This window comes from Bos mutus, chromosome 11 (assembly GCF_027580195.1).
Source record: "Bos mutus isolate GX-2022 chromosome 11, NWIPB_WYAK_1.1, whole genome shotgun sequence".
NCBI classification, from domain to species: Eukaryota; Metazoa; Chordata; class Mammalia; order Artiodactyla; family Bovidae; genus Bos; species Bos mutus.
In genome coordinates, this window is record NC_091627.1 from 40,115,285 (window position 1) to 40,247,877 (window position 132,593).

Genomic DNA, 132,593 nt, shown 5'->3' on the forward strand with positions numbered 1-132,593 from the left:
TTCTTCCATACATTCGCTATGTGATACAGCTTGTCATCAAAGTTACTTTTCCTTATTTACCCTGAAACGGAAACAAAGTAGTTTTTAAAGAAGAGGCGGGGACGAAGGGTGAGTTGCACATCTCTAGGGCACATCACTGAGTTTCTATTACAAATGATGAATGTTTATCACACAGAAAAATGATTAGCGCGTAAGAAGAAAACCCACGTAAGGAGCTTTAGCAGACTGCCTTTAAAAATACTATAACTTTTAATAAAATTACTGAAAAGAATTTGTTCATTAGGAGTTTCTGACCACTCAGTAAACATCTCTCTCTCTCTCTCTCTCTCTCACACACACACACACACATACACACACGAGATTATCAAGAGCTGAAAAGGAGTAACTGGTTAAAACTGTTGCAAAATGCTTCCATCATTATCCTTAATCACACCTCTCCTGGCAGCTCTTTTTCTTTATCCCTGAACATAATTTTCCTCCTTAGGCTAAGCCTAAGGCTTTTACCACGTCCTTTTTAGGCTTTTACCACGTCCCACTGTCGTCCCAATTTTCTGAGAACAGTAATTACCACCAAAGTGAATACAGCCCTACGAAAAGGACAAGTGCGCAATCGGTCTTTCAACGTTTCACCAAAACACTGCCGCGTCAAAAAGGTAGCCTGGCGGGTTTAAGGAAAAGCTGGGTGCGAAGGGCTTCGCGGCAGCCTCTCTATCGTCTGTTCTGTTGACTCTGCAAGCCTCCTCCTGTCTTCCCAACCCGGCTCCTGACTGCCAACCTATATAGGAATGTGGGCCTGCGGGCGCTGCACCTGGGTGACAAGTGTCTAGATGCGACATGCATTCTGTAGGGCATCCAAGCCATCACACTGATGCAAAGATACCTGTCTTCAGGCGCAAACTGATTCCCTCTAGCCCCAGGGCTGGGGTTGGCCTCTTTTTGGTGAAGAGTCTGGGTGTTCCGACTCAGATAAGGCCGCTCATCTGTTTCTCCTCTCCTACGAGTTTTCACTCCCGGGCCCAAGGCTCCCTCTGCCCAGGCTCACGCACCCCTCGCACTTCCTCCCTCACAGGGAACCCTCGTATTTCCTCGTTTCCCTCTCTCGGCTCAGCCTCCCCCTCTTCAACCCTCCACCCCGCCCGCCTCCAGCCACATGACAGGAAGGGCTCCACCACGCGACGTCACTGACGTCCGCGCCCCCGCCCCCGCGCTCCCCCCGCCCTGCACGCAGCGGCGGCCGGCGCGCTCCGCGCTCCCCAACCAGAGCTCGACAGAGCGCCGCGCGGCCGCCGCCGAGCGGGTGCGCGGGTTCCCGGATGTGCGGCGCTCGCGGAAGCCCCGCCCCCGCCGCCGGCTCCGCGCGCGCCCCCGCCCTCCGCCCCGCGCGCCGCTGCGCTCCGCTGCGCTCCGCTTTCCCCTCCCTCTCCTGCCCTCCCCCTTTTTCGTGCCTTGAGGTTGCGGGTCAGTGCGAGCCACTGCAGTGAGTCCGTCACGGCTCTGGTGCGGGCGCGAGCACGAGTGCGAGGCTGCAGCCCCCGAGCCGCTTGGCCCCCTTCTCCCCCGCCTCCCTCCCTGCTCTGTCTCCACTTCTCGCCGAGTCTCCTCCCGCGCTCTCCGTCTCTGAATCTCGACCTTAATTTCTCTTCTCCCCGCCAGCTCCCGCGTGTCCAGTCACCCCGGCCGGCGCGCTCCCCGCGGCGCCGCTTGCCCTCCCCCAGCCTGCACCCCCCCTTCCCCCGCGGGCGTCCCGAGGGCCGCAGCCGCCCCAGCCGAGCGTAGCTGGGCCGCCGCCGCCGCCGCCACTGCCGCCGCCGCTGCTTCCTGCGGGAGACCGTCAGAGCGCCGACACTCTTCTCTGTGCGAGCGAGCCGCCGACCGCCAAGCAAAATGGTGAGCTCTCGGCTTCCCCACGCACCATCGCTCCCCGCCCGCCGCTTCCAGGGGCAGGGGCGGGGGCGAGCCCCGACTCCCCCGGGCGGCTTCCCCCGGTGGAAAATTCGAGAGACCCGAGAAAGCCCCAGCGGCCCGGGGGCGACGGGCGGCAGATTGACAGCCCGGCGGGGCCCCCGCGCCCGCCCCCGGGCCTCCGCGGGGCGCCCCTCCGCCCCCTCCCCCCCTTGCCCCTGGGATTCCGCCGGGGCCTCGACCCCCAGCCACCCCGGCCGTCCGCCCGGGACTGTCCCCAGATCGGCCCGCTTTCCCTCTCTCCGGCTCCACGTGGAGCCCCCCTCTCAGCTTCAGACTCACTCTCAAGTTCGGGGAGATTTCGGAATCCTACGGCAATCATAGGTGGAGAATGGCTCTTTATATAAGACCCACTTTCTCTCCAGGGCCGCGCTCTCTCCCACTCCCACTCTATTTTGAAGCAGCGAGTCTTGGCAGGAATCTTGCCACTTACTTCCCCCCTCTCCCGTTAGTGTTTATTTCACTGCCGTTTGCAACCTTACGAGGCTTTTTTTTTTTTTCCTTCTTCGCTGCTGGTTTTTTCTCTGCAGTGGCGAACCGGAAAGGTCCAAGGTGTAGATTCATGAGCCCAGTGTAGCTCGGACTGTGATAAACGGGGATACTTGTTTTTAGTGCTTACTGACTGCCAAGGGTTTTTCGTTTTCTTTGTTACCTTCGTAAGTCTCTCCGGTGGTTGTTTTTGAATCATGGCGATTTAAATTTGTCTTTCCTTACCCTCACATTAATCCCTAGGTAGAACTCACTGCTGTAGTGTTTCCGACCGACGCTAGGGGTGTGTCTCCCGCCTATGTCACTGTAGCCAAGAAATCACCGACGCCCTTTTAGCCTGTTACCCTACCGGTTCTCTAGCTCCGGCTAGCCCGTGGAGTTTTCTCTTTGTAATCAAGAATTGCATGCAGAGTAGAAAAAGTTTGCAGTGCTTTTTCATCTAGATCAGATATCCGAACAGGTGATTTGGTCGTTAGGCTATTTCTAAAAGTTTTTGAACAGTTGTCCGAAGATTATTCCGACTGATTGCTAGGCGTTGAGTAATGTCTTGCAGCTTTTAATTGTATTGTATTTCACCTTGTATGTAGAATTTAAGTATTTCAAAATAGCGTGGTGGGTGAGTGAAGAGAGAAATTCTGTGGACTGCGTGCAACTCGAGATCAGTTTAGTGTGATTGTGGGGGGAGAAAGTGACCGTAGTCAAGTAAGTCAGCTTTTATTTAAAAAAATAGAACAAATGATTAAATGCACCTACTGTGTATGTGTTCAGTCGTGTCGGACTCTGCGACCTCATGGATTATAGCCCACCAGGCTCCTCTGTTCATGGGATTTTTCAGGGCAAGGATACTGGAGTGGGGTTGCCATTCCCTTTGCCAGGAGAATCTTCCCAATCTAGGGATCGAACCCTCGTCTTCTGCATTGGCAGGCGGATTTTTTTTTTTTTTTTTAAACCACTGAGCCATCTGGGAAGCCCCAAGTGCACCTATTAGTGTCCTTAAAATTCAGATTAGGAGCAGACTTAAGAAATGATTAGTGATTTTGATATGTGGAGGAGGTTTTTCCTTGCCAACTTGGGAGGCAGCTTCGAGACGATTTTGGCCTTCAAAAGTCAAAACTTAGGTTTTTCCAGAGTGCTACAAAAACAAGTTATATCAGAGCCATTCATAGTACAGTCTCTCTCTCTTTTTTTTTTTTTTTTGGCATAATCTTTTGGAGTTATGAATTGTGTTTTAGTGCTTTAATACAGCTTCCTTATAGACGTATTTTACCCGAGGGTCCAGATCTTGAAGATCTTTGTCCAGTGTTTTTTTAACCTGGATTTATAAAGGATACGTTTTGAGGAACAAAGACCTAGTCTTGTTTATGTAGTGTATAGGAGAATGATCTGACTTCCAAATAGTTCTTTTCCCCTCTGTGGTGCATCCTCTCCCCTCTCCCCACCCCCACCCCCTTTTTTTTTTCTTGAACTACAGTCAGAATTTGGGAAATCCTCTTTTAGCTTTTAAATGTATGTTCTTGAAAGTTAGTGTTTCTTTATCTTTCAAAAATATTTTCAACTTCCCATAGGATATTTTTTTCTTCCAGGTCATTATTTCCCTCTTCTTTCCAGTTTCCTTTTTAGTATTTATTTTCTGGTTCGCTCTTGGCTCTTTTTTCTGCCGTCCTCTCAATACCATTTCAGGGCATAATTTGTCATGACAGTGGCGCCTCGACTTTGAAGACTGTGTTGGTCCTCTGAGTATAGCGCTGGTTCGAACGTGTCAAGCCTGTACCTCAATTGTGCCTTATGGAGTATTGATTAACAAATAAATAGGAGTTGGGAATGATCTGGTTCATTTTCTTGTTAATTGATCATGTAATTCTGAAAACTTTCACTGTCTTTGGAAAATCTTTGTAATTCCTCCTGCGTATCATGGACATCCTTAGATTTTTGTTAATAGATTTTAATTTGTGAGTTAGTGATTAATTCAAGTAAGGGGAAAGCACAGAGGCTTAGAGATTGAAATGAACCGATCAAGGCTCTTTTGACAGGTATTAATTTTAGTTGCTACCTTAAAAGTAGCCAACTTCTTTTTTGCCTGTTGTATCTTTCCCTCTCTTCATTATCTTTGTTTGAGTCTTAAAATGTTGAGCAAGTGGGCTGAAAATTATGCATGTCTCCCATATAAAATAGTGAGTACTGAGCTCCCAAGAATTTTTCTTGAATCATTAATGATCAGTTTTCTGTGATTACATAAATGAATGTTTGTTTATTGAAATAACTGAATGCCATCACAATTTTTTCTTTAGGTAGGTATGTATAGTTTTAGATAGAGTACTTCAGTGTTACTGACATGCTGAGGTAGATAGAATAAGAATAAAATAATGAAGTAGAATGCTTGTTTGAGTGAGTGAAAGTTGCTCAGTCGCGTCCGACTCTGCTTGTTTAGATGGGTGTAATTGAAAACAGTCTCTGAATATGTTTTGAAGGAGTAAACTTTGTAAGGGCACTAGTTAACTTTTCATTTATCAGAGGTGGTTTTTACTATGTTCTTAGAGTAATTCAGAAATATGACCAGGTTTTTGGTTGGGATAGGTAATACAGATTTAGTTTTGGATACATATATGAACATACTGTATAAATAATTAGCTATTCTTTTCAATTTTGTTTCTTAGGGCAACCTTAAATTTCATAAGTGACCTTTTATATTTTTGTGTTTTCTAAACTTTTTATTAAAATTATCTCCACTATCTGTGATGAGAGCCCGAAGCATATTTATTGCTGTCTGCAATACCTGCAGTTGGGGTTGTACACAGGATATTTTAGTTTGGATTCTCTGACCAAGAAAGGCGACTTTAAAAAAAAAAAAAAAAGCAAGCAACCTGCCTTATGACCAGCAGAATTAAAATTGAAAACAATCATAAAGAGAAAATTTCTCCACTTACTGTGTCCCATAGTTGTTTAAAAAAATAAAAAGGTTCAGAGTACAAGGTAAAGAAGCTGACTAAGGGTCAGTCAGCAATAAGAGGGACAGATAAGTGTGGGAGGATCAGGCATCTGTCATAGGTAGTCAGGCAAGCAAAAAGTACAGAGCAGTGTAAGAAGTCAGCTTGGGCCAGGAGGATTAAGCGACTCAGACTGTGGGCTCAGAGTCTGGGCAGTCAGCAGGGATTCATCACATCAACAAATGCTTGTAGATTTCATCTGCTCTTCACTGGTTACTGTGCTAGGTTGTAGAGAATATTAAAATGATTAAGGCAGGTTTCCTTCTTTCGTTTAAATGGAGAATGGAAGACAACTGCCAATAGGTATGGGGAAAAAATTAGCATTCATTACCATATGAATAATGTACGCAAGGCTGGATACAAATAAAGGAAAGAGCAAGATCAGTTTCTGTGGGATTAGGGAACATTTTATGAAGGAGATGACAGTTGGGCTGGGTCTAAAAAGATTATTCGGGTTGCAGTAGGCAGAGATGGATGCAGCTGGGGAAAGACTTTAAATTCTGGAGTGAGGAAGAGACTGCATATATTTGGAGCACTGACACTCAAGATGTGATTCCTGTATTAGCTGTGTCAGCATCATCTGGAAAGTTGTTAGGTCCCACGCTGAACCAGCTGAATCGCGAACTCCGGGGTGGGGCCAAGCAGTCTAGATTTATATTGCCTTCTGGGTAATTCTGATCTATGCTAAATTTTGAGAGCCACCATTTAGAGAATGGTTCAGTGGTAAAGAATCTGCCTGCTAATGCAGGAGATAAGGGTTCAATCCCTGGGTTGAGAAGATCCCCTGGAGAAGGAATTGGCAACCCACTCCAGTATTCTTGCCTGGGAAATCTCATGGACAGAGGAGCCTGGTGGGCTATAGTCCATGGGGTCACAGAAGAGTTGAACATGACTTAACAACAATTTAGAGAGCAGTGTTGTTGTTCAGTCTCTCAGTTGTGTCTGACTCTTTGCCACCCCATGGACTTTAGCATGCCAGGCCTCTTTGTCCCTCACCATCTCCAGGAGTTCACCCAAGTTCATGCCCATTGAATCCATGATGCCATACAATCATCTCATCCTCTGTCATGCCCTGCTCCTGCCTTCAACCTTTCCCAGCATCAGGGTCTTATCCAGTGAGTCGGCTCTTGGCATCAAGTAGCCAAAGTATTGGAGCTTCAGCTTCAGCATCAGTCCTTCCAATGAAGGACTGGAGCCTGAAGTCAAGTGGGCCTTATGAAGCACTACTACCAATAATGCTAGTGGAAGTGATGGAATTCTAGCTGAGCTATTTAAAATATTAAAGATGATGGTGTTAAAAGTGCTGCACTCTATATCTCAGCAAATTTGGAAAACCCGCCAGTGGCCACAGGACTGGAAAAAGTCAGTTTTCATCCCAGTTCTAAAGAAGAGCAGTGCTAAAGAATGTTCAGACTACCAGACAATTGCGCTCACTTCCCATGCTGGTAAGGTTATGTTCAAAATCCTTCAAGTTAGGCCTCAGCAGTACTTGAATCAAGAACTTCCAGATGTGCAAGCTGGGTTTAGAAAAGGCAGAGGAATCAGAGAACAACTTGGAATGTATTTATTTGACTTTTAGCTGAGTATCTGTTAATATTCCTAACATTGACTATATAAACAGAAGGCATAATTGTAGTTTCGGGAACTTGATCAACTGGGTGAACAAGCCAAGACTAAACACGGGAAGAGGTGTAATCCAAACTATTGGGGATTGAGTGGAGAGATAAATGTCACTCAAAGAAAGCTTCCTAAAAGAGATGGTGCCTGAGCTGAGTCTTAAGAATGAACATTTAGCCAGTGGAAAAGGCACTCTAGGTAGAAAGCTTTACGGTTAAAGACACTGAGGTATGAATATCCAGGCCTGAAGTTCAGCATGGCTGGTAGGTAAGGGGTTGGTTAGGGTGGCATGGAGAGAGAGGGTGGTCAGGTAGCTGGAGGCAGGATTATAGAAAGGTTTGCTTAACACATGCAGGAGTTAAGTTTTTTTTTTTTTTTCTTAAAGCCTGTGGAAGCTATTGTTTTTAAGTAGGAGAATAACATTGTATCATTCGTGTTTTTAGAAAGATGAATCTGATGGTCTGGGGGTAAAATAGGAAAGATGAAAGTAGACATGGTGACCAGTTAAAAAGTTACTGCAGTCACGTGAGAAATAAGGACCTCAAAGAATGTAGTAACAGTGCAGATGGAGGGACGAGACCAGGTGTGAGACACGTTTAGAGGGTAGAAGGTATGACTTGGTGTCTTAGTTTCTGGGGAAGGACAGGGGTGAATCCTGCTGGGGCTTCTGGCTTGGGTGACTGGATAGATAATAGTGCCAGCCGCTGTGTGGTGTTTATCAAGCCTCTGTGTACTTGATTAAGATTTGTTTCTAAGGATATACTAGAATGCTATTGCATACTAAAGAAACTTCCAATTTGCTATAATGACCATTGTTTCATCTCTAGTCTTCTCTTATCGTTTGGTAAATAATGCTTAGAATGCTGTGTTGCAGGATTCTAAGTTCAGTAGAATAGAGTGCTGTGAAATATTAACAGTACCTGCTGCATAGATACCATGGCCTAGGAGATAGCAGAATGAACTTGACAGCCTGGAGGCAGAAAGAGGTAGCATATGTGTGAGCAGTGATTCTCAAAATAAGGATCCTGAACTAGCAGCGTGGACATCATCTGGGACCTTGTTAGAAATGTGCATTCTCTGTCTAGGAGAAACAGAAGGAGATTGGGAGGAATGATGATGATTTCTACTTTGGACACAGTGAATTTAAAGTAGTCATGGGTCACCTGGGTGGATATGGCTAACAGATAATTGGTTATATTGGGATGTAGAAGAGAATTGGGCTTTTATTAAAGATTTGAGTGTTGTTTGTATTTGTTTTAGGTAGCAGTTGAAGTCATGAAACTGAATGATAGCCTATAGATCTTTTTGTTTGTTTAGTCGCTAAGTTGCGTCTGACTCTTTATGACCCCATGAACTGCAGCCCGCCAGACTCCTCTGTCCATGGGATTTCCCGTGCAAGAATACTGGAGTGGATTCCCATTTTCTTCTCCAGGGGCTCTTCCCGACCCAGGGATTGAACCTGGATCTCCCACATTGGCAGGCAGATTTTTCACCGCTGAGCCACCAGGGCAGCCTAATCCTACAGAGAAAGCATATAATAAATGATGAGGGCAGACCCTAAAGAACCCCGCATTTAATAGCAGGTGAACCTGTGAATGTTGTCTGAGAATAAATAAGCCAGAGAGATAGCTGGAGAATGAGAGTATTGATGTCACATTTGAAGGAGTCAGCAGTGTGTAGATTTTGCAGAGATCAGGAAAGAGGAGAACTGAGAAGGGTCTTCTGGAGGGAGCCGGCAAGTTCTGGTGACTTTGGCAATAGTACTAGAGAAGAACAACATTTTGTACTGGTGGCAGGGAAAACGAGGATGCTGTGAGTTGAGGAATAAATGAGATTGAAAATAGACTTACTTAATGCTTGATTTATGGAGAAATGATGAAAGTTAGAAAATTTAGGTTTGAGGAAGAATTTATTTTTAGGATTAAGGGAATGAACCAGGAAAGAAGGAGCAGTTAAAGATTCAAAGGGAAAAGTTGGAATTCTTAATATTTTGAGGGCCCCAGGGAGGTAGGAGGGAATATAAGTCTCCTTAGACAGTAAGAGAGATTTTTCTCATCCATTAACATGGGAGAGAGGGAGCTAAAAATGAAAACTATTATAGAAGTTATAATCTTTAAGACAGTAAGTTCTGTTAAGCCCAGGTAATGAAAATAAGATTGCAAAGGAATGTAAACTGAGAATGCAGAGGCCTTGTCTTTGTCTTTTCATTGTTAATAGTCCAAATGCTTGATATATGATAGAGATTAAGTAGTGTTTGAAGAAGGAATATGTGGATGAATAAGTGGAATAAAGGAGTAAATCCTGATGACAGAGTTGAGGCAGTGAGTGTCAGTTCACTTTTTGAGCCATTAATGGAAAATGGACAAAGAAAGGTTACCTTGAGTGATTTAGAGTTGGGGTAATACTTGATAGTTCCTTCGAGTTAAAAGAAAGCCAGGAGAGGGAACTGTGAGAAAAAGGATGATTAATGGAATGAGAGCCAACCAGTCCACCCTAAAGGAGATCAGTCCTGGGTGTTCATTGGAAGGACTGATGTTGAAGCTGAAACTCCAGTACTTTGGCCACCTGATGTGAAGAGCTGACTCATTGGAAAAGACCCTGATGCTGGGAAAGATTGAGGGCAGGAGGAGAAGGGGACGACAGAGGATGAGATGGTTGGATGGCATCACTGACTCAATGGACATGAGTTTGGGTGAACTCCAGGAGCTGGTGATGGACAGGGAGGCCTGGCATGCTGCGGTTCATGGGGTTGCAAAGAGCTGGACACGACTGAGTGACTGAACTGAACTGAATGGAATGAGCCCAAAAAGTGGTAGGAAAAAAAGATGGATAAAAGGAAAAGAGGGACATGGAAAGAGAGGGAAAGAAAAGAAGATGAGGCGAGTATGTCATGACGACAGGTATGTTTTAATAATGGAGTTCAAACCAGGTGACCCCCAAATCATCTCACCAACTGGAGATAGTATGAGGCAAGATCTTCTGCTGAAGTTGAGACTGATGCTGAGGTGAATTGCGTGGATTGAGGATGAGGAGTAGGGACACAATTATAATTTCGATTTTGAAAGATTTGATAGGTGGTTAACAGGGTATTAGGTAAATATTAAATAATAGATGGATCCAAGATCTAGAAAGTTCATGTAGGAAACAGGGGCTTTATTGTCAGTTTTTGTGTTAGTAACTTCTAATCAAATTACCTGGTTCTAAGAGGAACTATTTTCTGATTTTAGATTTTGTGATAAGGGGAACATCTAGTTGTAGATTATAGTCTTAAGACATTTTTAAAGTTCTAAACACACTATTAATACATTTACTTAAAACATAAAACCATACTGAAAGTTATGAAGTGGAAAATAAATCTTTCCTGGTCATTCCTTCTTCTTGTGTTGATCATTGTTAAGTTTCTTGTATATTCTTAGAAGGTGTTTGTGTGTGTATGTCCCTTTCTTAAAGCTATGCCAGTGTGTGGATTTATTAATTTTTTTTTGTAATTTAGCTCTTATTAAGGTGAGACTTAAAGAGATTTTTAATGATGCCATGCTCTAGTTTACTCATTATAATCAGTTTTATTCCAAGGTTTTTAGTGATATTTGAGATGTAAACATTGAGCCAAAACAATTCAGCATACTTTAAGTTAGGTAGCAATTTCATAATGGTTGAGATTGGTACTTCAGCATGAACTATGACAGTATTCTTATAAAAATTACTCTTAGGGAAAATAATATTTCACTAGAACATTTTTTGTATTTATTTTTCCCACTTAGCATCTTATTAAGTGTTAACAACATCGATAGCCATTTTCTAAATTAAAAAGAGAAAATGATCTTCAAAGTGTAGTGGAGAAAGCTTTCATTTTATTTCAGGCTTGCCAAGTTAAATGTCTTTCTCTTTTACCCTTCCAAATAAACTGTTTATTTAGCAGTCCATCTTCACTCTCTCCCTTTCTGAGTTTTCTCCTTAGAGTCCCAAACCTCCTTTGTGGTCTTGGGTTGACAGTAATTATAGCTAATGTATGGGCTTCCCTGGTGACTCAGACGGTAAAGAATCCGCCTGCGGTGTGGGAGACCTGGGTTCAGTCCCTTGGTTGGGAAGATCCCCTGGAGGAGGGCATGGTAACCCACCCCAGTATTCTTGCCTGGAGAATCCACGCGAACTGAGGAGCCTGGTGGTCTGCAGTCCATGGGATGGCAAAGAGTTGGACATGACCCAGCGACTAAACACACAGCACAAAGTTAATGTATATATAGATCTGGTGCAGGAATAAAAATTTGAAATGCAATGTGACTAATGTTTCTGGATTTGTCTTTGGTTTTTATAGTCGTGTACTGTAAAAAATGTTTAAAACTTAAGACGATTTCTATAGGAAATCCTTTAAAATTTAGCACAGGTACAACAAGTCATAGGTTCTTACAGGTTACTTTCTCAGAGTTCTGTTCTGTTAGTTAAAGCTCTTTCTTACCAGTATTGACAGCAGGGTCATGTGGTAGCCCCACTGCCATCCTAGAAGCATTTCTGTAAAGAAGATAGCACTTTGACTTGTATTCCAGGAGCGTTATTAAGCTCATCTGTGCGCTGGCCAGGTCTCTTGACTTTTGTGAACAATTACAGAGAATTGTTTTTTAACTTGTGTGTTTTTACTTGTATTTTAGAATTAGGTATGCAGTTTTAAACCTAGGGATGAGAGTGTGAAGCACAACTACCTACAAAAAGAGTGCAACCTTTACCATTGGCATTATTAGAGCTGTCTGTTAGCACTTTTATGAACTTTTCCTTACTGTCTATAGTTTTCAGGGTGAGTTTTCGTTCATATCCTCCTGCGTGCAGCACCACATGCATCCTGTGTTACAGGCAGGCAGTATGCTGCAGCCTGTACTGTTATTTGCTTATAACACAATTTTTAATAAAAACTAGAATGTCAGGTAAAACCAATGCTAATAGGTAATAAGGGAAACCTGTGGTTTAATGTGTGTTTATGTTGCATCTATTTTCCTAACAAATAGAATTTCATGAATTATAAACTAGCTCTTAATAATCTTTCTCAAATAGTGAATTTATGAATGTACAGGTATACTTCAGGTCTGCCTTCAGTATCTAGCTGTCACTCTTGACCATCATTCTTTTGACTTACTTTATTTGCTCATTTTCTTGTTTTTTCAGTCTACTGCAGTCTAGATCTGTGATGTCCAGTTCAGTAGCTGCTAGCTACATGTGGCTATTTAAAAAATTTTTAATGAAATAAAATTGTAAATTCAGTTCTTTTGTCATAATGTCTCTAAGTGCCCAGTGGCTGCTTGTAGCTTGTGGTTACAGTATTGGTGCAGATATTGGTGCAGATTTTCATCATTGCATAAATGCCTATTCGATAGTGCTGGTCTAGAATGATTATGCATCTACATGTCACTGAAAATTACTATGTTGCCAGTAATCTTCTAATTATCTACATGAGATTGGGGGTTGAAAAGATTTGACTGTGGACTCTGGTTCTGCCATTTTCTAGCTAAGTTGTTAAGTTGCTCAGTCGTGTCCGACTCTTTGCGACCCCATGGACTGCAGCGTGCCAGGCTTCTGTGTCCTTCACCATCTCCTGGAGCTTGCTCAAACTGATGTCTGTTGAGTTGGTGATGCCATCCAACCATCTTGTCCTCTGTTGCCCTCTTCTGCCTCAGTCTTTCACAGCATCCGGGTCTTTTCTAGTGAGTTGGATCTTGATAGCAGGTGGCCAAAGTATTGCATCAGGTGGCCACATTCTAGTTGAGAATTCTAGTTGTTTGACGTTGAACAAATGCCATAAACTCTGTAGGCCTTGTTTAGTATGTGTGTAAAGTGGGAATAAACACCTGAGAGACAGGTGACCCTAGAGAGTCTGGAAATCACTGCCAGCCTAGGCTCCTACATACTATAGGAATTCAGTAAATACTTGTTGAGTGAGTAAATTGAGTGAGTTCATGAATTCTTTATTTATTCTCAGAGTTTCACCATCTTCTATGTACTGATGATTCATATTTTTGGCCCACATTATTCTCTTCTTCTCTAGTCCATAATTGCTTACTGGATGTATACTAAATGAGGATGTCTGTAAAACACCTTAAACTCAACGTAACTAAAACCCCATTCATTATATTATCTTCATATTTATGCTTCATTATTCCTTAATTTTTCTTAATGGAAACAGTATCTGTCCATTTGCTCCTTTCTGGAAACCTGGTATACCTTTTATTCAGCTGGTAAAGAATCTGCCTGCAATGCAGGGGACCCTGGTTCAATTCCTGGGTCTGGAAAATCCCCTGGAAAAGGGATAGGCTAGCCATTCCCATGTTCTTGGGCTTCCCTGGTGGCTCATATGGTAAAGAATCCATCTTTGGTACAGGAGGCCTGGGTTCGATCCCTAGGTTGAGAAGATCCCCACCCACTCCAGTATTGTGGCCTGGAGAATTCCATGTACAGAGGAGCCTTGCAGGTTGTACAGTCTGTGGGGTCGCAGAGAGTAGGACACGACTGAGCGACTTTCATTTTCACTTTTCACTGCTACCTAAGTCTTAAGCAGTCATCTGTTACGGTCTGTACTAAGAAAGCGTGACACAGGAACATCACCTGATGTGGTTTGGGGATGGGCAACTCAGTCACTCACTCGAGGGACTTCTGGGGCATTCCAGACTGGCTCACGTACTATCCATAAAAAGGAAAATGGACTGTTTTCCCAGCATGTTAATGCTTCCTGCCATCAGTAGTGGCCCCTGAATCTAAAATACAGTTAACATAGCTGAAAGCAGCATTGTGCTAAGCAAAGAGTTCTGTATACTCTGTCCATACACTGCATTCTTCCTCTGGACTGATACTTGCAGTTTATCTGTGTTGGAAGATTTTATTGCACATTTCCTTTCCCTCAGTTTTTTTTTTTTTTTTTTTTAGTTCTACCAATTTTTTGCTATCAACCTAACTCCCTCCACCCTCATGCACACGCTGCTCAGTCATGTAACCCCCATGGACCACCAGCCTGGCCGACTCCTCTGTCTGTGGACTTTGCCAGGCAGGAATACTGGAGTGGGGTTGCTGTTTTCTTCTCCATGCCCCAGTTTTTTGTGCATTGTTTTTTCTTTGTTTCTGTAACTTAGCTTCAGATACCTTTTACACTTTTTTCTATTACAGTTGACCCTTGAACAACATGGATTTGAACTTGGTATGTCTATTTACACGCAAATTTTTTTCAATAAATACAGTACTGCAAGAGCGGGGGTCGGTTGAATAGCATCTGCAGAGGGCTGAACTCCGGAACTTGAGCATATGCAGGTTTTGGTGTCTGGCAGGTTCTGGAAGCACTCCTGTACTTTGAGCCTACTTTTAGTGCCATGCTTGTTAGTTATTTAGCACATCTTTAACTGTGTTAATTTTTTTATTAGGATTCTTGTTGGTTTTGTTAGTAGTCTGGTTAGAGTTGCCCCGATTTTGAGTGTCTTGCTTCCAGCTGTTTTCCTTAAGCCATGTTATTTTTAAACTGTGATTGATTGTATCTTTGTTTTAAGGTGTAGTTTTTAGACCATGAAGATTTTTCAGGAACATAAGTATCATGTTATAGTAAATGTATCCTGTCATTTAGATCCCAAAATATCTTCTGAATCAACCTTATCCCTATGCTTCTGGCATCATTGCAGTTCCATTTATTTCTTACCTGGACTATTTCTGTAGCCTGTTTGATGCTTTCTTTGCTCTTTTTGCGTCTAGGTTCTTCATTCTGTCTTCCATACTACCACTGGAGTTTGTCTTCTGAAAAAGACATCTAGTGTTACTACCTTATTTAAAAGTCAGTGCCACGTCTTCCAGAATTCAACATTTAAACTCTTTTGCGTGGCACTTATGTTCTGATCCTTGTTTCTAGCCAGGCTTATGCTGTAACCAAGTCAAACTTCTTGGTTCTTAAATGCCTCATTTTTCACCTGTTGGTGCCTTTGTATATACATTTATTCCATCTGCGGTGTCCTTTCATTTGCTTTCTCTGGCAAACTTCAGGATCCTATTCCAGTTGCATTTCCCAACTCCTCAAGGTAATTAATGGCCGTTTGTAAGTAACTTTCATTATACTACATCCCATATTTCATTGTGTTTCATTGCCTCACTCTTAAGTGCTGTGAAATCTCTAGGGCGGGGGGGATGCATTTTTATTCATCTCTGTTTAGCCAGTTGCCTTTGTGGTATGCTCCTGGAATATAAATGCTAATGCTGGGTGGGCAGGTAGGTACTTGGGAAGCCAGCAGACGTGCAACTGAATGAGTTACATCTATCTTGGGCCATGGGGGGGGTCTTGGAAAGTCCTGTGAATAAACAGTTAGAAAACACAAGGGGTTAGGCACAGTTGGAAAGCTACCAAAGTGGAAACTGCTGTTGATTCTAAAAGTTACAGGATTATTTTATTCTTTAAGGTTCTTTTTACATATCTGAGTAAAGTGTCAGTTACATGTCATTTGTTAAACAGTAAGAATATTCTTTCACAAATAAATAACATTCAAAATTTATAAATAATGTTTAGTTTTGTTGACCTAAACTGATTTACCTTAACATTTTCTAGAACAACTGGTAAAGAGGAACTGCGACTCTTAGGTCTTTAATTTCTTAATTTAGCAAACATCTATCTTCACCTACTACATATGTTGAAATGTCAAGTATAGTGGTAGGTGCAGAGATGACAGGAAAAAAAATATATAGCCCCAAAGACTTTACAGCATAAATTGACCCAGGCGTGTAGAGGGAAGATTTTAATACAGTGTAAGTACTTCAGTAGAGCCATTAGAAAGTGCTGGACTTCTCTAGTCGCTCTGCTTGCCCAGTTTAAACAACATATAGCAGCTCTTTGGACATTCTAAAAATTCATTTTAGTCACATTACTCATCTAATAGAGTTGTATCATGTCAAGTAATTATTTAAGTGCTGAAAGAATACTGTAATCATTTTGTTGTTGACTGTATTGCTTTTTTTTTGTACGTATAGTTGATTTACAGCGTTGTACCCCTCTGTGCTGTGTGGCACAGGGACTCAGTTATACTCACAGACATTCTTTACTTTGTCCATTATGGTTTATCAGTTATGTTGTTTTTAGTGTATTTTATTTGATACTATGAGACATACTGTGATGTGGTATGTCGGCTGTAGAATTGGAAGACCTATACTGGAGAAATATACATCTGTAAAGTGGCCTCAGGATTGCTTGATTTAGAGTTCTGGTGGGTATTGGGTAAGGAAGTCACCTAGGATGCTTGATACAGTGCAAAGTACTGTTCACAGCTTTAAAAATCAAACTTCTGAAAACTAGTATGTAACATTCTAGGGAGGTCTAGATTTCATAATTTAGTTCAGTCGCTCAGTCGTGTCCGACTCTTTGCGACCCCATGAACCACAGCACGCCAGGCCTCCCTGTCCATCACCACCAGCGCCCAGAGTCCACTCAAACCCGTGTGCATTGAGTCGGTGATGCCATCCAACCATCTCATCCTCTGTCGGCCCCTTCTCCTCCTGCCCTCAATCTTTGCCAGCATCAGGGTGTTTTCAAATGAGTCAGCTCTTCGCATCAGGTGGCCAAAGTACTGGAGTTTCAGCTTTAGCATCAGTCCTACCAATGAACACCCAGGACTGATCTCCTTTAAGATGGACTGGTTGGATCTCCTTACAGTCCAAGGGACTCTCAAGAGTCTTCTCCAACACCACAGTTCAAAAGCATCAATTCTTCTGCGCTCACATCCAACTCTCACATCCATACATGACCACTGGAAAAACCATAGCCTTGACTAGATGGACCTTTGTTGACAAAGTAATGTCTCTGCTTTTTAATATGCTGTTTAGGTTGCTCATAACTTTCCTTCCAAGGAGTAAGTGTCTTTTAATTTCATGGCTACAGTCACCATCTGCAGTGATTTTGGAGCCCAGAAAAATAAAGTCTGACACTGTTTCCACTGTTTCCCCATCTATTTGCCATGAAGTGATGAGACCAGATGTCATGATCTTAGTTTTCTGAATGTTGAGCTTTAAGCCGACTTTTTCACTCTCCTCTTTCACTTTCATCAAGAGGCTTTTTAGTTCCTCTTCACTTTCTGCCATAAGGGTGGTGTCATCTGCATATCTGAGGTTATTGATATTTCTCCTGGCAATCTTGATTCCAGCTTGTGCTTCCTCCAGCCCAGCATTTCTCATGATGTACTCTGCATAGAAGTTAAATAAGCAGGGTGACAATGTATAGCCTTGATGTACTCCTTTTCCTATTTGGAACCAGTCTGTTGTTCCATGTCCAGTTCTAACTGTTGCTTCCTGACCTGCATATAGGTTTCTCAAGAGGCAGGTCAGGTGGTCTGGTATTCCATCTCTTTCAGAATTTTCCACAGTTTATTGTGATCCACACAAAGGCTTTGGCATAATTAATAAAGCAGAAATAGATGTTTTTCTGGAACTCTCTTGCTTTTTCAATGATCCATGCAAAGAAATAGAGGAAAAAAACAGAATGGGAAATACTAGAGATCTCATCAAGAATATCAGAGATACCAAGGGAACATTTCATGCAAAGATGGGCTCAATAAAGGACAGAGATGGTAGGGACCCAACAGAAGCAGAAGATATTAAGAAGAGGTGACAAGAATACACAGAAGAACTATGCAAAAAAGATCTTCACGACGCAGATAATCACGATGGTGTGATCACTCACCTAGAGCCAGACATCCTGGAATGTGAAGTCAGGTGGGCCTTAGAAAGCATCACTACGAACAAAGCTAGTGGAGGTGATGGAATTCCAGTTGAGCTATCTCAAATCTTGGAAGATGATGCTGTGTAAGTGTTGCACTCAATATGCCAGCAAACTAGGAAATTAGCAGTTGCCACCGGACTGGAAAAGGTCAGTTTTCATTCCAATCCCAAAGAAAGGCAATGCCAAAGAATGCTCAAACTACCACACAGTTGCATTCATCTCACACACTAGTTAAAGTAATGCTCAAAAGTCTCCAAGCCAGGCTTCAGCAATATGTGAACTGTGAACTTCCAGATGTTCAAGCTGGTTTTAGAAAAGGCAGAGGAACCAGAGATTTCATAATTACTTCATCCTTATTTTTGTAATAGCTCTGTCCAGTTAATTTGCTTATGGACAAAGTAGAAAATGTATCAGAATGTTTTGAAATACAAGTAACAAGACCCTCCCAACTAATAAGGAATGTTTTATTTCACAGAATAAGAAGCCCAGAGTCAGAGTTACAGAGTAGTTCAACAGTCTTCATCAGTTTCACCAGAGACATAGGTCCAGTGTACTTTAAAGCTCTGCATGTCAGGAGAGGGCTGTCATAATTTTAGATACTGCTATCTGACTGAAGAAGAGCAGGTAACACTTCAAGTGTCTTTCTATTAGGGAGGAAAAACTTGCACGTTTCACAGCAGGGTTCTTTCTTAGGTCTCCTTGTGTTTTTCATGTTTCTTACATACCAGAAAAAGACCAGATTCCTTACTCAGGCAGCTGAGTTTTTACTAGCTGGCTAGATTACTTTACATGACCAGGGGATAGGCCTTATAGTCTTAAAAACAACCTCATCAATATTTTATTTGCTACTCTGAACAGAAGTCACAGATTTTTGATGGGAATTTTGGTAGTGAGAATTATACCTGGCTTCTGATAGTATACTGTATCTTTTCCCTCACCGATATATAACTGTCACCCAGTATTGTCAGCCTCTTAACATAAATATTTTCTGTACCTAGTTTTCCATAACCAAAACCATAGACCCCATATTTCTACCTAGAATTTATAACAAGTTCTTGTAACTAAACAATAAAAAAACAGCCTAACTAAAAAATGGGCAAAGGATCTGAATTGAAATTTTTCCAGAGAATATAAACAGATGTCCCATAAGCACATGAAAAGATGTGCAACATCATTAGTCATTCAGTTCAGTTCAGTTGCTCAGTCATGTCCGACTCTTTGCAACCCCATGAATCACAGCACGCCAGGCCTCCCTGTCCATCACCAACTCCCAGAGTTCACTCAGACTCACGTCCATCGAGTCAGTGATGCCATCCAGCCATTTCACCCTCTGTCGTCCCCTTCTCCTCCTGCCCTCAATCCCTCCTAGCATCAGAGTCTTTTCCAATGAGTCAACTCTTCGCATGAGGTGGCCAAAGTACTGGAGTTTCAGCTTTAGCATCATTCCTTCCAAAGAAATCCCAGGGCTGATCTCCTTCAGAATGGACTGGTTGGATCTCCTTGCAGTCCAAGGGACTCTCAAGAGTCTTCTCCAACACCACAGTTCAAAAGCATCAATTATTCAGCGCTCAGCTTTCTTCACAGTCAAACTCTCACATCCATACATGACCCCTGGAAAAACCATAGCCTTGACTAGACGGACCTTTGTTGGCAAAGTAATGTCTCTGCTTTTCAATATGCTGTCTAGGTTGGTCATAACTTTTCTTCCACGGAGTAAGCGTCTTTTAATTAGGGCAATGCAAATCAAAACCACAGAGAGATACCACTTAACACCCCACTAGCATGGCTATAATAAAAAAGACCAGGTGTGTGTTGAAGATGTGGAGAAATTGGAACCCTCATAACATTGCTGGTGGGGTTATAAATGTTGTACCTGCCCTAGAAAATAGTTCTTCAGAGTGTTTAACATAGGGTTACGTGTGTGTGTGTGTGTGCGCGCGCGCACACGCACATGAGTGTCAATGTGAGTAGCTCAGTTGTGTCTGACTCTTTGCGACTCCATGGACTGTAGCTTACCAGACTGTTCTGTGCATGGAAGTCTCCAAGCAAGAATACTGGAGTGGGTAGCCATTCCTTTCTCCGGAGAGCAACTGTAAGACTTGGTAATTCCATTCCTAAGTATATACTCATAAGACATTAAATGAAAAACATTTACTAAAGTTTGTAACAGCCTTATTTATAGTAACCCCCCAAATGGGAATAATCTGCATGTCCATTAACTGAAGAATGGATAAATAAATAAAATCTGGTATATACATACAACAAAGCATTATTTGTCAGTAAAAAGAAATTTTTTCTTAACCATGAATGAATCTAGAAAATATCTGCTAAGTGGAAAAAAAAAAAATTACAAAGGAATACTTATTCTATGATTCTACTGATACGTATTCTGGATACAGAATAGGCAAGTATGTAGAAACAGAAAGTTATACATTAGTGGTTGTTTATGGCTGGGGTGAAGCTGGGAGATGGGAGGACTACCAGTGGATATAGACTTTCTTTTTAGGGTGATGAAAATGCTCCAAAGTTAATTGTGGTAATGTCTACACTGCTGTCATTGTGCTAAAAACCACTGAATTAATTATATGCTTTAGTTGAATTATGTGATTTGTTAATTTTATCTCAATAAAGCTATTGTTAAAAAGAAATCCTTGGGACTTCCTCAGTTGCCCAGTGGTTAAGACTTTGTGCTCCCAACACAGAGGTCACAGGTTCAGTTCCTGGTCAGGAAACTGAGATCCTACATGCCACAAGGTGCGACCAAAAAAACCCCAAATGTCCAACCAGCCAAACAAAAAACCTTCACAAAACTTTAATAATCAAAACAATGTGATGATGGCATAAAGCCAGACACAGATCAGTGGAACATAATAATGAGCCCAGAAATAAACCTATGCATCTTTGGTGAGTTAATTTATGATAGAAAAGCCAAGAATATAAAACTGGGGAAAGGATAGACTCTTCAGTGGTGCTGGGAAAACTGAACACTGTTTTACACCATACACAAAAATTGACTCAGTTGTTTAAAGACTTGAACATAAGGCCTGAAACCATAACACTTCTAGAAGAAAACACAGGGAATAAGCTCCTTGACATGCATCTTGGCTTTGATTTTTTTGGATATGACACTGGAAGCAAAGGCAACAAAAATAAACAAGTTGGGACTGCTAAAAAGCTTCTGCATAGCAAAGGAAACCATCAGCAAAATGAAAAAGAGACGTACCAAACAGAAGAAAATATTTTCAAATTATGTATCTTGAGTTAATATCCAAAATATATAAAGAACTCATATAGCTCAATTGAATAAAAACAGTCTGACTGAAAATTCGACAGAGAATCTAAACAAACATTTCTCCAAAGGAGACATACAGATGGCCAGCAGGTACATGGAAAGATGTTCATCACTGATCATCAGGGAAACACATATCAAAGTGACGAGATACGGTTCTCACACCTGTTAGAATGACTAATATATGTGTATATGTATGTATATATATACACACATATATATAAACATAAACGAGACAACAGATGTTGACAGAGATACAGAGAAAAAGGAATCCTTGTGCACTGTTTGGAGGAATGTAAATTGGTATAGCCACTTTGGAAAAAAGTATGGCGGTTCCTTAAAAAATTAAAAATAAAACTAACTATATGATCCAGCAATCCCACTTTGGGTTATTTATTCAAAAGAAATGAAAAAAGCTTTCTCAGAAAGATACATACATCCCCATCCATTGCAGCATTTACAGTAGTTAAGTCATGCAGCAGCCTAAGTGTCCATGGATGGATGGATGGTTAAGAGAAATTGTGGTATATATATTTGCATATATGATGTAATATTAGCCATAAAAAAGAAGAATGTCTTGCCATTTGCAGCAGTATGGGCAGACTTTGAGGGCATTTTGCTAATTGAAATAAGTCAGAGCAAAACAAATTCCCTATGATCTCACTTACATGTAGAAGCCTAGAAACAGAAACAAAACCCCAAAGCCAAGCTTACACATAACAGATTAACAGTTAGTGTTTGTCAGAGGCAAGGGATGGTAGGTGGGGGAAATGGGTAAAGGTGTCAAAAGCTATAAACTTCCAGTTATAAAAGAAATTAGTCATGGAAATGTACAGCGTGGTGACTGTAGTTAATACTGTGTTGTGTATTTGAAAGTTGTTAGAGTAGCTCTTAGAAATTCCCATTATGGCATTTTTCACAGACCTAGAACAAAAAATTCACAGTTCTTATGGAAATTCAAAAGACCCTGAATAGTCAAAGCAGTCTTGAGAAAGAAGAATGGAACTGGAGTAATCAATTTTCCTGACTTCAGACTATACTAAAATGTCATCAAGACAGTATGGTAGTGGCACAAAAACAGAAATATAAACCAATGGAACAAGATAGAAAGCCCAGAGCTAAACCCATACACCCATGGGTACCTTCTGTTTGACAAAAGTGGCAAGAATATACAATGGGGAAAAGATAGTCTCTTCAGTAAGTGGTTCTGGGAAAACTGGACAGCTACATGTAAAAGAATGAAATCAGAACACTCCTTAACACCATACACAAAGATAAAATGGATTAAAGACCTAAATATAAGACCAGAAACTATAAAATTCTTGGAGGAAAACATAGGCAGAACACTGCATGACATGAATCACAGCAAGATCCTCTTTGACCCACCTCTTAGAGTAATGGAAATAATGACCAAAATAAACAAGTGGGACCTAATTAAGCTTTTGCACAGCAAAGGAAACTATAAACGAGGTGAAAAGACAATGCTCAGAATGGGAAAAAATAATAGCAAATAGAATGACTGTCGAAGGATTAATATCCAAAATTCACAAGCAGCTCATGCAACTCAATACCAGAAAAACAAACAACCGAATCAGAAAATGGACAGAAGACCTATACAAACATCTCTCCAAAGATACGGATGACTAATACACACATGGGAAGATGCTCAACATCACTCACTATTAGAGAAATGCAAATCACAACTACAATGAGATATCCCCTCACACACATCAAAAAATCCACAAGCAATAGATGCTGGGGAGGGTGTGTGGAGAAAAGAGAGCCCTTGTGCACTGTTGGTGGAAATGTAAATTGGTAACAGTCGCTATGGAAGACAGTGTGGAGAGAGATTCCTTAAAAAAGTAGGAGTAAATCTCATATGACCCAGCAATCCCACTACTAGGCATATACCCTGAAAGAAAGAAAAGTGAAAGTGAAGTTGCTCAGTTATGTCCGACTTTTTGCAACCCCATGGACTGTAGCCTACGAGGTTCCTCTGTCCATGGGATTTTCCAGGCAAGAGTACAGGAATAGGTTGCCATTTTCTTCTCCAGGGTATCTTCCCAACCAAGGTCTCCTCATTGCAGGCAGATGCTTTACCATCTGAGCTACCAAGGAAACCCTATACCCTGAAGGAAACCATAATTGAAAAAGACACATGTACTCCAGTTTTCATTGCAGCACTATTTACAGTAGCTAGGACATGGAAGCAACTTAGATATCCATTGAAAGATGAATGGACAAAGAAGCTGTGGTACATATATACAATGGAATATTTCTCAGTCATAAAAAGGAACAATTTGAGTCAGTTTTAATGAGGTAGAGGAACCTAGAGCCTATTTTACAGAGTGAAGTAAGTCAGAAAGAGCAAAATATATATTAACATATGTATATGGCATCTAGAAAGATGGTACTGATGAGCCTATTTGCTGGGGAGCAGTGGAGATGCAAACATAGAAAACAAAGTGGGACTTGGAGAGGTGAGGAAGGAGTGGAATGAATGGAGATAGTAGCATGGCAACATGCACCATATATAAAATAGATAGCCAGTGGGAATTTGCTACATGACTTAGCTCAAACCAGTGCTCTATGAAAACTTACAGGGAGGTGGGAGGGAGGTTGAAGAGGTAGGGGACATATGTATTCCTATGGTGATCCATGTGGATGTATGGCAGAAACCAACACAATATTGTAGAATAATTATCCTTCAATTAAAAATAAGTAAGTTCCCATTATAAGAAAAAGAATTGTTAACTATTTAAGGTGTTGAATGTTGACTTATTGTAATTATTTTGCAGTATATACAAATATTGAATCATTGTGTTATACATCTGAAACTAATCCAATGTTGTGTGTAAATTGTATCTGAATTTAAAAAAATACCTGAGGTAGTAGACTTGATCTGGCTGCTTTACAGATTATTACTTCTGATTTCTCCTGCAAAATCATTTCCTTCTATCTGACTGAACCTTCCTTTATTTCTTCTCATTGTTGTCATCTAACATTTTTCTGGATAAAACACTTTTCATTCAGAATTTAAGTACCTGTGTCCTATTGCCTCTCTAGGTTCCACTGTTGTGTTTTCTCCATTTTCACCCTTGCTTTAGCGTTCCTTGGCCTTCTCCATAATCACCATACATTCTGTCTACTAGAGCTATATCTTGTAGCCACTGTATCCTGTGGTCTCTTATCATAGTCCGTAACTCTTCCACCACTGGGACTTTATTTCCTCTGTTTAGAGATTATTTTCTCAATTATAATTATTGAACATGCTGTGACTTTAGAATTTTCTGTTTTGTTTTGGGATTGTGTATTTTTTAAAGTAAAATATAGTACCAAATTAGTACTGTTCCCTGCAAGAATTTGTTGGACGATTTGCATTTATTTTATGCTTTCCATTCCTTTACTCCTCCTCTCAGCTGTCTCCACCTATATCACACCCTCTCATTGTCCTGTTTCTGCGATTGTTGCCATTGTGTTAGATATAGGAGCAACATATTTTAAATTGCTTTGTTAGTATGAGTTGTTAGCGACAAGCCTCTTTGAACTTAAGTGTTCTAAGATGTGATGAAAATGGTTTCCTGGCTTCTTTCTCTTGTATAATGCAGAAAGGGTGTGGCTTTATGATATATTGGTAAGAATACTATAGAAATTATATTAGATTGGGTTCGAATTTGATCTCCACTACCACCAGCTGTGTGACCTTGTGCAAACTGGTTAACCTTGACACTTCATCTACCCAGAAGTTTGTTTGGAAGATAAATGAGATAAGGTACGTGAAGTTGCTAATGGAGTACACAGCACATAGTATTTCTTCTTATTTTTTTGTATTCCACAAAGTTAACTATTCTTTTTCCGTCCCTGTTTATATTCACAAAACTAACTTAAAGATTATGTTCTAGATCCATCAGTTTTTGCCTTAAAAAAAGTCCATTAGAACTTGACAAAGTAACAACATTTATTGTACTGCAGTCTTTTCTTTTCCCCATGGAAAGGCATTTTATTTTAAATATAGCAGTGTGTACATGTCAATCCCTATTGCGTGTTTAGTTTGAAATAAAGTAATTACTGAAATTTAGATGGGTACATTTAAAGTATCTGAAGGATTTTAGAACTTTTATATATATTGTCTTAATTTGAAGAAAAATCTTAATTTTATTGTTAGAATAAAAGCAGATGAAAATGCCACCCATTAAGATAATTTTAGTGAGAGTTTTTTAGGGGTAGTGTTCGTAATTACTCTTTGTGTAGCAGTCTGCATAACTTAAAACTTATTGATCAAATTAAAGTTATATCTTATTTTTAATAGTACAAGTTTTGAAGTCTGAACTTACCCCTGCCATGGAAATAATTGTTATTTGTCCCCTTTGTGACTCTTAACTCCCTCTTACTTGAAATTTTTCCTTGTACAATTTTTAGAACCGTATTAAAATATGATCCATAATAGAGTGAAAATACTATATATGTTCTGTTATGGTCTAAGAAAACATCATGGAATAATATAGATTATGATAAAGCCATGATGGAATATTAAATTATTTGAATAGGACCATATTCTACCGACTCTTTCCCTGTTTTTAATAATTTCTGTTCTTAGTGAATTTCTCATCTAATTATTTAAGTGTTAATATTTTGCTATTTTTTATTTTGTTTTCCTTTTTTAATGAACTCCCCTTTGAGTGGTGAAGGTTACTATCTGTATGCTGATAATGTCCAAGATCATATGTCTAGTTATGATCTTTCCTCTGAGTGCAGGTTCTGTACTTGGTGGATATATCTACCTTCATGTCCATAGCCCCCCTGCAGTTTCAAACTGTGTGTTTAGGGGACTTGAGAACCTGCAGTGTTTATGCTTTGATCATGCCTCGCATATTGTATTGCACACGGATGGGCGTTTTTCCCTCTCCTCGCTCATGGGTCTGTTAAAGGGTATAAATAGGAGGCTCTTTATGTGCGGAAAAATACTTCAGAATGTTAATAAAGCAATATAAACAGTTACAAATTCATATAGCAAAGTTATACTTAGATTCAGACAGCTCAGTGAAAAAGTAATCGAGTGTGTTATGAATTAGTCATAGTGTAAAATGAGATGAATAAGCTAGGCTGCTTTAAAATTAAGAACTTTTCTTCATGAAGTGTTACCATTAACCATTCTCCACTAAAAGGATCTTGGGCTCCTTGGAGAGCTGATTTCAGGACTGGGGCAGGCAAAGTGCAGTGTATGCTTGCAGCGTCTTGTGCCCGAAGGTAAGGAAGGCTCATAAAATGATGGGAATGTATTAAAAGAACACAGGATCTAGCCTACAGGGGAAGGTTCCCACAGGTCACATGTGGGACAATTTAAACATCGCGTTAGATATGATGACAGAAGATTATAACCCATTGAAATAAACCCATTAAGTCCATGCTGAAATATGTAAGTACATGTGGACATTGAGGAAAAAGAAATCTTTCCTACAGGAGGAAGCCAAGTAAGAAATGTTGAAGGATTGATGAAATTAGAAAAATACCATATGGCAATTGTGTCAGTTACCTATTACTTCAGAACAAATTACCCAACAGTATAGTAGCCTAAAATAACATATTATTTTACAGTTTCTCTGGATTTAGCTGTGTTTTCTACTTGATGGAAACTGCAAAGACTGACATGAAGGTGTTAGTCTGTGGGTTGTGGTCTCATCTGAATGCTTGATTGGGGAAGAATCTGACTTCCACAGTGTTGTTGGCAACATTTAGTTCTTTGTGGGCTGTTGACTAGAGGTCTCCTTGCTATGTGAGCTTCATTAAAGCGTGCAAAATGAGGTTATAGAAGGAGACTTGTTGGCAAGGTGGAAGTCACAGTCTTTTGTAACCTAATCACAAAAGTGGTATCCCCTTAATATTGTCATACTTGGTTGGTTAAAGGCAAGTCACGCAAGGCAAGGGGATTATATAAGTCACACAAGGCAAGGGAATATCAGGAGGTGGAAATCAGCTTGGAGGCTGGCTAACTCAGCAGCCATCATGATATAATTGACTCAGACTAGAATCATCAGTTGATGTTAAAATGAGTGGATGAAAAATTGAGGAGTAACTTGGATATTTACATAGACCAAAAAATATCTTCCCACAAGATGCTTATTAAGTGCAAAGGGAAAAATGTAACTTTATGAAGGAGAAATCTGTCAAAGTGATCAATCAAAGTGAAAGTCGCTCAGTCATGTCCGACTCTTTGCTACCCCATGGACTATACAGTCCATGGAATTCTCCAGGCCAGAATACTGGAGTGGGTGGCCTATCCCTTCTCTGGAGGATCTTCCTGACCCAGGAATCAAACTGGGGTTTCTTGCATTGCAGGCATTTCTTCATCAACTGAGCTATCAGGAAAGCCCCTAAGTGATCAGAGTTATCAGTAATGAGAAAAACCAACATTATCTTTTCCCCACTATCTGGCACGAACATGTTACCACCTCTTTGGTATTTTACTCAAATCAAATCATGAGGAAGCATTAGGTAAACTCTTTGAAGGAGAGTCTACAGAATAACTGGCGAGTATTCTTTATAAATATCAAAGTTACGAAATACATAAACAGACTGAAGAATTGTTCCAGTTAAAGTACTCTTAATTAAGAGCGACATGACTATTAACCACAATACATGATCCAAGATTTTTTTTTTCCCCATAAAGAATGCTATTGGGACACATTTATGTATTGTAGAATAATATAGACTATTATTGTGGAACCATAATAGAATATTAGAAAAAGTAGAACAGATGCATCGTCTACTGGCTTTGTTGCTATGTTAGATTTTCTTTTTCACTGGTGAATCTCTCTTCAAATGCTGCTTTTCTCAATTGGCAAAATTTAAATAAGATCTTTGGATCATCAGTTTTTTAGAGTGGTTCATGATAACTGGGAAATCTCCAAGACCCTTTCAGGGGGTCCACGAGCAAAAGCTGTTTTCATTATAACACAGAAATAATATTTGTTTTATTCACTCTGTTTACATTTGCACTGATGGTGCAAAAGCAGTGACTGGTAAAACTGCTGATACCTTAGCATGAATGAAAACAATGACACTGTACTGTATCAGTAAGTCATTATATTCACTGCCATGCAGTTGCAGTTTAAAAAAACACCAGTTTCTCTCAATATCATTGGTAAAGCAGTAAAAAGTATTAATTTTATTAAATCTAACCAAGAAGAAGCAAATGGCAGTTTTAGAACTGAAATACAATTGATACAGTAATGTAGTGGGTAAAATCAACAGAAGAGAACAGAGGAGTCAATAAACTGGCAGAGGAAAAGAAATTACCTAGTCTGGACAACAGAAAGAAAACATAATGATGAAAATAATCCACAGAGTTTCAGGAAACTGTGGGACTATAAAAAAGATTTAACACTTGTGTCATTGGATTCCTAGGAGAGGAAGAAAAAAGGCTCCCTCCTCAAGAACCGAAGAAAGAGAAAAATCTATTTCCTTACTAAAGGAAGGAAATAAAAACAGAAATCAGGGTAATTGAAAACAGAGGGACAGTAAAGGAAATCAGTGAAAGAAAGAGCTGGTTCTTCAAAAAGATTACTAAACAAACTTCTAGCCACACTGAGAGAAATTAAAGAAGAAGCAAAGTGTCAGTATCAGGAATAAAACATAATAGTATTATCATAGACCCCGAATATGTGAACAAGATAATAAATATTATGAACAGCTCTGCACACCTAAATTTGACAACTTTGACGTATGGACCAGTTTCTTGAAAAATGCAAACCACCACATTTCACCCAGTATGAAATAGATAGTTTAAATAGTCCTATTGTCTTGATACCAAAAAAAGAAGGTACAAAGAAGAAAACTATAGGTCAGTATTCCCATATCAGTGTAGGTACAAAAATCCTTAGCAAAATGTAAGCAAATAGAATTAAACATTAGATAAAAAAAATTTTTTTAATGTCATAACTGTGTATGGCTCATTGCATGGATGCAGCAGGCCTGCTTCACTATTTGAAAATCAACTAACATTAAATAGTGTCAGTCACTCAGTCGTGTCTGACTCTTTGTGACCCCGTGGACTGTAGCCAACCAGGCTCCTCTGTCCATGGATTCTCCAGTCAAGAATACTGGAGTGGGTTGTCATTTCCTTCTCCAGAGGATCTTCCTGACCCAGGGATCAAACCAGGGTCTCCTGCATTGCAGGCAGATTCTTTACCATCTATAGGGAAATCCCCCAGTTAGGTAGTATAGTAATATCAAATCTTGTTTAATAATGTAAATGTCTGTTATATTTATCCCATTCTAAATAACCATCCAGAGATTTATTCATTTGAGGTTGCTGTTCTTCAGTTGCTCGGTTGTGTCTGACTCTTTGCGACCCTGTGGAGTGCAGCATGCCAGGCTTCCCTGTCCTTCACCATCTCCTGGGGTTTGTGCAAACTCATGTCCATGAGTCTGTGATGCCGTCCAGTCATCTCATCCTGTCATCCCCTTCTCTTGCCTTCAGTCTTTCTCAGCATCAGGGTCTTTTCTAATGAATCGACTCTTTGCATCAGGTGGCCAAAGTATTGGAGCTTCAGCTTCAGCATCAGTCCTTCCAATGAATATTCAGGGTTGGTTTCCTTTAGGAGTGACTGGTTTGATCTCCTTGCTGTCCAAGGGACTCTCAAAGAGTCTTCTCCAGTACCACAGTTCGAAGGCATCAGTTCGTCAGGACTCAGCCTTTTTCATTGTCCAGCTCTCACATCTGTTCATGACTACTGGAAAAACCTTAGCTTTAACTATACAGACATTTGTAGGCAAAGTAATGTCTCTGCTTTTTAATATACTGTCTAGGTGTGTCATTGCTTTTCTTCCAGTGAGCAAACGTTTTTAATATCCTGGCTGCAGTCACCATCCACAGAGATTTTGAAGCCCAAGAAAATAGTCTGTCATGATTTCCATTGTTTTCCCATCTATTTGCCATGAATTGGGACTGGGACTGGATGCCATGATCTTCATTTTTTTCAGCCAGCTTTTTCATTCTCTTCTTCACTCCCTTTGAAAAGAAAAAAAATTTTTTAGTATTAATATAATCTACCATATTAACATTCTGAAGAACAAAAATCACATGATCATATCAGTTGATGAAGAAAATGCATTTGATAAAATTCGAGACCCATTCATAATTTTTTAAAAAGTATTTATTAATTTATTTGGCTGCCTCAGGTCTTAAACTTGAGACTCTTGGGATGTTTGTTGCATCATGCAGAATCTTTTGTTGCTGGCCATGGACTCTCCAGTTGTGTCACGTGGGCTCTCTAGTTGTGTCACACGGGCTCAGTAGTTGTGTTGTGTGGGCTCAGTTGCCCTGTGGCATGTGGGATCTTAGTTCCCCGACCAGGGATCAAACCCATGTCACCTGCATTTGCAAGGTGGTTTGTTAACCCACTAGGGAAGTCCCACTCATTCATAATTTGAAGGAAAAAAAAAAGAAGCAAAACTTCAGAAAAATATACTTTGGGGAAACAACTCAGTTGGATAAGGAACATTTATGAAGACCTACTTTATCCTTTTCAAAAAAAGGGAACATTTCATGCAAAGATGGGCTTGATAAAGGACAGAGATGGTATGGACCTAACAGAAGCAGAAGACATTAAGAGGAGGTGGCAAGAATACACAGAAGAACTGTACAAAAAAGATCTTCACAACCCAGATAATCACGATGGTGTGATCACTCACCTAGAGCCAGACATCCTGGAATGTGAAGTCAGGTGGGCCTTAGAAAGCATCACTACGAACAAAGCTAATGGAGGTGATGGAATTCCAGTTCAGGTATTTCAAATCCTAAAAGCTGATGCTGTGAAAGTGCTGCACTCAATATGCCAGCAAATTTGGAAAACTCAGCAGTGGCCACAGGACTGGAAAAGGTCAGTTTTCATTCCAATCTCAAAGAAAGGCAATGCCAAAGAATGCTCAAACTACTGCACAATTGCACTCATCTCACATGCTAGTAAAGTAATGCTCAAAATTCTCCAAGCAGAGGAACCAGAGATCAAATTGCCAACATCCGCTGGATCATGGAAAAAGCAAAGAGAGTTCCAGAAAAACATCTATTTCTGCTTTATTGATTATGCCAAAGCCTTTGACTGTGTGGATCACAATAAACTGTGGAAAATTCTGAAAGAGATGGGAATACCAGACCACCTGACCTGCCTCTTGAGAAACCTATATGCAGGTCAGGAAGCAACAGTTAGAACTGGACATGGAACAACAGACTGGTTCCAGATAGGAAAAGGAGTACGTCAAGGCTGTATATTGTCACCCTGCTTATTTAACTTCTATACAGAGTACATCATGAGAAACACTGGGCTGGAAGAAGCACAAGCTGGAGTCAAGATTGCTGGGAGAAATATCAGTAACCTCAGATGTGCAGATGACACCACCTTTATGGCAGAAAGTGAAGAACTAAAGAGCCTCTTGATGAAAGTGAAAGAGGAGAGTGAAAAAGTTGGCTTAAAGCTCAACATTCAGAAAACGAAGATCATGGCATCTGGTCCCATCATTTCATGGGAAATACATAGGGAAACAGTGGAAAGTGTCAGACTTTATTTTTTTGGGCTCCAAAATCACTGCAGATGGTGATTACAGCCGTGAAATTAAAAGATGCTTACTCCTTGGAAGGAAAGTTATAACCAACCTAGATAGCATATTCAAAAGCAGAGACATTACTTTGCCAACAAATGTTGTCTGGTCAAGGCTATGGTTTTTCCAGTAGTCATGTATGGATGTGAGAGATGGACTGTGAGGAAAGCTGAGCGCGGAAGAATTTATGCTTTTGAACTGTGGTGTTGGAGAAGACTCTTGCGAGTCCCTTGGACTGCAAGGAGGTCCAACCAGTCCATCCTAAAGGAGACCAGTCCTGGGTGTTCATTGGAAGGACTGATGCCGAGGCTGGAACTCCAATACTTTGGCCACCTGATGTGAAGAGTTGACTCATTGGAAAAGACCCTGATGCTGGGAGGGATTGGGGGCAGAAGGAGAAGGGGATGACAGAGGATGAGATGGCTGAATGGCATCACCAACTCGATGGATGTGAGTTTGGGTGAACTCCGGGAGTTGGTGATGGACAGGGAGGCCTGGTGTGCTGCGATTCAAGGGGTCGCAAAGAGTCGGACACGACTGAGTGACTGAACTGAACTGAATTTTATCCTTAATTCAATATTGGGAGAATCAAATTCTTAAAAGTTTAGTTATTAAAAAAAGTTTAGAGTTCTACTTTCCTTGATGCATACATTTCATACTGGCTATCTTTTAAGCATTTATATGTTCTTCAGATAAACAAGCATGTACTCTTAATACTGAAATAATATTTATAGTTCACAAGGAGAACCTGTAACCAAATAAGACAATGTTGTCATGACCTAAAGTCTACTAGATAAAGATGAATGTCTAAATATTCTGACAGCATGCCCTTTGAAAATATTCTAAACTTTATGTATCTATAAAATTTATTTTTGTTCTCTCACATCTTGACACTTTAAGATCAAAGTAACTCTAAACAAAATGAGATAAAAGAGATCCAAAAATATTTGCATTTCTTTGCCAGAAAATTTCTTTAGAAAATATTCTAGTGTTCTTACTGATTTTTATGTATACCAAAATTGTAATCATAATCATTTTTTTTTAATGCTGAGTAGCATAGATTTAAGGGGAAAGTTAGAATCCGTCCAAGTGTCTATATCTGTTGAAAAACAAATTTGTTAACTTCTCACAAATCAGTTTTTTTCTAGGATAAAGTCAGACCATTTTAATAACTTCTAAAATATGCTCCTCATTCTCAGAAGTATGACAGGTATTAAACCTTTTTTATAATCCCTCAGTTTATAATTCCCCAAGGACTCTGTGGATTTTTTTCAGTTTGTTTTCTTCCTGTTGTTCAGACTGGATAATTTCTTTTCCTCTGTCTACCAGTTTACTGATTCTTGTCTCTGTCTGCTCTATTCTGTTGAGTTTACTCACTGTATTACTGTATCAGTTATTGTTTTTCAGTTCTAAAGTTGCTATTTGGTGGTTCTTTGTATCTTTTATTTCTTTATTGAGGTTTTCTCTTTTATGTTTCATGTATCAGTTGCTTTCCTTGAAGGGACAGGCTCACTGTTCAACACACTGATGCTTAAAAGTCCACCTAAACCAAATTCCTTAAGCTATGTAGATTTTTATATGTACCTATAAAACTCTTCCTTCAATAAAGTTAGGATAATGTTAAACCTGGCAAGGGATATAAGAACATAGTAATTGTTGTCTTCACGGACTTTAAAATCTGAAAGTGAATCTGAAAGTGAAGTGAAAGTGAAAGTTGCTCAGTCGTTTCCGACTCTTTGTGACCCCGTGGACTGCAGCATGCTGGGCTTCCCTGTTCTTCACCAACTCCTGGAGCTTGCTCAAACTCATGCCCATTGACTTGGTGATGCCATCCAACCATCTTGTCCTCTGCTGCCCTTTTCTCCTTTTGCCGTCAATCTTTCCCAGCATCAGGGTTTTTTCCAAAGTCAGTTCTTCGCATCAGGTGGCCAAAGTATTGAAGTTTCAGCTTTAGTATCGGTCCTTCCAATGAATATTCAGGACTGATTTCCTTGAGGATTGACTGGTTTGATCTTTTGGCAGTCCATGGGACTCTCAAGAGTCTTCTCCAGCACCACAGTTCAAATATTGTTAAGGAGTTTTGTATCCATGGACATGAAATACTGGAGAATAGTTTTTTTGTTTTTTTTTTTTGTAATGTAGTTGTCTGCTTTTCCTGTCAAGGCAGTGCTGGCCCCATAAAATGAGTTAGGAACTATTTCTTCTGCTTTCTAAATGAATTTGTATGTTTTTGGACTTTGAACGTATGATAGAATTGACCAGTGAAGGCATCAGGTCTTTAGTTTTTTTGTTAAAGGTATTTTTTTTCCCCCTCAAATTCAATTTAATAACAATAGATCTGTTCAACTTACCTCTTTTTTTCTCTTGAATCAGTTTTGGTAGATTCAGTTTTTCAAGAAACTTGTCCATTTCAGCTGAGTTAAACATTTTATTTTCATATCTTTTTTTAATATACACTTATTTTTCTTTTAATGTGTATAGGATCTGTAGTGATTTGCTTGGGGTGTTATTTATTGACCTTTTCCAAAAAATAAAGTTTTGATTTTACTGATTTTTGTTTCTGTTTGTCTACTTCCTAGTTCATTAATTTCTGTTTTTAGTTTTCTCTTTCTCCCCTTGCCTTGGGTTTAATTTATTCTTTTTCTGGCTTTTAAAGGTGGGAACAAATTTTGCATTTTAGACTTCTCTTCTAGTAGTACTTTCCTCAAAAGACTACTTAACCTGTAGCCTTTAAATTCTGATCAGTTCAGCTTTCACTCTGTTCAAAATATTTTTATTTCTCTCATCATTTCTTCTGTGACTTTTGGGTTATTTAGAATTTTGTTGTTTATTTTCAGATATTTGAATGTTTCCAGATACCTTTGTTTAATTCCATTGTAATGAGAAAATATATTCTGTATGATTTCAGTCCTCTATTAAGACCTTTTTTTTTTTTTTTTTTTTTAGACTCAGAATAATGTCTATCTTCATGAATGTTCATGTGCACTAGAATAGAGTATTTTGTTGTTTTAGGACATCTTGGTTGATACTGTGTTATTCTGATCTTCCATAATTGTGTTTACTTTATCCTTTGGTCTGCTTGTGTTCTGTCAGTTACAGTGAGAGAAATGTTAAAATCTGCAAATATGATTGTCTGTTTCCTTTCGGTTCTCTGTGTTTCACACATTTAATTTTGAAGCTGTTATTAAGCATACAGTTGGCTCTTAAACATGTGTTTGAACTGTGTGAGTCTACTAATACAGGGATTTTTTTTTTTTTTTTTTCCAACAAATATTGTAGTACTCCATGATCAAAGTGAATCCATGGATTAGGGTATCTATGCAAGTCCTGGAACCAATCCCCTGTGATTACTGTGGGATCAGTACATAGGAAAAGGTTCTGGGACCCAGTTACAATGAGTTTTTCCCTACACAACTACAAAATTCTTGGATACCAGGTGTCCTACAATTCAACTCAATTCATCTAGAGATAGCATGAGATTCCACAGGTTAAGGGCTCAGACCTACAAGATTGCCTCCACTCCTCCCCCACCCTCCCGTTAGATGGGAATTCCAAGTCCAGGTTGTTCCTTGAGGTTCTGACCAACCAGTTATAGATTGGAGGTTCCAACAACCCCTGCCTTGAGTTTGGTTAGTTTACTAGTGCATCTCAGAACTCAAAACATTTTACTTACTAGACCACTGGCTAATTATAGAAGGCTGTAACTCAGGAACAGCCAGATGGAAGAGGGACATGGGAAGGCGTGTGGAGCTTCCATGCTGTTCCAGGTGCTTCCAAACCCAGAAGGGGTCTCCAGCCCCTATTTTTGTTATTTTTTCTGGAAGCTTCATTATATAGAAGCCTTATATAGAAGCATTATTTGGCATGATTGTTAAACCACTCACCAGTGGTGGTTGAGTTCAGTCTCCAGCCCAGATTAAATCATCAGCCGTTGGTGAGTGGGTTTTTTTTTAATGGGTAATTCTGGCTGTGCTGGGTCTTCACTGCTTTGTGCGAGTTTTCTCTAGTTAGGGCGAGCAGGGGCTACTCTTTGCTGTGGTGTGCCAGCTTCCCATCGGGGTGGTTTCTCTTATTTCAGAGCATGGGCTTTAGGATGTGCGGGCTTCAGTAGCTGTGGCGCATGGGCTCAGTTGCCCTGCAGCATATGGAATCTTCCCAGACCAGGGATTGAACCCATGTCCCCTGCGTTGGCAGGCAGATTCTTACCCACTGCACCACCAGGGAAGTCCCTGGTGAGTGGTTTAACCCCCAGCCCATTTCTATTCCCCAGAGGCTGGAGGGTGGGGCTGAAAGGTCCAGTCTCTAATCACATGATTGGTTCCCCTGGCCACCAGCCCCTGTCCTTGGTCCTTTCCCATAGTCATGTCATTAATATAGCAAAAGAAATCTCGATAGCTCTCCTCACTTAAAACATTCTAAGGAGTTCTTATGCTAGAAATGAATGAGGACCAAGGATATTTCTCATTACATATCACAGTATATTTAAGATTGTTACATCTTTCTAAATGAATTGACTTTTTTAAGGTTATGAAATAATTCTCTTTATCACTGGTTATATTTCTTGTTCTGAACTCTACATTGTCCATTATTGCTAGCCACTGTATCTTTCTTTTGATTATTGCTTTTATGGTATATCTCTTTCTTTCAACCTATCTGAAAAGTAGGCTTCTTGTATATAGTTGTATATTCTTTTAATTGGAGTTATTAGGCCATTTATATTAAACATAATATAATTCTCAGAATGCTTGAATTTAAATCTAATTTGTTAGTTACTATTTTTTTCTCATTTGATTTTTGATCCTTGCTTCCTGTTTATCTACCTTTTTTGGATTGTTTTTATGATTCCATTTTATTTTTTTTTATTATAAAGTATTGCTCTAGGGTTTACAATATGCATCTTCATCATGCTCTACCTTCAAATAATGTAATGTTTCCCTTGTAGTATAAGATCTTGACAAATATATTAATTTTTTACATTTTTCTTGGTTACACGTCTTATTTCTACACGTTATATACTCTATAGTACATTGTTATGTTTGTGTTAAATAGTGAAAGTTACATTTGAAAGACATTTAAAAATGAGGAAAATGTATATTTTTCTTAATTTTTGGGTATCTTGGAAAGACATTTTACCTTAGTATTAAATATTTAGGGAGGGTGGGATGATTTGGGAGAATGGCATTGAAACATGTATAATATCATATATGAAACAAGTCGCCAGTCCAGGTTTGATGCACGATACCGGATGCTTGGAGCTGGTGCACTGGGACGACCTAGAGGGATGGTATGAGGAGGGAGGAGGGAGGAGGGTTCAGGATGGGGAACACATGTATACCTGTGGCGGATTCATTTTGATATATGGCAAAACCAATACAATATTGTAAAGTTAAAAAATAAAATCTTAAAAAAATATTTGGAAGATACCTTTCTGGGTATAAAATTAGACAGGTTAAGGTTGAAGTAAGTTTAGGAGAGAGGTGAAGCATTCATTGTTGATGGAAAAGCCCTGAGAAACCCAGCCAGATTGATCCTTGGGTCTTGTGATTGCTTAGAAGGAAGTGATACAGGCAGAGAGGATGGATGGTACCATTTATAAAGAAGTGATAATACTGTGAAGGTCAGTGGGCTGGAGAAACAAGGACCTGGTTTCTAAGTCCTCCCTGAGACTACTACATAACCCTTTTGCCTTCACTTATGAAACAATTACATTTTAACATTTAAACAACATTTTAAAAAGTTACATCATTTTAAAAACACCTCACAGTGACAGTGTAAGGATCACTATACTTTTTTGGCACCCCACTCCAGTACTCTTGCCTGGAAAATCCCATGGATGGAGGGCCTGGTGGGCTGTAGTCCATGGGGTCGCTAAGAGTCGGACACGATTGAGCGACTTCACTTTGACTTTTCACTTTCATGCATTGGAGAAGGAAATGGCAACCCACTCCAGTGTTCTTGCCTGGAGAATCCCAGGGACGGTGGAGCCTCGTGGGCTGCCGTCTATGGGGTCGCACAGAGTCAGACATGACTGAAGCGACTTAGCAGCAGCAGCATACTTTTTTGAGATCCTCATAAGAAACATACTTAATTGTAAGGTAGAGTGGAATTTTTAAATATGTGAGACAGAGATAAGAATCATGGTAAGAATCTTAAGGTTAATTGAATAAAATGCAAAATAAATAGAACTCTTCTCTCTGCTCATTAATAATGTCATTTTTTTAATCAATGTTTGCTACTTCTGTCTCTGTTTTGATATATATTTGATGTTTAAATTGACCTAAAATTAGACTAACCAGTTAAATAAGCTTCTATAATTTTCAAGGAAAAGATTGTTGGCAAGATAAGAATTACAGATGCTAATTTACTGATAAACTTTGCTTAGACCTTATGTTTACTCAGAATACTTTCAGACCTTACGTTTACTCAGAATACTTTGAAGAGTTTAAAAGCTAGTTTGCAAGATTAAAATGATATTTCTCATTTCAGACTGTATTCAGTAACTTCTTGGAATACTTTGGTATATTCAAATATTTAAGTGTTAATCCTGTTGTACACTGCCTGCTAGACAGGGTCACAATTAGATAGCTGGAATATAGGATGCAAGGTATACTCAGTTTTATTGCTGAACTTTAAAAATTCAATTTGTATTACTTTTAAGTTCTGTTGACTTTTTCAAAAATTTTCTTAATCATTTTTACTTCACGTGAGCCTGTTACACTTGGAATTTTTACCGTTTTAGATTCAGAGCTACTCCAGGTGGCGCTAGTGATAAAGAACCCTGCCAGTGCAGGGGGCATAAGAGATGTGGGTTCGATACCTGGGTCAGGAAGATCCCCTGGAGTAGCAAATGGCAACCCACTCCAGTGTTCTTGCCTGGGGAATCCCATGGACAAGAGGACCCAGGAGGGCTACAGTCCACAGGGTCACAAAGAGTTGGACATGACTGAAGCAACTTAGCACTCGTGCACACACATACCTGGTTCTATTATTAATCAAATGGCCTGATTTTCACCAACTTACTTGACCTCTGTGTACCAAGTCATCAAGAATTGTTAAATGTAGGCCTTGGATCAGGTCTGTAGTTTTTCTTCAGCACTTTTTTCCTTAAATAAAATTTTAAGTTAGGAATCCAGGTAAATTGTATTAACTTAGAGTTTATCCATGAGATAAGACTTCTCCTGAAAAAAAAAAACTGGAGCTCAAGTGGCTGGCTGTCTTACACTGGACCTACCTTCCTATTATTTTTCCTATTTTAGTTGCATAGCATATAGAAAATTCAGTTTCAATGCAGGTATAAAAGGTAACAGATTTTTCTTAGCAACTTTGAAGTCTCAGTAAACTCTTCAATTAAAGAGAGATGGCAGAAGAAGCTTTATTCTGAACTCTACCCAAAAATGAGTTCATCCAGCAAGACAAGTTAGAGCATTGACAGTCTGTAAAAATTTGATATACAGTATGTTTAGGGTGTTAAAAATATGTAAAATAAATTTTAATCAAATGTTTTTATGTCTTAAGTGACAGAGCTACAGCTCAGGCCTGTTTGATGCAAGAGCCCTTTCATCATATTGTATAATTTTTTAAAATAAAAAAAATATTTATAGTCTAGCCACATTTGTTTATGGCTATTGCTCAATGTTTCATGACTCAAAATACTCAAGTTCAATCTTCTAAATACATTTGTGCCAATTTTGTGACTAACTATTATTATTTCTTTTCTCCAGGGAAATGAGGCAAGTTATCCTTTGGAAATGTGCTCACACTGTAAGTGAAATATTCTTATCAAGAATTTCTTTTATTTTCACATCTTTGTATATGTACGTATATAAATCGTAAACCTCTTTGTATTTGTATGGCAAAGTTGGTTCTTAGCCATTTTAAATGGTTAATGAATTTGACTTAGAGTCTTTCTGGGTTACCAGAATAGTGAAAGATATTTTTTTTATAGATCTCTTTACTATTAGTGTCTGCACTGTGTTGTAATTACAAATTGACCCTCAAATTTCAGTGGCTTAACCCAATAGAAGTTTTCAGATTAAAAAAGCTTCAAGTAAACAATTTATTTAGCCTGTGGCTATGTAAAATCAATGCTTATTGGAGGCACAACTCTGGTAGACTAAGCAGCTATTGCATAAGACCTTTCTGGGGAGAATGAGGAGTATAAGAAGTGTGAGTGGGCTGGTTATTTCTGACTATACTGGAGAATATAAAGAACATGGTGGTCTTACAAATTCTTGATTCAAGGATCAGAGGACCAGGGAGCTTAAATAAAAATCACAAGGTCTCTTGCGTGGAAGTACGATGATTAGGGAAGAAGGGAGATCATGGGAATTGGAATGGGGACCCTTGGTAAATTTAGATACAATCCTGAGGTTCCAGAATTCCCAAACTCTTCTGAACCTTCCTTGCCTTTTCTGCCATCCCTGTGTGATGAAGTTGGTCATACCTTGTTTGGAGTCAACTTACTTTGCAATGAGGTTTGTCTTATTAAAACTATTTTCCCATTGTTCATCATTTCTTCAGTCTCCTTTCTTTTCTCAAAACAGTTGTCAGTCCATGGGGTTGCAAAGACTTGGACACGACTGAGCGACTGACACTTCTTTTCACTTTTCCTTATCATCAGCACCTTTGCTTTCTTTTGCTTTCTGGTTAAATGCTCTTACATCACCTCTTTTCTTGACTGACTTCATTGTCTTTCAGATCTCAGCATAAATGTCCCCTCTTTGGAGATATTTTCTCTTTTTCTACTCTCTTCAGTCTCTCTAACAAGGATAGTACCCTGTTTATTTTCTTTATAGCAGTTACCATAAGCTTAAATTACTTGTTTATTAATACATTGTACTCCATTTTATTTTCTATTTTGTAACTTCTACAATTAAAAAAAATTTTTTGTGGTGACACTCTGACCAATTACCCATAATTTGGCCATCTCTACTGCTATTTACATTTTATTTCACTGTTTGCTCCCCAGCTTTCCCTTATGAAGTTCTTACATAACTTTGATCATACATAGCTGTATATTTCTCTCTTAAACATGAAGGTAAAATGTTGTATCCAGTGTATTGTTAGAATAGACCAAAACCACAACTAATCATGACTGTCTAGACCAGAGGTTGGTAAACTACTACTTACCAACAGTTCTGTTGATAAAGTTTTATTGGAACACTGCCATGCCCATTCGTTCACATATTGTCTATGGCTATTTTTGTCTGACCTGTGAAATGTGGTCAAGGTAGAGTAACTTAACAGACTAGTGCTCCAAGTGTTACCTCGATCTATAATTCTTGTCCATGCCATAGTTAATATGTCAGTTATATAGTTTCTTTAGAAATCTGCTCAAAATTGTACCTTGCCACTTCCTGTTCAGCTTGAGCCTATGGTGTAGTCATTCCTCCTGTTGCTAGTGGGCTAAGAATGGGTTATAGAAGCCTGCAATTAATTAGGATTCAGGCTGCAAATAGAGTTGGGGGTGGCTGTGGGGAGTACGACTCTGAAAGGTATGAGGGAGGTTAGTTTTTGTTTCTTGATCAGGGAGCAGAGGTTGTCCTAAGGGGACAGGACATCCCGGGTTCTAACCTTCTGCTCTCTCTGTAAATCTGGGACTGAGGGTCATTTACCTGATTGCGGAGAAAAACGTACCAGGGCAAAACGCAAGATGGTGTTCCCTTTAGTGTATCCAAGATGTTGAAAGCCAAGTTTTTTTTAAAATAGTATTTGAAATAGATTTCATACACTGTTAAAGTTGTTTCTTTCAGTTTTATCCTCAGAACTAAGTCTTCTTTCTTCTGACTTCATCTGTGCTCTGAGGAGGCTTGAACCTTGTCACTAAAGATCTGTACTTGTCAATGATTGTTCAACTAGATGAGTCTGTCTGAATTCTTCTGTCATCCAGTAAAAATGTAGTCTTCCTCGAACTTCCTAGTTGGTTCACTAGAATATAATATATTTTATACATGATTTGGATGAATTTGAATTTATCCACATTAAAACCACAACTTTTCCCCCACCCACACACTGTAGTAAGTCTTTTTTTGCTCATTTTCAAAACTTTATTAATGAGAGAGCTTAGTGTTATTTGTAAACAGCTCTTACCATGTATAGTGTTAACACCAATCCTTGAGACACTTGACTTTACACTCTTCCCTGTTCAGCTTGTGCCTTTTTTTCCCTTTTAAAACCTAGCTCAGGTCTGTGTTCTCTGGGAGACCTTCCGTAGTCCTCTCACGTCATCAGTAGTTACTGTCTCTTTTGCTCTTTTAGTATTTAAATTGTACTGCAAAAGGTAGTAAGATTCTAAATTATATACTGTAAAGTACTGTTTATAATCTTGTGTGTGACACAAGATAAGTACCCACAGAGTGCTTACAGTCTAGCAACTAGGAGAAAGAGAAATGCATTTTTTTCCCCAGTGGAAATAAACCATTATGAGCAATAAAAGCAAAGGCTCCAAGAGGGGAAATTACCATTGATTAAGAAAATTAAGAAAAGCTTCATGTAAAGGGTAATGTTTGAAATTGTTTTTTGAAATATGCATAAGATTTGAATGCTGATTAATTGTTATATCTGTCTGGTCATTTGCCTCTTTCAGTCTGTAAATTCCGTCCAGATCTTTGACATTTTATCTAACCCCATGCATTATTCTTTCTAGCACCCTACTTTTAATCAGTGACTTAATGCTAATGCGTTAAGAAATGCTTAAGAAAACTTGAGGCCATTTCAAAGTGTTAACCTCATTACCTCCTCACTCCATCACCCCGCTGCCTGCCACACACAGAAACTTTCCCATTCTCTTAGTCAGACTTAATAGCTCTTTGCTTTCAATGTCAAAGTTTGGGTTATCTCCCTTATTCAAGGTCAGCCTCTGCACTTGTGCTTTTGGTCTCATTCCCCTCACCTCTCGGACCTTATTTTTTTAGTTTTCTTTCCATTTTTACCTATGTCTGCAGCTTCATTTTTCATCAGTTTACATAGTCAGCTCCCCTTTGATCCTGTTCCTGCATGTATCTCCCAGTTTTTCTCCCTTCTCTGTCATATTTGAGCTTTGCAAGAGTATATACAGTGATATCCATTTCCTTATTTCTGTTAATTCCTTTGCTTGCTCAGATCTGGCTTTCATCTCCTACTTTTATTGAAACTGTTACTATTAAGGTCACCTTCATTTTATTGACACAGTGCCCCATTGCTAAATCCGATGGAGTAAAAAAAACCTGTAAAATCATTTGTGGTATTTGAGGAAATTTGAACACTGATTATTTACTGTCAGGGAAGTAATTAGTAATAATTACTGTTTTAGTTAGAAGAATATTTTAGAGATAGATGGTAAATACTGAACAGACATGGACATGGTACTACTATGTCTGGGATTTGCTCTAAAATACTTGAAGTGGATTATAAGTAAGATTTTTAATGTGTTAATGATTGAAACTGGGTGATGGGTATGTGGGATTCATTATGAGTCTCTCAATCTTTATATTTGTCTAAAGTTCCCTTTATATGTATTTTTTTAATAAGTGAAAAAAAGTGGAAAATAACTGAGTAATATCAAGGAGAAATTATTATTTAAGTATAGATAAGTATGGCCTGCAACACAACTAGCTTTAATAATAATAAGAGGTGGTTAAGCTCATTTTCACCACTGAAAGAATTGAGGTGTTAACAATAGAAGCGGAAGTGTGATGCCTGGCAAAGAGCAGATGCTGAATAAGTATCTGTTGACTGAATAAGCTAGTAGGAGCTCAGTGCTGGGTTGTATAGACAGCTAGTTGGATAATTTTAAAGGCTGTATCTTTTGAAAAACCCAGTAGTTAACCAGTCACTCCATTTGTTTTCATAAATAATGACAAATACTTACATGGCATTTAACACATACCAGGCACTGATCTAAGCACATCACATAAATTTACTTTGTAACCTTCACAATAGTCTCATGAAAGAAGTGTTGTTACTTTTCTCATTGTATAGATGAAAAAACAGAGACATCAGTAATTGACCTAAGATCACGCAGCAGCAGGTAAAGTAACAAAGCTGTGATTTATATCAAGCAGTCATGTTCCAGAGTTGTATCTTTAATCAATACTGTACAGCCTCTCTTATAGTAACTCTTACCAGATTAATGTTGTTTGTCTACATGAATGATTTTATGGAAAAATCGGACTTGTCTAAGATATATTTAGGTATTCTGATTTTGTGTGTCTCTTAATGTCTCTTAATTCAGTATTTGATTTTTGTTGAATTAAATTATTCTTGGCCATTGTGACTTTGTTCTTTCTGTTGGCTAACCTGTCTGGAGAAGGAAATGTATACTCTGTTGGGGTGATTTGGTCAAAGACCGTGGTTGTAACTTGGCATGATAACTTGGAAAAATGGCTGAGTACAAGATCCTAGATTAGATAGTTTAGCAGAGGGCTCGATTGGAGCACAGGTGGAAGTGAGTGGAAAGTCAGATTCAACTAATTTTTTTTTACTGTTGATAAAACCAGTATAACTCTGAATAATTTTAATAAAATTGGTAAATGTAAGGCCTGTTTTGTAGATTGAATGCAGTTGAAAGACTAAAAAAGTCTTTTATCTGAAGAGATTTCTCAGTTTTCTTTTGTTAGACGGTGACCCAAGAGGAGCTTGGCAGGCTCTGAAGGAACATTTCCCTTTGCATAATGAACTATCTGTAGAAACCTTGAAGACACCTTTAGCCACTAGGACACTGCTCTCGTTTTAAGTCAACAGTCTCATATTTAAGTGGTTTTGTTTCTGGTTTGAATATTTCTGCTCACAGTCAGATTGTCTCAGGGAGGTTTACATGTTCATATTCTTTACTTAGACTTGGATGTTTCTTTGTTTTGAAAACAAAACTTTTTCACAGAAAAAGTTAATCTAAAGTTAATTTGATTTCCTCTTTCACTTCTGCATTCCTTTATGTTTCCTTTCTTATATGGACTAGTCTAACTCACTATAATTTTTCAGTGTTGTGTATTCTATATCTTCTTTTTTTTTTTTTTTTTTTATTGTTTTTTTTGTTTTTATTTTTATTTATTTTTTTTTTCTTATTTTATTTAGTGTTGTGTATTCTAAAGAGTAATATCTGGTTTACTCCCAAATCATTCATCAAGACTCCATCAGCCATGATTATCAGTTGCTTAGCGATCCTGAATTCTACTATATTTCACTTAGTCCACTGAGAATTGCTTACATTCTCTTTGTTTCAGTAAAGTTTTATTGCTGAGTAATAAAGTATAGTGCACGAACTTGAACACCTAGGCTTGAATTTGCTACCTTGTTTTGTAGTTACAGTACCTTAAAAAAAAAAGAAAATCCCTGGATGATCTGCTATATTCTAAATATTTCGGATTTTTATGTGAATAGTCTTAAGAAGAATGAAGTGCTACCTCTGTCTTCTTTATCTGTACTGTCAGATTTTGGCATCGTGGTAGCACTTGCACATTTTTAGTTTTTGCAGGGAAAGTCGATGGCATGTAGTAATTTGAGAGTCTACCACAAATTTGAATCGTTTTGTAGCTGGTATGTAGAAGACAGTTGCATCAGCTGGTGAGAAAACCTATCTAGGCATTTAGCAAAACTGTAAATTCTTGGATCTTTCTCAGAATATTAGAGCAAAAGATATGGAAAAATATGCAAGGAACTTGGGGAACAATACAGAATGTAATAGCATCTGCCTAAAAGACATCTCAAAAGATGTAGTAGATAAAACAGAAGCAAAAATAACCAGTGCATTAGTAGGAGAAAATTTTCTTCATCTGGAAAATCATATCTTCTGATTGGAAAAGCATTCTCATAGTTGGGAAGTTTAGATTAAAAGAGGTCTATATTTGGTGTTAACCTCTTTTGTAATTTTAGAAGTCCAAAAGCAAAAAAGAAAACCCTAGAAGCTGCTCGACAGGGAAAAGTTTGGCCTCAAAAAAATGAGAGTCTGCTGGCATTGGAATTCTTAGCAGCAGCAATAGGTATTAGAAAACAATAGGGCAGTTAATTCAAAGTTCTGAGTTCCTAAATCCAGAATTTGATATAAATCAAATGATTACTCAGGTGAGAGATCAAACTAAAGACATTTCCAGAAATTTAAGGACTTGGCAAAATTTACCTTTCATGAGTTCTTAAATATGCACCCAGAAAAGTGAAATAGAAGTTAGAGAAAAAAGGAAGAAACAAGATCCAAGAAACTAAATCTCTTAAGACACCAGTGAAAATCCCAGGATAACAGCTCTGCCAGGGGGCCTGGAAAGCAGGTGGTTCAAATTAGAGCAAGAAGCCAGAACTGTCTGTGGAAGACATCATCAAGAAAAAAGTAAAAGCCATTACATAAATTGTATGCTGGAATTTCTTAGTGTTAACATAAAAAGCAAGTCAATAAGAAAAAAAAAAGCAGAGACTGTGGTTGCAGTATGCAGTATTACATTTTTGGTAATAAACCAGATTGAGCTCTGGAGCAGCCACAAATAAGTCTTTTGACTGATTGGTCCTGAAAGTAAAAGAAGACTTTTGAATATGCTTGATTTTGTGAAAATACTGTATTTTGGCGGGAGTTGGTGGTGGGGAGTGATACAGTGCTAAAGAAAAGGACAGCTAGCATATTCAAGCACAACATATCATAGAAATAGATAAAAGGAAAGCTTGGAGAATGTGGTATAATGAATTAGGGTTGGATTTGATTTACAAAACAATGGAAATCATTGAGAGCCACATCTTTTGAATAAGGTATGTTACTGACATACACAGTATACTTAGGTTAAAAGAAAAAAGAATATGACTTTTAAAAAATTAATTATTTTTAATTGGAGGATAATTACCTTATAGTGTTGTGTTGGTTTCTGCCATACATCAACATGAAACAGCCATAGGTATATATATGTCTTCTTCCCTCTTGAACCTCCCTCCTAAGAGTACGACTTATAAGCCAAGTTATTGATAACTTAGAAAACTTGAAGATGTGTTATCTGACCTTATAATATATGCTTTTTCATTAACTTATTGCATATTTTTATTTGAACCACAGTGTAAATAAACAAAAGGAGGAAAAACAATAGCAATACAAACACCTTCAGCAGGAAAACCAGTTGGAGAACATCTTAGAAATATGTTTTTTGGTTTTTATCTACCTGCAGTGTGGAAATACTGTCATTATTCCCTTTTCTCCACACTTGGCCCAAGAGTTTGACAGGTTGAGTTGAGGAACAGCAATATTTAGTATCTCTTAGCCCAATATTCCGTGTTAACTCTTCTGGTGGAACTAACAAGGAAAAGAAATTATAAAGTATTTCAAGAAATCCCTTTATCCAGCTTTTACCATCAAGCTTTTCAGATTAAGCAGTTTTACTTAACTCTCTGGGTCTTTTTTTCTCATCTGGAGTTTTTCATTTCCAAGGTTTCTTCCAGCTTTTTGCATTACATGGCTTTTCTATGACAGATTTTCTTCTGAAACTCAGTAAGCTCTGAAAATTCTAAGAATGTTTTTTTGGATTAAGTGTGTAGCTTCTTTTGTGACATCTTTGGATAGTATTCATTTGCCTTGTGAATTTTGATGTGGTGGATCATTTTTGACTGTGTCCTTATGTAAAGTAGAAGTTAGTGTTACATAGTGTTCACATTTTGAAGGAGCGTTCTAGAAGAAAGAAAGGAAACAGTTTCCAGTATTAGTAATGAAAAGGCCGAAGTCACTTACAGTCCCTATACATGTTAAGAGAATAACAAGGCAACTTTATAAACAGTCTTATTCCAGTAAGTTCTACACCTTGGATGAAAAAGACAAATTCCTTGAAAAACAAATACAGGCAGACCTCTTTTTATTGTATTTCACTTTAGCATGCTTGCAGTATTGCATACGTTTTCATTATTATTGTTATATTTGTTATGGGGATTGTGATCAGTGATCTTTGATGTTTCTGTTATGACCTGCCAAAGGCTCAGATAATAGCACTTCTTAGCAATAAACTATTTGTAGGTTTTTTTTTTACATAATGCTATTGCATACTTAATAGAATACAGAATAGAGTAAACATATTGATAACTTTTATATATGCATTGCAAAACCAAAAAATCATGTGACTTGCTCTTTTTGCAATAGTCTAGAACCAAATCTGTGATATCTTGAAGATATACCTGTTCCTAAAACTGACCCAAAAGGGAATAGAAAATCTTAATAGCATTATATCTATTAATGAAATTGAATTTTTTCTCACAAGGAAATCTCCAGGGCCAAGATGGCTTTACTGGTAAATTCTACCAAACATTTAATGGGCGGGGGAAGGGGGGAGCGAAAGTCATAATCTAGAATCCTTCAGAAAATAGAAGCTAGCATTACACCAATAGCAATACCAAAGATGAAGCACAAGCTGGAATCAAGATTGCCAGGAGAAATATCAATAACCTCAGATATGCAGATGACACCACCCTTATGGCAGCAAGTGAAGAACTGAAGAGCCTCTTGATGAAAGTGAAAGTGGAGAGTGAAAAAGTTGGCTTAAAGTTCAACATTCAGAAAACTAAGATCATGGCATCCAGTCCCATCACTTCATGGCAGATAGATGGGAAAACAGTGGAAACAGTGACTGACTTTATTTTTGGGGGCTCCAGAATCACTTCAGATGGTGATTGTAGCCATGAAATTAAAAGACGCTTTACTCCTTGGAAGGAAAGTTATGACCAACCTAGATAGCATATTCAAAAGCAGAGACATTACTTTGCCAACAAAGGTCTGTCTGTTCAAGGATATGGTTTTTCCATTGGTCATGTGTGGATGTGAGAGTTGGACTATAAAGAAAGCTGAGCGCCACAGAATTGATGGCTTTGAACTGTGGTGTTGGAGAAGACTCTTGAGAGTCCCTTGGACTGCAAGGAGATCCAACCAGTCCATCCTAAAGGAGATCAGTCCTGGGTGTTCATTGGAAGGACTGATGCTAAAGCTGAAACTCCAGTACGTTGGCCACCTGATGCGAAGAGCTGCCTCATTTGAAAAAAGACCCTGATGTTGGGAAAGATTGAAGGCAAGAGAAGAAGAGGATGACAGAAGTTGAGATGCTTAGATGGCATCACCGACTCAATGGACATGAGTTTGGGTAAACTCTGGGAGTTGGTGATGGACAGGGAGGCCTGGCGTGCTGCGGTTCAAGGGGTCACAAAGAGTCAGACACCACTGAGCAACTGAACTGAACTGAATACCAAAGATGCTATAGAAAACTATAGACCTGTATTCACCATGAACATAGATGCAAAAATCCTTAAACATTTTTAAGTCACATAAATGTGTAAAAAGGACAGTAAAGCATGATCAAGTGGAGTTTATCCCAGGAGTATGATTTTAACTTAAGAAAATCAATGTGATTCACTATATTGACATAATAAGAGGAAAAAAATCTCAGTAGGTGTAGCAGAGTATTTGTTTGAAGAGTTCAGTACCCATTAATGGTAAATACTTTCGGTAAATTAAGAGCAGAAAGGAATTTTCTCAACCTGATAAAGGGCACCTACAAAAAAAAACCTACAGCTAACGTCATACTTATTTAATGATAAAAGATTGAATGCTTTCCATGTAAGATTGGGGGAAAAAAGCAGATTTTCACTCTAATTGTAGACAAACTTGTACTAGAAGTTCTAGCCAGTACATTAAGTCCAGAAGAAGAAATAAAATATGTAAGTGAAAGTCGCTCAGTCATTTTGGACTCTTTATGACCCTATGGGCTATACAGTGCATAGAATTCTCCAGGCCAGAATGCTGTAGTGGCTAGCCTTTCCTTTCTCCAGGGGATCTTTCCAACCCAAGGATCAAGCCTCGGTCTTATGCATTGCAGGCAGATTCTTTACCAGCAGAGCCACAAGGGAAACCCGAAATAAAATGTATTCAGATTGAAAAGGCAGGAGTAAAATTGTCTTTATTCTAGGATGACATGGTTGTGTTTGTAGTAAATCCTGTTACCAGAAATAAGAAGTGAGTTTAGCAAGATTGTAGGCTACAAGGACAGTATACAAAAACCAGTGGAATTTCTATATAATAGCAGTGAGCAATTGAAAAAAATGAAATTAATAAGAATACTATTTATAGTAGAATAAAAACATTGGGATATGCAAGTATAAATTTAATCAACTAGATGTTAAGATCTGTACATTGAACTATGAAACATCACTGAGAGGAAACTTACAAATACCTAAATAAATGGAAGGAGGTACCATATTCCTAGATTGGAAGACTTTGATACTCTCAAGGTATTGGTTTGACTCAGATTGATCTGTAGAGTTAAGACAATCTCAATCAAATTTTCAGCAGGGTTTTAATAAAAACTACCAAATAATTATTAATTCTATATAGAAAAATCACAGGTCTTAGAAGAGCCAGCACAGTTTTGGAAAGGGACAAGAAAGTGTGAGGACAGTGTCCCCTGATTTAGAGACTTACTATGAAACATAAAACTATGGTGTTGACATAAGATAGATAAGCAAATCTAGAGGGTATAAACCCCTGTATGTTTTTATTCACTTGATTTTTTAAAACATTTTTTAATTGGATATTTTACATGTAACATTTTGTGAATTTAAGGTACAATTTGTTGATTTGTATAGTTAATTGGTTTTTGACAAAAACATTGAAGATACCATTGTAAGGGGAGCCTTTTAAACAAATAGCTGGAATGAAAGTTTACCCTTAACTTATATACAGAAAACATTTAGTCATAAATTTAAACCATAAAAGCTACAACTATGGAACTTCCAGAAGAAAACATCAGCCAAAATCTTATTATAGGCAGAGATTTTTAGTTGATCTGCGAAATGTGAATCATTAAAGAAAAAAATGGGTCTCATCAAAATTGAAAGTTTTTACTCTTTAAAGGCAGTTTACAAGCGGCATATAAAGCTGCCTTTTTAAAAAGTAAAAGAAGATACTTGAAATACCTCTACCTGACAAAGGACTTGTACCATCAGTCTAAAAAGAGAATCACACAACTTTTAAAAGACAACCAGACAGTGAAGAATCCTCCTGCGATGCAGGAGACCCGGGTTCAGTCCCTGGGTTGGGAAGATCCCCTGGAAAAGGGAATGGCTACCCACTCCAGTATTCTTGCCTGGAGCATTCCATGGATGGAGGCCTGGGAGGCTCATGGGGTTGCAGAGTCAGACATGACTGAGCAACTAACATTTTCCCTTTCACATTTAAAGAGATAAAGGATTTGAAGTCACGTAACAAATGAAGATATATGAGTTGCTAATAATCACATGAAAAAAGATCCTCAAGATGATTAATCCTCAGAGAAACTGAGGTTAAAACTATAATCACATACTGCTGCCATCCACCAGAATGGCTCAGCTTAAAAAGACTCAAAATACTATGATCTGGCAAGGAGGTAGAGAGAGCCCTTGGAATTCTCAGGTAGTGCTGATGGGAGTGTCAAATGGCACACCCACTTTGGAAAACTTCTTAACAGTTTCTAAAAGTCAGACATGTGCTTACCCTATGATCCAGCAATTCCAGGAAAACATTTGTTTACACAAAGATTAAGTATATTCTTAGAAGCTTTATTCCTAATAGTTTCAGATAGGAAATAATAGGAATGTCTATTAAAGATGAACACTTAAACTGGGAAGTATTCATACAATGGAATATATATACTACTCTGCCGTAAAAAAGAAGAAACTACTGACATATGAACCAACCTGATTAATGTCAGAAACTTGATGAGAAAAAGAAGACGTCAAAAACTTAATGAGAAAAAGAAGAGTACATACGTCTGATTACATTTACATGAAATTCTAGACAGAATTTAGTTACAGAAAGCAAATCAGTGGTTGCCTGGAGTTGTGGTGGGGAGCTAAGTGGGGTGTGTTTGTGATTGATTGAAAGGGACCCAAGGAAACATTTGGAAGATAGACATGTGCTTTTCGTCTCGATTGCAGCACTACTTCCATAGGTGTATCAGTTCAGTTCAGTTCAGTCGCTCATTCGTGTCCGAATCTTTGCGACCCCATGAATTGCAGCATGCCAGACCTCCCTGTCCATCACCAACTCCCGGAGTTCACCCAGACTCACGTCCATCGAGTCGGTGATGCCATCCAGCCATCTCATCCTCTGTCGTCCCCTTCTTCTCCTGCCCTCAGTCCCTCCCAGCATCAGGGTCTTTTCCGGTGAGTCAACTCTTCACATGAGGTGGCCAGAGTATTAGAGTTTCAGCCTCAGCATCATTCCTTCCAATGAGCACCCAGGACTGGTCTCCTTTAGGATGGACTGGTTGGATCTCCTTGCAGTCCAAGGGACTCTCAAGAGTCTTCTCCAACACCACAGTTCAAAAGCATCAATTCTTCGGTGCTCAGCATTCTTCACAGTGCAAATCTCACATCCTTACATGACCACTGGAAAAACCATAGCCTTGACTAGACGGACCTTTGTTGGCAAAGTAATGTCACTGCTTTTGAATATGCTATCTAGGTTGGTCATAACTTTGCTTCCAAGGAGTAAGCGTCTTAATTTCATGGTTGGAATCACCATCTGCAGTGATTCCCAGAGTTGGTTTAAAATTTCTTTTTAGCATTTTATTTACAACTTGATAATCCTTTTGTTGGTGCTGATGTCTTGTTTTTGTATATTTGATAATTAATATTTTAAAGTCGGCTTCCCTCATAGCTCAGTCGGTAAAGAATCTGCCTGCAATGCAGGGAACCCAGGTTTGAAAGTATGTAATAATTTAATCTAGAAACATCAAAAGCACATATTTCATGTTGCTTTAGAAAATTGTGATATACCCCCTAAAATCTAAATATTTTAAAAGTGGTTGAAAGTTTTTCACTTGTAAGAAAAAGACACAGTACAAATGTCCATATTTCATAATACACCTTTTTGATTCTCTTTCAGTATTAATAGGGAGTTTTCTTTGTTTTGTTTCATTGTCAAACTGTTCTGTGCAGAACATAAATATTAGACTGTTAGTCTATAGAGAAGGTCATTATAAAATTAGGTGTGTATTTTGAAGCTGCTTCAGTTCAGTTCATTACAGTCGCTCAGTTGTATCCGACTCTTTGTGACCCGGTGGACTGCAGCACACCAGGCTTCCCTGTCCATCACCAATTCCCAGAGCTTACTCAAACTCATGTCCATTGAGTCAGTGATGCCATCTAACCATCTCATCCTCTGTTGTCCCCTTCTCTTCCCACCTTCAATCTTTCTCAGCATCAGGGTCTTTTCAAATAAGTCAGTACCTAGCATCAGGTAGCCAAAATATCGGAGTTGCACCTTCATCATCAGTCCTTCCAATGAATTTTCAGGACTGATTTCCTTTAGGATGGACTGGTTGAATCTCCTTGCAGTCCAAGGGACTCTGAAGAGTCTTTTCCAACACAACAGTTCGAAAACATCAATTCTTCAATGCTCAGCTTTCTTTATAGTCCATGGAGCTGCTTATGAAGGTTTTTATCTGTAATGTTCTCTTCTGCGCCCCCTGGTGGTTTTGATTTCTTATTTGGGATAACATTGGAAATACAGTCATTACTCTTATAGACTGAATTTTACAGAAGACTTTAAAACTTTTAAACTAGTCTTTATGTTGAAAACCTACCCAATAGCTTCTATTGACAATACTGTAAGGCTTTAATCATATGGTAGTCTTTTTTTGACAGTTAACAACCTAGTTAATAACGAGGGAACAAATTATTAAGCAATACCACAGAAATAAAATTTTACAAACAAGACCTACCTAAGATGGTGCTAAATTTAGATCAGAGTTTGAGGAGAAAATAGGATATTTGAATAGTCTCGAGTACTCCTCCCACTATTTTTCGATGCAAAGGGAAAAATAGTAGATTTATAGTGGAGAAATCTGACAGAAACCCCTCTGGCCACCCTTGACAATGATGAAGTCAGAAGGGCACATTATTTCTACTGTATTCTTGCCCCAAATGCATTCTAATCATGAAAAAAAAAAAACCCAGCAATTCATGCTGGAGGACATTTTACAAAATACTGGATCAAAAGTTTCAAAGTTATGAAAGACAAGATAAAAATTGAGTTGTCACAAATTGGAGGAGACTTAAGGAAAAATTACCAAGAAGTTGCAAAAATAATAGAAGTCTCAGTTATCACACACCCAGCTGCTTCTGATGTTAACATTTCACAGACTTGAAATGCAATTATTGTTATCAAAATCGAGAAATTAATCATTGTTACAACATTGTAAGCTCTATATTTTAGTGGGAAAAAAAGGGGACTTTGAAAAATTTTTTCTTTTCCAAGATTCTGTTCAGGATACCACGTCACATTTGGTTGTTTCTTTGAAAATAACTATTATTGTTCGAAGGATTTGATAGACTTGCTTTGTTTTTAAGTCATTAACAAACCAATAGGTAATAAATTATTTATAAAGTGGCTGTTAGAATTTTTTGAAGGACTAGTTTTTTGTTCATTACTATTATACAAATTTTGAGAATTGGCTAAAATTTGAGGAAAGTTTGTTTTTCTACCATTCTGCTTATTTCTTTTCCTTTACATTCTGAGAAACCTCAAAACCACCTAACAGTGAAGTAGCAGCTTAGTGTGTGCGCGCGCGCGCGCCTGTGTGTGTGTGTGTTTAGTAATAACAGTGCTTGAAGGCCTACATCTCTTTGCTACTGTTGGGAATCTCTTATATTCTTCTTTCTAAATGAGAAAAAATATATATATATATAATAAATTGTTGGTATTTCTTTATCTGAGACAATGATGAATAGATAAGCAACCTTCTATGTATTAATATTATATATTCTTTAGTGTTATTATGTCCAATTAGAAATACTCATTTAAACTTAGAGTAGCATCATGAGATCTCTGAAAGCAACTTCTTAATTATTTTATGTGTTAATACTAATAAGATTCTTGAAATAACTTCTTTAAATAAGTAACCATCTAGATTGCACATTTATTCCTGAGTATATTCAAGGGTGCATTGATCTGGGTAAGGTCTCAATAATTTAATTTGGTTCCTTTCTGTGTTAACATTCCATAGTAGTAGCTGTATTTTAGAAACTCAGACTAAAAGATCTGTTTTTAATATCTTAATTTTTAGAGGCATACATATTTATGATTATAAGATTATCTGTTATAATACTTTGTATAGTATAGTTTAAATTAAATATGTAGGAACTTTGAACTACTAGAAAAGATAGTTCCTCCCAGAGGTATCCTTACAAAAAGTGGAAAAATAGCATGAGTCTCAACTTGGCAAAACATGAAAAACAGTATCTCTGAGTCACAAGATGAGTCAAAAGGGTGAGGTTTGTTTGCTTTTCCTTGTTCATCTGTTTTAAAGGGAGTGTGATTCCAAGTAGCTGAAAAAAATCTTCGATGAAAGATGGTGCCAAAAGTTGGAATTCTTTATATTTAGAAGTACATATCTGAAACATTCAGTGGTGTTGCCAGGATGGATTTGATCTGTGCCTAACTGTTAGGAGATTGGTAATAACTGTAAATGAAAAGTAACCTTTAAAAATATTTAACTTTTATTAATTTTTTTCTTAAAATTTAATTAAAAATTTAAAAGTGCTGGGTTTTATTTGTTCATACTTGCGAAGAATGATCTTTAGACGAATATTCAAGAAGCTGGCAGCATTGGAGGGAGACTTTGAATATTGAACTGTATTCAAACCTTGTTCAGATTTTGAACCATGAACTGTTAGAAATAAACTAAATTAAAATTTGAAAAGAGAAATGAAAATCAGAGTGCCTGGTGTACATAGCAGAGATTGATTTAGTCCACCTGATATGAACCACCTGACTTTCATGATCAGCTTAGCATTGTCAATCCTGTAATATCTTGGTACTCAGCATACAGTTGGTTGTATGTTATGGCGGGTGCAGACAAGCAAAGAGGTAACGAAAAAAATTTCATGATATATTTTCTTTGTTATAAGAAGTTAGTCCATAGTATGTTCAACTCTAAATTAAATTGAAAATTAAACTATTGGATAACTGCTGAATTTTTTCTTGTAGTTATCATACAATCATTTGGTAAATCGTGCTGCTCCTTTTTGTTTGTTTTTAGTTGATGCAGATGAAATTAAAAGGCTAGGAAAGAGATTTAAGAAGCTCGATTTGGACAATTCTGGTTCTTTGAGTGTGGAAGAGTTCATGTCTCTACCTGAGTTACAACAGAATCCCTTAGTACAGCGAGTAATAGATATATTCGACACAGATGGGAATGGAGAAGTAGACTTTAAAGGTAAGAAAGTACTTTTAGTTAAACTGCAAGTTAGATAATCTATGAATAGTCTTACATTTCTATGTACAAAAATGTCTGGAAAGTTGATTTTTTCTTGAATGTCCTTGAGTACTGGTTTTCTTATAATAGTAGATTGTTAAAACTTAAAAGTCTGTGATATATGAACTTTAATAAACTAATAAGACCTTGTACTTTTTGGGACATAAATGATCGAAGTGTTCTTTTAGGTAATCTAAAAAATGGGATTTAGTATTTCTTTCGTTGTTAGAAAATTTTAGAGAAACTTAAAATATTAGAAGCCACATTTTTAAAAAACTGTTTTTTAAAAGAATGAGACTTTAACAATAAGTCAGCAATAAAAAAAAAAGCTGAAGTCAGAAGGATATGCGTATTATCATAGAAGGGATTAATTTAGTTAATCTAGATTTTACAAAGACAGTAGTGCTTTTGCTAATGTCAGCCATTTGATTCTACACTTTAAATAAACCTTTCATTTCATCAGGAAGTCAACAGTTTTTGTTATTTTCATTTGAAGAAGTGAATTGTCCAAGTGAAGGGGGTCTAAACTGGTTGTGATTTAGTGTTCAGCAGCAGTGAAGAAAAATGACCATTTGTTACGAAACTTCAAACAGTTTATGTAAATGATTATGAATTTTGGAACGAGAAACCTCCCAATTTTTTCTGCTAAACGATTTAAATATTTTTTAAGCCCTCTTATATAGTCATATTCTAAGAATATAGAGTTAAATAGCTTAAAGAATATGTTTTTTGAGTGTTATTCTCTGTAGCAACTAATTAATAATAATAATAATAAATAAATCAACTTGTTGAAGTTGATTTGATTTGAGAGAGTTCCAGGTTCAAATTATATGTAGAAACTTGTTTGTTGAAGGTTCAAATTTGTCTCTTTCAGTTGTAAATGCCACTAGTAATATTTTCTTTTGGAACAGGAAAATATTCTATTATGAGCATGTAGGGTTTGTGTCCATGAGCGTGTGTATATTGTTCTTCTTGGTAAAAAATTGAAACTTCTGATTTGTAAATGTTTTTTATTCTTATTCAGAGTTCATTGAGGGAGTCTCTCAGTTCAGTGTCAAAGGAGATAAGGAACAGAAGTTGAGGTGTAAGTATTTTTCTTCACTGAGTTCATTCTTCCTCTTAGACCATTACCCCATACTACATTATAACCTCCTTTTAAAATATTCTAAAAAGGAATCTTTTATTCTAGATCCTTAGTAGACATAACAGAAATTTTACATTCTGGAGAAAATCCTTTTTGGACATTTGCAATTTGTATTTTTTAATAATGTGTCATTGTTGCTTATAAGTTAGGTGTACAATACACAAAATTGATTCACAGTTTTTAAGGATTATATTCCATTTGTGGTTAAGTAATATAAAATATTGGCATGAAAGTGAGAAGAAATGCTTTAATATGATTAGCTTCACTTCGTTTACACTTGTATTCAGAATTATTTAGCCAGAAGTTTACTATTTTGGTTTATGTAGGCTTGCCTCTCTTTCAGGGAACATCTGGTATCTTTTTAAAATATTCGGCTCTTAACTGGAGAGACATTATGTTCAATAACAGTCCTCTGAGGCACAAGCTATATGCTAACTTCCTTTGCAAATGAATTCTTGATATAAATGAGAATAGTATTAATAGTAGTAACAGTTGCTGTCTTTGACTGTGTATTATCTCACTCAGTACTGTAAAGCAGCAGTCCCCAACCTTTTCAGCACCAGGAACCAGTTTTGTCAAAGACAATTCTTCTATGGACTGGGGGTAGGGAGTGGTCTGGGATGATTCAGTTGCATTACATTTATTGGGCACTTTATTATTATTACATCAGCTCTACCTCAGATCATCAGGCATTAGATCCTGGAGGCTGGGGACCCCTGCTGTAAAGAACCTGGGAGGTTAGAACTGTTATTAGCCCCAATTTTATATGTGCAGAAACCGAAGCTTAGGAAAGAGTAAATGGCTTAAACTCTAGGCTATATTAATTGTCCCAGGCAGTCTTAACTCCATAGACCATATACTTGCAACCACAACCACGTGCTGCTGCTGCTTAATCACTTCAGTCATGTCCGACTCTGTGTGACCCCATAGACGGCAGGCCACCAGGCTCCCCCGTCCCTGGGATTCTCCAGGCAAGAACACTGGAGTGGGTTGCCATTTCCTTCTCCAATGCGTGAAAGTGAAGTCGCTCAATCGTGTCCGACTCTTATCAACCCCATGGAGTGCAGCCTACCAGGCTCCTCCGTCCATGGGATTTTCCAGGCAAGAGTACTGGAGTGGGGTGCCGTTGCCTTCTCCCAGTTTCACCTAAAAGCAACATCTCTCTGTAGGAAGGAGCTGTCCTCATAGTAGAATTCTAAATGCTGGGCAACTTACTATCTTCTCTTTCTTTGACAGTGTTCGTGATTACCATGCAATTGCCATTGATTTTTCCTTACTCTTTTTTAGTTGCTTTCCGTATCTATGACATGGATAAAGACGGCTATATTTCCAATGGGGAACTCTTCCAGGTGCTAAAGATGATGGTGGGGAACAATCTGAAAGATACACAGTTACAGCAAATTGTAGACAAAACCATAATAAATGCAGATAAGGATGGGGATGGAAGAATATCCTTTGAAGAATTCTGTGCTGTAAGTACAAAAAAGCTAGTTCTTCATTAGTTACGTTTCATAAAAACATTTTTAATATCACTTAGTAGAGAATTCCTTATAGTTATATTTTGCCCTAGAAATTTGTTTGATTTTGCCCAATAGCCCCAGGTGTTCTTTGTTGTAACTGTTACTAATTACTAATTATTCTCAAGAACTAATACTCTCAGTGATTGTCTGATAAAATGCCACAACAATGGTATTAGTCACTTTTACTTATTATTGGTAGCCTCCCAAGTGAACAGCTAGGTTATTTGAAAATACTTCTGTAGGAAATAAGAGTTCATGAATTTCAGCTAGGAATTCAGAGGCTTGGTCACAAGTATGACAGAAATGGAGTCCCTATCTGTCAAACTCAACAGCGAGGCAGTGTAAAGAGGTGATTTGTTTTCCCCTCTCCTGTTTTTCTAAGCTACTATGGGTAGCTTTTGTGATCTGGGGCAAGGGCTCCACAGAGGCATAGCCTGCAGTTGTGAGAAGTCCTGGAGGACTTGCTGTTGGTGGGAACTGGGGCACTGGCTCAGCTTCCTGTTTATTGCTTCTCTTCTGTGGCTGCTGCCCCTAAAACAGAGATAGTAACTTTCTGATGTGTCATAAGCAGTTTTAACGGTAAATTGAAGATGCTGGACAATCCAAAGGAAATGCAAAGAAAATAAAACGTTGTGAAAATTTTCAGTCATCACTGGATGCTTCTATAGAAGGTTTTCTTCCTCTTCGTTTTTTACTTAGAGGACACCAGCGAAAACAGATTAGCTTGTCATATGTTACATAAGGACTTAAGTAGCTACTTTGGCTTTTAAGTAGAAGTTCACATTATACTTCAAGGATCTTTTTTCATCTCAAGGGAATGAGATCTTTGCATTTTGTTTCAAAAAAGTAGGGTGGTGCTCTAGTTAAAGAACAGGCTAGTTCTCCTTGGAAGAGAGTTAGAGAGGCTGAACTCCTGGGATGGGAACCAGTGCCGGGGGTGCTGCTGCAGGTGCGTCCTCTCCCTCTGCCACGCCTCCTCCACTGTTGCCAGACGACTCCCGTGGGCAGGCATCGGAGTGTGCGTGACATGAGACTAGCCTGGTAATGGCATCATAGATAGCAGCCAGTTTTCAAAAGTAGGGAAAAAAGAAAAAAATTCCAAGACTTGAGGGAACAAAACAAAAATGAGGAACTTGGCTGGAGTGACGTGAAGGGATGTGTATAAGTGAAGACTATTTGCATTTAGTAAATATAAACTGTAACTTAAAATTACATGTAAATCACTTTACTAGTGGAAGGAAATACATCCCCTAGGTATAAAAATTATGCTTTGTACGCTGAAGGCTTAAGCTGAGCTTTGAGTTTATTTTTCAGCCTTTGTGATAAATTGCCCTTACTTGTATTTTTGTAGGGCATAGTTCAGGAATGAATGAAAATGTTTGTATATTAAGCCAACTTTTGGTAACATTTATCAGGCTCATATCTTGGGCTTTATTGAGTTCTCTTTATTCTGTTTTCTTAAGCTGTAACAGAGAGAAGAGAGAGTTATCTCAAAAGATCACACACTACGTATCTGTTCTAATATTTTCAGAACACTTAACTGTACGCAAATCTTATAAATGATCAGTGACAGGATTAATGTTGATGGATTGAACGCATGTATTTACTTTTGTATCCTTTGAAAACTTCACTGAAATTAAATGGGTTAAAAAGAAAAGGTTATAAACCCACAAGGACCAGAGAATAGCGGAGAGGATGGTCACTCAGTTTGGTAATTTATAAAGTTGAGTGGCTAGCAGACAGGAGTGAAAATTCTAAGCTGTCAACTAGGAAAGCGGAGAAGCAGCTTGGTTTATAATGTGGAACTCCTGAAAGGCTCAGAAAGTGGGGACATGACTGAAAGTGGGTGTGAAGCGGGGCTAACAGGAGAATGGCTTAAGTCTGTCTAAGAAGCACGTGGAACACAAGATCTCCTTCCTGACTCTCTTCAGTCTCTCCTGCATTGTAGTGGAGATTGGCAAGAGTGAAATAGGGCTCGGGGTGTGTGTGTGTGTGTGTGTGTGTGTGGCGGGGGGCAGGGGGGTGGAATTAAGTGAAGAACAGCGTATTTGCATTTTGACACCTCCAGCCTTCTTCTCTTACTTGATTCCCTGGCAGCTACACTTGTACCCTCTAGGCAAGAGGTGGGAAAGCCCTGTTTGGGAAAGCTGACCTTTAGACATGGTGTTTACCCAGTTGTTCAAAGCGCAGCGCACAGTCAACAGCCCTGCCCTGTGCATGGAGGCTCTGGGGCGGCACTTTCCACATGAGGAGAGAGCCTAGGATCACCAGACATTCAAGGAAAACCTCTGATACAGATTACAGAGATGAACTCAAACCTGAAAAAGAAGCATGCTGAAGCAGGCTATGCAAGGGCAATAAACACTTTAAAAGTAGAACAGATATCTGTCATTATTACCCTCAGGGATATAATGTATTAGATCTTTGAAACAAAAATTAGACAATGTATAAAAGAGCTCTAGGAAATTTAAATGTTGGGATTCATCTTAGGAGGTCTAACATCCAAATGTTAGATCCCAGAAAGAAATTGGAGGGAAGGAAATCATCAAAAATGAATCAGAAAATTATCTCAGAATCAAAAGTAATGAGTTTCCTTGACTGAAAGGAAACTGGGTACCAAGTACCCAGCATAGTATATAAAAATAATCTGGGCCTTGGTACATTGTCATGAAATTTTAAAACAAAAAGATGGTTTACAGGCTTCCAAAGAGCTAAGGTAGAGGCATAGGGGAAGGGCTTCATACAGAGTCAAGAATCGTAATGGTGACAAATTTCTCACTTAGCAACTTGGAAAATAGAAGACAAAACAAGAATTCTCAGTAAACTCAAACTGGATGATAGAATCAGACGTTTTCAGGTTTGCAAGTCCTCCTCCCTTTTTGGGAAAGTACTAGAAAATGTGCTCCCACTATGAAAAGGTTATAAATCAAAAAAAGAAGTCAGTGTGAGATATAGGAAGCTCAGAGGGTCAGGCGGGAGAGAAAGCCATCTCTAGGAGGATCCATGGATGCCAAACCTGGATGGGAGTAAGTCCAAAAACTCTGGGAGTGATTTGAAAATAATAAAATCGATAGCTTGATACAATACATCTGAGTGCCTTTAGAGCAAAGTTTAGTGTTGAATTAATGATAAATGCATAGAACACCCAGTGAAGAAAAAGATCAGTTATTAACTGTAGCAAAGCAAATATGCAGGGAAGCAAAAGTAATCATAGTACACAGTTCTCTTCTGCTGTAAGTAGTATTTTATGTAGTCATAAATAAAAGGCTGAATTTCTGTCTAATAAAAAAAAATGCAGCTCTTTGAAGCATAGGAGAGGTGGGAAGTGTGTGGGGTAGGAGATGATGTAGGATAGGAGATGAAGGAAAGAGGTGTGTGTGTGTGGAAGTGAAAGCTGCATCTCCTGTGATGGGAAGTTGATGGATAATATCTAAAACTTGAAATCTAAGAAGAAGCAATGTAGGAATGTTATTTGGAGTCTTCTAGGCAAATACTGAACATCAGCTGAAAATTCTAAATGATTGCTGCTAAGTAAAAAATGAAATTTGAGGACAGGATAGCAAATGGCTGTTTTCATTGACAGGAGTTGTAGAACTAGCTGGCTGTTTAAGCTTTATTTTTCAAATAAAAATTAAAAAGTTCAAAAATAGTAGCAGATGCAACTACGTACAACATGGATGAATCTCACAAACATAATGTTGAGTGAAACAAGACAGACATGAAAGATTTCATTTGTAAAGTGTGTAAAAACAGATCAAACTAATCCGTGGTGTTAAGTCGTAGTGACTAGTTCTGTGTAGGTGTGGCTTGGGAGGAGGGAGGTAGTGGTGGGAGGGGGGTCGCAGAAGAGCCGTGGTGATGCCCTGGGTGCTGGTTACTTGGGTCATCACTCTGAAAATTGACCAAGCTGTTAACCTTTATGGTTTGCTTATTTTATGTAGGTTTTGCGTAATAAAAGTTATCCCCAAATAATGCTACAGGTAATCTCACTTCGACATTGCCATGTTTCACAGAGGTGTCTGTAACAACTCTACATGTAGTTGACCCCATGGAAGAGCAATGTGCAGAAAATTTTATTCATTACTTTTTGATACATTCTAGAATAGAGTGACAGTGAAGCCCGTATTTGATTTTTGATAGTTTTTATAGTAACACCTAGTTAACATTTGATACTAAATTACTGAAGTCTATGTCAAAATGCAAAGGAAAGAGTGGGCCAAATCCTACCGGTAGCCTATTTTTTATATTTTTGAGCTAAAAAAGTTTTTTTACACTTGAAAGTGTTGTTTAAAAAAAAAAAAAAAGGAAGAAGGAAATTTAATAGAAACTATACATGGCCTACAAAGCTTAAAATACTTCCTGCCTAGTCCTTTACGGAAAAATATGCCATCTCTTGTGTTAGAGCGCAAGAAAATGCTTGTTATCCTGGGAGCAAGAAGCCCTGAAAATTCTAACAAAAGGCAGTGCAAGTTTTAAAAAAAGAAGAGCAGCTTCTGGAAATGGCTAAAGTAGTGTGCTTTTTTAAACTGCAGTTTCGGTAGGGTGGTTAGACTGGTGCAACGGAGTCCCTCAAACCTGGTCAAGTGTGGTCTGTTCTGTCTGTTTCAGGTTGTAGGCGGCCTAGATATCCACAAAAAGATGGTGGTAGACGTGTGACTCTTGTGTAAAGAGTACCACCCAACACTTTTGCTTTCTTCTCCATCTCTGAAGATCTGCTCAAGACGTCCAGCAATGCTCTCTGTGTATTTAAATGGAAGTATTTTTCTCTGTGAAGCCACATTTTCCAACATGAGCCTCATGAAGCCCAACTAAGTGTTATTGAACTCTTATTCTCTCAATAACTCAGTGTAGCACTTTAAAGCTGAAGGACAGCAGCATGAAAAGAGCATATCAATGTGGCGAAGAAAGGGAAGGGGTTGGCTTTTTAATTTATTTTTCTTCATCTTTTATAACAAGAAAAAGTATCTATATATACATATGTAAATATTTATATATAGATATATGTAGCTTTCTATATGTGTAGTAGGTTGGCTTTAATTTAATATACTTGATTCAGAAACAAAAATGATAAAGAGTACAAAAGTGCCAAGCAGAACATTCAACATCCTTACTTTTATTTCACACAGTTTTATATATAGATCGAAGATTGTACAGTTTGAGCCGGGTGTTAGGCCAGCTGTTTTCCTTTGCCTGCTCTTTCTCCTTTGAGAGATTGACAAAGCATTTGTTAACATCTTATTATTTACCTTGATTACATTTTTGTAACAAAGGAGTTTGTAACTTAATTTATACCTATGATATATTTCCAGGGACTGTGTCTCATTGCTGAGCAGCTTTGATGACGTCTCTGCTTGAGGAGAAAGTAGAGTCGAGCGCTGCTGCCATGAGCTCATTCTTGTGTTCATGCAGTCACTGCACAGAGCTTACGCCTCCTGCTGTTACTTCATCACTAGGAGCCATTGCGTCCATTAGGTGTCCCTGAGTCAGTGTCAGTTCGTCGTGATTTTTATTCGTAAAGGACAGAAGCTATGTGAGGCAATCCTGATTTGATCTCAGACATGACTTAATGAAGAGTTCCGGAAATAATCATGTAATAGCTCAGGATATCCGTTTATGTTTCATTACATGGATGGTAAATTGTCATTAAACTTACCTTTAAACCATAAATTTTCCCTTCTCTGTTTCAGAAGACTTGCAGCTAATCTAAAAACCGGTGATGGTTAATGTGCATGTGTGTATCTATACACCCACATATACTTACATATGACTTACCTGGGAGAAACCTTATTAAACTGTTTGCCACAGAAGAGCAAAATTATATCCAAATTTATACCTCTTAAATTTCTTTACCACAAGGCATAGAGAGTGCATGATGGTGTTCTTCCTTTGCCCGAAGATGTCTCGGGTAACTTAATACTTTGTGTGATTTAAAAGTAGTGTACCACGCTCCGCCAATTGATGTTATTATCCCTTCCCTTTTCTGCAAAGGTACTATTGGCTGGAAGAAAACATTCTGGTTAGCTTTGTAGGACTGTAGTCTTTCCCTATAATAGATTTTGTAGAAAATTGGTTTTATACTCTGAGTGGGGAAGGGCAGGTTGAATCAAGGTTGAAAGCATCTTAATTTTGGGCACGCCCGCCTGCCACCGCTGTTCCTTCAACTGAGTGCTGCACGCCATGGGCTCTGTCTGTGAGAGAAATCCCGGTGCTTGGTGTCCTTGCATGACATGGAGTTTTGCATGTAGATCAATTTAAAATGTACCTCTTGTTTACATAATTTGCATAATTTTAAAACATAATGTTGCCAAACTTTGGAAATGTTAACGTTCAAACTGAAAATCTCCACCTGTAACTTTCTCCCTCTGGATGAGTGCGTGGCTCACAACCCCAGCCAGTGGCTTGATCTGTTCCAGTGTCAACCGCCATGTGCTCTGCTTCAAGAGGGGAGCTCGTCTTTTGTGAATTTTTTGTACATAAGTATTTGTTACAGATATTTTAGCAAATGCTTTCTATTTCTCTTGCTTGTGCATATCTTGGCTGGCGTTACAGAAAAAATAGTGCAAACATTATTTCCTTACTGGGGAATGAGGGTTTTTTCTTTTTTTTTTTTTAGTGTGTGTGGGTGGGTGGGGCGGGGGGATGGTTTATGTTGAATGTTGTTTTTCTTCTGCATGAAACATCATGTTGTGGGATCTTTAGGAAACTTCATACTGTATGAATAAGGAAATAAAATATTTGAAACTTGATTGAGTGTATCTGCAGTGGTCTTTAGGCTTCCCAGCCATTGTGTGTGTGCACGTGTGCTGTTATATCTGACTCTTCTGCTACCCCGTGGACTGTTTGGCCACCCAGCTTCTCTGTCCATGGAATTTTCCAGGCAGGAATACTGGAGTGGGTTGCCATTTCATCCTCCAGGGGGATCTTCCTCACCCAGGGATCAAACCTGCATCTCTTGCGTCTCCCGCATTGGCAGGTGGATTCTTCACCGCTAGCACCACTGGATAGTCTTTCTTCATTCTTTTAGATTGTTTAAAAACTGTGGTAGGTTGATGTTTGATCTTATGACTATAAACCATAAGTAAGTCTGCCTTGTCACTGGGTGAAAACACAGGTCAGTATGACCTGGAGAACCCAGTCTGTGACCCTGCCTCTCCTTCCAGCCTCCCTGCTTCCTCTGTAGGCCTTTGCACCCTCTTTCCTGACAAGGAATGCTTCTGAGGGGTTCGGCCATGTTGTGGTTCAACAGGAACTCTCCTGGCCACCATTTAAATACACTAATAACATCGGATTCTCCTTTTACCCCAGTCTTCTTCCATAACATTTAACCTCCTCTTATCTGATTCATTTTGTATTTATTTTTCCTGGTTATTCAAATAACATGAATGAAAGCTCCCTAAGGGCAGGCATCTCTGTCCCTTGTTCACTGATAGGCCTGGTTGTCTAGATTCTGCCTAGCTCTTAGTGTTTACTCAATAAATACTTAAAGTAGGAAACACCTTGTTTCTACAGGTTGTGATATTAAGTTTCTATTCACTACTTTTGTTACTGTTCATAAGCATTAGTATTGGGACTTTTATTCATTCAACAATTTTGTAGGGTTCCTACGCCATGCCTGCACCATAATGAGGACTTGAGAGTCTTGCGACAGGTAAATGATGTACCTGGCCCAGATGAAATACAGGCTGTTTTATGTTTGGTGTTTTATACCCAGAACACCTATATTGTCAGGCATGCACTAGTTATGAGATACTAAACACTGGGTTCTCTGACTCTTCATGGGTTAGTTAAGCTTAAATCAATAGGTAACATTTCAGCTCTAGGTCTCCCTTTCTTTCCTTAGTTCTGATGGTTTTAAGAGTAGAAAAGATGACTTAAAGTCAAACAGCAGTCCACAGAATGGGAGAAAATACTTGTAAATCACATATCAGCTAAGAGATTGTTAGCTGGACTGTGCAAAGAGTCCTCAGAAACAAAGAACCTGATTAGAAGATGGGCAAATTACTTGGATACTTCTCCAGAGGAGGTAACATAAATAGCCAGTGCCAGAAGAAAAGATGTTTAGTATCACTAGTCATTATGAAAATACAAGTAAAAACAAGATGCTACTTCATTAGAATTTCCATTAGCAAAATAAAGGTAAGGATATGGAGTAGCTGGAATGCTTGTGCATTGCTGGTGTGGATATCAAATGGTGAAGTCACTGAGGAAAACGGTATAATGGTTCAAAAACATCAAACAATTAACCGTGTATGTTTAGTCACTCAGTCATGCCTGACCTTGTGACCCCATGGACTGTAGCTTGCCAGGTTCCTCTGTCCAGGCAAGAATACTGGAGTGGTTTGCCATTCTCTTCTCCAGGGGATCTTCTCAACCCAGGGATTGAACCTGGTATGACCTAGCAGTACAACTTCTAGATACTTACGCAAGAAGTTCTAGGGACCTGCAGAGGTATTTGTGCACCCACATTCATAGCAGCATTAGTCACAATAGCCAAAACTTGAAAGCAACCAAAACATCAATGATGGATTGATAAGAAAAATGTGGGATATTATTCACTTACAAAGGGAAGGAAATTTTGACACATACTATGTAACATGGATGAACTTTGAAGACATGCTAAGATAAAAGAGCCAGTTCCCAAAGAACAAATACTATATTCAATTTATGCAAGTTCCTGGAGTCATCAAATTCATGAAGACAGAAGGTACTAGGGTGGTTGCCAAGGGCTGGGAGGAGGTGAAAATAGCGAGTTGAGTGTTGAATGGGTACAGTGTTAGATGGGGAAGATAAATGTTCTGGAAATGAAAGGTGGTTGATGGTTGGAGGAGAATGAACTTAAATGTCACTGAGCTGTACAAATGGTTAAATGATGAATCATGTATAATTTACCACGGTTTAAAATTTAGGGTAGACAAGATGGTAGAAAAAGAATCTCGGTTTTTGTCCAGGACTTAGGAGGAAATGGTGTTCAAGCTCATCATATATGTCTTGAAACAATTCTTAGTCTTCAGAGATTGCCATATGCCCAAAAATCTCTCATTACATTAGCTCACATTTTAAGCTAAGGTCCATTGCCACTTCAACCTTTCACTAACCCTGTTGGTTTAGTCATTTAAGCTGTGTCCGAGTCTTGTGACCCCATGAACTGTTTCCCTTTCCATGGGATTTCCCAGGCAGAATACTAGAGTGGTTGCTATTTCCTTCTCCGGGGGATCTTCCTGACCCAGGGATCGAACCCACATCTGCATTGCAAGCAGATTATTTCCTGTTGAGCTACCAGGGAAGCCCTTGGGCATCATAAATCTGACAGCTAAGCGGATCAAAATAGTCAATCCTTGCTCTCCCAAACCTCCTCAAGATTATTGGTGTCCCTGAATAATAAGTTTCTTTCACCAAATTAAGTCACTGACATTTGTAGAATATAAGCATTTTACAAGTTATAGGATGGTTATGTTCATCATCACTGTATACTCAATATTACCTAACATTAAGCATGCTGTCCCATGGCTCTGTAATCAGGAGTTATGTCTCTTCCCCAGGGCTCAGTGAACATAGCTTTCTCATGTAAATAGGATGAGAACTGGAGTCCAAATCTTCTGGAACAATGGGAGGAAACACCAAGGTCTCTTCCCTTATCAGCCACTAAGAAAATACTCCTAGCCAGTGCAGCAGTAAATATGTTAATAAACTGTTACATGATGTTATCACAAGTTGTACTACATACTGAGCATTGAAAGATCAGAGGCTTTAGGGTGGGAGGCAGACACTAATAGCAGGATAGCATGATAGATGCCATAGAAATATGGATCAGCATGGCTAAGGTTTTCAGTATTAGTTTCCAGGCCTTAGAGAATTTCAAGAAATCAACTACCAGATCAACTGCCACTGTCGTGTAGTCAAATTGATTACATTTCTTTACTGTTCCATTCTAAGAATGGATAAGGTGGTGGTGGTGGTGCAGAGGTAAAAAATCCGCCTGCCAGTGCATGAGACGTGGATTGGGAAGAGGCCTTGGCAGAAAGTGAAGAACTAAAGAGCCTCTTGACGAAAGTGAAAGAGGAGGGTGAAAAAGTTGGCTTAAAGCTCAACATTCAGAAAACTAAGATCATGGCATCCGGTCCCATCACTTAATGGCAAATAGATGAAGAAATAGTGGAAACAGTGTCAGACTTTATTTTTCTGGGCTCCAAAATCACTGCAGATGGTGATTGCAGCCATGAAATTAAGACGCTTACTCCTTGGAAGGAAAGTTATGACCAAGCTAGACAGCATGTTAAAAAGCAGAGACATTACTTTGCCAACAAAGGTCCGCCTAGTCAAGGCTATGGTTTGTCCAGTGGTCATGTATGGATGTGAGAGTTGGACTATAAAGAAAGCTGAGTGCCGAAGAATCGATGCTTTTGAACTGTGGTGTTGGAGAAGACTCTTGGAAGTCCCTTGGACTGCAAGGAGATCCAACCAGTCCATCCTAAAGGAGATCAGCCCTTGGTGTTCATTGCAAGGACTGATGTTGAAGCTGAAACTCCAACACTTTGGCCACCTGATGCGAAGAGCTGACTCATTTGGGAAGACCCTGAGGCTGCAAAAGATTAAGGGCAGGAGGAGAAGGGGACAACAGAGGATGAGATGGTTGGATGGCATCACTGACTCGATGGACATGGGTTTGGGTGGACTCTGGGAGTTGGTGATGGACAGGGAGGCCTGGCGTGCCTGTGGTTCATGGGGTCGCCAAGAGTTGGACACAACTGAGCGACTGAACTGAACTGAATTTGGAGTAGGAAATAGCAACCTGCACCAGCATTCTTGCCTGGAAAATTCCATGGACAGAGGAATCTGGTGGGCTATAGTCCATGGGGTCACAGAGTCCAACACAACTTTGAGCACACACGCCTGTAACATTTTGTTTCTCTTTAAAGTCCCAAGAAGTACGAATTCCCTATTGAGTGGGGATGCTTGATCAGGGAGAGGCTCAACAGTATCCCAGATTTTAGCAACTGCCAGAGAAATACATTGCTCTCTTACTGATAATTCTAACTATGTAAGAAACTTTCAAGAGGAAATACAAATAATACCAAAAGATAACTTCAGTTTAGCAGAGCACCTGTGTTTTCCCAGTCAAAAGTATGCTTTTTAAAAAAAATTAAACATACAATGTTTATGGTTACCGAGCAATAGTTCATTTCAGTCCAAGCGCTCTGAAAACTGTGGACCCATACCTCAGAAAAGTACACCCTCAGTGGTCAGAGTTTTGTATCTGATTTCTTAGACAAGGCACAGGGAGTAGGCAAGTACCTGCTGAAGCCTGTGCAGACCAACAAAGTGCCAACAAATTCCAACTTTACGAAAAGATAGGAGTAAAACGGTATCATACACATACTCTCTCCATGCTGCTGTGCTGCCAAAGGATTAAAAAAAAATACTGCTGGGACATTTCCAGCCATTTCCCACTGGATTTCCACTGTAATACTAAGTATGTCTAATACCAATGCAGTGTACAGGCTAGTTCGGGACAGTGGCATATGTAACACATAGAACTCTTAATAGCAATACTTAATACTTGTTCTAGTTCTTACATGTACTTTCTAATTAAAGTTCAAAGTTTTGGTCAAGGGTTGTGGAGATAATATACAAAAGAATAGTATCATCACAGTCACAATTTAATGAAGTGAGTTCCTTTCATTAAAAAAATGCGTAATATGAATCAAAGAACATGTAGGCTTGTTAAAACAATCTATTACATTTGCAGAATATAATAGTTTTCTTAGGGGTAAAAATTCTTTTATTACATTTCACCTTACTACTTAGAAGAAATATACCCAATACTGGTAAGGTCTGACTGTTTTTATTGAACACTTATTTTTAAAAACTGCAAAAATAGGTGCAAAGATTAGTCTTTCTTATTTCACAGAGTATATTCGAACTGCTGTTTATGACCTGGGTCTAAAATATTCACACACCACTCACTATTAAGGGTCATAATTCAGACAGATTTTCTGAGATAATTCTTTTAATTACAATTGACAGAGAAGAAATGTTTATAAATTTAGAAAACAAATTTATAAATAAAAAACTCAGAAAATAAAGAACTGTTGCTTAAAATAAGAGGGTTCCCCCCAAATAAGAGGATTTGAACTATGCAAACCTGCTACATGTGATTTAAAATGGAAACAATGATAAATTATACTTAATGTGCTAGTAATAATAAATGGTTCCCATGACTGAAAAGTTCTTCATACAGTGTCCGGTGACCACGTGTAGAAGTAAAGTCTTTTTCTCTATAGAGGTCAAAGATTAAAAGTCAGAATCGGTCTGCCGCTCTGCTAGCCACAGCTCGAATATTGCCATAAACCTTTGATGGAGGATTTCCTGCAGGAGAAAATAAAAACACTTATCTTCACAAATATATGTATAGATGCTAGACAGACAATAGCCTGCAACACTGCCTAGGACTTTTTCCCACTGGATCCTCCTTAAATCAACAAAAGAGCCATAAAGAAAACCATATAATCTCCCAATACTTTAAAATCCTAAGTGCCAAAGACACCAGGTTGTCAAAGTATTTCGAAAAGCAGCTGGTCCAGTCAGACCTGGGCATGCGTACTAAGTCACTTCAGTTGTATCTGCCTCTGTGACTCCATGGACTGTAGCCCACCAGGCTCCTCTGTCCATGAGATTCTCCAGGCTAGGATACTGGAGTGGGCTACCATGCCCTCCTCCAGGGGATCCTCCAAACACAGGGACTGAACCTGCATCTCTCATATCTCTTGCACTGGAAGGCGGGTTCTTTACCACTAGCTCCACCTGGGAAGCCCCAGCCTTGGACACCACAGCGAATTCCATGTTTTCCCAACAAGCGCTATAGCCTGCATCTCTGACCACAGGTGACAGTACTTTATGGTCTGAAGATGGGACCAAGTGGGTAATTAAAACGGCTGATGCTAATCAGCAGCTCCCTTTTGGCTGAACCTAAAACACTGCCCCCTGCCCCCCACTCTGGAAGGAGTCCCAGTGCGTCTCCTCAGGGGGACACAGCCATGATGTAAGCAACATGATCCAATAAGCCCTTTCTCTTGGGCTCACAGATGGAATCCAAGCGAAAATATTCCAGCTTCCTCTCTGGGCCAACACTTGCCAACCCCAAGAGTTTCTGCCTGCTACCTTTATCAACTGGGCCCTAAAGTGATATGCAATGTGATCTGAGTTCCTAAATTCTCTATTCCTTTAGAGAAAACAGCAGAGGAAGAGACTGTGGTTACCCAGAATGAGGTTGCAAATGGCGGTTCTTGCCATCTTGATATTTTGAAAAGAACCAAGGATGTGAACTTTCCTGCAAGAGATACAGTGAGACAAGTTAGCCACAAAAAGCATTTACTTAACTAAGTCCCATGATCCAGAAATTCTGGAAAGATGACAGACGGATTCCTACATAAAGGTGGTGGTGATGGCCCAACACTGTAAATATACTACCATCCACTCTGAAAGGAAGGGTTTTTGGTAAGTGAATTAAAACCTAAGTTCTTCAAGATTCTTGGTGAATAATGGCTTCCCTCCATTCAGTACTCTGCATACGCTAGGGCTTTATATACATGTTCTTATCATTTAATCCTCACACAAGCTTTATTAGAAGTTATTCCCACATTACAGATGAGAAAGAAGTTTGGGAGAAATCAAAACACCGGGCCAAGATGACACACTGGCAGAACTGAGATTAGATGCAAATTAGATGCATTAACTATACTTAGTTAAAATAATTTGGATTTCAAATGCAAATATTTCTAAAAATGATCTAAATTTCTTCATCACTGAGGATTATCCAGACCCTTTTTACCGTGCATTCCTTGCTGAATGGCTCCAATTAGACTGATATTATAGCATTTTACTTTTTTGAGCTCACCTTCCAAAATATCAGTAAACTTAGGAAACTGAAGCCAAAATCTACAGGGGAAGAACCCTTTCCCAAAGCAGAACCCTCTTCACACCACAGGCTCAGACATTTCTGAAACGAGTAAAACTGAGGCTAAAAACAAGAGAACAAGTTAAAGTCAGTTCAAGATGATCCCCAGGTTTTCTTCCCCACTCTAGGCAACAGGCAACCATCCAACTACCCTTTCTTTTACTCCAGTAAAATTAAGGTGGTAAGCTGCTCACTGGAGAAGGTGAGAGACTTGGGGTCTCGACCAGGGGCACCAGGCACAGCAAAAGTAGGAAGACCATGACCAGAACGGAGGCAATGTCATGTGAATGTCCGCACAGAGAAAGACAACTGGCTTTCAGACGTTTGTCAGCAGAAGGACTGGAGAATACGTCTCAGGGGAAGCTGGCCTCAATGGGAAAGACTAAAGATACTGACATCAGGGCTTCCCAAAGGAACAGCCTGGCAATCACCCAAGTGAAGCCCAACAGTCCACCAGTCTCCCCCACCCCCACCTGCAAGTGCCCCGAGCCCAGGGTTTCTAGTCTACTCTTTATGGTCCCACTTTTACACAGGACGCTCTCACTATAAGGGATCAGAACCCGAGGAAAGCATCTAATACAAAAGAGTAGGCGGCGTGACCAGCAGGCGAAGAAAGCGGTACAGAAACTTCTGCAGGGAGAAAAGCAAAACAAAACTAGTGAGATGAGAAAAGCAGTTTTCACTCACTCATGAATCAAGGACAGGGTATTAAGAAAACTGAATAAAGATTAGAAGATGAAGTTACTGGAAGCAGCTCTGAATGAAAATCATTTACAAGAGTGGAAGACATCTTGAAAACCAGGTCTCACCAGTGTCCTTCCTATGCTAAGCCAGCTCCAGGACCATCTGTGCCACCAAAACAAAGCGGGACAAAGAATCCAAGAACCGAGGGGCTCAAACACCGAAGGCCACAAAGGGCAATGGTGAAAGCCAGGACGGCAGCTGGGGGCCAGGGAGAAGGGGACAGTGCTTTGGGAACAGAAACCTCCAGCAGAGACTTATAAAATGTCTCATATGTCTGAGCCCACCAAGAGGAGACACAGGTATAGCTTTCTAGTCACTGCAACACTGACGAAGCAGAGAGACACATTCAGAATTATTTCTTCATGTGACAACAAAGGTGCAAAGGACAGATAAACACAGGATACTATCTGGTTCAGCTGTTAATACTCCAGCACCAATTTCACACTCAGACAATACTGAGCGTGAACTGAACAAAACCCACAGAGTACAGGGCAAGGCAAGCAAACTGGCCTGCTAAAAGGCTGGCAGGGTGGAGATGGAGGTGGGGATGAAAAAGCACAAGTCTTCCTCTTTCACAGGAGAAAATCAACAGTGAATCTGAGGGGAAAAAATGAAGCTGGTATATAGAGATATTTGGAAATAGAGATAAATAATGTTTAAAGCTTAGCTAGAAAATCTCAGTTTGAAGACTTGAAATTCCCTCCCTCAGAGGAGGTGGAAATGGAAGTAGACAGTGGCAGTTTAAGTATGTGTATATGTAACTTTGATAAAACTGTAAAAGTCAGGCACGAAAGATGAGGAAATAGAGAAGCAAAAGCACATACAGGGTGAGTAGTTTAGCTACTAAAACAACCAAAGCTTCAGGGCAGTAGTTGGAATGGGATGTATGTAGGTCTCCAGACATAGGCAGCATTCTTTCCCATTCGATATACTGAATGTATCTGGAACAAATGGATGTTAGTTTTATATCGTGTTCACATTCTACTCTGCCAGGTTTTCAGCAACTCATCAAAAAGAACATTTACGGGTGCATAGCAGTCCATCTTATGGCTATGTCATAATTAACATGAGTTGCTGCACACATGGATTTCCAACTAGCCTACCTACAGTAAAAAGTGCAGGACAGTGTATCTCTTTGCTGGTACTTGGCACTGGAAAAAACCTACTGCTAACCACCAACAAACTGGAGAAACTTGAAACCACATGCTATCTAAAAGAAGTCATGCACTCAAGACTACATACTGTGTATTTTTACCTATGTGAATTTTAAGAAAAGGCAAAACCCTAGTGACAGAAAGATGAGTGACTGCCTGGCAATCAGGAAGGGCCGCAAAGACGCACAGGGAACTTTTGGGGTGACACAGCTGAGTGTGGAGGGGTCACAGGACTAGAGAGACTATTTGCCAGGATCTCACTGAATTACATGCCTAAAACAGGTGACTTTAACTGAATGAAAATCATACTGTAATACAGCTATTTAAAAAATGAATTTGACAAGGAGATTTTAACCCAACCCTTAGAAATAATACTTGGTGGTGGTTTAGTCTCTAAGTTGTGTCTTACTCTTGCGACCCCATGGACTAGCCTGCCAGGCTCCTGTCCATGGGATTCTCCGGGCGAGAATACTGGAGTGGGTTGCCATTTCCTTTTCCAGGGCATCTTCCCGGCCCAGGAAGCAAACCCAGGTCTCCTGCATTGCAGGCAAATTCTTTACCATCTAAGTTACGAGGGCAGCTTTTATAAATTATAAACTTAATATAATGTCCTAACAATAATTAGAATTACAGCAAATCAGTTACATTTTAAAACTTCTAAATTAAAAAACTATTAGGACTGTATATGATATTTCAAAGTATGGGAAATTTCTAGTTCAAGAGAGCTTTTCCCATGACTCTGGAGCCCCATCTCCAGGCTCAAGTCATGAAAGGTCAACGCTGTAACACACTTACCTTTAGGTAAACAGGGCCACCAATGCAGCGTTAACAGTTTTCCACTTAAGTATAAAAAACAGTCTAAAATTTAGATTTGAAAATAATAGTGAGCCCCTCAGCTCAGAGCAAAGATGAGATGACTTTAAATAAAATTATTTCTGGATTTAGTAGCAGGCAGATCCCTCCTCCTCAGTCAACTGCTTCGTTTCCCAACTTCTCGGCACTGTATAATCTCTGCGCCATCTGCCAGTAATCCCAAGCTGGTAACAGAGCGGCTTCACCCGCAGGCAGAGAAGGGTAATCCTAGCTTGACTTCCTGCACCCTTATTTTAAGCCCATATCATCTTATTGATGTTCATATATAACTGCTCTGTAGTTTTCCCAACAACGTGCAACACTCATCTTCCCTTTATGAAAGGCCTTTATATGTTCGTGCATGCACATGTGTATATATACGTTTGTTTTTATTTTTTTATTGAAGGATAATTGCTTTACAGAATTTTGTTGTTTTCTGTCAAACCTCAACATCAATCAGCCATAGGTATACATATATCCCCTCCTTTTTGAACCTCCCTCTCATCACCCTCCCCATCCCACCCCTCTAGGTTGATACAGAGCCCCTGTTAGAGTCTCCTGAGCCATACAGCAAATTGGCTATCTATTTTACATATGGTAATGTAAGTTTCTATGTTACTCTTTCCATACATCTCACCTTGTCCTCCCCTCTCCCATGTCCATAAGACTATTCTCTTTTTGAAGCAAAGACTCATGATGGCATTGAACACATGTACTTCTTGCTCTCCTCTACGGATTTAATACGCTCCCGTGATACTATTTAAATATTCCCCTGTCATGTAATTTAACAGTGATTCTCAACATTTCCTTCATTGCAAATTGAGAAAAAAGCTATAACATCTAAAGATTTTTCTCAACTTAATCTGCTCTCAGAGTAGGTAACTGTTCAGCCAAAAGCATATCCTCACAAGGATTTAGGGGTTAACGTCATGCATAAATACAATCTTAATCACTTCTTGAAACCAGCAAAAGACCAAATGTAAATTATGACAATAGTTTTCTCAAGATCACATACTTACACGTCAGCTAAAACTATCCGCGTCCGGGTCACGTTCTCAATGGTGAATTTGGTCTTTCCTCCTTTGCCAGCAATTCTGCCTATTGCCCTGGACAGGTGGTCTCCCTTTAAAGGTTTAACTAAATGAGAAAAGCAAGACCTCAGGAAGGAAGCCATTGCAGCATTACCCACTTCCACAGATGTTTAATCATTAGCCAAATTTCCCTCCTAAAAGACACAAAACATGCATTTTTTAAAAAGCTGCTAAGAATACAGCTCAACTGATGCTACCGGAAAGCTGAGAGTCATGCAGAATAAAAAGTCAGCAGTACAAAAGTACCATCCAGGAGTTCATACAAAAAGACCACCATACACTCACCATCTGTAATTTCAAAAGACTCTAGAAAGAGGTCATCCAGTCTAATAAGGGCAAGTGCGTCCTACAATACAGAAATACATACTATGAGGTGCTTCCATTCAAGTACCTGTGTGAGTGCGTGAGTGTTATGCTAACTCATAAATTGTAAAACTAGAACACTCAAAACACAAAAAAATGCCCAAATCTATCAAAACATTCATGTGGAGTGTTTTCTGAGCCCCCATTTCAGCTATCATGAAATCACTCACCTCCACCTGAAACCCAAGAATGAAGGCTTTCACAAAATCAGCTGCTTTTGTCAGGGCGCTAACATCTTTAGTTTCTTTACAAGTCTGTTTAAAAAAAAAAAAAGGTGGGGTAAGAGGCACAAATTATAGCTGGAAATGAAAACGGCAACATTCTAGCAAACTACTAGGACTGACCTTACCCATTATTGCAATTTCCTTCACCATCACCCTTCCCAATATATTCTCTGTGACCCAGTTTTTGGTGAGCTAAGTACTGTGTTTAGTTTTCAAAACAAAACTTGGCTAGCTCCAGGGCTGGGCAGTTCCCCCCAAACACTGTCAAAAGACCGACTGCACTCCATGGCTGATCTGACTCTGGAGCTACTGGTGAGATCCCTCCACTCACTCCCACTCTGAAGGACCTCCGTCCTCAGTTCATTCCCATCCAAGCTGGTCCTCTTCAGTGCCATCTCCCTGGGAGTCCAGGTCTCACCTCCCAACTTCAACCACCATTCCTGTGCTGATGTTTCTTTCCCAAAGCAACAACTCTAGTACTACCTACCAAGAATGGCTTAAGCAATGATCCTGCCCTCAAAGATTTTATTCGATAATCACAGAAATAGGCGCTCTTCATGAAATGCCAACCCCTATAAATGACATGACACTGCAAAGGTGCTTGACACACTATAGCTCTGATCTTCATGTCAACCTAAATTTAAGCAAGATAAGTACTTTTACATTAGAGGAAACTCAAGTACCAAAATGAAAACGTAAAATCTGAACACGGATCTGATTCCAAAACCATGAGTTCTGCTCTCCCACACAGACTCACAGTTGAGCTGAGGAGACTGTGTGCGTATTTGACAACTTTGAAACCTTGCAGGGTTGTGTAAAAGCACATTTAAAACTATAGATTCCAGGCCCAATTCCATATGTGACCTCAGGCAAGTCTCATGAATGCTCTAAGCCTTAAGTTTTCTTATCTGTAAAATAAATTGGAACAGAAGAGCCTGAGAGGTCCCTACTAGCACTGATGACTTTGCCCAAGATACTCCTTGGCCAGTTTCCTCACATCTATTAGATGGGGTATGTTATCTGCCTCACAGGGCTGTTCTCAAGACCAAAATGATGTAATGCCTGCCAAAGCACCACTATGTGGCACACACTGGCACAGAGCAGTATCAACAAATGTCAGAGGAGTCCAAACTGATGGTGCTGTAATACATAATCAAGAGATTCTGACAACTTCTTTATTAAGCCTTTTATCAATCAGCAAAACATAAGTTTAAGCCCTGAAGACTAGACTGAAAAAATGGACTGACAGTAAAGGAGAAAGAACTTGAGCTAGACTCTAAAAGATGATGAAACTGAAGTAGGAAGGAAAAGGAAGTAGGGAGAAAGCCTTCACAGAGCAAATCCATCCATTAAGGAGGGACAAGGAAAATGTTCAAAGCAATGGTAAGAGGACTTGAGAATGAGACTCCTAATTCAAAGGCAAATTCAAATACTTTTATCTTTCAGAGATACTGAAGATATCAAGATATCAATAAAAGCAGTGTGGTCTGGGAAAATTAATCTGGCTCTGGCAAAAAGGATGGAGAAGCGAAATGAGATTTAAAGAGAATAAAAAAAGCAAACTTATAAGCAGACAAGAAGTTCTGGCAGAAAACCAAAAAAACCTAAATGAAACTGAGAACAAAGAGAAATTCTGTCAAGTTCTGTATTTTAAACTCTGCCAACTATTTAAAACAGTGCCCCTCTGCTTTGCTCCATTATTCTAATCCCTCAACAGAAATAAGTCTTATAACAGCCCTGATAATGATAATTAATTTTGGTCACTGATTCTGATGCAAAATTGGAACCCACAGGAAAAAACCCCAAAGTCTATTAATTTTAATTGTCCACCTCCTAGACTGACATCATGCAATGAATAAACAAATATTTTTACATAATTTACACTCTCAAAACTTGTTTTTTCCTAAAAAGTAACACTAAAATATAGTACCTGTACTGCAGCAAGTACTTCGGCTGCTCATTTACATACATCTGTTTACGATAACCTCTTTATTAACCCTTTAATCAATCAACACAGAACACTATTAAAAATGTGCTGAGACGCAGCTGGTATTTTAGTATAATTTCAGGTCAAACTGGAAGAAACTCATTCAACAAGGTAAGTCCCACTAAGAATTCCTAGAAAGTCTGTTCTTTCTTCCTAGGACAGAAAAACCCCAGCATATTTTAAAGTGATTAATAGTCTCCTTACTCTGATTTCAACATTTCTCGATTTCAAGTTAAAGCGTATCTGAAGTCCCAAATGCTCCACAATAGGAGTAAATATCTTCAGCCAGTTCTCTTTTAGTGGCGTGTATCTGTTAGCTGGGACTGGAATTTTCCTGGTTTCTTCTTTCCCACTCTATGACAAAAGAAAACACAACTCAGCAGTTGTCTAAAGGAATGAGGGTGAAGTTGTAAAACAACTGATCCTCAAAAAGCGTCCTTTAATTGGACAGATTAAACACCAGGAGAGTCGCCGCTCTGAGCTTCACTCCAGAAAAAGCGTCAACATCACCCAGAGGCCACCGGCCCGACCCGTCTCTGGCCCCAGCCCCGTTCCTGTTCCTCGGTCCCAGCCAGTACCAGGAACCCGTCCCCGGAGAGGGGCGGGAAGACGGGCCTCTTAGCGGGTCGGGCTTCCTCGGTGTCCATGCAGGTCGCGTCGCCTCCCTCCTCCTGCGTGGACGGCTGCTCGGCCTGCCGTTTCTTCGCCCGCCGGCCACCTTTGCGGGTGACCTGACTGAAGCCGTCCTCGGCCAACGGGCTCTGTGCCTCCATCACACTTTCCATTCTCCAGAACCTCCAGCCCCAACTCAACTTCCAGCTCCAACACGTGCGAGGCTATACCACGCAGGAGCGCCTCGCAGCCCCAACCTCCGCCAACCAGCCCCAGGGCTCCGCCCTCTTTCCTAAGACGTCCCAAGCAGGGGACCTAAAGCGGGAGTTTGTGCGTGTTTGTTGTGAGGGGGAAGGGCTGTCCTAAAATATGCCTGATTCTTAGGTTCGCCTTCTGCCCCCACCTCTCGCAGTCAGCACGCTTTATAACACATAATCTGTATCTGTACGAAAGGCAATAGGTAAATCCATAAAGAAGTTTGTGTTGTTGGGGAAGGAAACTCTTGTATGCCTGCACTAGAGCATCCGGCATTATCTGAGAAACCTAAAACTACTTGTTAGGGTTCTAGGGGCGCCTACGGCAAGCGGGAGGGACAAACTAGCCATAACGTTTGGACTCTGGTTTCCAGGTTAGTTTCGTCAGGGTTAGTCGGCTGTGTCCCGCTTGGCGGAGGCGAAATCTCTCGGCTGGACCATGTCGGCCTTCGAGAAGCCTCAGATCATCTCCCATATCCAGAAGAGCCTCAATTACACGGTGTTTGACTGTAAGTGGATGCCCTGCAGCGCCAAATTTGTGACCATGGGCAACTTCGCACGGGGCACCGGCGTCATTCAGCTGTACGAGATCCAGCAAGGGGACCTAAAGCTGCTGCGGGAGGTGGGTGCCGGCTCGAGACCTCCCAGTTCCAAGATCTGGGACTGCTGCTGGAGGGGAGTGCGGATCTTGGGGGCGGGAGTTGTGCGTTCCTTTTTGCCAGAGCCTTTGTCCAGCGTCCCCTCAAAGCGCTGCTGAAGCTGCGCGGGAATAGCGAGATTGACCGCAGATTGAGGAATAATTCGGACGTAAAACGCCTTGGTTCGAGACCTGAATTCTCATCGGGCTAATTCATTCGTGCTTTGCTGGTCCCTTCCTCCAGCCATCTCCACCCCTCTCCCAGTCCAGTGCGAGGTCCCTGGAGGTGACGTTATGACTTCACATTTAAATTCGAGGCGTTTCTGTGCAGTGCGCGTGTGTTTGTGGAGAGTCTTTTATTTTTTTATTTTTGAATTTTATTTTTAATATAAATTTATTTATTTTAATTGGAGGCTAATTACTTTACAGTATTGTATTGGTTTTGCCATACATCAACATGAATCCGCCACGGGTGTATACGTGTTCCCCATCCTGAACCCCTCTCGCACCTCCCTCCCCGTACCATCCCTCTGGGTCATCCCAGTGCACCAGCCCCAGCATCCTGTATCATGCATCGAACCTGGACTGGCGATTCGTTTCATATCTGATATTATACATGTTTCAGTGCCATTCTCCCAAATCATCCCACCCTCTCCCTCTCCCACAGAGTCCAAAAGACTGTTCTATACGTCTGTGTCTATTTTACTGTCTCGCATACAGGGTTATCGTTACCATCTTTCTAAATTCCATATATATGCGTTAGTATACTGTATTGGTGTTTTCTTTCTGGCTTACTTCACTCTGTATAATAGGCTCCAGTTTCATCCACCTCATCAGAACTGATTCAAATGTATTCTTTTTAATGGCTGAGTAATACTCCATTGTGTATATGTACCACAGCTTTCTTATCCATTCGTCTGCTGGTGGACATCTAGGTTACTTCCATGTCCTGTCTATTATAATCAGTGCTTCGATGAACATTGGGGTACACGTGTCTCTTTCAATTCTGGTTTTCCTTGGTGCATATGCCCAGCAGTGGGATTGCTGGGTCACTTTCACTTTTCACTTTCACGCATTGGAGAAGGAAATGGCAACCCACTCCAGTGTTCTTGCCTGGAGAATCCCAGGGACGGGGGAGCCTGGTGGGCTGCCGTCTATGGGGTCGCACAGAGTCGGACATGACTGAAGCAACTTAGCAGCAGCAGCAAGGCAGTTCTATTTCCAGTTTTTTAAGGAGTCTCCACACTGTTCTCCATAGTGGCTGTACTAGTTCGCATTCCCACCAACAGTGTAAGAGGGTTCCCTTTTCTCCACACCCTCTCCAGCATTTATTGCTGGTAGACTTTTGGATCGCAGCCATTCTGACTGGCATGAAATGGTACCTCATTGTGGTTTTGATTTGCATTTCTCTGATACTGAGTGATGCTGAGCATCTTTTCATGTGTTTGTTAGCCATCTGTATGTCTTTTTTGGAGAAATGTCTGTTGAGTTCTTTGGCCCATTTTTTGATTGGGTCGTTTATTTTTCTGGAATTGAGCTGCAAGAGTTGCTTGTATATTTTTGAGACTAGTTCTTTGTCTGTGGAGAGTCTTTTAATAGGTACAAGATAGTAAAGTACTTGGTCATACAAGCAGAGCCAAAGCAGGCACTAGGATGCCTGCTATGTAATTGGAGGAGACAATCCAAAACAATTATTCTTTCAACAAGTGTCAATTGATTGCCTGGTATTCTCCGGCTAGTAAATGACAGACAATGTCCCTGATTATTATGGAGTTTTTTTCCTAGTGGGAGAGAGAATCAATTAAATAATCAAACTAACAATACATAAAACACAAACTGAGTTGAATTCTCTAATGTAAAGGCACATGGTTCTATGAGAGTAAAAACAAAACCAGAAAACCAGATTTGCATTGAGTAAAAGCTGCTGCTGCTGCTAAGTTGCTTCAGTCGTGTCCGACTCTGTGCGACCCCGTAGACAGCAGCCTATCAGGCTCCTCCGACCTTGGGATTCTCCAGGCAAGAATGCTGGAGTAGGTTGCCATTTCCTTCTCCAATTCGTGAAAGTGAAAAGTGAAAGTGAAGTCACTTAGTCGTGTCGGACTCTTAGCGACCCCATGGACTGCAGCCTACCAGGCTCCTCCGTCCATGGGAGTTTCCAGGCAAGAGTACTGGAGTGGGGTGCCATCGCCTTCTCCAGAGTAAAAGCTAACTAGGTCAAATTAGGAGTTGAGGTTTACAAGAGGAAACAGCTCAGCAATGAGGGAGAGAGATTATCTCCTTTTGGAACAAAACAGCAGAGAGGAGGCCTTGCAAATGCTGTAGATCATTTAAAAGATTTATGCCTGTTTTTGTAAGAAAAATGGGGCATCAGTGAAGGGCTTTAAGCAGCTTGTGGCAAGGTTAGGTTTACGAGTTTTGTAAAGATCACACTAATGGAAGACTTGGAGAATAATGACGTTAACGTTTTTATGTCTGTTTACCAGTTTTTAAATGCCTTTATTTGGGTTGCCTAGAAAAAAAATCAGTTATATTCAGATGTTAGCATTGTCATAGACTACAGGGAAGTTTGTAACTCCAGGGACCAAGAACTATGGAGAGAATCTGCTTGGAGGAGTTAGGGCCTCAACTGATAGGCAAAGGATGCATACACTTTCTCTAGAAAAGCTTAGATTAGAACGTATGTAAGGCCTCATCCCGTTTTAAATTCTATGAATGCTACTTTTCTTGTTCAGATTGTCTTTGCTAGCCAGGCACTCTGCTCCTAAACACGGCATGTTCTTTCCTACCTTTCCTTACGTTTTTCATCACTTAGCCCCCAGTCACCTGTTGCTATTCTAAGATCCAGTTCAGATTATTTGACTGTTGACATCTCATTCCTGATCCCCACATAAAGTAACTTTTCTTTATTGCTTTCCTGTGGTACATAAGTACCATTATTATCTGTGCTAGAAATATATCCTTCTGTCCCATGTATCTCTAATTAGATTGTAAACTCCCAGAGAGTAAGGACAGTTCTTTCTTTAGTGTGGTGTAAAAGGAGCAGCCACTCAATCAATGACTTGTTAAAAGAATGAGTGAATTTATGTCTGTAAAAGGATGTAACTTGGAACATTTAAATATTGATTTATTAATCACTAATTGATTGAGGCCAGGAGTTTGAACACGTAGGAAACATTGAAACTGGAGAAAGAATATGGTGAACTATTGGGAATAAATACTAGTCAAAACTCAACCAGAGTTGAGTTTTGTGACATATTTTTAATAGGGCTTTATGACTTGTGTACATTTCATGAATACACTTGTTCTATAAAGAGAAATCGTGTTCTTTGTCTCTTCTAGAGTTCTGGAAGATTCTAGCAGCATTTTTCTTGGAATAATTTTGCTTTTTAACTAAAGTAATGTATGTTCATGATAGAATATACCAAAAATATAGTTAGGGAAAAGAAGTAAATTGATGTCATCCACTTTTTATATTTTCACCTGTATCCTTTGAGTCTTCTCTTTTTCTACCATAAATTTTCCATTGAGAACCTGTCGTTTCAAGGTCCTATGATAAAGAAGGACCAGAAATACTTGAAAGATGAGTCCTTCCTCCTAAACAGCCTACTGCCTAAAGTGAGGGTAAAACAAATGCACAGATTTGAGAGCTTACATTGTGTTTGGCTGTGATGATGCCGTGGAAAAGAATATAGGCTAAGAACAGTCCCAGTGATTCTCAGCTCTTACTGTGCACCAGGAGCATCTGAATGTGCATCGTTACTGTTGTGTTGTGTGTTCTTGGGTGTACGTGTTGTAAAATATTCATGCCTTGGTTCCACCCCTGGAAACTGATGCACTTGGACTCTTTCTTGCCTCTAGACTAGTTTGAGTCCCAGACATTAGTATTTTTTAAACTTCCAACAGATGATTCTAATGAGTAGTAGGGTTGTCTGTCTTCATTGTTCAGTCACTAAGTTGTGTCTTATTCTTTTGCAAATCCATGAACTGCAGCCTGCCAGGCTCCTTCTGTCCATGGGGTTTCCCAGGCAAGAATACTGGAGTGGATTGCCATTTCCTCCTCCAGGGGGTCGTCCTCACCCAGGGATCAAACCCAAGCCTCCTGCATTGGCAGGCGGGTTCTTTACCATGGAGCCACATAGGTACCTTTGGAGCTTCCCAAATGCATTTTCCTTTCTTTTCCCTCTTTTTCCCTCTTCTAGAGCTAAGTTAGTTTCTAGCTATCATTGTGCTAGTTGAATTATTGGTTAAAAAATTAGGAAACATAAAATATTAGGAAACTTGATTTTATCCTTGTAGAACTACCTCAAGCCTTGTGCTCGAGTCCTTGGGTGCAGGATAAAAAGGAAGGAAGAAAATGGGTCTTTGTTGGTGCCTCCTTATTACTAATCAGATAGATAGGGAATGAAGGCAGGGTCTTCGTATACAATTGAGTAGTTTGTTAAACTGCACACAGGTATCTGGCCAAGGGTTCAAGTGAAGGCTGAAATCCATCTCTCTCCAGCTTTTCCCCTCCTGTGCGAAACTTCCATCAGCCTGTAGAGGGCGCCTTCCACAGTCCCACCCCCACACCACCCCCACACCCCCACCTCCCCACTCCCCCCACTGCCCCAACCACCACCACTTGGCCCAAAGGACTAGGGGTGGCCCTGAAAAGTGCCACATTTGGGGATGTTTACACTTTAAAAATTAGTAATAATCTAATAAAGTTCTTCTTTTTTAGCCCCTGTGCCACTGAATTTACTGCTTGTTAACATTTGGTTGACTAAACCTTTTAATGTTAATTAAGTAGTGCCAGGATGTGGAGGAGGAAATACTGACAAGCTGTACTAGACCCACCCACAGATAGAACAAAAATAGCTCTGCTGGAATTATCGATCATGGCTTCCTTAATCACCTTAACTTAGAGCAAAGAGAACCAACAACTGGGGGTCAAATATGTCTGTCATCCACAGTCATTTTCAGTATCATAGCAAAAGTTAATATATTCTAATTTACTTTGTGGAACACATTTTGCAAAATAGATCTCCATTTTTTTTTTTAAACCAGTTTTCTAGCAGGAAAACTTAAGTGTCCTCTGAATTCTTTACATCTTTTCTTTTCCAAAGGTAAAACATTTAACAGGGACAAGGAGGGGTCCCTTTTATGAACTATTAAAAAGAAAAATTAACTTTACTCCAATGTCCTTTCTTAATTTAGCTAATGTTATCATTTCCATGAATGTCTAAGGAAAAAGCAAACTCTTCTGCTTTTTTAAGTCCACTTGCCAACCTAGCTCAGCCTTTCTGAGCAAAGCGCAGCCCTCCCTGCTGTGCAGATAACAAGATGTTTACACATTTGAGTTTATTTTTCAATATGGTTCTGTATTTTGAGTTTAATTTGATTCTTTATCTTTAATTTGATTCTTTAAACATCATTTGCAACGGACCACTAGTTAAATCTTTTTGATAGAAGAATATATGGCTATCCTTTGATAAAAGGACACAAGAATAAAAAAAATAACAGGAAGCATAAATATCATGTTTACATTTTATGAAGACATAAAATGAAGGTAAAAACCAAAGGACACAAATCTGAAAGTAGGTTTAAGTCAGGCCTTACTTACCTCACCAGTCTAGTTAAGGATTGGAGCATTTCTTTGGGACTTCTAAGGGCTCGGGTTTATAGAATGGGGACTACATAGGAAATGTTTATTTAACTGATTTACATATAGTCCTGGAGACAGCCTAGTGTCGTAGAAAGAGCTTGGAATCTACCTGACTGTAGGATCCTTGGGCGAGTCTCCTCATCTTTTGAACCTGCTTGTCATCTGGAAAGGGGTGTCCCAAACACTTAATTTGCAGTGGCGTGTGTTAGAAAGAGAAGGGATGGACTAGCACAGAAGGACATCTAGAACAGTATCTGATACATTGGTGTTCCATATATGGATGCTGTTTTTATTATTGCATATAAAATGACACTGAAAACTATGGTCTGTCAGGTGAAAATAAGACAGGAGAAAGGGGAACATGACCTCCAGCAGTGGTTTCCCTCTATCCAGCACTGGGACTGAGAAGTTAATCCATGTTCATTTATACTTTCATTTAACAAATGTTGAGGAGAAGGCAGTGGCACCCCACTCCAGTACTCTTGCCTGGAAAATCCCATGGACGGAGGAGCCTGGAAGGCTGCAGTCCATGAGGTTGCTAAGAGTCGGGCAGGACAGAGCGACTTCACTTTCACTTTTCACTTTCATGCATTGGAGAAGGAAATGGCAACCCACTCCAGTGTTCATGCCTGGAGAATCCCAGGGACAGGGGAGCCTGATGGGCTGCCGTCTTTAGGGTCGCACAGAGTCGGACGCGACTGAAGCGACTTAGCAGCAGCAGAGCACCAATTAGGTGTTGAACAAGTTGTTGAGGGCCCCATTCCTGTGGTATTCATTCTAGGAAGGGAGGAAATAGATAATTGAGTGAATAAAAGAGTTTTGTTGATAAGTGAAATAAGATTAAACAGGGCAAGTGATTGGGATTTGGGGGTTTCACTTAAGATTAGAGGGGTGGGGAGGCTCTCTTACAGGCATTGACATTTAAGCTGAAATCTAAGCTGAAATTGTTGGTAGAAATCATGATGACAGGAGGGAAGACCAGTCCAGGCAGTGGGAACAGCAAATGCAAATACCCTGAGGCAGCGTGACTGGTGAAGAACAAAAATGCAGCCGCGGGTGTGGCTGGAGTGTGAAAGGAGAGAAGCAGGAAATGAGGTCAGAGAGACCTGCAAGGTCAGCCTTCGAAGGGCTTTGTACATTTATATACCACAGGCCTTGGTGCTACTCCTGTGGGTCTGTGCCTCTAAATGTAGATACATTTTTATCTCATTCCATTCATTATTTGCAATAAACCCCTCTTTTAGAATTCATGTGATGATACACATTAAATTATCTAGTATAGGCCCCACCATGTACTAATATTAGAGTAGTTCTCAGGTTGTTTTCTCCTAAGGTAGGGATTCTCAGATGTGTTCAGGTGTCAGTACATCTGGCCATTGTGGTGTGGTTTTTAGAACAACATGAAATATTGTAATAATCAGTTTCACCTCTGCACAAGGATACATATTCTCAGTAGAAAAAAATACATATACTCTGAGTATATATATTATATATATTTTGATATTTGCATCACAAGAAGTAACCATACATAAAAATTTTAATCCTCATTTCCAGGTTTTCTTATTGGTGTTTATTAGCTGGTATTTCCTAACAGACAAACTAAAAAAATTATTGAAGAAAACTTAAACCTGAGAAAAAAATATCCATTAGCTCTGTGTGTGTGTGTGTGTATCTGTGTATCTGTGAATTTATGTTGGTACTGGAAGATCAGTGGTTGCAGTTTTCTGTCTTCTCTATTCCACAGGGTCTAAAGGCAAAAGTTAGGTAAAGCCATAACAGAGGAAAACTTTGGCTTCCCAATTTTTTATTAGTAGCAGTAAACACAGAACTGTGTGCTTCCTACAGGGACTGAAAAGTAGGGGTCAACTTTTTTCTCTTTCATGACCTAGGAGGAAGAGAGACTCCATCAGAGACTCCTGGGGAAAGCAGTAGAATTATGGGAAGCAGAATCTCTAGCTAGTGGAAGAGAAGACAATGGGTGACCAGTCTTCCCAAGGCTATTTGGGGAAGAATTTTCCCAGAGAGTTATATCAATATACGGTGCAAGCCCTCCTCTAGTTCTTAATACCCAAGTCCCTGGAAGCATATTCCTGTCCCTCAGGGCCCACCTGTTTCTTACCTGAGAGGCCTGTTCACATCCTCTGCCTTAGACTGAGGGAGTCATTAGCAGTGACCTGGAGCTGGGGGAGAGCCAGGCCCTGTGTGAGACAAGTGGGAGGAAGGAGAGGGGAGCTGTTTCTTCAGTTGGTCCAAGTTGGAAGTCTGAATTAGTTTAGCTATAGAAATTGTGTTCTAATAGTGTGACTAGGTGATTAGCTACAATGATTAATTAGTTAATTGAGTGATTAGCTATATCAGTATTAACATATTGTTTCAGGTATTTTATTTGGGGGAAGGGAACGGTGGGGAAAGTTATGACTAACCTATATAGCATATTCAAAAGCAGAGACATTACTTTGCCAACAACGGTCCGTCTATTCAAGGCTATGGTTTTTCCTGTGGTCATGTATGGATGTGAGAGTTGGACTGTGAAGAAAGCTGAGTGCCAAAGAATTGATGCTTTTGAACTGTAGTGTTGGAGAAGACTCTTGAGAGGTCCCTTGGACTGCAAGGAGATCCAACCAGTCCATTCTAAAGGAGATCAGTCCTGGGTGTTCTTCGGAAGGACTGATGCTAAAGCTGAAACTCCAGTACTTTGGCCACCTCATGCAAAGAGTTGACTCATTGGAAAAGACTCTGATGCTGCGAGGGATTGGGGGCAGGAGGAGAAGGGGATGACAGAGGATGAGATGATTGGATGGCATCACCGACCCAATGGACATGAGTTTGGGTGAACCCCGGGAGTTGGTGATGGACAGGGAGGCCTGGTGTGCTGCGATTCATGGGGTCGCAAAGAGTCAGACACGACTGAGCGACTGAACTGACTGACTGAACCTATGGTGGGGAGGATGTAAATGATTTGGAATTGGAAACTGCTTTATTAAATTGACGAAACTTTGATCCTCCATGGTGTCCCATTGTAAGATACGTTTTCCATAAAATTGGAAAAATAGCTGAAATAGATAAATATCAGTTTTCTGATGTCAAATGTAACTGATGCTATCTCAGATCACCAGTGTATTAAAAAGGAGAAAAAATTAACATTCTGTGTTCTATTCTCATCAATATAATCTTTTACCACCATGTTACTGTAGGTGTCTGATTAAACAAAATTTAATCAAAAGGTCCTGGACAGTTCCAAAGAGTCCCAGCTTTATTTTAGGCCAGGCTACCTAGTAACCGCTAGTTCATCCAGATCCCAAGCAGAAAGCTCAGCAGGCTGGGAGTTTCTAAAGCCCCGGAGCATGATGATTTCTTTTGAATCATGAAAGAGAAGTTCAGTTATAGTTTGTGTTAAGTGAATTTTTATTTTCTTCTTTGAAAATTGCTACATATATCCTATGTGGAAATACCCAACCAGACATTGAAAGTGGTAGGAAAATTGTTTTCACAAAATATATGAAACAGGCCAACCCTAGTGGTAGGGTTGAAGATTGGCCCAGCAACTCAAAGATTACAGGGAAAGTGCCCTAGAAACTGTGGAACTCTGTAGAGAGAAAAAAAATTCATCCAGATATATCTCTAAGTGAAAAAAATCAAGTCAATGGATAATATATTGATATTATGATGCTCTCTGTATTAAACCAAATCTATATGTAGCAAAGGGTCTAAGAGAATGGGGATTACTTCTGGGGAGTGTCAAAGGGAAACTTACTTTTCACCCTTCAGGTCTTTGGTTTTGTTTGCATCTTTATAGGGAACATGTACTATTTTTGTTAAGAATAAAAGAAAAAAAAAGGGAACTTCCCTGGCAGTCCCATGGTTAAGACTCCACCTTCCAATGCAGCGGGTGTGTGTTTGATCCCTGGTCTGGGAACTGGGATGCCACATGCTGCAGGGAATGGCCAAAAATTAAAAATGAATAAGTAAACATAACATTGTAAATCAGCTGCAGTAAAAATTCAAAAAAGAAACAAGTTAAAGATTGCAAGAGACTAAATAAGAGCAATAGTTTTGCCCTGTTGAGCTGACAGTAAATGGAAGGTGCTATTCTGCAGCTAGAGTGTGATGTGTGGATGTGTGTATATATGTGAGTGTACTCACTCAGTCGTGTTCAACTGTGTGTGACTCCATAGAACCTCACTTCCATGTCCTCTAGAGTTTCCAGGGGCCAAGGCAGCTAGACATGTAGACTCCACGATGGACTTCAGTGACATGCACAGGTGGAGTTTGCATGTGGCTGTTTTACTGATGTAACTGCCATTGACCTTTGTATAGCATGGATTTGAACTGCATGGGTCACTTATACCCAGGTATTTTTCAAGAGTTAATAGTACATTACTACATGGGCCATGGTTGGTTGAATCCACGGATGCAGAGGAATCTTGGATATAGAGAGCTGACCATAAGTTACATGTGGGTTAACTCCTGTGCTGTTCAAGGATCAACTGTTATATATAGACTTAGAACAATAGTCTTTTATTTTTATTTACATTTATTTATTTGGCCAAGTGGCTGTGGAATTTTAGTTCCCTAAGTAGGGATTGAACCCAGGCTTTTAGCAGTGAAAGCTCAAGAGTCCTAATCACTGGACTTCCATGGAATTCCCAACAGTCTTTTAAATTAAAGAAATATCAAAACATGGGCTAATCCATGCTAACAGCTGTGCCTTTGGTGCACACAGGTATCCACATCTGTTTGCACTAAAACGGTCTCAGAGAGAATCAGACATAACCATTCTCAGTTTATAGGATTCTGCAGGGAAAACTATACAAGACACATAAGTTTTTTTTTTCTTCCTGTTGTCACCTGGAAGAGTAATATCTTCATTGTATCCTTTTATTTGAGGCTCTTAAAGAAGAATACCACATTAAAAGCTGAAATCTCATATTTGCAAACCAGTGGAGATATTAGCGGTATCAGCATTTTAATGTCTTATTAGCGAGATGAGAAGAAAGGCAAAACTCATTCATTTGACATACAAGCATACCTCCTTTTATTGTGCTTCTCTGTATTGAATTCTCAGAGACTGAACCTTTTACAAATTGAAGGATTTTGGTAACCCTGTGCTGACCAAGTCTATCAGCACCGTTTTTCCACCAGCACTTGCTCGCTTTGTGTCTCTGTATCATGTTTTGGTAATTCTTGTAATATGTTTGTTTTGGTCATTTCTGGTCAGTGACCTTTGGTGATGATGTTGTAATTGTTTTGGGATGCCGTCAACCACACCCTGACAAGACTGCAAACTTAATTGGTAAATGTTGTATGTGTTCTGACTGCTTCGCTTGCTGACTTTTCTCCAGCCCTCTTCCTCTCCTCAGGGCTCCCTATTGAAATTAGCCCTACAGTGGCCTCTAAGGAAGAGTCACAGGTCTCTCACTTTAAATAAAAAAACCAAGAATGTTTACATTTAGTGAGGAAGGCATGTTGAAAGCCTAGATGGGCCAAAAGTTAGGCATCTTGCATCAAATAGTAGCCAAGGTGTGAATGTTTTTGTTCTAGCCAAGGTGTGAATGTTCTAATCCAGAGCAAAGGCCCTAACTCTCTTCAGTTCTTTGAAGGCTGAGAGAGGCGAGGAAGCAGCAGAAGAAAAGTTGGAAGCGAGCAGAAGTTGGTTGGTTTGTATGGTTTAAGGAAAGAAGCCGTCTCTTTAACATAAAACTAAAGAAGTAGCAGGTGCTGATAGAAGATGCTGTAGCAGGTGCTGCAGAAGCTGCAGCAAGTTATGCAGACCTACTAAGATAATTCAGGAAGGAGGCTACACTGCGCAACAGATTTTTGGTGTAGATGAAACAGCCTTCTATTGGAAGAAGATGCCATTTAGGACTTGCATAGCGAGAGAGGAGAAGCCAATGCCTCAAGTCAAAGGACAGGCTGACTTTCTTGTTAGGGGCTAATACAGCTGGTGACTTTAATTTTAAACCAGTGCTCATTGACCATTCTGAAAATCCTAGTTCCTTTAAGAGTTATTCTAAGTATTCTGGCTGTGTTCTATACATGGGACAATACAGCTTTGATAACAGCACATCTGTTTTACAACAAACTGTTGAATATTTTAGGCCCACTGTTGAGAGCTACTACTCAGGAAAAAAAAGGCCTTTCAAAATATTGCTGCTCACTGACAATATACCTGCTCACCCAAGAGCTCTGATGAAGATATACCCATAAGATTCACATTGATTTCATGCTTGCTAGCACAGCATCCATTCTGCAGCCCATGGATCAAGGAGTAATGTCAACTTTCAAGTCTTGTTATTTAAGAAATACATTTCTTAAGGCTACAGCTACCAAAGAAAGTGATTCCTCTGATGGATCTGGCCAAAGTAAACTGAAAACTTTTTGGAAAGGATTCACCATTCTAGATGCCATTAAAAATGTTGGTGATTCATGGAAGGAGATCAAAATATCAACATGAATAGGAGTTTGGAAGAAGTTGATCCAGACCTCATGGATGACCTGAGGGGTTCAGGACTTCAGTGGAGGAAGTAACTGAAGTTGTGGTGGACACAGCAAGAAAACTAGAATTAGAAGTTGAGCCTGAAGATGTGATTGAATTGCTGCAGTCTCATTAGAAAACAATAATGGATAAGGAGTTTCTTTTCATGGATGATCAAAGGAGTTAGCAATTTTTTGGCAATAATACATTTTTTAATTAAAGTGTGTACATTGTCTTTTAGACATAATGATTTGCATACTTAATAGGCTACAGGACAGTATAAACATAACTTTTACATTCATTGAGAAACAGAAATTCATCTGACTCAGTTTATTGCAAATATTTGCTTTATTTTGGTCGTCTAGAACCAGACTTCCAAAATCTCCCAAGAGCTGCCTGTACTTTTCAGTTCAGTCCAGCTCTGTTACTCAGTCATGTCCGACTCTTTGCAACCCCATGGACTGCAGCTCACCAGGCTTCCCTGTCCATCAGCAACTTCTGGAGTTCGCTCAAACTCCTGTCCATCGAGTCAGTGATGCCATCCAACCATCTCATCCTCTGTTGTCCCCTTCTCCTCCTGACTTCAATCTTTCCCAGCATCAGGATCTTTTCCAGTGAGTCAGTTCTTCACATCAGGTAGCCAGAGTACTGGAGCTTCAGCTTCAGCATCAGTCCTTCCAATGAATATTCAAGACTAATTTCCTTTAGGATAGACTGGCTGGATCTCCTTGCAGTCCAAGGGACTCTCAAGAGTCTTCTCCAACACCGCAGTTCAATTTGGCATTCAGCTTTCTTTATAGTCTAGTTCTCACATCCATACATGACTACTGGAAAAACAATATCTTTGACTAGACGGACCTTTGTTGGCAAAGTAAAGTCTCTGCTTTTTAATATGCTGTCTAGGTTGGTCATAGCTTTTCTTCCAAGGAGCAAGCGTCTTTTAATTTCATGGCTGCATTACAGGCGGATTCTTTATCAGCTAAGCCACCAGGGAAGCCCGCCTGTACTTTTAGACTATACAAAAATTACTGAAGGAAAAGCATGATAATTTTTTATCAGAAAACATTTTAATTGCTTTTTAAAATTGTGTGCCTTATTTAATTCCCATAATAGAGCCATAAATAGGTGCTTATCTAAATAACGTATCCTCTCTCCCTCCCTTCTATTAAGATTGAAAAGGCCAAACCCATTAAATGTGGAACATTTGGCGCAACATCTTTACAGCAGAGATATCTGGCCACTGGAGATTTTGCTGGAAACCTTCATATATGGTAAGATTATTTCATCAGTGTGAAGACATAAGCAGTTTCTTTGATAGTTGTGTTACGCTTCCACTGAAAGAATTCTAAGATGTTTTTTGTTAAATTTTAACTATTTATAAGAATATTGCAATTACCTTTTAATATATACTTTTAGATTTCATGTTTCAAATCTATTTCAAAATACTAACATTTTTCTTTAGCTTTTTCAAATAATATTAATATTTGTTTCCACACATGCTGTTTAGTGCTAGCATTTAACACCTATATTTGTAATAAAGGGCTATTCCCTCATATAATGAAGGATACATTATATAACAATGCTCATGTATAACACTGAAAAATCAGATGTTGTTTACATTTTAAGAAGATATTTGGCATTACACAATAATATATTTTTGTATGTTTTAATTTGTTTAACATAGAACTCCCAGTTCATTAAACTTTTTTCTTTTTATGCTTTAACTTACATCTGAGCACAACTTTTTAGGAACACATCTCTTGAGTAAATCAAGACAAACCTGTTTTGAATAAGCAAAATCTCAGTAGTACCAAATGCTTTTAATTTTCATGTTTTACCTAGAGTTATTTCCTCATATTTAGAATTGAATGAATCAAAATTCCTCTGTAAAAACTTTTTAAGACTATCTCTTAATCATGTAAAGTATACAATAATGTTCTAGAGGACCTGTCTTCCCTACCTTGTGATCTTTTTTGATTCTAATTTAGAATCTGCTATTTTGTAACTGAGTTACTTTGGCATATTTATTTGTCTTAGAATCATAATATAGTATAGAATGAAGCTGTTTTAATTCCATTTGCTTTAATTTCTTAATAATTAGCAGGCTTCCCAGGTGGAGCAGTGGTAAAGAATCTGCTTGCCAGTGCAGGAGATGCAAGAGATGCAGGTTCGATCCCTGGGTCGAGAAGATCCCCTAGAGTAGGAAATGGCAACCCCCTCCAGTTTTCTTGCCTAGAAAATTCCACGGACAGAGGAGCCTGGCCGGCTACAGTCCACAGGGTTGCAAAGAGTCGAACACGACTGAGCGATTGAGCACACATGCAATTAAGTTGGTGTTTACTAGAATGCAGAATGCATTAATTTTTACCTGCTGTGTCATGTACTTACAAAGAACTTAGAGAGAGACCAGTGTGAGTGTTATTTTTTTAAATAGATACATTTCAGCACAAAAGTGTGCAACAAATATAACAGTTGACTATCTTCCTAACGGAGCTTCCTAGTATAGGTATTACTGCTTTATTTTCATTGGTAAGTCATAATTTCATGTTAAAAGCACTGATGTTTCAAAGTCTATGTAAAGAGTAAACCAGTTCTTTTAAACAGAAGCTCAGTCCTCTTTAGTCTCTTGACGCTTTCACAATTAACGCCACAGATAAACATCACCTCTGAACCAGGTGAATGTCTCAAATTTTATTTGCAAGATTTTACTGATAAATCTAGGCCTAGTAGTAAGTTGAGCTTACATGTCATGAAGAACTAAGTTCATTAAAGAGAAAAAGTATAAGTATTGTTGAAAACTGACTTGCTGAAAAGAAATGTGGGTAGAGGCTCCAATACAAAAGCAGAAGGAGGGGTGTGGAATGGAGAGAGACAAGAGAAAGGTGTATTAGCATAACCTATTTGAGCCACTCAGCAGCCATAGATTCAGACACATAAAAGTAGGTGCTTTCCAGTACTCCCTTCACTTAACTAACCTAGAATTAGAGACTTCAGCTAGTTTGCCTGTAATATTTATTGTGATCAGCATGACGACAAACTGAACAATGTAACTAGATGAAAATCAGTGTGGAACTCAGAAAGTAATAAGGAAGAAATGTATACAAAGCAAATGCTACTCATGTTTTATCTCTCAAAAGATCTCAAGATCAAACTACCAAGGCCCACTTTGGAAACATTCTAAATCACTTTGAATTTACTCTGTATTTAAAGCAGTATTATCAGCCTTGGTGTACTAGAGAGTCAACAGTTTTGGGGCCCCACCCCAGAGATACTTGTGCATTATGTCTGGGGAAGAGCCTGTGAATCTGTATTTTTTTAAGAAACATTCCTGGTGGATTCATGTGCACAGGTCCTGGATCAGTCGTCTTTGAGGATCATTGAGTAAAATGGGCTCAGGAGTTAGAATTCCAAGTTGAATGATGACAGCTCTCACAGAGGCCTTGAAAGAAGCCTTGAAAGAAGTGTGGAGGAAAATTTGGAAGTAAATGTATAAATTACCTTAATTGAAAATTACCTTAATTGAAAAACCCTTATTTGTTAATCAAAAATCTCAATATGGCCTGCATTCTTAGATTTGAGTAGTGAACTAAACATTTGGGGTGTGTGTAAGTAAGAAGCTGTGTTCTGTTCCAAATTCCAGGAATTTGGAAGCTCCAGAGGTCCCAGTGTATTCTGTAAAGGGCCATAAAGAAATTATAAATACTATAGATGGTGTTGGTGGACTTGGAATCGGGGAAGGGGCACCTGAAATTGTGACTGGTAGCCGAGATGGTAAGTCAGAATATTCTGTGTACATTATTATTATTTTTTTTTTAGTTAAGTCTCTGTGCAACAATATATGTGGAAGTCTTCCTCAATCTTTGACCCTCTAAATCTAACTCTGTTTTTTTTGATGGGCAAGTTTGATTGTATATCCCTCAATTGTTTCAGGCTTTGGGGAGATTTTGAGATAGAGGCATAGCACTTACTATTTTAGTCTTGAGCTAGTTCAGCTATTAACAACCATAGTTTCCTCTGAACCTTGAGGATTTAAAAGTCTCTAGAAATTTTTGAGGTAGCTGACGATATACTGTGGGTGGCAGCTTTTCATTTTCTTTTTTTAAAAAGCAGAATTAGTACTTGTGAAAATTGTCATATTGACAGCTGGTTGAACACTGCAGTCTGTGGTCTTTCCGCTGAGCTTTGCAGGAAGCTTCCGGAGCTCCAACTCTGCTTTTCCCCCGCAGTGACTAACAAGCAACAGGCCTTTTGGGGTCCTGAGCTGTTGTGAATATAACAGAGTCAGAATTTTTGTTGCTGCAGAAGGGGGACCTAAGTGATTGGTATCTTTATTGGTTTGGCTAGGTTTTTTTAATGCTCAAGACCATGAAGAAATTGTTTTCACAGAAAAGTGGAATTTAATTTTCTAACAGTTTCTTAAGAGCAGCTGTGTTTTCGAAGTCAAATATTTTTTCCAATCATAGAAGCAGTATGGAATATAGAAGGAAAAGTTACAGTCTACCACACTAGCATAAATATCAGGTTGGTTTTCCTTTTCAGTCTAAGATACAATTTATTAATTAACACTGTTTTATCAGGGTTAATATGGTTTAGTTTTGTTCTTTTTTAGTCTGTTTGTTCTTTTGGCTTCACCAGGGCATGCGGACTAGAAATTGAACCTGTGCCTTTAGTAGTGGAAGTAAGGGAGTGCTAACTACCGGACCGCCAGGGAATTCCCAGTTTTTTTTTTTTTTTTTTTTTTTATTTAATGTTTTGTCATATGATATTGCTGTTTTGGTGTGGTCTTCATAAGTATCTTTTTGATGCTTTATAATATTCCATCCTATGAATGTATCACAGTTCCTTAGCGATGCCCCTGTTAATGAGCATTCGATTTGCATTAAGGTTTTATTTGTTGTTTTGGGAGACTGACAATGAAATGAGTATCATCATGAATGTAACTCTTGGAATAATCATATTTTATCATTTAAGAAACTTGTCAAACTTCCCAAAGTACCTATTTACCATTATCAGCTATGGTAGATGAGGTAGATTGCCAGTCAACCCACCAGCATTGATTCCTTTCTCCCCCTAATTTTAGAGATAAAAATGCTATCCTGTCCTGACTTGCATTAACGTCTCTCTGTATTTGTTTTTTTAGTTAATTTTGCTTTGCAGATTATCTATTTATATTCTTTGTTCATTTAACTATTACAAGCTTAATGTTACCAATTTTTATGAGTTCTGTCATGTATAACATGCATGCTCAGGCATGTCCGACTCTTTGTGATCCGCATGGATTGTGGCCCACCCAGACTCCTCAGTCCATGAGATTTTTCAGGCAAGCATGCTGGAGTGGGTTACCATTTCCTATTCCAGGGGATCTTCCCAACCCAGGTGTCTCCTGCACTGGCAGGCAGATTCTTTACCACTGAGCCACTAGGGAAGTGCATAGAGAAATTATAATAACTTACACATTTATAGGAAATTTATTTTTCCTTGAAGTAACCTTTATAATGACCAACTTTATCCTTGGCCATGAGTCTACTGAAATATCTCCCCTTTTTCTGCATTTATTATCCTTTTCAAGGATTTTTTTAACCCTTTTTCTGTTCTCACTTGGGTACTTGCCTTTTAACCGTTTTATTACATGTCTTTGTGTTTCTCAAAATCAGTGACACTAGTTAGTTTTCCCATAACTTGCATTAAAATGAGGGAGTTAAAATTAAATTGAGAAGAATTATTGGTTACTTTTATTAACTTCTTCCTTCTTTACTGTCATGGGGAAATTAAACTGAATTGTATATGAAATGGTATTCTAAAGCTTCATATAAGAAATCATAGGTGTAAAAATTAGTTTATTTATATGTATAAGAAAAATGCCAATGATATATGGGTACTAAGGAGAAAACATTAAAATGACACTTGCTTTATTCTAAATAAATAGTACATTTGTTTTAGGCTTAAATCGAGAAAGTAAGGCATGGTTTAAATTACATAACATTGTGTTTACCTTATCAGTCATACCTTGTTGATGACTTAAGAACAGTTGTTAGCTTTGTTGTGTATCTACTAGTTGGAAATCAAGTCAGACGGTATAACATGTGGGTTATATCTCTTATATTAAGTACAACTTGCCCAATAACAAGTCAGAAAAACGTGACTATTCTTCAGATATTGTAACATCTATAATATCTCCATGTACATAGGAAGCCATGTGAAGAGAATGCAGAAAGAAATGCCATCATTCACTATTGAATTTTGCCAACTCCTTTTTTTTTTCTGTCAGGAACCGTAAAGGTGTGGGACCCAAGGCAGAAAGATGATCCTGTTGCTAATATGGAACCCATGCAGGGGGAAAACAAGAGAGACTGTTGGACTGTGGCATTTGGTAAATTACCGAAGGACTCTTACACCTGAAATACCAGATTATAAAAAGTACAGTGCTTTAGGAAAGTCCTGATAGTCGGTTTAGAATCTCTTGTGTACATTATTCTGGCAGTTTATCGAGGCAAATAGACATGGTGATTGGGCCTGGGTTTGAATTCTCACTGTGCTACTTACTGGCTTTGTGACCTGGGGCAAGTTATCAGGCTTCTCTGATTTTCACTTGCTTCATTTATAAAAAGGAAGTCATAATAGAATTTACTTAATAGTATTGTTATGAGGATTCAGAGTTAATACGGGTAAAATGCTTAGAACTGTGCTTAGATATCAAGTGTTCAAAAATATGGACTATTATTATTTATTTCTGTTTAAGTTGGTAATATTGACCTAGTTGAGAGCCAAATGCCGTTAGTGAAATTAAGTAGAGCCTTAGATGGTAACCTAACCAATCTTACATTATGCTCTACACAGTGTGTTTATTTTCTAAAAATAGTTACACTGTTACAAAATTATATCTTACAAATTTTATAACCATGTTCCTCTATCAATATACTTTTAAAACTAAATTACCACTGAAATTGGGAGATTTCTATGTGTATATATTATGATTAGTATTTGTGTGTGTATAAGTAATGATATAAACCAAAAACATGCACACTTGGGAAGAAATTTCAGAATTAATGTTTAGAATCATCATGTAAAATTTATGTAATAATTAAAAAATAATTAACTTTGGGTCCATTAAAGGCTTTTTAATCATTGTTCTAAGGGATGTAAGTACAGTTTTAAATATAGGACATTAAATTTAAAGAAAGGACATTTATCCGAAGCAGACTCTTATTTTAACTTAAAGAACCTGGTAACTTTAATAAAAAGCGCTGCAAGTATGAAAAGTGATACATTAATTGTATCACTCGTACAAGGTCAGAGGGATAAAAGGTCACAGAGGCATGGATCAATACAGAAGGAATCCCAAGGGAGGCAAAAGAACATATTGCCCTCAGTCCAAGGACATGTAGGATTTGAAACACTGAAACTGGGAGATTTCAAGCACTGGAAGAAGAGTATGTAGAAGGAATGGAGGTAGGAATAGCCTTAAAGATGGCACGTGGCCACAGCCAGAGGTGTGTAGATGGTCTGGAGGTAGCGGTAAACCTTTGAAGGCTTCTGCAAGGATGAGATAGGGTCAGAGCTTTAGCTTTACACTGTGGTCGTGTAGGCAGGAGGAGTGGCAGAGGAAATGTGAGTTCTGAAGCTCTTTGCAGTATTCCAGGAAATATGTAGGTTTAAGAAGCAGTGAGAATGGAACAGAGGAGTAAATTCAGAAATAATGTGGCAAAATAAATACAGTTTGGCAGTTTTTTGGGAGATGAGGAACAAGGGAAAGGATTATGTCCAAAGTGACTGAATTTTGAGGTTGACTATGAAGTGAATGATGTATATTGAAGAAGTTCCACAGAGTATATGATAGTTTTTAAAGGAAGACGATGCCATCAGTTTTAGACATCAGGAGTTTCAGCTGCTGTCATGTCATCTCGGTGAACCCTCCAGTGGAAATGCAGGGCTAGAGTTCATAAAAAAAGGGAATAATCCAAAAATTCCTGGATCTGAGCAAGGTGAATTCAACTGCAGGTTGTAGATTGACTTCAACTGTGAGCATCTGATAACACCAGAACAACATTTTGCAAAATAAATAAGTTTAGTTTCCATTTGCATTCCAAGAAAGCATTGGAAGTATAACTGTATTTATTCTACCAAACTCTGCTATGCTTAAATCGTTAGTCTTTGCAAACAGAGTATAGAAAGAATATTTGTTTTCAATTTAAAATCCAGTAAACACTTTCATATATCTCTTGAGCACAGAATCTCAATAAAGAGCTTTTTTGGTAAACAATATCAGATACTAAATTAATAATCTTGGTGTCCTGTAGGATTAGTAAAATGAGATTCTATCCAATGTGACTTCTTCACCTGATTTGGTACAAGTTACCTGTGTAGTTTTGTAAGATTATTGTTTTGTTTGTGTTTTATTGGAGTATAGTTGATTTACAATGTTATGTTTCAGATGTCCATAAGTTTTTTAAGCAGCCTTCAAATCAGCATTTAAAAAGATCTGAAATATCATGTCCTGATTTCCAGGCAATGCTTATAATCAAGAGGAACGTGTTGTGTGTGCTGGCTATGACAACGGAGACATCAAGCTGTTTGATCTCAGAAATATGTCCTTACGGTGGGAGACAAATATAAAAAATGGGGTAATGTGCATTTACATTCTTTGCAGTTTCTCTGAATATCTTTTCCATGTACCTCTGAACTACAAAAGGAAAGCACCCCTAATAACTCGTCTCAGTAAAACCCCTTTATGGATGGATGGTTCTTAACCTTTAGGGTCTGTGAAGTCCTTTGAGGATCTGATTAAAAATCAGGGACGCTCTCTTCAGAAGGAGAACACACACCCAGGTGTGGTGTGACAGTGCCTAGTGGGTCACCGCCCCTGTAGCCCATCTCTAGACGCCTGTGGGCTATGCAGTGTGATGTTAAAGTGAGCTGGTACCAGGCCCTTTTCTGGTAATATCAGGAAGCCCGAGACTGTAATTGACTCCCAGGTACTTGTAGGTTTTTGGTTCCCGGGTTGTACATCTTCAGTGAAGAATGTGGTTCTTTCCTGTTTCCTCTAGTCAGCCTTGACTTAACTTTATAAAATCATTATGTAATAATGGTAAAATGTTAAATTATGGCTTTCCAAATGTACCTCAGTGCCTTTGATGATTTTGGGACCTTACTAACCGAGAAGAAAATTTTCTAGTTACAAGTATTTGGTATACAGATTCAAAAGATAAAATGATTTTTTTTAAGTGCTTTCACATGAGCCAGTAATGTTAAAGTTGTTTTACTTGGTTTGAAAGAAACTCTTGGATATAATCATTGGAGCATCACTCATAAATATTCTCTATTTTCAGGTGTGTAGCTTGGAGTTTGACAGAAAAGACATAAGTATGAATAAGTTAGTAGCTACATCTCTGGAAGGAAAGTTTCATGTTTTTGACATGAGAACACAGCATCCAACCAAAGGTTTTGCTTCTGTTTCAGAAAAGGTAAAGATGAGGGAAATAAATACCTTTCTATGAAGAGGAGTGTTCATATTAATAGCTTGCTTTAGACTAATAAATAGAATGAGTCACCAAGTTCCTTCCAGGTTTTTTGCATGAAGGGAGCTATTTTTAATATATTCTTGTAGGATCTTGATAAGTTATTCTGTGCAAAGAATACTTTCCTAAAGTTTGTCAGTTTCATATTTCTTGATTATATTAATAATAAAGGCCTTCGTTGGTAATGACTCTTATTTTGTAGTTTAAGAGCAATCACAAGAAAACTAGCTGGTTTAAGAAATTAGTCAACAATAAATGGGAAGGAAATCCAAGAAAGAGAGTATGTATGTATATGTGTGGCTGATTCACTTTGTACAGCAGAAACTAACACAACATTGTAAAGCAACTATCAGATTTTTTTTTTTTTAATTAAGAAGAAAAAGGATTTGGTTAACAAAACATAGTCTTGTGTTTCCTAATAAATATACTTGTGTTATTACCCAATTATATACTTTTGGGTATATGCGAGTATCCCAACCCAGGGATCAAACCCAGTCTCTTGCATTACAGGCAGATTGTTTACCATCTGAGCCACCATGGAAGCCCTATATATACCTTAACATAATACTAATTATATACTTTTCAAAAATGTACCCATATATATGCATGTGTGCTCAGTCATGTCCAACTCTTTGCGACCCTACAGACTGTAGCCCACCAGGCTCCTCCAGGGGATCTTCCCAACCCAGAGGTCAAACCCGCGTCTCCTGCATTACGGGTGGATTCTTTACCGCTGAGCCACCAGAGAAGCCTCATATGTATACTTTGCCTTGTTCCAAATAGTATTTGAGGGAACTTAGAGGGAAACATTTGGTATTACAACATTAGAAAAATTGTTGAAGAAAGCAGCACAAGTGGAAAGCACTGGTTTAAAAAAATGAAATTGCCATCTGGAGTAAGGGGTTGGCATAAAGTTCCTGCTGAAACATCCTGTCATTTGCCAGAGATGAGTTGGAAATGTGACTCTGAGCTTCCTCGAGTATAAAAGAAAAGAAAAATCAGTCTCAGATTTGTAGTTTCCATAATATTAAATTATGTAAGTTGCTCAGGAAATAAAAATTCACTGCCTTTCTCCTTTTCCCTCTATCATGGAGTCAGTAGTACTTCTTAGACCTTCATATTTTGTTTTAATATTATTGAACTAATTATTATTGCATACAAATTACTGTTACTGCTCAATGAACTGTAATCTTAAGGTAACTAGCTAGCCACTGTAATTTTGTTTTGCCTTTGTCATTCTAGGATATATTAAGTATCTATTGCAACATAAGTGAAGTAAAAGTCGCTCAGTCCTGTCCGACTCTTTGCGACCCTGTGGACTATACAGTCCATGGAATTCTCTAGGCCAGAATACTGGAGTGGTAGCCTTTCCCTTCTCCAGGGGATCTTCCCCACACAGGGATCGAACCCAGGTCTCCCTCATTGCAGGTGGTTTCTTTACCAGCTGAGCCACAAGGGAAGTCCATATGCAACATAAGGCACTTACTAAATTGTCCCCAGTACAGTCCTTAACACATTTCTCCTTAACTGGAAAGTACAATGTGTCTCCAAAAAAAATTTTTTTTGTTACATTTAGTTAATCCAGTAATTGCTAAATCTGTCAAATAAAAGACTGGTGTATTTTAGTCATTTCCCCTCTTACTTTTTGCTTTTTATCAGCTTCCAGGAGAAAAATAGAAGTTTAAGCTACAAAACAAATTAAGGTTTAACAGCTTGAACCTAGTCAACTTGAGGACTCTCACATACTTAAAGTGTGTATTTTGAGATATGTGTTTTTCTCTGCTGATGGTAATTCTCTTAAAAGGCTATTAAAATCATATGTCAAGACTGATCAACTGAAATGCACATGTCTTATGTGTGGCTTAAATCAAGTTAGCTGGTCTCACTACTGCTATGAAGCACAAGTCTTTTCTCCCTCCCCCATCCTCCTGTCTCCCCCTCCACCCTCCCTCTCTGAAGTTCCCCACAGTGAATATAGCACCATAAGGATTGATTTACAAGCTGTTAACATTCATCCAGTTGCTATTTCTATCTTTAATATCAGTGATAAAGGACCGGGCTTGTTATAACCATAAACACCGTCTGTAAGTCCTCCTGACCCTTGTTTTGAAGACTAGACAAGTCCAGTGGTGTAAATTACAGATAAGACTTGGAGCTTTACATTAAACTCTTGGTACTTTCCACTCAGTTTTGTTGTGAACATAAAACTGCTCTAAAAAAGTAAAGTTGTTAAAAAGAAGTTCAGTCCATCCTTTTTTCCCCTTAGAAAATATTTTTCTTTTTTGTATTTTGAGGTTTTTTCCTCCATAGAGTGAGCTAAAGATATTTAAATGTATAAGATCTATTTGCATAATTTATATGATACTGTGAAGCTAAATGTTAAGACTTTTAATCTGATATATATTTAAGTCCAGTAGAACTCTGCTTTATAAAACAAGAAAAATGATTCTTTTCCTAATTTCTGATGGGTCCTTATAAATCTCTGTAGCCATTATAAAGAGAAGTGCCAGGGGACTTGGTACTTTCACTGCCCAGGGCCCAAGTTCAATCCCTGGTTGGGGAACTAAGATCCCACAAGCCATGTAGTATAGCCAAAAAATTTTTTTAATTTACAAATAAGAAAGTTTAAAAAGAGAGACATGCCAGAAAGTAATTACTTTTATAACAGTAATTGAAATGATCGAAGTTACTGAAATTGTCATTGATAGAGGTAAAAATTGTGTTTTTACAGGTTTCTCTTCTAGGACAGTCTTTTTTTCTAATTTATTTTATTGAAGTAGAGTTGACTTACAATGTTGTATAAACTTCTGCTCTACAGCACAGTGCCTCAGTTATATGCATATATCCATTCCTTTTCATGTTCTTTTCCAATATGGTTTGTCACAGGATATTGAATTTAGTTGCCTGTGCTAGAGTAGGACATACATTGTTGTTTATCCATTCTGTATATAAGAGTTTGCATCTGCTAATCCCAAACTACCAGTCCTTTCCACCCCCACCCCTCCTCTCCCTTGGCAACCGGAAGTCTGTTCTCTATGTAGGGTAGTCTTTCTTTATCCTAAAAACTTATACACCGCTTGTGTGCCTCTTGTTCTGTTCAGGCTCATAAATCTACTGTGTGGCAGGTCCGACACCTGCCACAGAACCGAGAGGTCTTCCTCACAGCAGGAGGCGCCGGCAGCCTGCACCTCTGGAAGTAGTAAGTCTCTCCCAGTGCACGGTGCTCCGTTTTAGGTTACTTGTGGGCGTAAAGTAGGATTCGATTAAACTCTCTGTTTTTCCTCCTTTGACTTAGTTAATTTTGATATGATTTTAAATGTCATGGTATTACATAAGAACTAATTTCTAAGCATTTTTTTTACTAATATACTTATTTATATTTTATAAATATCAATATAAACCTTTAACACAACAAATATTTTTTTAGTGGTATGTTCCATACATTAGAGTAGCTCATGAACACTTCATTTCATAAATTTGAAATCGTGGTTTTTGCTAGTTTGTTTGTTTTTTTTAGTAGGAAGACTTTGACGGAAGGTTTTTGTGAAATATTCTTCGGTCATCAGAACAGTACCTCTGGAAGAAAGGAAAGGGGCTGAAATTCTTAGTTTTAGAGCCTGATAATTGACTTGCCCAAGTTCAGGTGACGTCACTATGATAGGACAGAAACAGAGCTTGAAGACGCTGACCAACCTCCAGGAAGAACCTTGTCGTTGTGTTTGCACGTCTGCTCTTACTATATATTTGCCTTTCCAAGTGGGCTTTCCCCTTTCCTGTAGATTCTTCTTTTCCACGTGGAGAAGACCCTTTAACATTTCTTTTAGGGTAGGTTTAGTATTGTTGAGTTCTTTTAGTTTCTGCTTGTCTAAGAAGTTGTTTTATGTCTCCTATTCTAAATGATAATCTTTCCAGGCAAAACATCCTGGGTTGCAGATTTTCCCCTTCAGCACTCTGAGTATTGTGCTACTCCCTTCCGGCCTGCTAAGTTTCTGCAGAAAAATGAGCTGATAGCCTTCTTGAGATTCCTTTGTATGTGACTTTCTGTTTTTCTCATACTCCCTTTAAAATATTTGTATACTTAATGTCATCCCAGAGATCTCTTAAACTGTTTTCATTTTTTTTAATTTATTTTTCTTTTTGTTTCTCTGGTTGGGTGATTTTCATCATCCTGTTTTCCAGGTCATTTATATATTCTTCTGTATCACTGTCTGTTATTTGTTCCTTTTAGTATTTTTTTTTCACCTATTGAGTTCTTAATGGTCTTTATGTATTTTCTAGTTCTTTGTTAAAATTTTCACTGTGTACATCTGGATTTTCCCCTAATTCAGTTAACATTTTTCTTACCAGTGCTTTAAATTCTTTATCTGGTAAATTGTTTATTTCTGTTTCATTATTCTTTTTCGGAGATTTTCTCTGGCTCTTTCAATTGAGTGCAGTTCTGTTTTGCTGAACTTTTTCTGCCTCTGTACCTATGTAAGTCTTAAAGGGGGTTCTTAGGTGGGAGACTGCGTGTGCCCACTACCTTTGGTGAGAGAGCGGGATCTGATGTGGACACAAGTTGCATCTCTCCTCCGGGTAGCTGGCAGCCATCACTCTGGTAGGGGGTGTGGCTGGAGATGGAGGGGCTCGAGCTGGAGCCAGGGATGTGGTGGGACCTCCCCTCTGTTCAGTGGCCATTATTGCCCTATTAGGGTAGGGGTCTGATCCCAGGTTGCTGAACAGAAGCCAGGGAGGTGGGCCCAGGCTACAGCCTTCTTGTGAGTCCCAGTGGCCCTGCAAGCAGCCAAGGGGACTTGTCTCCCCAACATAGGACCTGGAGGCACCCACTCTAGCTCTCATCACCTACTTCCCAGGGTGGGAGTCTGCCTGTGTATCTTCCCTTTTCCTCTGAGTCCCTTCCCAGGGGCCCAGGTCCTGACCTGATCACTTTTCTTTTCTTCCCTTCCCAATTCCGTGTGTTTCTCCTCATAGCCGTGGTTGTACAGAAATCCTTGTGCCAGTTTCCAGTTAGTTTTCAGTGAGAATTTTCCTGTTCTTGATGTGTTTGTGGGGAGAGGTGAGTTCTACATCCTATTCTCAGCCATCTTGATCAGTTTCCACTCTAAAACTTGAATAGGTGTTATGGGGGATTTAGGGGGAAAAAAAAGATCTTTATTATCTTTTAAATACTAAACAACTGCAGCCTTTGCCAAGAGACATGGAAAATGTTCTGTAATCTGTCTATTCATCTGAATGTTGTATTCTTTTTAAAAATCAAAAGGAGGTGTAGGGTCTGAGAGAAAGAAAGGATAGGCAGTTATCTGCTTATCATTTCTTTGTTTCTGTTCTGCTTCTGAGTTGCTTCTTTTGAAATAAAGGTAATCATAGTTGATACCTAACAGGCTTTAAAAGACCTTTGGAGGAATACCCCTGTGTTTCACTAGGAACACATCTCCATGGGGGACAGGTGTTTCACTTTTCACTTTCTCAAATCTAGACCAAATCGTATTTATGAGTGTTAACCTTCAGTTCTTTTTATGTTATAATTTTATATTCTTAGCTGATAGAAGATCAAACATTCTAGAATTCACTGTTTCCTTTTTTGAGGCAATGATGTCTAGGTCTAAAATCTCCTCCCAATAGTACTTTCCCTTAGAAATGGTACATATAAGGTCCTTCAGCTTTGAGGAGCTCTGGGCTTAGAAACCAGCATCAGTTTCCCTTTCTGGAAGTGTTAAGATGAGATTCTGCAAATGTTACTTGTAAGGCAAAGGTTACTTGTAGCATCTAACAATCCACATCTAGAGGAGAATTATAGTAAAAAATGATGAAGAGCACCAGGTCAATTTATTAAAGATGCTAGATCAATCTAGAACTTTCATAGTAAAATAAAAAATACTCACGCTGAACAGAAATGATGTTTCAACGTTTTTAGTAGAAATAATGGCTTTTTATGAGATTTGTGGGGTTTGAGCTTGAGGTTGAAATACTGTCTCCTTATTGCAATACAACTCAACGTTAGAAAGATGCCTTGTGTTAGTCAGACCATCGTGTCTGACTATTTGCAACCCCATGGACAATAGACCGCCAGGCTCCCCCTGTCCATGGAATTCTCCAGACAAGAATGTATTCACTTCCTTCTCCAAGAAAGATGCCTTAATATTTATCAGTTCTAGTAGTCAAGTGAGAAATAAAAATAGCTGTTGGAGCACATGTGTAAGAATAAAATGACAAATACTAAGGTTTATCTCCTCTTACTTTTAGCGAATACCCGATTCAGCGATCAAAGAAAGATTCCGAGGGTGTAGAGATGGGAGTTGCGGGCTCCGTCAGCCTTCTGCAGAATGTTACGTTGTCTACTCAGCCCGTTTCAAGTTTGGACTGGAGTCCGGATAAGAGGGGTCTGTGCATCTGTAGTTCATTTGACCAGATGGTGAGAGTACTGATCGTTACGAAACTCCACAAAATTTGATCTTTGGACTTGAAACCCTCCAAAGCAAATACTCAGAGAATGTAGAATACGTTCTGGGATCCTCTGACCCTCACTGAACAAAGTGCGATTTGACTGATGAGAAAAGGCCTCAGACGCAAACCTCTGGGCCAGCCTCTATCTGGCTATGAAAGGTCACACGGCCTGACCAGCGTCCTGACTGGGTGGTGGTTTGCTCTTGCACATGGGGCACCAAGGTCTCCAGAGCCAATCCTGTTCCTCTCCCTCCATTTCTAATAAAAGTTGAAACTTTTCTATAATTAATTATTTTAAATTTGTTCTATGTCCTCAGAGTTTCATATTCTGTAATTACACTTGTATTACATTTTAGTCTTTACAGGTTTGCAGTAGTGATTTAATTTGTTTTAAAATAGTTTACCTTGGTAAGACTATTGTGAATTAACCTTCATAAATAAATATACTTTGAGATATTTCAGTGTCAATAAATCTCCAAAAAGAACATTACTCTATAAAATACCAAAGTGACATGGTCATCAGTTTTCAGCGATTTAACTCAGAATGAAATGCTGTGATTGAGACTTTTGAAAAGACTTTTCTTTTTTTAAATTTTTTTAATCTTATAAAACAAGTTGAATACTGGAGACTTTTCAGCTGCTGACTGTGATGATGTTGAGATGTGTAAGACTGTGGGGCTTTTGTAGTCTTGTTTTTTGTCAAACTTTTTAATGTATTTTGTGAATAAATTTTGTTTCTGAAGTCTGTAGAAGTTTTGATTCTTTTAACAGGAATAATAAAACCAACATCATCCTTTCTTTTGTTTTATAAATGCTTATTAATAAGTATCTCTTAAGTCACTTTGTTTCTCCAATGCCCATGTCTGCAACTAAGCTCAGAGACATTAAATTCATCACCCTTTCAGTAACCACTCCCCCTCCTTCAAGAGACAGAACCACCTAAAACACTCATAAAATTCTTGTGATTTCAGGGGTTCTTAGAAAGTCACTTGTTTGAATAATATTAACTTCAGAAAATTAAACTTAAAAAAATTCCCTAAATGTTTATAGAACCAAGCTACGGACATAATTATTAAAGTAAAAATTAAATTGAACTTTAAAAAAGCCTATCTTTGATGTGTTTTGTTTTTGTTTTTAATTTTCAAAGAAAAATGAAAAATTTTGAAATTTCTTAGAACACTTATGTTTGGTGGTATAATTAGATTTAAGTTAAGAATGATAAAACATTTTTAAAAATGTTCTTTATTCACTTTTGACGATGCTGGGTCTTTATTGCTCACGGGCTTTTCTCTAGTGGCAAGCGAGGGCTACTCTGTAGTTGCAGTGTGCGGGCTTCTCATTGCGGTGGCTTCTCTTGTTGCAGAGTATGGGTCTAGGGCACGTGGGCTTCAGTAGTTCTGGTTCCTGGGCTCTAGAGCACAGGCTAAATAGTTGTGGCTCATGGGCTTGGTTGCTCCACGCCGTGTGGGATTTTCCTGGACCAGCGATCAAACCCATGTCTCCTGCATTGGCAGATGGAGTCCTTACTACTGAGCCACCAAGGATGCCCTAAAATGTCCTTGATTGTAAGATTATCTTATACCACTGAGAAAGAAAAATGTTGCCAATGAAACTGATACAATGCATTCTTATCACTTAGCATTTCATATTCATTGAATGCTTTTTCAAACTTATTTAGATATAGTTTTTTTCATTATATGTCACTCTTGTATGTCCTTTAAAAGGAAAATATATTCAAAATAAATTTGGTGTGATGTTCCTCAGATTTCTTCCTATTCAGAGTCTGATCCTTTGAGGCACTTTTTGAATTGAGTCACTACTATTCTTTTTCTCCTTACAATATTGTCCTTTGTAAGGATACCATCATGAACATCGATGATGATGCAACGTTTCTTTAAAACATGCTCCCTATTGTCTTGAAGGTTTTCCTTCAGTTAACTGACACTTATCCTACAAGTTTTGGTGTACACGTGCAGGCCGTGACAACTGTACCATTGCTGCCTGGCTTACTGCTGTGTAACAAACTACTGCTAACCTTAGTATCTTAAACAGCAACATCATTTACTGTGTTTAAGGTCTGTTGTTTGGGCAGGGCTTAGCAGGGAGGTTCATCTGTGCTCCACACAGAGTCCGTCAGGCAGTCTTGCTCAAAGCTGGAGGACCTGCTTCCAAGGCAGCACTCAGATGGCTTGCAAGGTGGTGCTGCTGTCCCCTGGGACTTCAGCTAGGCCTGAGAACCAGGGGCCTCTCCCTATGGCATGGGCTTCCTCAGAGCATGGTGGCTGGTTTCCAAGAATGAGCATCCCCAAAGAGAAGGCCAGGTAGAAGCATTAACATTTTTAATGGCCTACCTTCATAATTCACTCAGCATCACTTTTACCTCACTATTATATCAGCTATGGCAGTCATACCCACTCCCTCCAACCATCCCACCAATGCATGGGGAGGGGACATACTTTCCACTTTCTGATGGGAGCTTGGCTAGGTTCTGGAAGAACATGTGAGAGACTGAAATATCATGTTCATTTTTGGAAATACAATCTGGCACAGTGATTAAAAGAGGCATCCCAATTTCAAAGATGGAAGAATGGAGGGTGGGGATGATGTGCTTGTTAAAAGTGATGAAACACATTACTTGTTATGTGGGTGCCCCATCCCACTCATCTGTCTACACCCCTCCTTGCCCCTGATCTATCACAGACATTGCTAATCAATCATGGTACTTGTTTTCCCTTGAGCTTCATGAGCTTTATCACACTCTATTAGTAGCCATTCCCTACTGTTGGCAGGTGAGCCCAAACTTATTTACTATCCTGTGTCTAGAGAGTGTTGCCCCATGCAGCCAGCCAGCCTCCTGGACCAGGGTCATTAGCTTAGTGTGGACCCCACCTTGATCCTCAGCTTTGTCAGTATCCCCATCTGAAATGATGCTCTCCTGCACTAGACAGGAGAAACTGACCATGCAGAAACCAGGATGGCCCTTCCCTTAGGATACAGTGAGGGTTGAGTCTCAGGTACCACAATGCTTAAGATTGCCAATTGGTGCACCTTCCTCTTTTTGTGTCAACTTCTCTGAGGTGCTGTGTTGTTCTGGAGGCTTCCTGTGAGTGTGGAATTAGAGACAGACATTCTTGAAAGCATTTAGAAAGCTTTCATCCAGGCCTTGTTCAATCACTCAGTTGTGTCTGAATTTTTGTGACCCCCTGGATTGCAGCATACTAGGCTTCCCTGTCCACTATCTCCCGAAGTTAGCTCATTGAGTTGGTGATGCCATCCAACCATCTTGTCCTCTGTCATGCGCTTCTCCTCTTGCCTTCAGTCTTTCCCAATATCAGAGTCTTTTCCCAACGAATTGGCTCTTCACATCAGGCAGGTGGCCAAAGTATTGGAGCTTCAGCATCAATCCTTCGAAAGAATATTCAGAGTTGATTTCCTTTAGGATTGACTGATTTGACCTCCTTGCAGTCCAAGGGACTCTTGAGTCTTCTCCAGCACCACAGTTCAAAAGCATAAATTCTTGGCCTCAGTGAAGCCTAAAATAATCAGAGCATCACAGAGCAGCGAGTCCCTTGAATACTGGGCACATTTTTACTGCCAGTTCCTCTCTGCTTTTGTGTTAACATATGGCTCTTTGCTAGGTGTGGTGGTAAATTGTGGACTGTTTTGATAAGGGATCCAGGAATAGTTCTCATCGTGGGGTCTAGGCCTTTCCAGCAAGGGCTGCTTCATAAGATGTTTTCCTTTTGGTCACCAGATGGTCCCCTGAAGTAGGTGACGCCCGTAGGCTTTGCATTGTACAAAACTGGCTTGTGCAACTTGAGTAGAATATCACCATCTGCATCAGATGCTATGTCTAATTTGGAAAATAAATTGGCCATTGGCTTTTAGTTATGTTTCTAAAAAGGATCGGCTTTGCCCAGAAAGCCCCCGTCGCTGAAGGCCTTGCTACCGTCATCGTGTTGTGTAGCCACCCTCCTTACTCTGGATGAGATTAGGTTGCCAGGCTTCTCTTTCCACGGAACTCTTCCTTAGAGCTGGGCTCTACCCTGCAGGCCTTATAGGCTATATAATAAGTCCCTAGAAGGTCCTGATGCTGCTCCTGAGAGAACCTGGGGCATCGGGCACATGCTGCTCTCAGATCCGTTGGGACCTGCTGACAGCAGTCCTGTCCCTCATCCATCCAGGTGAGGACTCAGGGCTGCCAGAAAATGTCCCCTACCCCTTGGCCCCACACCCTGAATGCTGCCTGGAGTGTTGAGAAGTCCTTTGGCCTGTGGACTCCCCACTCTATCTTCCCTATGGGACTGGGCGGACAAGGGGTGGTGTGAAAACTCTTTTTTCTAGAATCTGTGACACTGTGTAGGGATCTAGAGAAGCCTGCCTCTGCTCAACCTTGAACCAGAAAAGTGGTGGGGTTTTTTTTTCTGCACCACACAGGTTTCAGGATCTTCGTTCCCTGACCAGGGATTGAACCTGTGCAACGCCAGTGAAAGCACCAAGTCCTAATCGCTGGACCACCTGGGAACTCCCACCAAAGAGTTCTTTATCAGAACAGCACAGAGGGAGCAGATGCAGGTTAGCCTCACAATCCCATGGCCATCAACACAGTGTCCACGGGTTTTGTATGTTTTGCATCAAACTTCAGGTTTGAAGGGAGGAATAGGATTTTGACTTTGTGTTCTTGCATCACAAAGGGAAATTCAAGATAAACATAACCTCTGCTCCCAGGAGGGAAAGCATACATGTCAGAAGCGGCTATGGCTCTGATCAAATACTGCTGCATTTATACAATAGTGCTGGAGCAATTTTCCTGAAGGATTTTTTTTAACAATTGAACTTTGCTTATGGTGTCTTGATCCAACTCTATCCTTAAGGATAATACCAGATCACCCAGTGCTGTCCTTCATACAGCATTCAATTAAATGTTGATTGTTGATTAAAAAAAAAAAAATGAAACAATGACAAAATGAGTAAAAATTCCACCTTATTACTTCTCATCTGTTTTTTCAAGATACCTCTATTGATACACAGATTCAGCTGCAGGTAACTGAGAACACAAAATATTTGTATTTTTCTTTTTTATAGCAATCCAGGGAGGTAATCCAGGCTGCTATGATGGCTCATAATAATGAGAGACCTGGCTCGCTCTCTTTTGTTTCTCCACCTTCCGCATGATCCATCTTTCTCCACAACACCCAATGTGGCTGCTCCAGCTCCAACCATCACATCCATATTTTAGCCATCAGGAAAGTAATGCCCTGCCACTTTATAAAGAACACCACTTTTGCTTTCATTCCACTGAAAGGGGATCTTTATAGGCCATAGTTTGGTCATAACTAAAAGTAAGTCTGAGCAACATAGACTTTATTCTGTGCAGTGATATACTCAGCTGACAGCTGGCAGCTTTGGTACAAAGGACGACAGGGAAATGAGTATCAGAAGACATACGTGGATCTGCCACATAGTCAAGCGTAAACTCCCCCTGGCTAAGTTTTCCCATGAGGTGAAAACTATGGAGTGATCAATTCATGTGCTGCTGTCGGCCAGATCTGGGACCTGGAACCAATAGGACCATTGATTTGTCCTTCAGCTGGTATAGACAAGACATAGTAGAATCACTTGGTTTCCTGGCATGTTTAATCACTTTTATAATATTTCAATACATTCAGTGGAAATCTAGTCCATTACAAAAATTTCAAAGGAAAATTTTCCCTAAAACAAAACAAAAACACCTCTAATTTTCTATCCTAAATTTCTTGGGAACTTATTTTTACTCAGTAATTGCAGGCAGATTCTTTACTGTCTGAGCCAGCAGGGAAGCCCTTACTCAATGATAATTGACTATAAATCCTAAGCACTATTTCCATCCAGAGCCAGTCCAAAGACATGATCAGTAGAACATGAATGAATTATTTTACTTCATGCATTTCTAGGGTTTCCCTGCTGGCTCAGCGATAAAGAAACCACCTGCAATGCAGGAGACACATGTTCAATCCCTGGGTTGGGAAGATCCCCTTGAGGAGGAAATGGCACCCCACTCCAGTATTCTTGCCTGAAAAGTCCCCTGAACGGAAGAGCCTGGCGGGCTACAGTCCAAAGGGTCACAAAGAATCAGACACGACTGAGTGACAGCCTGAGTAAGAGAGAATGCACTTCTATAAGCTCATGAAAGAAACTTGAAGGGAAAACAGTGTGTATTGGTACCTGCTTAAAATCACATTTGTTGATGATGTCGGTAGACAAATTTTGTATTTATATAGGAAACATTGTTTCTGTCAGTGTACACAAAATGATTTCAATCCTTTTTCTGCAGGAGAACAGCTAAGAGGTTTCTGGCAAACACTTAGGGCTTTCGGTTGTGCCAAGGCACCATCAGATCCGCCTCTTCACAACTGTAAATTAATTGTCCCCCCACCCCCACCCCCAGTCCCGGGAAGGAGGCAGTTTTGCCCAAAACTGTGCATTCCCAATCGCGGGTTTTGCTGTTCACTACCCTGTGGTGCGCTGCCCCCTTGTGGTAAAATGTTAGTATTACAGACCTTTCATCACAGAAAATGGATTTCACCTTCAAAGGCAACTGACAAGCCTTCTCTACAATTCACAGTAGGCACACGCATTACATTGGACCTTGAGAAAGACATTATCTTACAGAATTTTTTTTGACCTAACTTTATTTTCTTTTTAAAATTAATTTTTATTGGAGTATGATTGCTTTGTTGTTGTTGTTGTTTTTGTTTAGTTGCTAAGTCGTGTCCCACTCTTTGTGACCTCATGAACTGCAGCACGCTAGGCTTCCCTGTCTTTCACTATCTCCCAGAGTTTGCTCAAACTCATGTCCATTGAGTCATTAATGCCATCCAACCATCTCATCCTCTGTTACCCCTTCTCCTCCTGCCCTCAATCTTTCCCAGAATCAGGGTCTTTTCCAATGAGTCAGCTCTTTGCATCAGGTGGCCAAAGTATTGGAGCTTCAGCATCAGCATCAGTCCTTCCAGTGAATATTCAGACTTGGTTTCCTTTAGGACTGACTGGTTCATCTCTTTGCTGTCCAAGGGACTCTCAAGAGTCTTCTCCAGCACCACAATTCAAAAGCATCCATTCTTCGAAGCTCAGCCTTCTTTATGGTCCAGCTCTCACATCCGTACATGACTACTGGAAAAAAATAGCTTTGACTATACAGAACTTTGTCGGCAAATGTTAGTTTCTGCTGTATAACACTTAAGGAAATTTATCCCCAAAATGTGTGTTTATTAAAATACAAAACAAAACACTTTATCTATAACACTGCAGAGCACGGCTATGTTTATTATGCTTATTAAGCAGTAGATTTATTAGTCAAAAGTTGTCTAATTAGCTTTATTACATGCGTCAACTTTACATTTAGCACACCATGAATGCTGACTTCCGAGAAGAAATATCTGGCTTTTTATAAAGTGTGGGAATCATCTTGTAGAGTAAATAAATAATATGTGCTTCCCCTGCCCACCACTAGTTCATTCTGTAAGTGCTGATTGTAATGTGAAGCATTTCTTAAGTAAGGACTTCTTTATGTCATTACTTTACTTCCTGCAAATATTCTAGAATTTTCCCCCACCTTTCTTGCTCAGGATTTGCATGGGATAGTCATTGCTCTCACAAGCTATTTCTGCATGAACAAGCTGATGAGCATGAACAAGCCACTGTGGGCACCGTGGACCACACAGCCACACAAGCAACATCAAATCAGCAGTGCGGTCAAGAGAGACTCACGGTTCTCCTTCGCCAGAAGGCTGAAGATGCACTTCCTGCTCCTCATTTTAGATCTTCTTCAACTTCTCTGGTCGGTCTGTAGACTGAAAAAAAAAAATACACAGTTGAAATTATGTTTTATTTGGTGGATTGCTGTGGACTCTAGTCCCAGGGGGCAGCCTCTGAAATAGCTCTGAGGGACTGCTCTGAAGAAGTAGTAAGGGAGGAGCCAGGATAGGAATTTTGGAACAAAAACCAGGTTGTTGAACTTCCCTGGTGATCTAGTGGTTAAGAATTCTCCTGCCAATGCATGGGATGTGGGTTCGATCCTTGGTCTGAGAAGATCCCACTTGCTGTGTAGCCACTAGGCTGGGGCACCACGGCTGCTGAGCCTTTGCTCTTGCGCCCTCCAGCTGCAACTACTGAAGCCCATGTGCTCTAGCGCCTGAGTGCTGCATTTGAGTCCACTCACCACAACTAGTGTGCCCGAGCAAGAGAGGCCACCGCAATGAGAAGCCTGCGCACAACCAGAGAGCAGTCCCTGCTTGCCACAACTAGAGAGTCTGTGGGCAACCAAGATCTCAGCCAAACATTAAAAAACAAACAAAAAAAAACCGGTTATTGGAGCATCAAAAGATTGCTGTTAATTAAAGAAAACCAGACATCTTAAATTAATGAATTTAGCACTTTTTTTTTTTTTTTTTGTATGAGAGGATGCAGTAGTCACTAAAATCATCCCTTTGATATGCACCTTAACTATTGAGGGCCAGTATCCTGTTCTTCTCCACCCTGAATTCCCTCAGGGTGCACTCTAGGGGCAGCTGCAGTAGCTGATGGCCACAACACCTTGTGTTTCCTGATATGGCAGGCGACATTCTTCATCCACAGGCCCTAAGAATGCTCACTCAGGGGCCTTTCACAGCAAATCAGAATTGTCAGCTCTGGAAGAGGCGTCAGAAACGGCTGAGACCAATGCGTTCATTTGGAGACAGGCTGGGTTCTGCATCCCCTGACCCTGGCCCAGGGCTCTTTTCCGTGCACTGCCCAAGGAAGCGGCTCTACACTCCAGTCCCCCGGAACCAGGACACCTCTCGGGCCTCAAGCCAGAAGCTGAGATCAGATGCGCAAACCACACCATGCTCAGAGGCGATAAGAGTGAGCAAAGTGACTGGAGGAAGAAAGGCAGAGGCTTGGTGCTTAGCACCTGCAGATAAGTGAGTGACCTGGGCTGAACACATTGCTTATCTGGTGAGAGATAACAGTCACACTCCTGTGCTGTGGTAAGAAGCTGGCCTGCTCCTCACGGCCCCTGAACAGCTGGCTCTGAAGGACAGACAAGGGGAGACTGTTAGCACCCACCCAGGGGGGCCCTGAACTCCTGGGAGGGCTCAGGAGGGGAGTCCTGGCAGCTAGGCTCCTTACTCATCGTGAAGGGCCATCAGGCATGCGCTGGACTTCCCAAATCTGCTCAGTAAAGCTTCTTAGGAGAAACGTCCTAAGCCTCATCCTATTTCTCACTGTTCAGGCTCCCAAAACTGAAGAAAGCTGTGAAGAATGAACCCAGAGGGAAAAAAAACATCATGAGTTTGTCTCTGGAGAGACTTGACCAAGGTAACATGAAAATAATCACATTGACAATAATCACAGCTAATATTTACTGCTTAGGAACTATGTGGCAGGCACTATACTGTCTCCCCTTCCGCAGTAACTTGTTCACTCTTCACCACAAAACTCTGAGGTCAGCACTATTGCTGTGGACATTTGCCATTGAACAACAGGCTTCAAGAGGTTAGGAGGTTTACCCAAAGCCCCGTGGCCAGGAAGCAGAAGGTCCAGAAGTACAGAAACATGGTTCGGGGTCGGGGTGGGATGAATTGGGAGACTGGGATCAACACATATACACTGTTGATTCTATGTATAAAATAGATAACTAATGAGAATATACTGGAACTCGACTCAATGGTCTGTGGTGACCTAAACGGGAAGGAAATCCAAAAAGAGGGGAATTATGTATATGTATAGCTGATTCCCTGGTGGCTCAGATGGCAAAGAATCTGCTGGCAATGTGGGATACCTGGGTTCGATTCCTGGGTTGGGAAGATCCCCTGGAGAAGGGAACAGCTACCCACTCCAGTATTCCTGCCTGGAGAATTCCATGGACAGAGGAGCCTGTCAGTCCCCAGTCCATGGGATCGCAAAGAGTCGGATACGACTGAACAACTTTCACTTTCACAGCTGATTCACTTTGCTATACAACAGAAAGTAACAGGACATTGTAAAGTAATTATACATCAATAAAAATTAATTTAACAAATTGTGATGTAATTTACCTACTTTTAAAGAGGTTCCCTCTACACTACAATGGAAATGAATCAGAAAAAAAAAAGAACACAGACATATACAAATATATAATTGAATCACTTTTCTGTACAGTTGTAACTAACAGTATATTGTAAATCAACTATCCTTCAATCTTAAAAAATGATTTAAAAAAGAAATAAATGTAGCTTGTCCCTCTCTGGAACCTAGATTCTGAACTTCATTTTTTTGATGTATCGGTGGAAGCTGCTGATGCATTTGGGAGGAGTTCGGTGGGGAGAGGAGCAGGCAAGGAGCATGGTAAAGGGAGGAGGGGAGAAGGAAAAGCACCACTCACAGGTGGGCTGGGCAGCACTTTCCACCACACATAACAGTCCATACCCAGGGTTACCTCCTTCATCAGTGACAGAAGCCCAGTCTTTATCACAGCCTATAATGAAGATTACATTTGCCGGCCTCCCCTTCAGGTAGGTGTGGCCACCATAGGGTAGGGGTGGGGGACCCTGAGGAAGAGGGTAGAGCTTAGAGGATGAGGAGCCTGGGTCCTGATGACCTCAGAGCCGTGTTTCTTGTTTAAGCCAGTGACAGCTTGAGAGTCTCTTGTATGCATGGATACTAGTGCTAACTCCTAACTTTCACCCACTTTTTACAAAGGGGAACTCAGGCTCAGAATGAGTAAGTATCTTAATCCAAAGTTGTGAGTATTACCTGGCAGAGTTCAGATTTGCTTCTGTCCATCTGACCCTAGAGTTTCTGTCTTTCTAGCACAGTCTATACTAACAAAAGGAACAGTAACATGCATGTATTTAGTGCTTTATAATTTAAAAACTTTTTTTTTTAATATTTTGAAAACATTAAAAAAAACATTAGGCAATGTGTATGGTTTGGGATTTAGGATCTGCAAGCAACAGAAATAGATTCTCCATCAGGAGTCCCCAGCCTCTGGGGTCTGAGGTGCCTGGTGACCTGAGGTGGATCTGATGTAATAATAATAGAAATAAAGGGCACAATAAATGTATTGTGTTTGAATCACCCCAAAACCACCCACACCCACCCCCTGCCCTGCTGGCTGTGGTCTTCCATGAAACTGGTCCCTGGTGCCAAAACAGTTGGGGACTGCTGCTCTAGATAACTTATACTAAAGAGCACTCTATTGGGAGGGTTTGGGATGGGTATCAGTTAGTGTTCCACCAGAGAAGCAGAGTGACTGTGGGCTTATTACAGGGGTTTGACATGCAATTGTGGGAACTGGTTAAGCTGGTTAAGTAGAGTCTGTAAGGCTGCTGTCCTCAGGTCTGATGCTGGAGCTTGGTGTCCACAGGGCAGACGGGGACCAAAAAACCTGTCTACATGCATCTGCAGTCTTGGTTGCCCAGCTGCTGCCCTGCTTCTCTGCCAACATAGCCTGACTTCAATGTGGGAACTACTGCAACCTTCATCTTGCTTGGATTTGTGGGCCCATGATTGGGCCTTGTTGATGAAAATAATTAATAAATCAATAAATAAGAATTCTGTAATAGAAATGCGAGAGTTTTATTTGAGCTAACTGAGGACTATGTGCTTGCGCTCAGTCGTGTCCGACTCTTTGTGACCCTGTGGAATGTGGCTCACCGGGCTCCTCTGTCCATGGGACTTTTCAGGTAAGAATACCGCAGTGGGTTGCCATTTTCTGCTCCAGAGGATCTTCCTAACTCAGGGATTGAACCTACATCTCCTTTATCTCCTGGACTGCAGGCAGATTCTTTACCAGCTGAGCCATCAGGGAAGCCCAAGGATTATGGCCTGGAGACAGCTCTCAGATGACTGAGGAACTCCTCCAGAGAAGCACCATGGTTCTATATCTTGTCTGAACAAAGAACATTAAATAAGTCAGGTACACATTCCATCAAGACGTCAAAAAAGCCAGAGCAGCACGTACACAGTGAGTCCCCACTATATTTTACACGGACATTCTTTACTTTGGGTCAGTGTGCCCTTTTCTCTAATAATTGAGGCAGATGTACAGCGTGTGCTTCAGTTCAGTTCAGTCACTCAGTTGTGTCCGACTCTTGGCGACCCCATGGACTGCAGCACACCAGGCTTCCCTGTTCATCACCAACTCCCAGAGCTTGCTCAAACTCATTCCATTGCGTCAGTGATGGCTTCCAACCATCTCGTCCTCTGTCATCTCCTTCTCCTCCTGCCTTCAATCTTTCCCAGCATCAGGGTCTTTTCCAATGAGTCAGTTCTTCACATCAGGTGGCCAAAGTACTGGAGTTTCAGCTTCAGCATCAGTCCTTCCAATGAATATTCAGGACTGATTTCCTTGAGAATTGACTGGTTGGATCTCCTTGCAGTCCAAGGGACTCTCAAGAGCCTTCTCTAATATCAGTTCAAAAGCATCAATTCTTTGGCGCTCAGCTTTCTTTATAGTCCAACTCTCATATCCATACATGACTACCGGAAAAACCATAGCTTTGACTAGACAGACCTTTGTTGGCTGTCTAGTAATGTCTCTGCTTTTTAATACGCTGTCTAGGTTTGTGATAGCTTTTCTTCCAAGGAGCAAGTGTCTTTTAATTTCATGGCTGCAGTCACCATCTGCAGTGATTTTGGAGCCCCCAAAATAAAGTCTGTTTCCACTGTTTCTCCATCTATTTGCCATGAAGTGATGGGACTGAATGCCATGATCCTAGTTTTCTGAATGTTGAGTTTTAAGCCAACTTTTTCACCCTCCTCTTTTGCTTTCATCAAGAGGCTCTTTAGTTCCTCTTCACTTTCTGCCATAAGGGTGGTGTCATCTGCATATCTGAGGTTATTGATATTTCTTCTGACAATCTTGATTCCAGTCCAGCATTTCGAATAATGTACTCTGCATATAAGTTAAATAAGCAGAGTGACAACATACAGCCTTGACGTACTCCTTTCCCTATTTGAAACCAGTCTGTGTTTCCATGTCCGATTCTAACTGTTGCTTCTTGACCTGCATACAGATTTCTCAGGAGGCAGGTCAGGTGGTCTGGTATTCCTATCTCTTTAAGAATTTTCCACACTTTGTTGCTTGAAAGGCCACAAACAGGCTGTTTTAGTTGACATGAAATTCAAGTGAGCTCATCAATAAGCCAGAATAACTTTCTCAGACCTCAGTATGTGAACTTTTCTTTTATCAGCCTGAGTCCTAAGATGGAAGCACTCCTGCTCCCTGATCACTCTGGTTAGCTCAGGAGGGGCTGGGCCCAGCCAGGCCAGTGAGCCTTGGTCCCCAGACATCTGGCTCCATATCCCATGTTCCTTCTCCTACAAGCAGGCTAAATGACTCAGGCAACAATGAATCATTACTTAGGGCAGAGAGATCCCCTGGGTTTAATTGAGCTTTTGCCACACTTGATTCCCAATTGATAGGTTCTACAGCTCCCCATGGAGATTAAAAAGCAATTTTATTTGCTGTCTTTGTTTACTAGGAAAAGTGGGATTTGGTTCAGGACTCAGCTTACTTGTCAGATGCTGTATGTAACATTTGTCACCAGAAGGGCTCAAGCCCCTGCCAGGATCCCTCCAGGAAATGTGAAGAGAGTCACTCCTAGTTTGATATTGAAACTCTAACTAAAAACCTTAATTTATCTACTTAAAAAATATTTGTAGTATATAGTGGAACTATATGTAACCTTGTCCTATATTTTCCAAGTCTCCTGTAAATGTGTTATCATATTTTCATAATTTAAAAAATTTTTAAAAAGAGAAAAAAAGAATGTCACTCCTGCTTGATCCTCACCAGGGATAGGAGAGGCTCAGCTGCCAATAAAGGTCTATCAATCTTCAGAGGGCTACAGGCACCACATTTATTCAAGAGCAAATATGGATCATTAGGCAAAGCCGACCATAAGTTAGAACAGTAGTCTCTTAATTGTGCTATTGATATTCATCACTGTAATAAAATTGTCTAATTGAAAAAGTCCATATTGACAAACCAAAAAGAAGTGCATTGATTTAATAGTAGTTTTGAATTATTAACTCTACAAATTTTTATTCCATGGAGCTGTCACATTTTTTATCAGGCAGGTCATCTCTTAAAGGGGGCCAAAGGTTTATCCTGGAAAATTCCTGAGACTGGAAGATAAGGAAGTTTTGTGGATCCCAAGAAAAGCTGTTCTGTTTTTTGTATGCACTGGAGTGTGTGTGTGTGTGTGTGTGTGTGTGTGTGTGTGTCCACAGACTGATTTCCTTAGATGATCTGAGCCAAAGAGATGGGAATGTCAAGTTTGCTCGGTCAGTCCTATGGACTGAGATCACTTATGGGCAAGAAAGGATGGGGAGTCAGTGTATTAATACAAGCTCACATACCTGGTGGCCCTGACCTCTGTAAGGACAGCCCAGTTTAGGGATGGGCAAGGGCATTGTGGTGATTATCCATAGCACTTGACTGGGCTCCTCATAGTAAGTACTCAGTAAAGACTGGCTTAATGGTTAAGTGTTTGGAAGCAATGGTATAACTTCGAGATTGCATTCAGTTGCACGTAACAAAGACCCAGACAGTCCTGGGTTTGTTCTCAACACAATAGCGGTCAAGATGAAGGCAGCCTAGGATTGCAGGGTGGAGCTCCGTGATGCTGCCTCCTCTCTTCTCCTCAGTGCCTGTACATGGCTTCTCTTCTAATCACTTCTTGGTCCAAGACGGCTACTGGGATGCTAGCATCTAACCACTATGCGGGTTGGAGGAAGAAATAAAGGCAGAAGAACCAAAAGACGACTAACTTCCAGGAAGCAGGATTTCAGAACGCTCCACACAACACTTGCATTCACAATTCTGTGGCCAGAAGGTAGCCCCGTGATGATATTTGACTGAAAGTGGGGCTGTGAAATGCAGGTTTTCGTTAGGTATACCACCACTCTGAAACTAAAAAGGAATCCCTTACTAAGGAATTAGAGGGAAATGTATATTGTGTTGGTGTTAGTATCAATAGTTTCTATCACAAGCACTGTTACATTAGCATGGTGTTGGAGAGAGATGAATTGGTGACATCCATTAAAATGTGAAATATTCATACTCTTTAAACCCCCAAATTTATTTTGTAAATCCTTTCTATAGGTTCCTCTCACACATGTACACACATATACACATGATTATTATATCACTGTACTATTTATATAAGCAAATTGTAAATAACCTAAATGTCCATTGACTACTAAATTGTTAAAAAACACTGCGATAATATTATTGAGTAGTATGCAGCCATGACGGAGAAGGCAATGGCACCCCACTCCAGTACTCTTGCCTGGAAAATCCCATGGATGGAGGAGCCTGGTGGGCTGCAGTCCATGGGGTCGCTACAAGTTGGACACGACTAAGTGACTTCACTTTCACTTTTCACTTTCATGCATTGGAGAAGGAAATGGCAACCCACTCCAGTGTTCTTGCCTGGAGAATCCCAGGGACGGGGAAGCCTGGTGGGCTGCTGTCTATGGGGTCGCACAGAGTCGGACACGACTGAAGCGACTTAGCAGCAGCAGCAGCATGCAGCTATGAAAAAAGAATGAGGCAACTGTAAGTATTGAGATGGATTATGTGCGTGCTAAGTTGCTTAGCATGCTCTGCGCTACTTATGGGCCATAGCCCGCCAGGCTCCTCTGTAAATGGGATGCTCCAGGCAAGAATACTGGAGTGAGTGGTCATGCCCTCCTCCAGGGGATCTTCCAGACCTAGGGATTAAACCCACATCTCTCCTGTCTCCTGCATTGGCAGGTGAGTTCTTTACCTCTAGCGCCACCTGGGAGGCTCCCTGGGATGGACTATGATATGTTCTTAAACCAAAATGCAAGCTGCAGGATATTATACATCTTGTAATAACTATAATATTATTCCATTAGTAACACCGTATTATATATGTTCCTGGAAATGTATCAGAGTCTTTGTAGACAGAGAAATGAGCCTGTGTAATTTGAAAGAGCTGCCAGAAATGCTAAAAATCAGTTAAAGACTGTGAGCTGAACTCCTGATAAAAATAAAAGAATCAAGTCTGTGGTCAGAGAAAGTGGAACCAATCTGGTTTACAGAAGAATTCTGCTGGGACCAAGTCTGCACCAAAATGTTGGATGGGCCAATCAGATATGAAGTCTTTGCAGCACATTTTAAGGGTGAAACTGGAATGCTGCTGGCAGAACGGTGAACAGATGCCCTGATGTGATATTCTGATGGCATTAGTGTGGGATAACAATAGGCTTTATGAATATACTGAACTCTCACAAGCAACAGAGGAAGGGAATTCCCTGGCAGTCCAGTGGTGAGGACACTGTATTTCTACTGTAGGGGGCATGGGTTTGATCCCTAGTTGGGGAACTAAGATCTCTAATGCCTCGAGGCAAAGTCAAAAAAATATAGAAACAGAAGGAAATTTCCAGCAATAACAAAACAATAGGACATACAGATACATGCATAGTGAGCTAAAACTAGAATCAAGGGAGAAAAGCAAACTGCAAGGCTTGGAGGATCAATGTCAGTGTCAGCCTCAAATGCAGGGATTGGAAGCTAAGCCCTGAGCCTGCTGCCAGGGCCCATACTTCATTATGAAATTTAAAAGCATCCCCTGTTGGTAGGATACACGACTCCAGGAAAAAGTAAATGCAAATCTCCCTTTTGGAGGGGAGCTCACTCGTTCAGTTGTGTCTGACAATTTTCGACCCATGGACTCTAGCCCACAAGGCTTCTCTGTGCACGGGATTCTCCAGGCAAGAATACTGGCATGAGTTGCCATTTCCTTCTCCAGGGGATCTTCCTGATCCAAAGATAGAACCTGTGTCTCTTGCATCTCCCACGTCTGCAGGAAGGTTCTTTACCACTGTGCCAGGAAGGTGTCAATAATTCAGGATTTCAAGATTCCCACAGATTAAAGACAACTAAATAAAAGATAAAAAAAATTACCAAACAGTTTCAGATATGCCACTTCTACTTACTTGCTTGTATGACCTTGGGTAAATCACTTAGCCTCTTCAAGCCTCAGTATTCCCACCTTTCAAATAGGGGCAATAAATTCTGATCCCCTAGAGGTTTATAAAAGATATCAAACTTGTAGAGCACTTAGTAAATGCTCAGTAAATGCAAGAAGTAATTATTATTATTACTTTTATTCCTGGATATCCCTTCCTTCTGGTCACTGTGCAATCAAGTCCACTGATTAGCATGTGTCTGAGTATAATCCACTCACTTTCGTCTCTAGGTCCCCAGTGCATCTCAACTTTGATGCCAGCACCCCGACCCTCTCCCTTCCACGCCCCTCTCACAAATATAAGCATGAACCATATCCACATGTGGTGTGGTGTGACCAAATATTTTTTTAAAAATAAATAATAACACATATATGGAGGCTAAGAAGGGAATCCTAAATATAAAGGGCCAGAATCTTTGTGCTGGGGTCCAACGGATGTGGCTTATGCTTCAGAATGTTTTTGGATGGTTCTCTCTGACTTTTGGGGGCTTCCCAAGTGGCTCAGTGGTAAAGAATTCTCCTGCCAATACAGGAGATTTGGGTTCCATCACTGGGTCGGGAAGATCCTCTGGAGAAGCAAGTGGTAACCCACTGCAGTATTCTTGCCTGGGAAATCCCAAGGACAGAGGAGACTGGTGGGCTATAGTTCATGGGGTCACAAAGAGTCAGACACAACTTAGCAACACAACAACAAAGATGAAAAAGTGGACACTGAGAGTCTGGCTCGTCTTCAGCCATCAGTCAGGTATTTGCTTTCACATCCAGGGCACTTACTGTTCTGTGCCCCCAGCACTGTTCACCTAGGCAACCGACCCCCGGCCCCGCCGCCACACACATCTGGGCATCTCATGGCTCTTATAGAGGCTCACCCTCCTCAGTCACAATCTTGGGTGATTTAAAACTGCTTCACCATGGTCCCAGAACCCTTTTCGTTTTATTAAAAACCTGGCCCATTGACCCTGTCTATGGGCCTATGCTTGAGCCAGCAAGCATATATGAGTATCTTTCAGGGTAAGAACCTCTACGGCTTCCATATGTTAATGTTTAGTTGTTGGTTTACAATGAGTCTAGAGCTGAAAACAACATAGACGGTGTCTTGGGTAAAATTTCCTGGAAGCAGAGCTTGACACAGGGATCTGAGTGCGTATGAGTCACTAACGGAGTGCTCATCAGAAAATAAATAAAAAAATAAAAAGGAGACAAGAAAGTCAGATAGGGAAGCAAGACAGACCTTTGTGTGATCCCTAGGGGTAGACTCTGAAGCAGTGCTGTCCAGCAGGAGTTTTTGCAGAAGAGAATGTTCTATGTAACTGGCAAAATACAGCACAGTTACCACTATCTACATAGGGCCATTGAGCATTTGAAATACGACTCGCGTAACTGGCATATAATTTGTTACATTTGTACTTTAAATAAATAAATCACATAATTTTAAATAAATTACATAATTTAAAATAAATTATATAATTAAATGTGACTGATGGCTACTATCAGACAATTCAGTTCTGGGATATGAACCTCAAGTCAGAATTGAGAAGAGGGAGTGAGCTTCTTGTGGTCTCATTGATGGCAGGCTGCCCTGGCTTTGGTGGGAGGGCAGGTGGGGCACGATTTTCCAGGCAAAACTGTTAGCAGTGCTTTTCTCTCTACCTTTCTCCTCTTAATCAACAGATGCTCTTCTGTGTCTGTGAATCTATTTATGTTTTTATAAATAAGTTACAGAAAACAAACTTATGGCTACCAGGAGGGATATATTTGTAGTCTGGGATTAAAATATGCCCATTACTGTATATAAAATAGGTAACTGACAAGGACCTACGGTATAGCATAGGGAACTATACTCAATATCATGTAATAATCTACAATGGAAGAGAATGTTAAAATATATATATATATATTAAATATAATAAAAATATATATATATATTTTTAACATTCTCTTCCATTGTAGATAAAAAAACATTGTAGCCAAATACTTTGGCTACATCAGGTAGCCAAAGTATTTACATGCGTGTAAATACTTTGGCTACCTGATGTGAAGCGCCAACTCATTGAAAAAGACCCTGATGCTAGGAAAGATTGAGGCCGGGAGGAGAGGGTGACAGAGAATGAGATGATTGGATTGCATCACTGAATCAATGTACACGAGTTTGAGCAAACTCCAGGAATCAGTGAAGGACAGGGAAGCCTGACGTGCAGTCCATGGGGTGGCAAAGAGTCGGGCTTAGCAACTGAACAACAACACCAATAATGGAATCACTTTGCTGTACATGTGAAACTAATACAACATTGTGAATCAACTATATTTGTATAAAAATTAAAAAAAAAACTTTTAGCAGTGGACATTCAGACAGTTGGGGGCTTCCCTGGTGGCTCAGACGGTAAAGCTTCTGCTTGCAATGTGGGAGACCCAGGTTTGATCCCTGGGTAGGGAAGATCCCCTGGAGAAAGAAATGGCAACCCATTCCAGTATTCTTGTCTGGAAAATTCCATGGACAGAGAAGCCTGGTAGGCTACAGTCCATGGGGTTACAGACAGTCGGACATGACTGAGTGACTTCACTTTATTCAGACGGTTGAGAGGGTGTGTGAGTGTGTGTACTGGTCAAGTAGAGAGGATTAGACACTATCACGCCCCCTGCAGATCACAGAATGATCAGCTGGGTCACTGTGACACCCTATTTTCTTCCCATCTCACAGATTCTTTGATAACTGAATTATAGCCATAGAATAACCTGACGACAACACCTGGCCACTGGCTTCATGGAGCAGAACAAGTTTCCCGGTCCCCAAGCTGCTGGGTCCTCTCCCACCTCATTCTCAGATTGCCCCTGACAATTCTACTGGTTTGCTGGTCCCGAGAGGAGCGTCATGATGTATTGCACAAGTACACAGAGGGAATTTTTCTGTGGGTTTCTGATTATTAGCTGTTTCAGCCATAGAGAGGAAATACATTTAATTTTACACTGTCTACTGCAACTTTGAGATGGCTAGCCCAACAGCTCTAAAAAAAGAAAAAAATAATAACTCTGCCCTTTCTACACTGAAGTATCATAGATATGAAGTTATAAATGAGGAAACCTAGGTTCATGTTTTATTTATAACTATTACCTTTGATTTATGGTGTTGAAAAACACATTCAACCTAATTTATGCAGGAATTAACTTTGGTAGAGATTAATTTTGGATCTATGGCCCCTTCCTAAAATATATCATCTCTATTCATAATCTTGGCTTGCAGACAGAGATGGGAGTGAGGAAAAGAAAAAAAAAAACCTTCCAGAAGGGAAATACTTTTAAGTCCTTAAATGAGGATAACAGAATGTTTTTAAAATTAAGATCCCTTGAAGTTCAGAGCCAGAATTTAGAATGAACCAAACGGTGTTTTCCACTGAGTTTGGACATTTGGTAGAGCATTTTATATGAAAATACATAAAATAGAAGAAAATAAAAAACAGGACCATGGTATACATTAATGCTTAATAATAAGTCAATAATAACTCTGAAATATTTAACCAGTATTACTCTTATGTTATCTGTGTCATATCTTATAGACTACTGAGCACATGTGTGTCTGAGTGTGTGTCTTGGAAGAGGAAAAGGATAGGAAGGAGAGGGGAAAAAAATCAAAGGGAAAAATTTTAAAAAAATCAAAGAGAAGTACAAAATATAGCTCTGAGCCTCAGGACAGTCAGGGGAAAAAGGCTATAATGAGTGTCACGCATAATACAAGAAAGCATGTTAGTTTGCCAAGAGGGCTTAATTTTCAGAAAGTCGCCTTTGTTTTAAAAAACAAACAACATAGTAGATAGTGTCTCTTTTGCTTTTCTTTTCTTAGACCCCAACTATCTTTGCCGTTTCACACCTCACTGGCTGAGATGAGTCACTCACTGACATTACCTGCCTGACCCCAGTGCGCACTTGTGCTTGTGACCCCTGGTCCTGAGGCTGCTGTTGAAAGCTCATCATGCCTCTTCCTGTGGAAGCCTCGGGCCAGTCAAAGAGCCACCAGGTGAGTAGAAGAGGAGACAGAGGGAGTCGTCCCCCACCCTTCCTGTGTCAGGTGACACCCTGTCTCCACAGCTGTTGGTGCTCCTCTCCTGAGTCCCCTGCGCTGTCGTTGTCCCCGCCTCCAGCCAGCACCCACATATCCAGGCCCTCGCTGGTCACGGGATGGTGTACCGCAGGAGAGTGTCTGGGGAGAGGCCCCCAGAGAGCCTCCCTCGTCGGTGGGGTTGTTCTATTAGTTTTCACTTGTACGGGAATGCAGGGGCATTCCCCTTGGCTATGTGTCTTATCGGACCCAAACAGAGAGTATATAATATTAAGTCACTGTCCTGGAGATTATCTGACCAAGGGAGTGATTCCGGTTGGCTTTAAGACTGTGTCCTTGGCAGTGGCATGCTTTAGTTCTGAAAGGGAAAACAAATCTCTCTCCTCTACCAGCCTGCCACAAAAAGCATTGTGCAAAGCTTAGTCAAGTGTGCAAATCTCTACTGTGAACTTTCCTACCATATCTGGGGGAATTACCGGGCCTTGAAAGCTCCCACCAACAGATAAGGAGCAAGGTTATAACATGATTTGACACGCAGTTTTGAAGGCCCCACTCGGAAAAGTGGAGAGGGCGGCTTTCAAGGCACCATTTCAGGAGATTAAGATTTGAAATTGTGTTGCTTTATCTTACTGTTTTCTTTCACAGGCTTTTCCTTAGGTCTTGCTGGGGAGTCTTTTTTTTTTTCCTTCATTTTTTCTTTCCCTGGTGTACATATGAAGGTTTGTAACGCTTCATGCTTGAAGACTAAAGGAAAACTGAGTAAATTCGATATGACCGACTTCAGAGTCACTGGCTTCACATGCATTTACTTGCTGTGAAGAGAAAACCATGTGAGGAAAATATATTGCCACTGCAGGAATGGATCTGTCCCACGTGTAATAGCTCATTTTTATCCACCCCTCGTGTCTTACCAGAATAGGTTACTAAAGAGGCTGGCCCTGCAGCACGGAGGCCTCTCAGCCTCAGTACTGTGGGATGGGCCTCATCCCCAGGCCTCCCTGCCTCCCCTGGGCAGACCCCACCTCCTTGACGTTCTGGAGCTTCTTTCAGATCTTTTTTTGTTTTTGGTTGTGCAGGGCCTTAGCTGCGGCACTCAGCATCTTTGTTGTGGCGCTCGTGATCTAGTTGTGACCAGGAATCCAATCCAGCCCCCCTGCATTGGGACTGCAGAGTCTTGGCCACTGGGGCATCAGGGAAGTCCCTTCTCACAGGTCTTGAGCCCCTGTGCTGTTGGCAGCTGAAACAAAAGCTGAAAGAAACCCACTCAGATCTGCCATCAGTGTACTGAAGCCCCATCCACAGCAAGGGGCCAAATCCTTCCATTTTTCATCCTGCAGAGGCTGGAGCTTCTGGGTTCAATCCCCGGGTTAATGGGCTTGGAGAAGTGGACCTGGACTCCAGGTCCAGAAGGAAAGAGAAGATTCAGCCCCAACACAAAGCTGCCTCTATTTCCTGAGAAGCAAGAGGAAGCAACCACTCACCTCAGAGTTTCTGGAGCAACCATTTCTTGAGCATCCTTATTTTGTGATTGATAAAAGTTCTTCTGTCAATGAGAGCACATGTTCTAACGGTGGCAGGGGTGAGGGGTGGAGAGGTTGGGAAAAATATACGTCTAGGAGCAAACAGAAATTGATGTTGGAAAACTTTGTTCATAGTGTAGGGACTCCCTGCAAATATTAACATACTGTGCTACTAAGAAGGGCCATGGACCAGCGAGGCAGGAGGTTGGTTTATCTGTTTGGCTCATTCTCAGTTTCATCCTAAGTAGAAACTGGGGCTCTGGTGAATGATGGGGACAGAAGAATGGCAGAATATGGAGCTGGAAACACAAGCGAGGGCCTGAAGCCCCTAGCTGTATACCATTTGGTGTCCTGGACAGGTAGAGGCGTCCAGATGGCGCCGGAGACCCTGGTTGGGGGGATGGGGAGACTCAACAGAATGAAGGACTGGGAAAAGCTTTGCCTGTTCCCTTGTTTCACTTAAAGTGAAGTGAAATGAAGTGAAATCGCTCAGTCGTGTCCGACTATTTGCGACCCCATGGACTGTAGCCTACCAGGCTCCTCCCTCCATGGAATTCTCCAAGCAAGAGTACTGGAGTGGGTTGCCATTTCCTTCTCCAGTGTTGTTTCACTTAAGCCAATGTTAATTCCTGGGGGTTGTGGTCAAAAAATGCCACTTGCATATCAGTAAACAAAGGATGATGTAGCCCTCAAGCCATCAGCCACTGCAGCTGCCCCTGACTGTGAACCTTGAGGGGATTCAGGATGGAGAAGAAGGGATACTGGCCCCACATAGTTGAGGAGCATATCAAAGGAACGATTTTACTGAGCCCAGACTCTTGCATAGAAAACACTAAGTTCATTACCTTGAAACGGCTGCTTTTTCCTTTAACAGCTATCTGTTGATGTTTTGACTAGCTGGCTTTTTAAAACCCTCCTATATATGCTGGCTCCTCCCTCCTCTTTAGAACAGCCCCTCAGAGCTATCTACGAGTCTGTATCTCAAGTTTAAGTCCCTGACAAGTTTGCTGAATAAAATAAAATTCTCAACTTTTAGGTTGTGATTTTTTTTTTCAGTTGACTGATTGAACATCTGAATAATGAATTAAAATTTTTGCCATAGTGACCTACAATAGTAGTATCAGTGATGAGACACATTGCTGGGGCTATTGATCACTTCTAGCAGTCTTACTTGCATGTGTGTTAGCAGAGGAAGCGACACCAGTCTGTTGTGACCCTAGGATTTTGATCATCCAGCTCCAGTTTCTCTTTCCCAGTTCATCTTTTCCACCTTCCCACCAGTTCCTTGCTTTTGTCTTTCTGAACTCTTCCCCATTCCCAGGCACAACCTGCACTTAACGGCTGTGCTGAGAGGATTCTGTCTGATAGAACTCCTTCCCTTTCTCTTCTCTGGAAAAGTCTTATCAACTGTTCTTCATGTTCCCAGTCAAGTTGCTTCTATAATGGTTTTTCTAGCTCCTCAGATGAAATTAATCCTATTCACTGAAATTTTTTTTGATGTGGACCATTTTAAAAAATCTTCATTGAATTTGT

The 132,593-nt window shown here is 39.9% G+C and overlaps 3 protein-coding genes across 3 annotated transcripts; 2 read left to right on the forward strand and 1 right to left on the reverse strand.

Moving 5' to 3' along the window:
* Window positions 1-1,357: 1,357 nt before the first annotated feature.
* Window positions 1,358-65,153, forward strand: PPP3R1 (protein phosphatase 3 regulatory subunit B, alpha). The gene is made up of 6 exons (XM_070379354.1): window positions 1,358-1,887; window positions 39,376-39,415; window positions 55,654-55,830; window positions 56,894-56,953; window positions 58,301-58,485; window positions 63,142-65,153. Exons 1-6 carry the CDS (start codon window positions 1,885-1,887, stop codon window positions 63,187-63,189), a joined length of 513 nt encoding a protein of 170 aa, XP_070235455.1. The 5' UTR covers window positions 1,358-1,884; the 3' UTR covers window positions 63,190-65,153.
* Window positions 65,154-70,359: 5,206 nt separating this feature from the next.
* Window positions 70,360-79,811, reverse strand: PNO1 (partner of NOB1 homolog). Its single transcript, XM_005893573.3, has 7 exons — window positions 79,481-79,811; window positions 79,107-79,256; window positions 76,862-76,945; window positions 76,614-76,674; window positions 76,257-76,374; window positions 71,790-71,860; window positions 70,360-70,899 (listed from the first exon to the last, which is right to left on the reverse strand). The coding sequence occupies exons 1-7, from the start codon at window positions 79,685-79,687 to the stop codon at window positions 70,832-70,834; spliced, it is 759 nt and encodes a 252-aa protein (XP_005893635.1). The 5' UTR covers window positions 79,688-79,811; the 3' UTR covers window positions 70,360-70,831.
* Window positions 79,812-80,097: 286 nt separating this feature from the next.
* Window positions 80,098-109,280, forward strand: DNAAF10 (dynein axonemal assembly factor 10). The gene is made up of 8 exons (XM_070379355.1): window positions 80,098-80,390; window positions 93,695-93,795; window positions 96,165-96,295; window positions 98,793-98,894; window positions 101,030-101,145; window positions 101,851-101,985; window positions 105,141-105,238; window positions 108,283-109,280. The coding sequence occupies exons 1-8, from the start codon at window positions 80,208-80,210 to the stop codon at window positions 108,488-108,490; spliced, it is 1,074 nt and encodes a 357-aa protein (XP_070235456.1). The 5' UTR covers window positions 80,098-80,207; the 3' UTR covers window positions 108,491-109,280.
* The last annotated feature ends 23,313 nt before the right edge of the window (window positions 109,281-132,593 follow it).

What these genes read in the sequence shown, in the direction of transcription:
- PPP3R1 (XM_070379354.1), top strand. An exon ending in TAAGGAACAGAAGTTGAGGT is followed by an intron (nt 56,954 to 58,300) that starts GTAAGTATTTTT and finishes ACTCTTTTTTAG; the next exon opens with TTGCTTTCCGTATCTATGAC. An exon ending in CCTTTGAAGAATTCTGTGCT is followed by an intron (nt 58,486 to 63,141) that starts GTAAGTACAAAA and finishes TGTCTGTTTCAG; the next exon opens with GTTGTAGGCGGCCTAGATAT.
- PNO1 (XM_005893573.3), bottom strand. Translation starts at nt 79,687, where the DNA reads ATGGAAAGTGTGATGGAGGCACAGAGCCCGTTGGCCGAGGACGGCTTC. An exon ending in TCTCCGGGGACGGGTTCCTG is followed by an intron (nt 79,257 to 79,480) that starts GTACTGGCTGGG and finishes CTTTTGTCATAG; the next exon opens with AGTGGGAAAGAAGAAACCAG. An exon ending in CGGATAGTTTTAGCTGACGT is followed by an intron (nt 71,861 to 76,256) that starts GTAAGTATGTGA and finishes TATCTCTTGCAG; the next exon opens with GAAAGTTCACATCCTTGGTT.
- DNAAF10 (XM_070379355.1), top strand. Translation starts at nt 80,208, where the DNA reads ATGTCGGCCTTCGAGAAGCCTCAGATCATCTCCCATATCCAGAAGAGC. An exon ending in AGACAAATATAAAAAATGGG is followed by an intron (nt 101,146 to 101,850) that starts GTAATGTGCATT and finishes CTCTATTTTCAG; the next exon opens with GTGTGTAGCTTGGAGTTTGA. An exon ending in AGCCTGCACCTCTGGAAGTA is followed by an intron (nt 105,239 to 108,282) that starts GTAAGTCTCTCC and finishes TCTTACTTTTAG; the next exon opens with CGAATACCCGATTCAGCGAT.